Source organism: Grus americana, chromosome 3 (genome assembly GCF_028858705.1).
Source record: "Grus americana isolate bGruAme1 chromosome 3, bGruAme1.mat, whole genome shotgun sequence".
Classification (NCBI taxonomy): domain Eukaryota; kingdom Metazoa; phylum Chordata; class Aves; order Gruiformes; family Gruidae; genus Grus; species Grus americana.
In genome coordinates this window covers 59,542,720-59,649,759 of record NC_072854.1, presented here as the reverse complement: position 1 = coordinate 59,649,759, position 107,040 = coordinate 59,542,720, and the positions used below count along the sequence as shown (strand labels likewise).

The following is a 107,040-nucleotide window of genomic DNA, read 5'->3' as shown; positions in this document are numbered from 1 at the left end:
TCATGCTTCCTACCTTCCCTGACACCTCAGGGAGACAGGAGAGTGGTGTAAGTGAACATGAAATCGCAGTTACCAGTTTTCCTGGTGATCCCAGTCTGCCTCTTATTTGCTATATGTGGTCTCACTCTTTAGAGGAGTGCTGCTGCAATAACAGCACTTGATCAGGCTCAGAACAGCGGGTTGGGACCAATGCTGAGGGTTTGCCCTCAGTCCAGTCTGATTTTCACTTGGCACTGGGCAGTAGCCTCTTAAAATTCATTCCCAGTTGCAGCATCTCAAATTCAAATCCCCATAAGTCACTGGTGACATTAAAAAATCTTTGCCATTTTGGATAACATCATTGTGGTTTAATGTCCATTTACATGATGAAGTAATTTGTATTCTATTTGTATGTCTTAAATCCAGATACAATATTTAAGACAGCAAAAAGCATCAGAACAAAATGGTTTCATTTCTTTTCTTCAAAGGCTGCTTGCGGTTTTGAAGAGAATAAACACCAAACTATTTTGCCATGCTCCAAGAAAAAACAAAAAACAGAAAAAACCCCAGAAACAAACCAAAAACCCAATGAAAAACCACCCAGACATCATCCCCACACACACACACACTTTAGGCTGGGCTGACATTCACTATCTTCTTTTCACAGAGTCAATAACCATCACGGGTGAGATGGAGTTTTGTGGCAGATGCCCTTGCCCCCTCCAAGGCCCAGCACCCCCCGCACCTCTCCCAGCCTGGCGCAGACCTGTGGTGGGTACGGGTGCCCCATCCTGCTGGCAGGGCTGCTGGCTCGGCATCCCCCCACCTCACCCCACTCCAGCTGCAGCTGTGGGAGGAAGCGGCCAAAAGGGGAGGAAGCAGAAGTACCTCCCCGTGCCGCTCCTCCCCTCTGCCGTGGAGCCCCACGGCTCTCCTGGGCGCAGCATGCACCAGGCTGCAAGTGTTGCTGCCTCGAAAGCCCTTCACTGGTCTTTACGTGCCAAACCCACATGCTGCTTTGCTGCGGACCATGGCATCTACCCTGGAGAAGTTCATTCATTCTCTGGACCCCAGAGCCCTTCCCAGGGTCCTCCAAATCCAGTCAGGCATCTATTTCCAAGGTGAGCATCGGGTGCTTTCCGGCAGGGCTTTGCAAGTCTGTCTTTGACATCAGTTTCCCCTTGAGATCAGGATGTAGGGGAGGCAGAGGGAGGTGCTGACAGAGTTGTCTCCAGCAGTTTCCCATTAGCTGCAATTTTCTCTTTGAAGAACCAGCATAATGATCAATGGCTTTGGAAATGTCTTTGGTATGGTCTGCATCTGGTCCTCTCACAGGCAGTTAGTCCTTGTTGTATCCTGGAAAGAGTACTGGAATGAGTCATGAATTTGCTTTGCACACAGAACTGTCAATCCAGCAATCACAAATCACCTCCCAGAGGTTAATTAATTAAACCTAGGTCTGCTCTTCTGGGGTTGGCACAGAGCAGTGCTCTCTGTCTCAGAAATGAGGAATGAGAGCATCTGGAAAGTGATCATGAGGGACCATAAGGTTTTTGTGAAGTTCTGCCCTGCCTTTGGGGGTACTTCAGGTGTGCAACAATACAAAGGGATGGGTATGAGCAAGACAGGAACATCACAGGGGTGATACTTTGCTGGGTTTTCCTGCAGCAGATCCTTTTATGGTGTTTTCATTGTTGGGCTCTGCATGCACACAAAGCACAGAGATCATAAACATGCTTGCACTGGAGGGAAAAATTCTGCACTTGGTCAGGGCACTGACTTTGTTTAATGATAGTGAATACACCATGTCAAGCTCATGTATCAGTCCACGAAAAGAAAGTCACCTCCCTGCCACTGCAAGGGAAAACTTGGTGTCACACTAGATAAGACAGAGGGGGCTTAATGAAATCAGCTGAAGCCTGCTTCAGCTTCAGCTGAATACCTGCTTCAGCTGAATACCTGCTTCAGGAGTCATAATATCTAAAAATCCCCATGCTGCTCCATAGTAGGAGGAGAGAGGAGATGGCTGCATTAGCTGTGGCTATGGAAAATCTGAGCTGCGATCTCAGAGCCGTGGCTGGAGTGGGGGATTCTTCTCCCTGAGAGAACAGCCTCTTGGGGCAGAAGGAAAATGGGAAAGGGCCTACTTAAGCTGTGATGGTAGCATACTGCCCGTGTTCTCCTGATGATTGCCCATTCTAGCTGCTCTGGAAACTGCCTAGGACACATGAATAGTACTGATACTCAAAAAGGCATTCTTGGAAACAAACTGGTCCAAAATTACCAGAAACTTTTGAAAATATGCTTTTTTTTCTGACATTTGGCATATGTTCAGTTTTATATTTTACTGTTCAAGTTTTATATTTTAAAATGGCCCTAGAACTTGAACTGAATAAGTTCTTGATAAGGAGACTACTACGTAAGTGATGAAGAGTGGAATTTAAACAAAAAATGGGAAGATCACCTCCTTAAGTTGGAGTAGCCACCATATTTCTCTTTCCACACACCTAGCAAGTAGAGGTAATATAAGTTGTATGTACATGTATATATATATGTATATGTGTACACAACATACTGTGAGATATCATCGTATTCTGTATATACATATATAACATTATGAGAGCCCAGCTGTCAGCAGGTTTCTGAGCTCCTACAGTCTGCATCCTGCTGCTCGTGGATGGTAAAACTCATACCAGCACCTCTTGGGAGCCAGGGTTTTTCAACTTTGTTTCCATTTACTGTGTAAACCCTTCCACATGAGGAGGAACAAAAAAAAAACCAGTGGAGATTTAACCCACAGACCATTCTGCAGCAATGTCCTCGCATGTGAGAGAAAAAGGGTATTAGCTGATGACTGCACAGCCTTGGGAGGGGGTGGTATGTGCTCTAGAGACCTGGGAATGTGTGCACGAAAAGCAAGAGCCCTTGTGCTGCTCTGATGATTCTTCAGTCTTCAGCAGCACCACCTTTTCCTGTCCTCTGCTCCTGGTGGTTTCCTCTCAGCTGTACTCATACATGTTTCCACCAGCAGGCTAGATGCAGCACTAACATACACGCAGGTGTTTCTTGCTTATACAAGGAGCAGGCTGATACAGACGTGCTTCTTGACTGCTTCCCCCCCACAGTCGGCACATCCCCAGAATACTTGCAAGTACCTAGAAACACCGATGCCCACTAGCAGGCTTGTGTTGGTTCCTCTCTCTCTTCTTCTTCCTTGCTTCAGAGGAAGCTTGAGATGCTCAAGACACTCTGTGCCTGAGAGGTTTGCAGGATCTAGGACTGCAAAAGATCTTCTCAGGCCAGAGTCTCCCTTCCTCCCTCCCTGAGCTCTCTGTCCACATTGGATCTCTCCTGAACATTTTGCTCCCCTGCGTACCTGGCAGCAGGGGTGAACACACTGTTCTGTGATTGCATTATGATTTATGTTGCATTTTCTGAAGGGAGAGTAGTGCTTCAGAGACAGTCTGCAGTAACTCCTGTTGTATTGCTAAACAGGAGAGCGAACCACTTTGTGCACTTCGAATTTCCATTAGGACAACCATTCTTTTAGTCCTTCCTCAGGCAGATCCCCTCGCCCCCCCAACAACCCTTTTGATTTCTTTTACCACATGCAGTCCACCAGCAATCACACTGTGGGTAATGGCAGGCCTATTGACAGAGAACACGGGTTTATTGCTATGGTTGCAGGGACCGAATCAGAGCATTCGTGCACTGATTGTAGGAGCTCTCAACCGGCTACAAAGTCAGCTCAGTCAGCTGAATCCTACTTGGATTAGTGGTTTTATGGAATTGGATTTAATGGGAATCTTTAACCATTCTCAGCACAACATGCAGATAGTAAGGGAGAAGATTTATTTTTAAAGCATTACGTGGGATTATTTGAAACTGGTCGGTCCCAAGGGATGAATAATTTTCTGGTGTAAGAATTTAAATTAGCAAGAATTTGTTTATATGTACATGATATGTATATTCCCCTCTCCACAACACCAGAAAAAAGTGCAAGGTTTCCTAATATCAGCTTAACCAGGTACACAGAATGGCCAATGGAGTAAATAATGATCTACTAAATCCATTAGAGCTGTCACATCAAAGTTGTAGCATCCAAACAAAAAAGATCGCTTCTATAGAAGCAAACCTATAGACAATGGAGTGTAATTCATTCACTGGTCTTCTGTGGTGGACTGTGTGCTGTGGGGATGAAACTTCATTTACTCTATCTGGAAGCAACATTTCGCACACCCTACACTTAGGTCTAAATGATTTTACAAATATAGGACTTGCAAATTAGCCTTCCCGTTCTTGACAGATTTTCAGTACCTCTGGAAACATAAGGAAAGCAGAATGCTGTAAGTCTTTGTAAGGATGGATGTATCTTTTTCCATGTGGTGAGGTATTTTTATTAGAAGCTGCAAAGTCAAGTTCCGGGGAAAGAGTAGGAATTTGCTTGCCTTAGGCAAGGTAAAAGCTCTAAAAGGTCCTATTCTGCCTTCATACTCGTGTTACACCAAATGCAATCTAGGTCTCTGTTTTCAGACCCAAGCCTGCCTACTGCAGATCCTGGTAGAGAGTGAATTGAAAACATATGCTGTGTGCATCCATTCCACCAATGTTCTCTCTACTGGCCTATAAAAAAATCATGTTCCTGCTGCTATTAGTGGAATTGTGATGTATTTAACTGTAGCTCCCCAAACTGCAAATAGACAGGGCTTTATAGACCCCGTTTCCACTCAAAATACTTTAAGCTAGAGAAGCTATGGGCAATTGAACTTTTGCTGTTAGTAGTGAATACTACAACCTAGACACTTTTCTGGGGAAGCTCTGTTCCTGTTCACCTCTCTGTTCCTGGCTTGAAGCAGAGCGAAGGGTTTCCCTGGGATGATATCAGTGTTTTTCAGGCTACGCCTGAACTTTGGGGCTGGCTGAAGCCTTACCCAGTATGCCTCAGGCAAGACAGCCAAGGTTTGAGGAGCTTGTTCACATTCCCATGTTCCTACTCCCCTTTCCCTCCAGCAGTGTGCAGCTGTGTAGCCAGAGCCCCAACCTGCCTATGACAGTCCAACACTGCAAGGTCAGGAACACGGGGTTTTAGCAATAGCCCCGAGTTCTTCTAAAGTGCTTTTCATTCATCAGACTCAAAGGATGGTACAGAAGTAGGGAAATTATTGTTACCCCTGGTTTGAAAACAGAAACATAGGTGAAAGGAGAGGAGAGTTCTGCAAACCCCAGGGATGCCTCGCGGGGCAGTTGGTTTAAGTCTCTGCAGTCATAATACCATTGCTGCAGAAACAGGACTCTTAAATCTCTAAAGGGAATAGGGATTATAAAATGAAAGCAAGCTTGCCAGATACAAATATCTTAGTAATCAGTGCTGATTAGAAAGGAACTACAGTGCAGACTGAAGTACATGACAATTTAATAGCTCATTAAAATATGTTATAAAAAAATTAAAACTGCTGAAACTCCATTGGAAACTGATTTGATTGATTGAATACCTTTCTTTGAATATTTTAGTAAATATTGATGCTTAGTGAGCTAAGTACTGTATGTCCACTGATTTTTACAGATAGCATGCAAGTACAGGCTTTCATCAGTATGTTGCAAAAATTATGTCTGTTTTAATACTGATATAATTATTTTATGGGTAATTGAATTTAATATTCTGCAGGCTTAATTTAACCAGTGGCAGGACAGTAAAAAGTGTCAAACTTTGATTGTGAAAAATGTAGAACTGCTCAAGGCACCTATTCTGTTGGTGTTCCTCACCACTCGCCATGTTCCCTACCTGCAGCCTTCTGATTTTTGCTCTACCTAAATAGAAATCCCACATTGCCATTTTTTTTTTTTTTTTATTCCCCTAAAGCTAAATGTACACAGGAGCAATGGGATCAGCACTGCAAGGACTGGGACTAGCCAGATTACAGGGAGAGCTGGTAGCTCCTCCCCGCAGTTCAGCTGTTCGAAAGCAGCACGTGTGTTGTGTGAATTGTAGCGCCAGGACATCTCCTCTTTATGACGGACCCATGAAACTCATCGGGAACGTTTACGCTGTGTGTTCTTCTCTGGGAGGAAGGGGTCTGTAAACCAGCAGCCTCCACGTCTGCAGGCTGGGAGTGCAGGGAAGCATCACGCTGTAAATGCAGTGCTCCACTCTCTGCTCCCTCTCCCGCGGATCTGGAGAGTGCCAGGTCTCTCCACACAGGGAGAAAATGGTGGGAAGAGACAAGAGTGGGGTCACATATACATCCCTGGGTAATGCCCTGCCAGACCCAAGGGAGTTAAAGATGTTCAGTATTGCCAGGTGGGGATGCCCTCTCTGGGCGGCTGCTTGGTGCTCGCTGACAGCTGCGTGAGGGGTGATGCCAAACAAAACCCTTTGCAATTTGCTCCTTCTTTGGTGAATGTGAACAGCTCCATCGCAAAACTCTCTTTGGTGAACCATAAAGAACATGAGCATGCTTAGGCTCACGGTTCCTCTTGGCTCTCCCTTGCTGGCTGTGTATCCATGCCTTCTTGCCATTTCTGCAGTTTCAATTTCACCCTTTCTGCTTCTGTTACCGGGAAACAGCATCTTTCCAGCGTGCGCTTCTGGGAGCCTTTCAGGGGAGCAATGGGTTCGGCCGGCCAGCAGCAGAGCGCTGCAACCACTTATGAAAAGTACTGTTAACCCCGTAACTGCAGCTAGGCAAACTGAATAGAAGAGGAATCCTTGTATATCAAGTCTCAAATGCCCCAAGTCCTAATTTAGAAAAGGAAATGCTCTCAACACTAATAGTTAGAAAATGATCATGTAGGATGGAATGGGTTTTTTACTGGTTTTAAGCCAACCTAGGGAACAAATCCTGCTCCCTTATCAGTGTGAAAAACCAATGAGTCACTGAAAGCTAGGATATGTGGTCTGTAATAATATGAATAAAATAAGCAAGCTGCCTTTTCAGGATTAATAAAGGCATTTTTTCTTATAAAAAGCAACAAGAAAATTTAAACGGATGCCAAAGCATAGACAGCTTTGAACAGCTTTGATGAAGATAATTTGGGTTCTGTTTCTTAGAGGTGGAAGATCGATAAAAATGACCTGTGCGTTTACTGGGTGGAGTCTCATTTGAGTACATGCCGAAGGGAGAATTGCGCATGAAATGGTAGAAATGTGTGGTTACAGTGTTTGCACTTGCTAATTTGTCCCATTTTTTTTTTTCAGAGATAGAAGTCAAATCAGTCTGTAAAAATTGAAGGTTTTTTTCCTCTTGAACATAGTTGTTTTCCTTACTCTTGATTGACTCTTTAGGAGCAAGAGTCCTAGGTACAACCTGAGTAACAGATAGTTTGAGTTCTCTTTTGTGGTCAGTAGTCAGAGCATGTTAGTAAATTTTCTCTATTAATATGTACCACTGAAACTCTCCTGCACTTGTTCAGACTGCTTCAAAACCATGTTTTATGCTGAAGAAGAAGGGAAGTGCCCTTCAGTGAATGCAGTATGAGAACAAAATCTGACTTTTATGGGTCAGATACTGCTCATTTTATTCATGCCGCTGCCCTCAGTTGGATGACTCATCCAGATACAGTGAGAAAAATCTGACCCTGGGTAGCTGGCACTGAGGGCGAAGCTGTTTCGAGGATCTCCTTGTGGGGATTTTCTTTACGTGACATTCAGCTCCAAGCCCGTCTGTGGATGGCACAGGAGGTGGGCAGAATACCCAAACTGCTTGGCTTGTCTTGACGCAGGGGTCAACCCCTTGCCTTGGCTTGCTGAAGCTGCCCTCGACGTGCTGGTTCCCTGCAGTGAAGAGGGCTCCCCGGCTGCTCTTGCACTTCTACAGGGATGTGAGGAGGAGGTCTGTGGCAGGAGGAGCCCTGTTTCCCTACACATGAACCTGCCATCCTATAAAAGTACCAAAACAATTTTCACAAACTCAGGCTCCGGGGAGAAAAGGGGACAAATAAGAGGGGAAGGAAGATCCTGGGATAAACTTCTCACGATACACAAGCCCATGACCATGCTCCATTGCTGAGTTACAGGGCTTTTGTGGTGTATTTTTTCTTCCAGTAACTGGTGGTCTATGCATAAGAAAACATGGCATCAGTCCAGGTTCACTGTTTCTTATTAGCTCCATTGGACACACAGTAATGGTACAAGGGGCAGCATGCTGTGATCTCAGTAGGGGAAGATGCTTAAACGTCTTTCTAGTTCTGGGCTTTACCTGTGAAGTGCTTAACACTCTGGCCTGATCCCACAAATTAATTTAAGCAACCTCTTAAATCCAGTCCAACAAAGCACAGATTTGCTGTTAAACGGAGTTCAATAAACATACCTTAAGTCAAAGTAATTAATGCTGCAAAGAAAATGAATAAAACTAAATAAATCATGAAAAGCTAAGCCAGTGACTAATGCTGTTCGAAAGCAGCTTTGGGCATTCTCTTCATTGCTGCAGTAATTCCAGCTTGTGTGGGTAAACCCAAACAAAAGGTCAAAGAAGTTGCATTTGGCACTGTGGTTTCACTTGCTCTTTCCATTATAGTGGGTGCTGCACACACAAAACTCTGCTGCCACATGCAGAGCACAAGCCCTCCGGATAGATGAGAATCAGAAGAAAGTATTAAAAAAAAAAAAAGGCCATAAACCTATCAAGAAAGGAATAAATCAGAAACTGCAGAAGTAATTTTTTAAAAAATTCCATTATGATTGAAATGGCTTAAAGCACTTGACATTTCAAGTTTGACTTTATATGGCAAAAAATAAATCTTACAGCTTTTGTTTTTTGATGGTTTTTGTGCTGGCAAAAATCAGACCCTTTGCAGCCTAGTTAGGTATGATCAAGATAAGATGCCTTCTTTGCACAGAGCCTTTTGAAGGGAGTTTACCTCCGTGGCAATTCAGCAGCTGAACTCCTTGGAGACTTTGTGTCCCAGACTGACCAAACCTGCAGATTTTTGTTACTTAGGACATGTTAAAGAGAGAAGAGCTCTTTACAAAGCCCAGTAAGTTGCTCTGTCGCTTGATGGAAGATCTTCTACACAAACTCACGCCACCTTCGTGGCCTCTGCTACCCCTGGGCCTCTGGAGCACCGTGTGGGCACGGGGGAGCTGGGCTCATCCGCTCTCGGTGGGAGCATCTTCTGGGGTAGGAAGGAGGGGGTAGATAAAAGCCATACAGGTGCTTTATACTATCTGCAGCCACTCTCACAGCCTGGGGTTGGAGAGAGAAGCTGAGGCACGCTTCCTTTGCTCGCCATTGTGCACGATTTTCAGCCTCTCGGTATCTTCTCCGCAAGATGTTAGTTTGAGTTTAGAGGCAAAAATCCAGCATGCTGATTAGAATCTTTGGTGCTCAGGAGGTATTTGACTGAGAAAAAAAAGACATGTACCATCAGAAATTGATTGTTTTTCCCTACTGCTTAATCAGAGTATAATATCATTAAAGTTATTAAACAAAACTCTCCTCCCTGCAACTTTAAAATAAATCTCTCTTCTTGCCAAAGAAGAACTCTGAACAATTGGCTAGCCCTCAAATAATGCCCATAAAGAATGATATCTTTTTTATTGACAGTAATTATAGATACATTATGCCCTTCATATTACTTTGGGAGCCTGCAGCAGCCTTAATAAACCTGTTATTTTAGCTGAGCTATATCATAGGAGAAGGCAGGCTGTTGTAATTCTGGCTGAACGGCTGCACCAGGGGGTCGTGCCTTTATGTGAAAGCAGAATGATTTCACCAGCCCCTGAAACAGTCACCTCTGATCTGGGAAGACAGCACCCATATGGGCAACCGATGACAACATAACAGTGGAGAAAGGAGTACTGGGAAAAGGACGCTGGGACAAAGTTCTACTCTTTCAGGACATGTTGGGAAATCTTTCATCTCCCTGCAAAGCAGCCAGGTTCCCGGTTCTTTGGATCTTCTGTCAAAGATCGCTCAGCCTGCCAGCTCCAATGAATTCAGTGGGTGCTACCGAGAGATGAAAGGGAGGAATTTTTTTCCTTCAGGGATTCAAACTCATGGGGCTAGGGAGTCAATGCCTAGTGTTTAGCCTGCAAAGTCATTTGTTTTTGTTAGGAGAAGAGCTTGGTCTTTGTTAACAAAAAAAAAAAAAAAAAAAAAAAAAGAATGTGGGCTATTGGGAAGTGCTTAGCAGCACCCTGTAGCAGGCAGACCTTAGACTGGGAGTCAGCCAGCCCGGGCTTGAGCTCCAGCCCTGCTGAATGGTCCTCTGTGCCACCTTAGTCAAGCCTTTTGTCTTGTTTGTGTTGCTCTCCCTAGCGCTCCTAAGCTGCCCAGGGGCGTGCGACAAAAGGGAGTTACGTACAAGTGATGCATTACTGCTATTTAGTCATGGCCCTGATTTTGAGCCGTACTTCCTATCAGCATGAGTGAAGCGTTCACTCGAGAGCAGTCACTGAATGGGGCTCTAAGCTGCTAGGAAGAAAAAGGGAAATATTACCGAGATATTTGCTGTTCTATCTTGTATTATAAAGTATTTCTCTTAGTAGTACTGTCATATGGCCTGACATGAAGAATGACATTCTCCATCTCAGGCATTCACTGTGTTTATATTTCATATTGTTGTTTATAATACAAAAAGACTCTTCTTGTACCTATAATGAGAAATAAATCAAATGAAGGGCTCATGTTAGGGAGGGTGGTGGTGTGGCTGCTTAGCATTTTAGGAAAGATGGAGGAAAAAGATACTGAACCAATTGTTATGGTTGCTTTGATGTGATCACAGCAGTTGCTAATATGGATTGTCAAACTAGAGATGAGCTTATGAAAGGATATAAATGTGTTTTTTATCGAACAAAGTAACAATCCAGAAAAGATGGTTTCAAAAGCAACGAGCTCTTTAATTACAGACTTCAGGGGCATTGTTTGATCACTGTAAATAAGCTGCTTTATTCTGGGTTCTGCTAAAATGTTTTTTTTGCCTCATATTGCATACATCTTTCTCAAATAAAAAAGATTCAGTCCTTAAGGTTACTTGATTTACATTTTCAATGTGTTGCACTTTCTTTGGGGCTTGAGTGGGAAAAACACAGTTACTGTTGTGCAACAACAAATAAATGTACTAAAAGGTCCACTTTAATTTTAATTTTAATTTTCAATATATTGTGTGTGTGGGTCCGCATCACACAGCTGAAGTAAAATCTTTCAGGGTCACATTGTCACGCAGTGGGTATTTTAAGACTAATTATCGTGGCTTTTAAAGGAAAAAAGAATTTTTATTGTCCCTTTTGAAAACCATGCAGTTTTCCTCCCTCCCTTTTATCAGCACAAATATTTGCTGCAAATGCCTAGATGACAAATCACACAGGTAACATTTTTCTTGTCTGAATGTAATCTTCATTGTACTATTCCAGGCAAACTGCCAAGCAAGGGCTAAAATCAGGGCTAAGGCAATCTAGTTGCAGACAAATATGTAATTACAATCAATACTGTATGTGCAATTGCATCCCCAAAAATGAACCTGTTCTTGTATGGCTGGCAGAGTTTCATTTTTTAATGATTTTTTTATTCTCGTAACATTAAAAAATGAGGCTTCTGCAATCACGGTCTTGGTCTATTAGCCATCCTCCTCCCAACCTCTCACCCTCATAATCTTTCAACCTCTTGGTCTCTTTCAAATGAATCTGATAAAGGATGAGGTAATTAAAGTCCTACAAGTTGCCCATGAAAATGGTCATGTAGGTAGATATCTATCTACACATATATATACACATCTATCTATCTATCTATCTATCTATCTATCTATCCATCCATCCATCCATCTATTCACTCATATATGTAAGTTTTACTACTGATAAGCTGTTGAAGGTTGGTCTTTGACTTCCTTAATTGGATCGGAAACGTGGTGGTGGCATACCTGTGTTACGCGGTGGTTTTATCCAACTTCTCTTCTGGGATGAAAAGTATCATCCTATGGCCATGAGTCCCAGGATACATGGGCATTCTCCACTTCTGCTCTGCTAAGAGCTTTCCTCTCTTCTAGAAGACTTAAAGCATCCTTCCTAGCTGCTTAATACCCTTTTCCTCCTTGATGATGTAAAAAGTACATCTTTTCTTTCTTCCTCTTTTTTTTTTTTTTTAATTCAAGAAGCTCACTTTCCTTGGTATTATTACACAGCATTATCTTTGCCAGAGGATTATGTACCCATGTAATAGTTTATTTCTTTGATGATAGGACACCCAGCTCCCCTGACTTTCTTTTTTTTTAAAAAAAAAATTAATTAAAACCATTACTTTTTTTTTTTTAAGTTTTAATATTCATCTCCCTCTTTCCTAGAACTGACGCTTTCAGATGAATGATCCATTTGTTTTCCACAACAATGTTATGTTTTGTTCCGATGAAAGACCCTGAGAGTTAAGGTGCTGTGACAGCCCTGTGTGTCTATTCTGTGCACACTCTTTTGCGGCTTGCAGTCTGGCATTTATAATCCATCCTTTTTCTGAATGCATTATCTTGGCCCTTGATGTTTCGAACAGAGCCTGCAGCTCCATGTAATGCTTTTTGTAGACTCAAGCTTGAACTCCATATGCTTGTCTGCCTCAGGTACTTTCTCTCTTTTATGAGTGCAGATTTTCGTTTCTTGTGTATTTTACCCTTTTCTCATGTATTTTACCCTTTTCTCATAGTGTTTTAGATTCTCTGCCATCTCTACAGTGCCAGGCCATGGTTTACCCTGTGTAGGTTATCTGCATTTCTCATCTTTTGCAAATTTTGATCGCTTTGTCAAAGGCTAATTTTTTGTGTCATCCAATCATCTATTTCTGAGTGTTTGGCAGAACTAGTCTCTTCGCATGGATATTGCCAGGTTGGATCTTCAGCCTTGGACCTGTCACTAACAGACGAATGTTTTCACTTTTTTGCAAGCTCCATTTATACTTTTTATTTTGTGATGGAGGGCAGGACTTCTCAAACCCTCTCATGTACAATTTGCAGTTAAGCTATTGTGCCTGAGGAAAAGCAAACCTGATAAAAATAGTAAGTCCTTCAAAACCAGCCATGATCAGAGACAGGGCCCTCCTCTGACTCCCCTCTTTATTTCTTGATGGCACCACTACAGACTGAAGTAGTGGTTAAATCTTCTTCAGTCACACCATTTTTTTTGACAGATTCAGCCTCTTAACGGCTCCATTCTTCCCCTCAGGGCCGTTACTTGGTTTGCTCTGCTCCAGGTACCATGATATTTGGAAATCAGCCACAGCCAGCAAGGCCACCGAGCCTGTGTGGCTCAGTGCCTGTGCTCGTGTGGAGCCGCACTGTCTGCGTCTGGGTGCATCAAGGGGCACACTGGCAAAGGCTGTCTAGCAGAGATGAAAGCAAATGTGCCCAAAGACCATAATTAATCAGTGTAGTTACTTTCATATGTTAAATGAAGCTGGATCTAAATCTGCACCGAAGAAAAAAAGCCTCTAGAAGCCATGAGCTCCCATTTTGTGTAGACTTTTGCAAAATTTGTTTGAGGGTGAGAATATTGGAATTCTTTGCTCATCTTTCCATGTTCCTATAATGCAGAGCTCATCATGCTGGGTCCTCTGGGATTTCCTGTATCTAATAATATCATGGTTGCTTGTGATCCCTACTGTGTCTGATGTGAGGAGTGAGGTGGTTCAGCACAAAAGGAATATTACCCTCTTCACGGCTGCTCAATCTTTCTCTCCCTCTCACTCTAATATGAAATAAGTTTTGCACATACACTTTTCTGACTGTCATAAAATATCCTATGGATCTCAGCTAAAGCAATGAGAGCTATGATAATTCCTCATGTGTTTATTAGAGCAGCAGCCAGCCTACTGATGGGAGCGGTAGCAATATTCAGTGGAGACACCTGAGTTAGTCGATGTTGAATTGCTCAGGGACTAAAGAGAGAGCAAACAACGATGAACTATCTTTACAATAAGAAAAACAGGTTGTTCTTTTTTAGTTAAAGGGCAGCAGCTCTCTTGGCCTTCTGCTTAGCACCATAATCAGCATGTTCTTTCACCTGACTGTGGTTGATATTTGTGTGGCACTATAATCCAGAATATCTCTGTGGTAATCATCACCCTGGTATTCAACAGAAAGGCAGAGTTTAGAGTCTAAGTACAGCAGTCCCCTTGATCCTATGTAGGATTCTCAACAAGGGAAACCAGGCAATATTGTCATATCCAGCCTGCTGAAAACATCTCCCATGTGACTTAGATTTTTTTTTTTTAACCTAGATTCTTCTACATAGGGTTAAAAATGTACATCAGTACCTGTCTTCTTCAGGGGAGAAGCTGGGGATTTCCTGGTGTCCGTGTCAATTGTGAGAGCATTGCACAAGCAACAGACAGGTTTGCTTGGACATGTCTTCCATGTAAACTAAATTGGACATGTCTACCAGGGTATACGTAACCAGTTGCTCAGTGTTACTCTCATTCATCCTCCTGTCCTGACATAAACCCATTGTTCTGTGGTGCTCTACTGAGGCTTTGGATTTAGGCTAAAACCAGAACACATTTTGCTCGGGTTGAGCTCCCGGTGACTTCCAGTGAGGCCAAGGTGGTAACCAAGTGCTTGTCACCTGCAAGTGCTGCAGCAGAGTTGATAAATATACCCCAGACTCAGTAAGAGAAGCCTATTAGGCCAGGCTATGGTCATGACTGGAATTGATCTAGACTTAGCATCAGAAAAATCATTCGGCTAATAGTTGCACTTCTGATATGGCACCTGGCAAAAAAACCCCCATAATTAAAAAACAACTTTTCCTGCCTCCCAACTGCAAAGAGAACTGTGGAGTAGAGGACGTTACTTTATGTGGGAAGTGAGTTCTGCAGGCAATGGCACTATTTCAGTACAGACCGTCTCAATTATTGATTGCTACTATATAGCCAAAGGTCAGGTTTTAAATATCTCTTATTGCCTGAGACCATACTAGTTGCTAGGTTAAAAGAAAAAAAAAAGAAAATACTTTAAAGTGAACAAAATGCAAGAAAGGGCTATTAGAGGGATTGTGGGAAGGAAAATCTGTCTTCTCATAGGAGATAAGAGAATATGTTTCTTCTGGATTTTTACCAAAAATGTGACCAGAGAAGGGCAAAATTAACCTTGCAGACCCTTTGGGAAAGGGAGAAATAGAAATGAGGAAAAAAGTATTTTAAGTAGCAGAGCAACGTTAGTAACAGAGCAAATGAATACACTCACCACGAGGGAAATGAAATTCTGAGATGGGATTCCAGAATGGGTACTTCCACATCTCTTCAAGACAGAGCTTGGTAAGTTCTTGGAAGGAACTGCACAGCATCAGAAGGACAGAAGCTAGCATTAAGGTCAACGTTTCTGATGTTCTGTGCTCAATGTATTTCTATCAACAAATGGAACTGAAAGAAAACTTAATCAGCATGTGTTTGGTGCATTGCCTTTATATACAATTAATTAATCCCATGCCTCAAAGCTTCTGCTAATCTCCTGTAGGGACCAGGAAGAATTTTCCTTCTTCTGCATAACTCGGCTTTCATTTTGGCTTTGTTTTATTCTTCCCCGCTGTCCCTGCTTCTGAAACAGCACAGATTGACCACAGCAAGAATGGAGAAGGGAGGGTGGTTTTGGCAGGGCAAGCTGCAGTTCCAAGTTTTTCTGAGGAAGCTCTGAAATGCTTGGTTGGATTGCCTTGATCCTGCACTCAAACTTCTGAACATCACAGACAAAAAGGGAGGTTTTTTCCTGCCAGGTCAGAATCAGTAGGCTCATTTCAGCATGAGGCAAGGATTATCACTTAATTTGCCAGCTTTCCATTTTCTTGGACTTTCTTCAGGTTTTCTGTTACTACAGAAAGCTCAAATGCTGGTTGCACTTTGATGTCTCCTGGCGTCTCCCTGGGCACCCTCTAGGGTCTACGGTTTTTTGCCTTCTGCTGTAGTCTGTTGTTTCCTATGGGATATGCTACGCCCTGTGCCGTGCAGGGGCACCTTTCCTGCCCGAGCTCTGCTGCCTGCTGATTTCAGCAGGCAGCTTGTGATGACCTGGGTGATCCTATGCTCTGCCTCGTTCCGTTTTGGTCTAATAACTTAGAAATGTAGGTTCTTCAGATCTTGTTCTCCCTACACACATCTAAGAATAGTGTACACATATTGCTGATTTAGAGATCACTGAAGTCACAAGATGGATTTTCTCATGACACTAAGGAAGAAAATGAAAATTAGGTTAGTTATCGCAGGATAAGTGTTATTTCATATAACTTATTTTAAGTATTTTTGCTTTCATTCAAAAAGGTAAAGACACTTGACAAAGTGACAAAAAGCTGAATAATGCTTTTCTTTCCTTTTGTATTTCTTTTCAGGTTCCATCTATGAAATGTTTGGAAATGAATGCTGCCTGTCAACTGGAGAAGTCATTAAAGTTATTGGCTTCAAAATTAATAAACTCATAGCAAGTATCTGTGAGAATAATGAAGTCAGCAGGGTTTCAGCCAAAGTGGAATTACCACTAAATTTTCCTGGTATAGTATTTCATGAATACATGTTTTTGAGGAATTATAACCCTGAGTAATCACCTTTGTTCTTTTTATTGATTTGCTGTCTTGATTGATATTTTTTTGAGGTTACAACTCAGATGTCAAGGATACAATTTTATCAGATGGCTCAAGACACAATCGACTCATTTTTAAATTTCAGGTCTTACAGTTCTTTTTCAAGCCTGGACAGAAATTATTAATGTTATAATGTTTGGTAGTAATGCTTTCTATAATTGAGGTCACTCAGTGTAAGAATTATTACAAAAATCTTTTCAGTTACTTATGACTTTGCAAACTTTGACTCAGCTGAACTCTTCCTTGCTGTGTGCTCAGCCTATAATTTATTTACTATTATTACTATATTTTTTTATTATTTTGGATACAAAATGTTTTGAATACTTTATAAGTTTTGTTTTTATTTTAATTTTTTATTTTAATTCCAGTGGCCAAAGTGGCTGCTCCATGTTCGGAAACAGAATTAGAAGAAAAAGAATGTGGTTTTCTGCTTAAAAAGAACTTCAACTGTTCTATAGAGAAGGCCCAAAATATCCATATTTTGGAGGATGGACTTTTGAAATTTGGCATGTGGTACTGAATTGTTATTTGAAACATATCTTTCTCTGTTCATGTGGCCTCGTCGTGGTTTAACCACAGCTGGCATCTGAACACCGCACAGCTGCTCACTCACTCTCCTCCCCAACAGGATGGGGGGAAGGAGAATTGAAAGGGTAAAAGTGAGAAAACTTGTGGGTTGATATAAAAATGGTTTAATAATTGAAATAAAATAAATTTAAAAAAATTAATAATAATAGTAATTAAAAGGAAAATAATAAAAAGAGAGAGAAATACAACCCAAGAAAGACAAGTGATGCAAATGAAAAACAATTGCTCACCAGCAACTGACCAATGTCCAGCCAATCCCTGAGCAGTAGCCCCTGGACAACCTCCCCCCCTAGTTTATATGCTGAGCATGACGCCATACGGTATGGGATATCCCTTTGGTCAGGTGGGGTCAGCTGTCCCAGCTGTGTCCCCTCCCAACCCCTTGTGCACCCCCAGCCCCTCGCTGGTGGGGTGGTGTGAGGAGCAGCAAAGGTCTTGGCTCTGTGTAAGCACTGCTCAGCAGTAACGAAAACATCCCTGGGTTATCATCAACACTGTTTTCAGCACAAATCCAAAACATAGCCGCGTACTAGCTACTATGAAGAAAATTAACTCTATCCAACCAAAACCAGCACAGGCCTTGTTAGGGAGAGCTGGCCAAGTACTGTACCCAGGGTATGTAGTTCATCACATGTCATATTTATTAATTTTTCAAGTCTGCTCTCATCTCTATTGCTCTACTGTTAGGGCCTGGCTGTGTTAAATAGAGAAGTGATTGGAGTGCAGAGGGAGAAGTGCTGGACTGTGAGTATCCATGTGTGGGCAGTAGAGGAGGCAAACTAGGTTAGAAAACAGATAGAAAAAGATTGGACCTTGGAGCAGGGCAGAAGGATGAAGATTTGATTTGCAAAGATCAGGGACTGGAGACAGCAGTGGGCGTGTGCGCATGCATATATATGGGTTAGGTTATGCCAGTGCCCAAACTGGTATGTGCTTTTTCTGCAGAGGGAGACAAGACACACTTCTTAAAACAACTAAGATGTAAAAGTGCGTAGGAATGCAATGTTTCATCTGAATTCCACAGGAAAATATCTTCTGCCATGCCTTCATTTTCCATATCCCAAATGCAGATTTATCTCTGAAACAGTCCTATATATAATTTTCTTTTCCCCAGTAGACCCTCAATTTACTTTCATGTTTTTCTTACTTGGTGAATTAGAACCATTTGTATGACCACTAATTAAAAGACTTCTTTGGAATTCCATTTTCAAGCACTGGTAGGGCTCAAATGTAGTGATCAAAGACATTTTAATTATCTGTGGCTATCTAGAGATATTGAAGTACTGCTGTACTGTGAATTCTTAAGATACTTGGTATTTTTCTTGAAATCCAAGCTTCTTTGCTATTATTAAAATTTCTTCTATCTCTAAAAAACACATACATATAGGAAGTCATATTCTAAATCTTTATTGGCAGTTGGGTTTGAACATTTGAATCCTAAAATATCCAACTCAACTGAGTGATAAAAGTAATCCTACATTTAGTAATGTTGAATCTCCTGATTTTTAGAACAGAATTACTTGTGATTTCAAATGCTTGAACCTGATGAATCTGGATTTGTTTGCATTCAAGTGACCAATTTTACAACTTGGCATTTGGATGTTGTTGCCTTATTGAGCACATTTTCAAATTTGGTCTAATCACTACAATTTGCATGCATACTTATGAACTCTCCCAACTAGTGTTCTAGAAAAGTGGGTTATTTCACTAGAAAAATTAATTCAGAGTTCATTTTGCTGAAATTTATCATTATTATCCTTCACATGACAGATACTACTGAACAGCAGCACTGAGGAGGGGCGTAATGACACTTCTTATTAGCCCAACAGGGAACACCACTTTCTTGTTTCTCTCTATACATGTACTTTTATGCATTCAAGAGCTTTTTTGGTAAGATGTAAATTTGTCATTTGTCTAATTTAGTTCTTAGCTGAAGAAAGATTCTGCTTTATACAGCCCACGTGTCCTAGTCTCTGCTTTTTCTTGACTTTTTTCCTTTTCACTTTCTTACATATAAATTCTAAGCTCTGAACAAAACATTGTATTAGAGTGTTGCTGACTTGCCCCTGTCTCCAGAACAAAGCACAGAACCGAATTGCACGTGATCTTTTTCACACTGACTTGGCTTACTTCAGTAAAAATATCCGCAGGTGTCTAGGAGTCTGGCACCGTATTTACATTGCACATACACTTCTCTCTTGCCAGTGTTGTTGCAAAGAAATCTTTTGCTTTGATGTTATTTTCCATTTCCTCTGTCAGAAGTTATCATTTGCATGTGATGGTCTCATGTATCCTTTCACTGTGTGCACGCTGGCATAAATAAGCAACGCTTCTATTTAGGTTATTCTGGAGATAGCATCTCTATGAGTCAAGAACTGGGCTCATTGGCTTTAAACGAGCCTTACTCTTTGTCTTTCTGAACGTATTTGCAGTCTACAGAATTCCTTTTTTCTGCTCTGGCAAATCAGATCCTCGATAAAGGCCTAATCTGCCCTTTGCATTAGAGAAACCGCTGCAACCGCAAGTTCACTATCTGTGTTATTTCATTTTTATCCTCATTCTAATTTGTTCTTTTTCATGCCTCAGAGGGCCAGGCTATTCTTTCTATGCTCATACACTGGGTAAAAAAAGAAGTCTGCTGTTACTCTAGACACTTCAATGGCTACATCCAACAGCATTTTAAACTACAGTTTTCACGACTAACAAGTTAGCAGAGACAGGTAATTTGCACAACACCTGAACTGTGTGACAGCACAAATTATTTCATTTTGTTCTATTATATTCTCTTTTCTGCAAAAATTTTGCTGGGGTGTCCTTGTTCTCAGGACATCCCTGGCAGTTGCTGCTGCTCATTCCTACGTGGTCTGACAGACATGTAGCTGAGCACAACTGTCCCTTTGAGCTCTCAGCCTCTGAGAGCCACCAGACAGGAGACTTGGCTGTGGCCGCGCAGTACATGCATGGCAGAACAGGGGTAAGGCACTAAAAGGCTCATCTCGATAGGAGATGATGGAGAGACAGGAGAGAGGCCTTTGGGGCAGGGTGGGGAGAGGAGGATGCTGGAGCAGATGGAGCAGAGGAGGTAGCAGAGCGGGTGGTGGAGGTGAGGGAAAAGAGGAATAGCAATCAAGCCAACTCCAGAGAGGTTGGAAACTGAGCTCTTCCCAGTCTTCTGCATTACCCTGGGGAACAGAAGCTGCTAGTCTGGGACAGAAGGTCTTTCTGCTATTTTTTTTATCCTTGAAGGCTACTTGCTGTTCTACTAGGTGAGCCTAACTACTGGTTGGTTTTTTTTTTTTTCATTTTTCTGTGGGGGAAAGAAGAAAAAGAGAGAATAAAAAGGATACTCCTTTACTTCAGGACTCTAATCAAGACTGAAAATGGGAAGTCTATAATGCTACAGGACGGTACACTTTATCACTCTATAACCAGTAAAAGAGAGCTGCATATACTGTTCTGTAAAAAGGTGGTAAAAATACCCTTCTATCAAAACATGCTTTCCCACAGGACTAAATGGGTGATCCTTGGGCGGTTTTCTCTCCCATACCAGTGAAAAAAATTTTTTCAGATTCTCAAACTCTCTCTACCAAAGTTTACATCAATGCCTAAAACTTTTCTTGAAAATGATGGGCTCATTAGGTTAGGAGCTTACTAATTATCTTATTATGGCTAGGCAGGCACTTCACCTACATGAAATGCCACTAGGTGCAGAGGATTCATGCAGTGTGACAATGGTTATACATTCTTGTAGTTATTATGTATGTGTAGTTATTCTTGTCTCTATCTGTAATTTTCTCCAAAACTATTGGGCATTAGTGCACTTGGTTGTAGAACAGATTACATTTAAAAAGTAGATCTATAGGAGCAATAACGCCAGCTCTCTGTAAACCAGCTGGACTTTTTTCCAGGTTTGCTATTTCCATCTGTCTTTCCCCCAGTAGTCCACCAAGCTCTCTTAGGAAAGTCTAAGTGAATTTGATTCAGTCATTTTATGATTTATGAAAAAATACAAAAATATTTTTTTTGACCTCAAAATGTCCAGACTTTAACATCTCAAACTTACCATATGTTTCCTACTCTGGAGATTTCCTTGCTATCTTAGGTTTGGAAAACATTTGAGTTTGTAATTTGATTCATAATTATTTTAATAAGGTTCTGGATGGTTCCAGATAATGTGGGGTTTTTTTGGTTTTGTAGTGGGGTTTTTTTTGTTTGTTTGGTTGGTTGGTTGGGGTTTTTTTAATATATATTGTATGAAGGACAACATTTATCAGAAGATACCATGGCAAATTATGGCAGTTAGATAGGAACCACAGTGACTTTCACCCATCATACCAAAATAACTTTTTATATATTCTACATAGAAAGAAACGTATGGAACTTTACATAATCATATGCATAAATGGGTGGCTATTAGGTGCCTCTGCTTCATAGGTCTCATCATTACAGAAGCTAAGTATGCAAGGCCACATGGCCACATGGCTCTTTAGTTGCCTATGCAAGCATTCTGCTACCAAAATTAAGAAAACCAGCAGAACGGAAGATTTTTCTGCTCCCAACCCTGACAAAGTCAGTCTGCCTGGGCCTGAGGGGATAATCAGTTGTCTATTTTTTTATGAGATCTGGTAATTATGCTTCCATATGAAACCTGCTTTCCAACCCAGGATGCTCATCAGTTTGTTGCTGAAATAGCTGGCTTCCAAGTAGCTCCGTAGTCGCAGCAAAATTAATAGAGCCTGAGTCTACTGTCATACTCATAGAGGAGAAGATTGTTTCTCATACCTGTACATCGCCAAGTATTTTCAGCTGGGAATGTTTTTTCTAACATAGTTTATGGAGGCTTTTTAATGCAATTCTGGAGGTTTTCTAGGGGCAATATGCTTGCTCCTGTATCATAGATGGGTAAACACAGTTATTGCCTTTGGGATACATCATATGCACTTTGAATGCATTTTTTAATGAAGAATATTCCTATTTGTTTTCTCCCAGCACTGCCGGGAGATGATGCCCATCTTGTGCTTGCAAAGCATGACACTGGAACACTGTTTGGGGGATGCTGTCTTTTCCACAATTTCAGTTTGTCATTGGTGCCTTGTCACTGCGATATTTTCTAAATGCTGATGAACCAGTTTGTCTTGATCTGCATTGACAGCTCCATTAGTGATTAGGACTGGGGTAGCTAACTTGCTTGTTAATAATTTTGTTAAAAACGACTGTGAGAAACATTACCAATATCAATGAGAAAGAAAAGTGTGTTGAAGTTGTACTTTGTACTTGTGCAGCTACATTAATGGATGTGGCTTCCTTGCAGCCGGAAAAAAAAGCCTGGAGGCTATCCTGCAGTGCGGACATATATGTAGAGGATGCATTTGCACAAGGGTACTAATTTCCCACAGGAAAAGCTAGCTGTTATACAGACAACTGTGAAGGCAGTTACACAGGCACAACTAGTGACGATTTCTGCAGTGGATCAAATAGGCTAATACTGTTTAGGCTGCTGACAAGTCTTCAGAGCTGTTAGTCCCCACAATTACTAGTGTGGCCTCACGGGACACCTAGAACCAAACATGCCCAATCTGGTGATAAATTCAGTTAAAAGCTACTCAACAGACAGAATCTTAATAACATCTCTTTTAACAAGAAGGGTGCTAAAGCTATGAAGTGAAAGTAGCAGGTTTTGTTACAGTCAAGCCAGAATCACAGCAATTCTGTGGCCAAAACAAAAACAAACAAACAAACAAAAGCTGTTGTGGTGGAGGGAATGGTTTGATATATCCTTTTTTCAAGAGTACAATCCTATGGAGCCCCTGCTTCCAGGCAGATCCCTCAGTTGTGTTGATTGCGGTCACTGGTGAAAGTAAGTAAGGGAAAAGGTGTGGGAGAAAATAAGCAATTTGGAGGTTATTTTTAACTGAAGCAATCCCCTGGTCTAATTTGTTAAACAATCCCACAGTCAGGGGAGGTCTGGAGAAGGGAATGAGGGTCTTCCCAACACCCGGCAGGAACTGTGTTCTGGCAGCGTCCCACCTTGCTGAGACCCAGGTATCTGTCAGGGCATACTGCCCTTTTCTCACACTCTGGTGCCCACAACAAGGCAGTCCTGGCCACTGTGGACCCAGTTCCCACACTAAATGACTGGGGGCAGTTGGATGGAACACTTAAACCCTTGTAGATATGGCAGAAACCACTCATGACATGTGGAGGTGCCATGAAAGAGTCTCTAGTGGTGCCAAGCAACACTCCTTAAGTCCCCATCCCGTGCCTCCTCCATAACTGCCAAGGTGGGAGCATTCCTTTACCACAAAGATATGGTGCCCTTTGTGCGGTCCAGAGGAGGCAAAAGTGTAGATCAGCAGGGCCATAGGATTTCTGCTAGCTGGCTTTGGGGGAAGGAAGGAGAAAAGGCACTGTATCTCCCAGGGAGCTTGGTTTCTTTGTCACTGTAGCTGTAGCTACCGGTTAATTTGTGGCTAGCAAACTTGGCCTAGGAATAACCTCTATGTTCAGTTATATTCAATCAGAAGCCAGCCTTAGTCAGTGCCTGTCCCAGGAAGCTGCAGTGTAATTCCATGAGGCAGCATTCACGCTGCCGCGCTTGGGGAAGAAGACAGCTGAATCACACAGTTCAGCTAAACCCTACTGTTCAGTCCTCTAAACCGTCCACTTCATCTTCCTCTGTGAAAACACTCACGCAAATATAGAAATGTACACAGTTTTCTTGCGATGTGAACTCCTAATGAGACAGCTCCAAGAGGCATGATTAACATGAAATAATAATGTCCTTAGGGGATAGGGAAGCTGAGATGCAGCTTCTGCCTTGCAGAACTTTAGCACTTTAATTGCCTTGTGATGGCCAGAGTGCTACATCACCCAAACTACAACAGCCAAACTTTGCCTTACTCCATCTGGTAGTCTGGGCTATCAGATATGCTAAAATCAATTTCCTTTGCTCATTCTTATCTATAGGTGCTACTTTTTGATTTGTGATGTATCTTTAAACATACTTGACCTAGGAATCCCCAGTCTGTGTGGAAGAATATGTAGTGCTGATGTTTAGGCAGAAACTTATCTTGCACTTCACTGATCACATTTGTGTTGCTCTTCCTCATACCATGTCTGCATTTATTTCTTAAAGGTTGGTTTCCTGAGAAGACAGATAAGAATTTAAGATAATTTTTCTTTTTTCTATGGCAAAGAAAATTTTTTACCATGGACGTAAAATTGTTGGACATCAGAAATTAGATGCAGAGTAGAAAGGGCTAATTCCAGTCACCTATATATTGTATCACGTGGCTGATATTATCTTTGTGGAGTCACATTTCTGGCAACCAAACTATCACCTATGAATTGTTTGATGTGCTTTGCTGCCCATTTTTATTGCATTCACAATCTAAAATTTGGCATGGCTTGCTTTGTGTATTTCCCTTTTTATAATATGAGTTTTCTATTCTTAGGTCTTTATAAGGTTGTGGCAGATAAAACTCCATATGGCAGCATTGAAGAAATTACAAGAAAAGTCTCTATTGGGCCAACAAGATTTGGCCATCCATGTTTCTACAGCCCAGAGGATATAAAATTGTCAAACCTCACTATCAAAAACGGTGAGCAGATCACCTTCAACTCGGTGGAAGAGGTCAATGGAACGATGGCTGTAAACTGTGACGTGGTCAGAAATAACCAGTCTCATTCCTTTACTCTACCCCTTTCACAAGAAGGGAAATTCTATGAGTGTGAAGATGACCAGATATACACCCTAAAAGAGATTGCAGAATGGAAAATCCCTAAGTGCAGAAACCGGATTGTCAAACTTTCCAATACTTTACATATGTGGGACTCCTCTAATCCACTTCCTGAGAATTTTGATGGCTGCTTGATTCTCACTCCTGTCTATGAAGTGCAGGCAGTAATGCAATGTAAGTAGGAAACAAAGTCAATGTTCTGTTAAACTCAGTCTAGCGAAGTACCCTTAAATACACAAAATTTGCTTAAAATAGTGAGGAAGGATTCAGTTTGGTCAATAATTCCTGATGCGTATTTGCCACTGATGCTAGTTTCAAGATCAAGAAAGATAAAAATAATATTGCCTTTTTTATTCCTTTGTCAGCTGTTAATTCAGGTAGTTACCTTGCATTTCTTTCTGTTGCCATTTTATTGATCACTACAATTAAATCATTGTTGCAAATAAAATACATTGCATAGTGAAAAAGTGGAGCTTAGGAATTCTGTTCAATTCTGAGATTCTTTCTTTGTGTCTCCAACTTTGGCCATGGAGAAGCCACTTGATCATTTACGGTTGGCTAGGAGGCAGAAAAGGAATATAGGCATACATGTTGTAACACAGTCAACTACCATTTATTTTTCAGGATGAGGATGGTGCAGAAAGCAAAACCATATTAATTTACTCTATTGCAGAAACAAATATCAATAGAATATAAACAGAAAAGACTCATGAACAATTTCTGAAACCTCTAGGTTTGAGGAAACAGGGAAATATTAGAAAACCAATGTCTTGAAAAGCTGTAATTTGTGTTATGAGTTTTTATTAAAAAATAATATTCTGTCCATGTCACATTAACACTGTTCTAGTTGTTCCACCAAAACACTGAAACCGCTGGGTTCTGTTCTTACCAATGTCTATATCTATGCCTTACTTTAAACCTGTTAGTGAAATTAGTCACAGGAATAAAATTAGAAGGTGTACAAGGGTATAAGCACACAGTGAAATGCTCCTGAGTTATGGTGACTTGAATAGCTGAGCTGCAGTAATGACCCATGGCGTGCGTGCATAGCGTACCCTCTCTGAACTCAGATACCTACCTAAGCAAAAAAACAGCTTAAGCTAAAATGTTCGACCTTGCTTGAGGACAGCTCAGGCAGTAGACGGAAACTTGCTGCAATTCTACCTGTTGATGCACCCATCCTGTTAAAGTTTGCAGGATAGAAGCTTAGCTTTTGGGAAGGTTTTGCTGTGTGTTGCCTTGACTAGAAGCAGACCAGTGAGGTCCCTAGAAATGAAATCCTAACAGAAATATGTCATTAATGAGGATATTAAGCAGGAAGTCTTTTCATTTATCTGATTTATCTGATGAATGATGTAAGTAAGTGGATAAAAGAGAAAGAAATAAAAGTGGGCAGAGACTGTTAGCACAATATACTGTAGTTGTTAAATGCTTATCATGAGATATTCAACTGTCCTTGCTATGTGATTTAATGTGTGAGTTTGGAAAGTATATCTTCACAAGATAAAATACTTCGTTTTCCACAACTCTAGCTAGATTCAGGAATCTAGCCCATCTCCTGAAGCTGGATTCACGTAGGTGTATTCCTATACCCACTTAGAGATATGTGCAGAATCAATAAGAATTTAATGTTTCTAAAAAGCTTTTAGAAGATTCAGAAATGTTTTGCATTCACTTGTTTTCCAATCAGATATTTCAGTGACAGTTGTATTTACTGATTTTATTTCATGCCCATTTATGTTTCATAGCCTGTCAACATTTAAGAAGCATTAAATATGTCCTAAACAACTATTTAATACAGACTCGAAAAGTAGGCTTCATGGTACATGATTAACTACTTTCTTGTGGACCATGAAAGATGGATTTTCCCCATTTTTAGAAGAACTATAAACAGACACAAGATAAAGTATGAGAAATACTATCCACAATTCAAGAAAAAAGATTCCTGTTAAGAGGGATAGCAGCTTACATTTTCACAGGCTGTGGGCAGGAATCCTCAATACGTCTCATTCTTAATAATGAACAAACGATGTGTGTGGAACTCCTCCAAATGCCCATAAAAAACTTTCCGTTCACTAGTCATTCCTCCTTCTTTGACTTTCCCTTGTGGTGCTTAGGATGTTTGTCACCTGAAGGCATCAATGTGACAAAAGGAGAGTTGGAATAAACAGATCCTGAACCACTGTCATAAAACTCTATCATATAAAATAAATCTGATACTGACTTTTAGGTATGAAATATTGGTATGTCCTGCTACAAGGAAATGTGAATCCAGGATATACTATCCTTGTGTGCAGGTCTGTGCAGAATAAGTCTTATTGAAGAGAGTCATTAAATATTATTTGCTTGTTAAATTTTACTGCCCTGGTCAGTGATCTGTGGCTTCACTGATCTGGAGCCAAATTCTTAAACAAGCCTTAATTGCATAGTCAGCTTTGTGCTTGGAAGTTTTGCATCCAAAATTTTGCAAGTTCAGTTGTGATAAAAGGGTTGTTGTTCCCTGTCAGCCTGTTAAAATCAATGGCTTGGTTCTGATAGTGAATAAAACCAGATGCCGCAGGAAACCATGCAAGAGTTCCACAGAGGACCATTATAGCAGAAATTTCTTCATTCATTAACAATAAACTTAGACTTTGTTACACAAAGGTTTTGCCTTTTTAAAAAAGTGATATTATTTTCTAATAATCATAGATGTTTTCATTATTCTTATAAATATCAAAATATCTTACTTCTCCCAGCCTGGTCACAGCAACAAAATGTGTTAATAGGTTCAAATGCTATTTATTCATTAAAAATGTTCCCCCACCCATTTCTTTGGAGAAACCATAAGTTACTATGAAAGAAAAGAATAGAAATACATCTTGTACTCAAGAAAAAGTGTTTGATAAGATAAACAACTGATTAACCATAGACGTGCTATGAGAAAGACAGTGAACTATATTTTTTTTCCCTGGCCTTTGTCTTAAACTTTTGTTCACTTGCACACATTCTCATCTCCTCTTGTTTCTCTCTTCCTTTGTGATGTCTCCTGCATATCTTACAGCTGTATTTCTCAAATTTAAATAGTTAGACTTTGGCACTATTAAGTGTGCATGTTACCATATGGAGGTGCACACCTCAGGGAAGGTACTTTTATATCTGGCCAACAGGAAACGTATATTTTATTCCAATGTCAGTTTGAAAACAAAAATCAATGTATTTCTTTTTCTTTTCAGTTCGAAAGGACATAGTTCATATCCTCTCAGATCTAGATGTTGAGGTCAAGGATATAACAGACTGTTATGATATTAGCTCTTTCCTTCAGCCACTGTCTTTGGAAGATGTATTTGACAGAACAAGCAAGGAATTTCCTATGGTTGCTGAGATAATGGAAGGGCCTTCAGGAAGCCAAAAAGCTTATAACTTCTTGTATATGGGGAAAGAGATCATCATCTACAAAAAGTACCAGGCAACAAGAATCCTAGCCTCTGAGATCAGAAGTGATTCCCCCAAAAGACATTTTTTAATCCCTATGAGCTACAAAGGAAAGTTCAAGAGAAGACCTCGGGAGTTTCCAACTGCCTATGACTTAGAGATAGCAAGAAGTGAAAAGGAACAGCTTCATGTTGTAGCAACTAAAGCCTTTGATTCCCCTCATAAAGAGCTTTTTTCTGTTTCAGTTGGAGACCAGTTTCTAGTTCAGCAACGTCAGACTAGTGAAGTTCTGTATGAGGAAAGAAAGAAAGTCATAGACGTTTTTGCCTGTGAACAAATACTAAGTGATACGTACAAGAAAGTGCTCCTCCCTATGTACATGGAAGGCGACTTTGTGGAAGTGATACATGACAAGAAACAGTATCAGCTTTCTGAGATTTGCAAAGAATTTCCTTTGCCTTTTAATGTCAAAGTGTCCGTGAGGGACCTTTCTGTTGAGGAAGATGTCTTGGCTGCCGTGCCTGGTCTGCAGTTTGAAGAAGAAATCACAGACTCTTATTTGCTGATCAGTAGCACCAGCAGTCCAGTGGAGAGCTGGGAGATTCCAGTATATCGCTTAAACATGTCAGTCCATTTGGTCAGCAAAGAAGTCCAGACAGTTGTACCTCCTGTGACTAAGACAACAGTGGAAGAGATCAGCGAAGAGCAATACTATATGGTGCGAAGATACGAAAACCAAACCCTTCATCCACCACCCAGGCCTCCCAAAAAGCCAACAACACTTGCACCAAAACCTGTTTTTGCAGTACCTAAGCAAGATGTGTCTGCTGTACTACAGGCTCCAAAGGTAAGGCATCCCACCTTGTCTTTGAATCTCTTGCAATCACCGGTCATGTTCTGTCGGTTTACAATCCCTATTTCACTGGTGTATCCCTATGGCATGTACACAGATGGCTCTCAGTTCCCTGTAATAAGCAAATTAGCCATTATAGACAACAATGGCTAAAATCTCCAGTGTGTGTTAATTGATCCATGAAAAACAATGGAACCACGCTGACTCACAGCAGAAAGCTTGGCTGTATGATTTTGCATGGATAATCCTTTACTGCACCAGTGCAAAAGTGAAGGGAAAGACTTGAAGTGGCTGTATTTAAATCTTTATTAAGGGGAAGCATATGTTCTCATGATGTAAAGATAATTTTGCTCAGCTGGAAATAGCAGAATTAAAGTCACAGAAAGTCAGGTTGTATAGATATTTTTGACTGCATGTTTTTGCACTTACCCAAGTGGCAAATAGATTTGGAATAAAAAGGGCAGTTGCTGTAGAATAGCACGATGTTAAGCAAGAAGTGCTGCTTCTAGGACAATTTTCTTTGTGGTTAACCTAAGGCAATGCATTTGTTCATTAGTTTTTGTGTTGAATCTGGTGAGATGGAGTAAATTTTCTTAACAGAAGTCTGTAAGATACTGTGTTTTGGATTTGTGACTAAAACAGCACTGATAACACAACAGTGTTTTGGCTATTGCACAGCAGTGCATCCGCAGCGTCAAGGCCTTCTCTTTTTCCCAGGCTGCCCACCCCCCCCAGCAAGTAGGTTAGGAGAGGACACAGAGAGGACACCTGACCCCAGCTGACCAAAGGGATATTCCATGACTTATAAAGTCATGCTCAGCAATAAAACTGAGGGGGGGTTGGTCTGGGAAGGTAGTCATAGCTCAGAGACTGCCTGGACATCAGTCTGCTTGTGGGAGGTGGTGAGTGACTGCCTTTGCATCACTTTTTTTTTTTTTTTCTCTTTCCTTCACTTATTAAACTGTCTTTATCTCAACCCATGAGTTTTCTTGCTTTTGCTCTTACTATTCTCTCTCCTGATGAAAGGGGGAGTGAGAGAGCTGCTGGTTGGGTGCTTAGCTGCTGGCTGGGGTCAACCCACCTCAATTTTCTCGCATATATTGAAAGGCACCTTGATGGACTTTAACAAGACTGTCCAGGAGGTATGTAACTTACACTGCAGAAGGAAAAACATTGGAAATTCTTTCAGGCCTTTGCATTGTGATTGTGCTGCACTTTAAATGCAATGTAACTCATGGAATTATATTTTGGGGGGTTCAGGGAAAGTTATTTTTTGTGTTGCTATCAAATTAAGGTCCAATTGTAGCCACTCTGGAAGAGGAGCCTTTGAGAGTACCTCTCCTTGCCTGCTGGAGGTGTTCCTCCCCTCGGTGACAATTCCAAGACCACATGCAGGTCCACAGCCCCACATAGGCCCTGGGAGATGGTTACAACAGACCACAGGAGAAGCGAATGGGTAAGGCAGGTCCCTCAGATAAGGGTAACACAGCAAAAAGCTGTGTCACTTTCTTCTGTCTTTACTTGTACTACAGAAACTTCTTTTCTGCTAGTTTGTGCAGTTGCTACAGTTTGTAGCAGCTTAAATAAGCCATCCTGTTGGCTAGGGAGGATACACGAGAAACTGGATCCTGGAGCTGACAGGCAAGCTGTCAGCCTGGTACTGGCTTGGGTTCCAGAACTGGGCAGGAATTCCCTAAAGCTGTGTTTCTCGTAGACCCGTACCCTTGTCATGAGGACTCAGACCTCCTGCAGTTACTGATGGCTGCATGTGGAGAGCAACAGGTAGATGCTGATTCTAGACTAGAGTTGTGCCAAAGATAATATTTTTCTGAAGTGAGGAGAGAGCAGTAAACGCAGGGGAGGGATGAGCTGAGGTTCCTTTGCACATTTATGAGTGAGAGTGACCTTAGACTGCGGCTGTCCAGGCAAAGAGACGCATTTAAGCAGACTGTTCCAGAGGACTTTTTTTGTCACATACTTGTTATAAATAAATAATAAACCACAGTCAGAATGCTTAGAGTTATGCGGATTCATAAATCTCCTTCCCTGGAAAGGTGAAACAAGTAGAGATCCCTTATTCATAAGATTAAACATCCTGAGCTGTAACATAATAGGTTTAAAGTCGCACAGAATGCATTATCTCTTCTATCCCAAGCACCGTGAATCCTCTGAGAGGACATGGATTGTAGCGGATAGGCTTTGCCTCGCCCTCTCTGCCAGCGGCACCATAAGGGAGACTGCATTTTCTTCTTTATGTATATCAGGGATGTCTGTGGGTTCAGAAAGTTGGAGATTGTGCCAAACTGATAAATGCCCCTCTTTGCATATTTTGTGACTATGCATAGATTTATTTGCATAAATAACAGACGAACATCCTAGTGAGCCGGATTTAAGCCTGACAAGGTGGCAGGGCAACCTGGAATAAGCTTTAGTGCTGCATGAATTGCCATGCTCCTCCTGCAGGGAGCTCCCTGCCTGGTGTTTAGGGAGGTCTGGCTGCTTGCTGGAGGGTGGTGGATGGCTTCCTTGCCCACCAGTTGGGAAGCTCTGCTTGACTTGGTGCTCCAGGATTAAATGCTGCTGCTGCATGAGTCCACAGAGGACTAAGATCTGGCTGGTTTATGCCAATACCTGAGGATGCTCTGCAAGGGTGGGTCACCTCTAGCTACAGCTTGTGCTTTGATTGCCTCTTAGCTCACAGCAAGGCTGTGAGGGCAGAGAGGCTCCAGCTGTCTCTGCCTGCTGTTCCCTGACCTTGGTAAGGGAACACTAGGGCCAGGAGCAGGACTATACAGTGTATGCTTCACTGTACTTTTTTTTGGTCATGTCAGGCACTGAATTGTAGGAGATTAGCAGCCAGTATGGACTGGAACCTCAGACAAGTTCAAGAACTGCCTCTGCTTGCGTGCAAGGTGCAACGCTGCAGAGACGTGGGTGTTTGCACAGTTCAGCAAAGTCCAGAGGCAACAGATATGAATTCTCAAACATAATATAGCTGCATTAACCAACCGCTCTGCCCAGTCTCTTCATAGGGCTAATTAGGTTGGCTTGGCTCCTGCTGACACAGCTTTCACTTCCAGAGCCTGGGGATCTCTCCTCTCCCCTCCACAGTACAGTACAGTACAGTACAGACTTTCCCTTTCCCTCTCATCTAATCATTTTGTTTGGGTAAGAAACATCCAGACCACATATGTTTGCAATTTTATATTATTTGCTGATTGAATAAACAAAGACAAACCCCAAGGAAATGTATGCAAACTAAACAATAGAAACAAAATAGCATGTATTGAACAATGATATTAACCTGATATTTCAGATCTCAGATATCTATCTATAATAGCAATATCAAGTAGCAGATATCTATCTAATAACCAATATCACCTCTACCCATAAGTACCCTCAACTGAGGACAGTGATGGCAAAACCAACAATTGTACCCTTTGTCTAATGGTAAAACTTGGGATACAGGCAGTCATTCACAAGAAATCCACATTTTCCTCACTGGAATTATTGGAATAAAGTTCTCAGGGGGGCTCTTACTGCCATGTTGAACTAAATAGATTAAGCCATTCAGTTTCTGATTTGTGAGCTTAGCTAGAAAATGAGAACGACCTAATAAAACCCTAGAAGTTAATGCTAGTGATTTGAGAATGCAGTGCCTCACTCTCTTGCCAAGTTATTCCTAGAGAGAAGTTTCCATGGGAGGAACCAGTCAGGACCTCACCTTCTTGAAATTAAAATTCATTTAAAAAGAACAAGCCAGATGTGCCTGTTCTTTCCACAGTTAGAAACACCATAGTGAATATAACAAACCAAGTTTTCACTTAGTAGCTCAAGAGTATGATTTCAGGTAGGACCCTGAACAAAAGAGGCTTGAAAATTGTTTCCTGAAGTTTCCTTAGGCTTTTTACCTGCTATCTACAGTTTCCTCCCCTTCAAGGGGATTCATGCAACAAAACTTTTCTAGCCTTTTTGCCTATCAGTTCAAGCAGTAAATATCCTACAGATTTAAGAAGGTGTTAATATATGTCCCTCAATGCCTTGGTTTTAAATCGAAACAATCAAAGAAGAGCCCGTGCCAAATACTGCTAAGTGCACGTTAATTCCTTAATACCAGGGAACCGTATATCAAGGCGTGGAAGACCACAGTCTAGTCCCCCACACTCCTAATACCCTGAGGGCACTAAGTGCACTGCTTAAGGAATTAAAAAAGGCAGTATTTGGCTCCTGATAAACAGTAAGAGAGATTAGCTCCATCCAGTGCTATTTTCAGTGGTTTGCTTGGGCATGTATCTAGCCTGAGCAACAGTAGAATCAGTAAAATACTCAAAAGCTTCAAGTTAGGATTGCTGCTAAATACCTTTATGAATGTGAAACTGAAAAAGTCAGTCACAGACAGTAATCTGCTTGGCTCTGGCAAGAAAGCTGAGAGAATTCCAGCCAGGGAAACTGGAATTCAATAAAATAGTAAGTATCAGGGCATGACAGTTAATCGTCATTCTGTGCTAAGGTCCATTATCCTTCAAAAAGTCATTACAGAGCTACGATATCAGGAACTTTCTTGCTTTCTTGCTTTTTATTTCAAAATTAAAATGAAAGAAAAATTATCACTTCCATCTGGCTTTGCAGTTCTACAAACTGAACTATCGAAATCTGCCATTAACATATTTATCACATCTGTCTTCACAGCAAAATGAAGACTTATCTGGAATTAAATTGATAAGACATAAGCTGCATTTTTCAGCAAATGAGTTTTCCTGCAACGTCCCCTTTCCTTCCTGCTAACTATTTCTTTTCTGCTTCCAGAGCATTTTTCATGTTTTTAGGGCCTTTACAGAGTAGATTTAACACAAATATTTCTGCTGTGTAGCAAGAAACTAACCTTCCTAAATAAATACATATTAGAAAATGCATGCAGGACAGCCAGGAAGGAATAGGTAAGAACAGATTTCAGGAATTAATAATCTTTTGGCACTGGGAATGAGGGAGGAAAGTGTGGTTCATTAGCAGACGCAAAAATGTGCATATGCAAACGTAAGAAACAGGGTTTCTCTCTGAGATGTGCAGCATTGTGGCTGCTGAGGCTGCACTGTGCTTCCTCTTCCTCTCTTTTTTTCTGTCTCCACTGAAGAGGAGGCTTCCCTCTCCCTGGAGTCTCACCTTCCACCCTCTCTCTCCCCCTTCTTCCCCACATCCCATGTGCTGTTTCTCCCTGTCACTTTCCAACAGATTTGCAAGCCCCTAAAAAATAGTATGGGATGCCTGTAAGCACAGCTCTTAGAGATTAATGAACACCCCATGTTGTCATTGCAGCCAAATTCTTGAAGTCTCTCAAAATCCCATCCCTACCTGGTGAAGTCAGGCCCCAAATCCCCTCCACTCCTTTGCGCTGCAGCTTCTCTCTCCTCCAAGCACTACGTCCACACTGTGCCGCAGGGTCCTTTACTTCCTAGCACCCATCCTGTGCCACATGTGCCTGATTTCACCCAGACTCACACGTCTCGGGTCCCCCAGCACTGCATCTGCCATGTGTCCTTCAGCCTCTGCAACTTACATGACCTTGGTTGTCTAGTCCTCTCTACTGCTTTCAGATAAGCTTGTCTTTTCCTCTTCCTTGTTTCTTCCCAACCCCAAGAAAATGTGTGCAATTACTCTTCTCCCATGCAGTGAACTGAAGCCAAGGCCACAGGCCACATTATCGGGTAGGAGCTGCAGGGATATCGCAAGTTACAGATGGGGTTTTGTCTCTTTCCCCAGCAGCACCTGTTCAAAACCTCAGCAGAGCATCGGTCTTCAGCTAGGTTTTTAGGAGCAAAACTGGAGCAGACTGTAGGTGCTGACTGGTGTCAACCTGCTGTGGTTTAACCCCAGCCAGCAGCTCAGCCCCACGCAGCCGCTCACTCCTTCACGCCCTGTGGGACGGGGGAGAGAATCGGAAGGGTAAAAGTGAGAACACTCGTGGGTTGAGATAAAGACAGTTCAATAGGTAAAGCAAAAGCTGCACACGCAAGCAAAGCAAGACAAGGAATTAATTCCCCACTTCCCATGGGCAGGCAGGTGTTCAGCCATCTCCAGGAAAGCAGGGCTCCAGCACATGTAACCGTTACTTGGGAAGACAAACAAACACCATCACTCTGAACACCTCTCCTTCCTTCTTCCCCCAGGTTTATATGCTGGGCATGACGTCATATGGTATGGGACATCCCTTTGGTCAGTTGGGTCAGCTGTCCCAGCTGTGTCCCCTCCCAACTCCTTGTGCACCCCCAGCCTACTCACTGGTGGGGTGGTGTGAGGAGCAGCAAAGGCCTTGGCTCTGTGTAAGCACTGCTCAGCAGTAACAAAAACATCCCTGGGTTATCATCAACACTGTTTTCAGCACAAATCCAAAATGTAGCCCCATGCTAGCTACTGTGAAGAAAATTAACTCTAGCCCAGCCAAAACCAGCACAGAAACCATTTAAATCTCTCTTGTAGGTTAGACAGTCCCAGCTGAAGGATTTTGTTCTTGTGCTGTGTTGCAGAGATCCTTATAGCTATGTCCATACCCAGGGACCATGACCATTTCCTGGGAACCCTATATGCATCCTGATGCCATGCTGGGCTGAAGCCTGCATGTGTGCCACCCTACCTCATGCCCTGGGTTTCTCTGCAAAGGAAACCAAGCAATGTTGGCAGGAGAAACACTGTGATCTGGATGATGGGGGACCAGGACTGCCAGGTACCCTATGGACTCTGAACCAACAGGAAGGAGTTAGAGGAGCAGGAAACCCTAAAGCCCCAGCCAAGAAATGACTAGAGTTTTCCAGTACTGGATATTCTGAGTACGGACAGCTGGCATTAAGACCTCTTGCTCTTTGAAACAATACTAAAAGTTTAACATTTCCACAGACAAGTGTCAAGTCTGTAGTAGGCACTTGCTGTGGATTGATGTTACCCTGAAAACTGAAGTACAGTGGGGAAGATAGCAATGTGCCTGCCAGAAGGACAGGCAGTAGATAATTGCCTGAAAAAGTAGCAGGGCAATCTGAGGTGTAAGTCTCATTGCAGAAAGCCATTACTGCTACAGGAAATGCTGATATAGTACATGAAATTAAGGAAGGTACAGAGGAACATTTGGGTATGATGACTGATGAAAATGCCAACTCGTTAAAAGCAAATTGCTTAATTTAGAGCTAAAAATGAATTACTTGGAGAACAAAGAGAAAAGAAATACCAAAATAAAAAGGATGCCCAGAAGAAATAAAAAAATTGAACCACATGAAAATATGGAGCCCTTGATAAGAAGATGGAAAATCCTGCACGGAGTGTTTGAGCCAACAGCCATTAATGTCAGCAAGAGGAGAATTGGCCGGCACATTTTTTCTCACTTGCAGAAAGTACATAACCTAACAAAGCACAAAACATAACAAAATCTCATAATTAAGTATAATTATGAAGCAGGACAAAAAAGTAAAAAAAAAAATCCAAAATTCTAGGAAGCACTGCAGCAGAATAACTCTCTAAAAAATATAACTTGCGGGGGGGATCTGAAATGTTTTTTTTTTTTTCACCTGGGGTTCCAAGCAGCCAGCCTGACTTCCCATGAGGCTGTTCTCCAGGCTGCGCTCTATTGTTTTCCCTTCTCCTCACGGCAAGAAGGCTGGAAAATCAACTCCATGGATAGCTGGCTATTGAAGTGCCACCTTTTACAGCCTGTATTTTGGTCTGTTCAGAAGTCACGGAACAGTTTTACAGTTTAAACTGTCCAGAGATACTCTACACTGCAATGAATTTCCAGCAGGAAACACGGTCCGTGTCGCCCTGCGACGCTTGCCTGCGGCTCTGGCAGCGACCTGCCGGGCAGCTCCCCAGGCTCCCGAGGGCCAGCTGCTGGGACTCCAGGCAGCGGCCAGGCTCTCTGGCTCCATCTCCGCTTAGATGCCTTCAGGGACTTTTCTGGGCTCTGAAGGCCAACTGGCATGAGGTGGCTGATGTCTCTGCTGGTAACTCTTTCGGTCTTCAAATCTGTGGGGCTGCTTGTGAACTGGGAGTGGGCCTTGGGGTGCTCTAACCCTCATATCACGCCCAGGAACTGCGCTAGCTGGTGCAGGTTGAAACTGAGCCTAGGGATGTTTACAAGCACTGTTTAATCAACTTGTGTTGACGTAACCTCTGCTAAAAAAGAAAAAGAAGAGAAAAGAAGGATGCTCATCAGAGTCAGTAAAGTGGTGTGTGTGGTCAACGTAAAAGAAAGCACTGGCATTTCCCATTTACATTATGCCTTCCCTCATGAAATTCAGGCTTTTGCAGTACTGTCAGAGCTGGGCATCCCAGAACTGCAAGCATCCCAGAAGGTTGGGATTATCCTTTGAAATATATTACACCATGAAATGAAATGAGGAAGTTGCTGTCAGTGTGACAGCAGGGTCAAATCCCAAAGGACCTGCAGGCATGACTCACATTTTCCAGAGAGTCCTTGCAGAGAGGAGTTGAGTGATTATCAGGAAACAGGGAGTGCTGTGGAGAGACTCATCAAATCCATTAAAATTCATAAAGACAGTCTGAGTCCTGGGCTTTCCCACTCTCTTTTTTGAATGCGTTAGTCCATAGACATGACATAAAAAAGCATGGTGATAATAAAATGAATAGTGAGGTTTATCAATTATTATAGGAGGGAGCTTTTAAAGGCTGAAAAATAATGTATTTAGTGTCTGAACTGAGAAAATTAATTTCCCTTCTTTATGGATAGAGGTGTATAATTGAACTTTGTCAAGGTATTTAACAGCATTATGTTCTTGTTCTACCTCAGGACATGAAATAATTTTACTGGTAAATATTTTAAATGGCAATATATTGTGATGTTGTGGTCCAGATTTTCCTCCCATGGGCTTCTTTATCTTTTTTCTTTTTTTTATAGAATGTAATGAGGAGGTTGAGGAGGCACCTCTTCTGTTCCCATGGTGCCACTGAAAAATCAGAGCAATGATCCCATGCTTGCAAAGGCTGTAGGCAGTGGCTTGTATTAATGGTCCACCTAAATTAGTGTGATGGAGTCTTAGTAGAGTATAACTTCATAGGAGTCACTGGAGGAAAAAAGGAAAAGAAAGAAGCCTCTTTGCTGGCTTGTGGCATGCCATGCACCACCCTGATGGACAACATGGTGGCTAAAGACTGCTTAGACTCTGCAGTAAACTGTACTTTAGATTAGCTAGAGTTGAAATCTGATTAATAAAACAGGATAAAGCTATTCCTAAAGCATCAATTTTGTTAAAACTTTAAATTTAAGAGTCTTTGAAAAAGTAAATAATATTTTATGTGTGAAATGAAGAAACTGTATCTGGAAGCTACTTTTACCGATCCATCTGTTTTGCATAAGTGGTATATGCATGCTCTGCTGTATCAATGAGGAAAACAGTGGCTGAGTTTGCTTGAGAATTTCTTTCATTTGAAGGGAGATGTGCCAAGCAATTGAACAGCAGCTCTATGAGAAAATTCTGGCCACTCGAGGAGTGGGGTTTGCAGGAGCTCAGTCTGTCTGGTGTACGTTCCCACTTCTGTCACGTGCTGCTTCAGTGACACCATACAAGTCACATAAATATCATTGCCTCCAGATACATGAAGAAGCTGCAGTGTGTGAAGAGAGAGAGTGGATTTACAGCTCATTAGTTACTTTATATGGATGCTTAAATCTCAGGTAAATGCAAGATACATTGCCTCACTTTCAGTAAGGGTCAGAGCTACCTCACATTTACTCTGGAACAATAACCACACAGACAGTTGCCATGGAGTAGTTAATGAGCTGTAAATCCACGCTCATTTACCTGGTGGCAACTTGTTCATCTAGCTGTCTCTTCTGTCTATGAAATGGGACACAATGCTTCATTTTCCCATCTTGGATATTTATAGAGACAAGCATAATTTTTGCATGTATCCAGCATTTTGTGCATTGGCTACCACAATAGAAACAACAGTAACAACATAAAAGAATAACATAAATTAAATTCCTGGACACTAGTCCATTTTAACCTTGCTTAAAAGTTTTCAGCTGAATGTTAATTTACAGAAGAGGTGCAAAAAAGCAGGTGACTTGTCTAGGACAGCTGGATTCTGAAGTGCAGATATTTGAAAGAGGAAGATATAATAGAGAAGAGAGGTGTGAACTTGTCCCATTTAACATTGTAAGGTGTTAACCTTAAGGCTCACTAACACCTTTGTCAGCTTGATCTTTTGTTAACCACTTCATAGTTTACTCTTATATTAGACATTGGTCTTTGTGTTGCCTTCTACATCTGCTGTGGTATATCCAATGTCTTAAGCGTTGTCTTCACCTGGCAGCTTACAGAAGGTAGCAGTTAGTTTCAAGACATGAAGGGTTATGGATGGAAACACAGAATGCCTCCATAAATTTCCCCAGTTTGTGGAACTTTGTCAGATGATAACATTAAGCTAAAAGTTGCATGTTAGAGCTTAGTTTGTGCAAGCATGCAACGTGTCAGCAAGGGAAAAAAATGAGAAAAGAAACCGCTACAGTATAGGTTATGCATATTTTTTTATTGATAGAACATATTTGGATAAAAAGTAGTGGGATGTAACTAATGATGTATAAATGAATGCTGGACTGAAAGGCCATTTTTCGAAGTCAACCCTAGCACACAGCTTTTACAGCCAAATCATTTATACTACTTGCGGTGATGGAGCAGCACCACCATTTGGATGGAAGAGCGGATTAAGGAGGTAGGCTAGGAAAGTGAAATTGAGACCTAGTGAAACAGAAAAATGGGATATCCAGTTATCTTCTATCAAACTGTGAAACGGGACAGGAAAGCAAAATTTATGTAGGATGGAGGGAATTGCATTTTTGTTATAAAAAGTCTTTTTCGAGGAGGAAGATTTTTCTTCCTAAACATCATCTTTTCCCCTTGTGACTATCCTAATTCAAAACTATCTTGCCCTCATTGCCTCTCAGATAAAAATGAAAAGTATTGTACTGTAAAAAAAAATCTGCTCTGCTTGAACCACACACAATGATTTTAACATGCGTACATACACGGTGGTTAACATGAAATATGTGTTGTATTTCTGCTGCATTGCACCTCGCTGAACAGAAGCGGACCAGGGAGGTCTTGGTTTGCCTCCTACTTATGCTCTGTACTGTCAACATCTGATGACATAGACACCCAGGCTACCAACCTCCTACTCTACTGCTATTCCCTCTCTGTTCTCATGGTTCAAGCAATAAGAATGTGGATGGAAAAATATGGAAGCTAGGAGGAAACTAAGAAACTAAGTCCTTAAACAGCAGGCTTAGATTTTGCATAAGGCTTTTCGTTAGTTTGCATCTTCAGAAAACATAGAGATAAAATCCTCTCATGAAATATTGAAACCACTTCTGCCCCATATGAACATCTGAATGTGAGAGATCTCCCTCTATCCTCCAAAACGAAAGTAAACCTTCTTATGAATGTTATGAGTTATTGAATAATAATATGCCAGTGGTCTGATGCTGCTATTGTTGAACCTAAATGAAAAACCTTATTAATCATGTATTTGACAGCTCATTCAGTTATAATAATGTTTCCTGTCAATCCAAGCTCTCATTATAATTGGATCTTACTTAGAAAGGAAGATGCTCCGTTGACTGCTCAGATGGAGGAAAATGTGGGTTTGAAAATGAAAATATCAGTCTGAATTCTGTTTCCAGGGAGCCTGCTTATGCATGTACAAGTTGGATAACACTTTAATCCTTGCTATGTGTCACATTTGGACGTTGCTATAATAAGATTCTCTCACTGACTAGACACCAGCTCTAGAGTCATGACAGTGAAAGTGAAAGCAGGAAAAGTAAATGAAACTTTTTCTCAGGGATGCAGGTATATCATCACTATGACCTAGCTGCAAAGAATTAACTGAAATAGATGGCTTGTCTACATAAAGAAGTGTGCTAGGCTGTGAATTTACAGTTAATTTGGTTTTCTGCATGGCCTCTTTTGTGGTCACTCAGACCAAATATTAGATACTTCACATGGCATCGAGAGAGGATTAAGTTGCTTCAAACCAAGGCAATTTAGTTGTGCTGTAGGAGTGTTTACAAAAAGCGTTAGTGGCAAGGAACTGTAAATGCATACCCTAGCTTACTGAGCACTAGTTTTATAAACAAGGCCAGAGACAGTACAAGCAGCTGAGAAGGCAAACAAATATTCAGGCTGAGACTGAAAGCGCTTAGAAAAGCATCTCGAATAAATGCCACTTAGAGGAGACAAAATCTATGAACTGCATATTGGAGGCCCTGATTCCAGGGTGTAGTAGAGGGAGGTGGTGTATTTCCATGCAAGCCACAGTTCATTAAGGACAGACAAGCCACAGGGTAAATATAACTTAGACTAAGTAAAGTTTGTAGAGAAAGCGCTTTACTGGGGCAGATAATTCCCAGAAAGCGTTCTTGTTCACTGATAAACCAATGTGGCTACAATAAATGGGACCTTAAAGTCGCTTTCTCATGAGTACTATAATGCCAGCAAACATGGAGACATCAAATAGTTTTCACTGCCTTGCAGGACAAGTAGCAAACATTAATCTGATGACATCAGGGCTATGTACAGATCAGAAAATGGTTATGAACTAGGAAAGAAGTCTGTGGTTTATAGATACGGATAGCAAGCACTGCCTAAAAGAAATCATAGTGGGACCTGAAGAGGTAATTTTTGATGCAACTTGTTTTGAGGAAAACAGAAGTTGGAAAAAATCACCAACCTGCTCTGGCAGAAAATAAAGAGAGGCAAAATAGCTGATGGGAAGCTGTTGCAGATGGTATAAAGGGTATGGAAAGTCCTTTTGCAGCTTTCATTTTAGGCATGCATGTGCCTGATTGATAAACTGACAGGCAAACAAATTTATGTAAACTTCAAGTAGCCTCCAACGCTCCTTCAAAACATACACCTTAGAGTCACCAACGTGCTGGGATATCAGACCCGTTTGAGTATTTGTAGCAGTGGCAATGAACGTTTTCTTATTATGTCCCAAGAGCTTTTATATTCATGACATGACCTACAAGTGCAGTGGGGCTGGAAGGCAAGTAGTCCTCACTGCAACAAAGCCAGTCTTCCTCAATATACGTGTAGAGAAAGATCTTTCTAAGAAACCAAATTATAAGAAGTAGTATCCTGATGCAGGACGAGAATGATTTTGTGATAAACTAAACCTTCAATAATGCCGTTAACATCTAGTAGGCTTTGGGTGTGAAAAAGAAATCATAAATTTTTTTTAATTATTTAATTCTCAGTTTTCACCCAAAACCTAGCAAAAAACCAGTGTTTGAGTGCCAAAATTTAGGAATGTCTAGTATTTCGGGAATTAATATACCATTCCTGGAGCTTCATGTGCAGCGATAGATATCTATTTTTCAGAGTACACATGAACTGTATCTCATAAGGCTTGTGAAAGTTTAATTTAATGGAATTCATTGCATGAGTGTAAGGGCTTACTGTTTGTGTGCTTGAACCTACGGCAGATATACACACTGGGAAGAAGAGAGTAAGCAATCTTTTCTCCCTCAGTGGCTCAACTAGATGAGGCACAGAAGGGAGAATAGGCTGCAACCCATACCAGAATTTAGTGGCTGTACTGAAACAATATGCTCTCTTCTATTATTTGTCTTCAATCATTGCAGCTCCGTACTTTTACTGTGCTTTGTGCCAAGCAGAGACAACTTAGTCTTCACTGGGATTACAGTGCCTGAGAGAAATAAGGAGAAGGCTAAGAGTGAAAGCTGCAAATGTGAACAGGAATAAAATTCCAAGAGAAAGTGGAAAGTGCTTGTTTTGGTATGTGTATTCATTTTTAAAGTTTTATGCATGAGTAGCTGACTGATTTCTCATCTCTGAATGAATAAATAAAAGTCAAGATTTGTTTCAGGTGAAGAGTTAATATAAAAAGAGATTTCTTGTATTGATAAAGTGCAAAGATCATCAAGTCATAGACCAGAAGTCCTTGTATGCCTCTACAACTACTCACATAGTGTAAATTTGTGGAGGTTATGCAACAGCTTGTAAAGTACCTATTAGCATAAAAAACCCATAAAATTTGCCATGGAACTATGTAGTTCATATGATGGAATAATATTTCAAACAATACTTTTTGCAATATATAACTTGATCAGCAGTTGTTGAATGCATAAAATTAATATTTATGTTCATGGGATATCTGTGAAAAGGTCAAGTAGGAGACATTTTAATCCATGTTTTCAATTGTGGCTATATGTTTAGAGTAATAAATCATAGCAGCTTTCAAAAATAACAACAATAACAATAATATATGACTGTAAAGTTTCTATGGACTGTAGATTACACTAGTTTGGTTCTCCTGAGCACCTAGACCCATTTTCTTTATTTGTTGGTTGTGATCTCTTATGTAATTAAAAAAAGATGTTTGATACCTAATGGCATAAAACATTATGCTAACAATTTAAAATTAATGGGAACTTCCAGCTTATTTCAAAAAACACATTGCCAAGCACTGCCATCATATTTTTCGTAACTTTTTCAAATGTAAATAAATTTTCAAATGTACAAATGTAATTGAATACAAACATAATTTGAGAATTGTAAATAATACCACTTTTGTCCCTGATTGCAGCAGGAACAGCACAGTTGTAATAACATGACAGTCTGCAACACTAATTTGTTGTTTAAAAAAATCCTTTACAAATGTTTTATGTGCTTATACATTGTATGCACCCCTAACCAAAATGTCATGCATGGGATTCTCTCAACACGTAGTGTCATTCAGATGTAACCACAAAAAAACCTCTGCTCCCATATGAAAATGCCTGTCAGAGCATTTGGTTTTTCTAGCTGACGCCGAACCATTTAGGCAGTGCTAAATGGTTTCCTTTCCGAAACTTGTACTACGAGCACTCTTTTGACTGCTCTATTGTTTGTCTAGCTGCTCAGCTGTGACTACATTTTGAGGCCTATGTTCAGTCTCAGGCTGTCTACGCTCGGATAGATGGACCTACCGGGACATGTGCAGACTTGGTTTAAGGAAATACAACTCCATTCTCTTTAATGGAATCAAAACTTCTTCCAAGAAGTGTGAATTTGGAAGATTTGTTTTGGGAGAGGAAGATGGCACATGTGTTTCTTCAGAGCTGGGCCAGCATGCTAGAGTGACTGATGAGCTGGGACAGCCCAGCTCCAGACAAAGGCGTCTTTGCTTTAGGTGGCCACGTGCCTGCTACATCTCTAAGCTCCCATTATGGCCTGTACTGTCAGCAGCGCCAAAGTAGAGAAGATACTTTGTGGTTAGCTGAATCACTTTTTAACTGTAGTGATGAGGTTTCCTGACTGTAGTCAGAGCAAGGACATGTGGAGCACATAGATAGGTACATATAGTTATGTATATTTTTGTGCCTTGATCTGGAGCTGAACTTGACCCATGGCATAGGAATTAACCCAAACCGAATTATAGGTGTCTCTTTTTCATGATAGATCTGTGATTAGTTCATGTGTGTAGAGAAAGGGTCTCTACATTATGGCTGCTGGTCTGCATGAGGCCTGTCAGCAGTTCAAGCAAAGCCTTGGTGCCATGACTGTCTTGACTTGGACACTGCAGGGTTGTGCTGGTACAAGGTCTGGGGGATGAGGTGAAACCCTGGTTCAGAAGGAAGTGCTTCGGCAGGGAAGGTTGAGGCTTAGGTGTCCCTGTGTCATCCAGTAACCTAAAACACACCCATCTATAGAGGAAAAATCACATTCTCAGAGGACTGTGTTCATCCCCAGCCTATGAGCTGCTCTAGTGTCTCGTCTTTTTGGCTCTCCCAGGTATGTGGCATGTGTCTTAGTCTCTCAACCTTGTTCAGGAGTCTTATGGGGTCTGGAAGCTTGACCATATGCACACTGAGGACGAAGTTCATTCCTGCACTGAAACAAGTATAAACATAATCTAACTAACAAGTAGATCCTCAAAACAAAGGTTTGAGGATCCATGCTTTCCTGTCATGCACATTTTTTCCTACTGAAGTGAGAAGGTGTAGAGTGAAAATGTATAAGTAAGCATTTGATGGAATTACTTAGTAGGCTGGAAACATTTTGTGTTTCTCAGATTTGTTTTTCTTAAATAGAACTAAATATTGCCATGCCAATTCTCTCTGGACAAAGAGATAAGTAAGAATTCAAATGTAAGCTAGTCCTCCTGTTTCCACAGCTCTTGCAATGCCAGTAATTGAACGGCATGCTGGATTGTAAGATGTCTAACAAATCCGTGTTTTCATTCACCACTTCACTTTTGTAGCATTTTTTCTAACAGGAACTAAGGGCACAGAGGAAAAGATCCATGCATGTTTCAAAGGCATAAGAAACACTGACCACTCACAAGTGACAGCTGTGGCTTTCTTTTGCTCCCCCCCGCCCCCAACTCTCATTTAAAACAGGTTGTGTTTGCTTAGCAGTTGAATCTTTGTTTGAAGTCTTGAAATTCTTGAAGTGTTCTTTGCCCTCTGCAAACATGCACACACACAATAAGTCAGAAAAGATGAGAAGTGATTATTTTGATGGTCTAACCCTATAGCATGCCCCATGCTTTTCTTACAAGACAAATAATGGGGATTTCTGAAGCTTTCATCTTCACTCCTGGTGAAGATGTAAAGCACCAGTTTGAATTATAAAAACAATTCCAATACACTTTTAATACCTTTGTTGTGACAAAACCCCAACCTTTAATTATATGAACTCACATTTGAGAAATCCATTTACATTGGAAGAAATGTGTACAGTTTGTACTCCTGCCATAAATTTTGATTCCTATATACTGAGACATTGCACATGTCGATGTCTGTTCAGCTTCCATTTCAGCTATAAGAGAGTATCCCTGTGTTGTGGTTTTCCATTCCTCATTGGTACATAAACTGTAACAATTTGCTAAATTCTGCCCCACACATACAGGGTTGTATAATTGAATAGGTACTCTCCTCTCGCTCTCCCTCTCCTTCCACACTGGATACTGCCCAATGTAGCACAATAAAAGTGCAAAATTTTTGAGCTTTCCCTTTCTGTTTGAATATTATCAATCCATTTCGTTCATGCTTATTACACAAGCATCTCACTGTGTTGAACTTCTGTCCTAGATAATTTTCAATGGTAGATAAAGGAAATCATCCACAGAATAATTTTATACTGAAATTCTATTTTTCTTCAGTATTTAATGAATGTGTCCCCAGCTACTAATCACACAGGGTCCATATTTTCATTAATAGGTGTAATAGAGTAAATTTCTTTCTCTTTCATGTTACTTTCTGATCTTTATTTCACTAACATTTCTCTTTCATCTGGAAGATGTATGTGAATAGATTTAATTTAGAGAGAATTATGATTTACAAAACACCACATTGTGTTGGGAACCCTTGCCTAAAACCTAGTAAGTTAGGTTTTTCTATTAATTTACCTGAAATGGTCATAGTTTACAGATGGAGATAACCTTGGATAAAATTTTTTTTTCAAATCTGAGAGGATTATCTACTAATATACAACAACTGAGAACATTTTTGTGCACCTATAATTGCATAACTTTTAAAAGGTTGTTCAGTTAAGGAAAGATGCCATCTCTACTGTTTCAAACAACACTTTTGTGGAGAAAGAAACCAAACACAGAAAAAGCACACTTTTTCATGTTAGAATTTGATTTACTTCTGCCTAGTCTAATAATAAACACAATATTTATCTGCAAAAAAGTTTTTGAACCACTTGGCCTGTGTTTTACACTTGAAAATAAATGGGGTGATATAAAATCCCCATTTAATAAATTGATCAGTCTGGGAAAACATCACTGTCATTCAACTTGCAGAACATGACTGACCAGTATAATGTTTCTAGTAAAGCATATTTGGTAGAAGTCCAGAGGATGAAGCACTTGCTACTGCCTCTGTTCAGAGCACTACCTAGTCTCCTACTGTTGCAAATCTTTTTCTCTTTAAATACTTAAATGTATATTTTTAACATCACATGCTTCTTGCTTTTTTTATTTGCTTTTTGTGGGCTCATTTGGATATATTTTTTGAGGAGACAGAATGCATCAGCAGTATTTTGAAATCAATGGAATTAGCAGTAAGAAAATAGGAGCATAGCTGTTGGTTTCCCAACATTCCCAAGGAACATTTCACAAGTGAACTGTCTTGATGCACATCAGCAGCTAAAAGTACCATTACCTAGTGTCTCCTGAGAAGGAAAAAAAAAAAAAGCAATATTGTATCACCTTTGAAGGACCATCAATGTATCACTGAAAGATGAATAGCTCAGTTGTAGTCCCTTTGTTCGAAGGGATCATAACCGGTTGCAATAAAGTACAAATGCTTTGGCTCCAAGGCAATGTTGAATGCAGCCATGTCATTGAGTCCAGCGATCTTGATGGATAGCATCTCAGATTCTCTTCTTTAAGAGTTTAGAAGCACAGTTCCTTCTGGCTGTAATTTGTACCACTTTAATTTTTTTTGGACAAGGCTTTAAATTCCATTACAGCAAAAATTAATTTTTTACCACTCTTTTGTGACTGATACCCATTCAGGCAGGAGATTACATTCCATTTGTGGACACTAACAGCACATACCAATGGCGTGATGAGCGTGCTCATGCCTACTCTACTGCTTGTTCCTTCTCTTTCTAAAGATTTACGTTCTCCACCAAGGGACCTGAAAGCTCAGAGAATACACCAGCTCTGATAATAATTAATAGTCAAGGAATTTTTTTGCTTTAAATGTGAGCATATCTAATTTTTATGACCATTTTCCCTGCTGACATTTGTGGCCTTTAAAGCCAAAATTGCAAGAGTTTTACATAAGCAGCCTAGAAGCTGTGGTTATAGAACTCCCTTGTTCTACATGGCTCATCCCTCTGTTTCCTCTTCTTGAGAGCTGAAAGGCCTGTTCCTATTGCTTTATGAATCTATATATGGATTCTCCAGATCTACAAATGTTGTAAAATCATTGAGTCACTGGAGAAGCCCAGAGGATTAATAATTTAAATAAAAACAATCAGGACTGGGTTGGTGTTTTACAGTCAAGAAATGTCTTTTTCCCATACCATTTACAGTCAAAAAAATGTCTTTTCCCAATTCTATTTCCCCTTCTGGTGCATAAATAATTCCTCCAGCATCAGCAGAGCTATGCTAATTTATACCCACAGAGGACTTGGTCTCAAAAGTCTAATTTAGATGACAACGCTGAAGTGCAGGGACTTGCCATTTTTATTTGTATGTAAAGTACCAGGCACTCGAGTAGTGGTGTGTCATTAAATTATCTCTAGAAAATAAATTGCCATTTGGAAGGCTTGCTCTTGGGTGAAATTATATCTTTTGGTATGAGTTAAGACAGATGCAATGAGTTAATTTGAACAGCGCCTCTTCACTTCCCTAATTTTGCTCTCTCTCCTATCTCCCATCTCTCCTCTGCTGAACATGCCTTCTTTGCTAGATCTGACTGAAATAAATACATCCTTGGACGGTAGCTCATGTACTTCATTGCAATGTTCCCTCTGTTCTGAAGGGCCTTGGTAAAAAATGAAGTAGTAGGACATGAAAGTGGTTGATGTCAGCTATAGCTCCTGGGGCAGCTAAAAGTTGGATGATAAGACGACTGTTTTAAGGCATCAAAGTTCCCTCTTTCTCAGCCGTAAGCTTTTTGTTGCAGAGCACAGAATTTCACCCTAGGGTTTTTGACTGAATAGTGATGGATTTGACAACAGTCTCACCTGCACACTGGACATGTAACCGTTAATGGGGCACTTCATTTCAGAGGAACCATGCAATTAAGCTAGCTGATGTGCTTCTGCTTTTCAGGTGTCATGTTAGTAATTTTGTAAAGACTGTTCTGGGCTTGGTGGTCAGTTTTCTCCTCAGCATTAATGGCTGGCTTATTTGCCTTAGCTGTACCTGAGGCATGCTTCTGTGTAGCCCTGGTCCAGCTCTGATGCTGCCATTCTTGCACATTAGCCTTTCCTTCTGACAAAATTCATCTGGAGTCAGCAGGACAGCCATGTACATACGTAAATGCTGCTAAACATGAGAGAGGGATGCTTTGTTTGGAAACAGTAAAGAAGAGGTGATTGTTGCTGAAAGAAGTTGCCATCTGAAAAAAAAAATCTGCAGAAAAAAGGTGCATCAAGGTTAAGGCTGGTGTTACAGTTGATGTAACTGAAATGGAAAGCTTATGTGGCCTGTAAAGACATTATGGGCAGTGGGGGAAGCTATGAACTGACCCTATTGCTTACCAGTATTTGATTCTGCGCCTGTCATTTAATCTTGATATTCATCAACGCTTACCTGCCTTACAGCCCAGTGGAATACAGTGTACTGCATTCTGCTTTCTATTTTGTGGCAGTCAGGTCCCCGCGGTGTCTCACGTAACGCCATGAGCCAGTTGGTAATTATCGTCATGGTGACCAGAATACACGGTGAACCCCCACAAAAGGCAACTCTTTGTCTTGAGGAATCAGTTTTACGTTTTCTCAGAGGTTTTAGTATATTTGAGTTCTGATAAACACACTTCTGCAAGGACACTGTCTTTTGATGACAGACAAGTCAGTTGCTGGAGACAGAACTCTTTCAATAGTATGTATGGGGATGGAAACAGTTTTCTTTATTGGCAGATTATATTTAAATCATCTCATCTTTGCACCCTTAATCATAACTTACTGAAAGTTTTCTGACCTCAGAACTCTGCTTCATTTAGAAGTTTTCCCAGCATTCCATATTTAAACTGTGTATTATGCATATAAATATTGGTGTGTGCATGTAGTCTATTTTATCAAGACAAGTGAACTAAGGCAAGGGGCCTTTTTTCCACATTGGTTTTGCATTGGCTATACAAAAAGACTGTGTAAAGATAATACAAAAAGAGAAGAGAACAGAAAACTACTGCTAGCTATAAGGATCCTGGGGAGGTATTTAATACAATTGCAGCTGTCTGTAGTTTCAGTTTCTAGGCAGCTGGAGGGCTTCTCACACCTGGGGAATTACTGTGGCAAATCACTGGAAAATAAGAGTGGGATATTTGGATGAAATGAAATTCCTCTAGGAAATGGTGTGATGGTAAAGACCCCTTGCACAGATATTGACAGTCATTGTAATACCTACAGGCCCATGTGGAGGGAGCGTCTTAGGGTCTTTGAGCCCTGCAGAAACACGCAGTGAGCTGCAGTCCCAGCAGACATCCTCATGCTGTAAATAGATGGAGAATGCGTGGCAGAGGGAACAGACAGCAGATGACTTGCCTGCAGTCGCTCAGCAGGTTAGTGGCTAGGTTTCATGGCTAGCAGTCCTGCTTTGTCCTGAACTAAATCTCTGGACAGGAATTTTTCTCTGCAGTTTTTTTGGGAGAAAAATAGACTTAGATCCCAGATACAAAGTTTGTCGAACCACCAGCCTACAAACTGTATTTACAACAACCATAGTATTTTTTAAGTCAACAATTTGCTGTTCGGGTTGAATTAATGCTGTCCTTGGAAGGGTGCACTTGTCACGAGGGTGTAATGCATCCCTGTACATCTACATTATAGCCCAGCAAGCAGTTCTGTGTTAGACTAGCCTTGTGAAATGCCACTAGGTATTATTTTGCAAAATGATTCTGAAGTAGTTAGAGATCATCACCAGACAGCTCTTTCTTGAATTATGCCCACTTTTATACTGATAGCAGGAAGTAATTTGCCACCTTACTCTGCTGGAAGCCCCTCCTCCTCTTCTGTTTATGGTGGAAAGATGAAATATAGGCAGGTAAGAAGAAATCCTGGAGCAAGTGACTACTGTACTCAGTTCTCCTCTGGAGTAAAATCCTGAAGAGACTCTTGTGACATTGTGTGTTACAACTGTTTCCCTCGCCCAGAACACTAAATTCCACAATGTCCATAAGACACCTGAAGTCAGAGGACTACCTGAAATGAAGGATTTTGGTCAGGAATAAAATAAACATTTTTAAAAGTGTAATTTTAAAAGGCAATATTTGAGATGGGAAAAAAAGGTTATTTTAGCAAAGGGTAAAGTCTACTCTGTTGTACTACTGCTTTAAATCTTTAAACAGCTTTGCAGTCATTGATAATGAGGAGCAGTGACAAAGTGTGTGGCTCCATTCCTGCTTCTATGCGTTATCTGCCTCTATCTGTTAAAATCTGATCAGTTGTTGACGAGCAACAGTATTGGGGCTTGATCAGCCTCGTGGTGCTATGCCTCTGTAATGCTGCCATGGTCAGTAAAGTAACACCTGCCTACACTGGAAATCCACAACAGGCCTTTGATTTTGCTTTATCTTCCACTTAAGACTGTGACCTAATAATTACCAAGTGAAAGCAGAAAGATACTGGTTGATGTTATTAAACACTCATGTGATACCTTTCTAATAAATAATAAATAACTAAATAAACCTTTTCATCTATAAGAAGAAAAGGATCTCTGCTCCTGCTGTATTTACTTGAACCTGGGTTGATTTCCCTACTTTTATCCCTAGCAAGACAAAGGTAGCCATCAGGAGCAAGAGATGTGCAAGACACTGGAAGAAAACAGAGTATATTAATGAAATGTACTCAGCAGTGAGCCTATTATGGTATCTGTCCTCTCTCCTGCGCCACTGCAGAGCTAAAAGTGATTGATAATAACTTTGTAGTTACTGTACAATTTGCCTACAATTTTATAGTTGCAGTCATGGCATTGATCTACAGTTAAATGAGATAATTCCTGTGTGCTATCTTGCCAGTCTGCCAGAAGCAATGTACCAATTGTACCTGTAAAGTCACAAAAAATGAATACCTGCTTGAATCCAGGGCTTAATATAGAAGTTTTAGATAGCTACATTATGAAATTGCTATAAAGAATATTCTTAAGTTTGTAAGAGAAATGTGATGAGGGCTATTTAAACCTAGAAATTTCTATCAGTAATACTGCTTTTATCAGCAGAGTATTTTATAGCCTCTGCTTTCTTCCTCTCACTATCTGAATGCAGCAAACCATTTTTTTTTCTGACAAAAAAAAAAAAAGCAACTGTAACTGCAGTCTTACTAATATTAAGTTCCAAGACATTGGAAAATGTTTCTGCAACATTTACTAAATTAATCAGCAAAACCGGTAGGTTTCTAAAAATATTGAAATAAACTGGTTTAAAATACAAGATATTTTCTTTCTGCTTTTTCTAATCTCAAACATATGTACGATGGATCGAAATTAAAGCTCTTAGAAATTTTGCTGGAAAATTCCAGGGAAATCCTACTTTGGACTAGAAAACAGGCAGTTCAGCAAAGACCTTCTGAAATTTACAAAGATATGCATAAATCTTTCACCAAATTTCTTCCCAAATGTCTCCTTTCACCCAACCCCCAAACTTAAAATGAAACTTTTGGGTCGCAAAACCACACAGACCACCTCCTGCAAAGGTTTGCTAAAGCCAGAGCACAGTAAAACTCACCGGCTTCAAAGACCTTTATACTGCAAGTGCGTCTGCTTACACCTCCCTGGGTCTAGCTCTCACTTGCATTGAAATCTCTTTTTGCTGTGCCAATGTAAAATGGGGCCTCAGAATGGGACCCAGTTACTGTCACAGAGGGGCACATCTCCCTGTTGCTAACATGCTGGTTATAGAGATGGCCAAAAGGGCTAGGAGGAGTCAGAAGTTGCTGACCTGATAAATTCTGGCCCAGAAGGAGACATCGGGGGTATCCTCAGGTTGCCTATGACACAGCTTTTTAATTCACAGCACTTTGATTCCATGATTTCAGTCGAGAACGCTGAATTGAGGACTGTGTGTCTTAGGGAATGAGTAGTACTGAAGGGAAGGCTTCTGCTGGTAAGTGGGGTTATGTCATCCACAAACTGTTGCTACCTCACAGATGCTCTCTGATGATCCATGTGAAATTAATGAGATATTGTAGTCCAACTCCAGGTAGATCAGAGAATTTTCTCCCAAGAGCCATTGTCACATGCAGTGTTGCCTGCTGTTGAGCTTATTAGTTATCCAAGAAGCTGAAATAAGCGTTGGAAGGTGAGCCTAACCTGATATCTGCATTATAAGCTTTATATTATAAGATTTCAAATGTTATCAGACACCTAGAAATCATAAATGGATTTGTTGTTTTTGAAGTTTTCTACACTTAAGTAAATAAAAGACTATTAAACCACAGAATTAATGATAACAAGCTGTACCTTCTTCTTTTATTCTTGTTAGCCTTCTCATAAATCCACAAAGAAGCAAATAAATAAATGATGCCAAGTTATTTTCTCTATTATTTGAATTTTCGTAGCACCCACAATACATTAAACACTGACCTCATCTGCGGAAAAATATAGTTCCTCCTCTGAATACTTTTCAGTTTAAGACATACAGGATTTGTGTATCTGACAGGTTACTCAGCTCCGTTCTAACATTTCCTTAGTGCCAGAAAAAGCTTTGCTGTAGAAAACATTGAGTCCAAGGTCCTGATATTGCCAACTCTCGGGCTTGTACAATACCACGGCAAGATTTTCCATTTGCCAAATGGGATTGTTCACTGTAGTAAACTTAAGAATGTGTGAAAGTGCTGGCAGGGTCAAAGCCTCTAAGGCTGTGCTCCTGTAAGCACTTACGCATGTGTATAGCTGCACTCACATGAGGATGCACACTGATTTTAACAGACTAATTCACTCCAGCTGATTAGATATTTTTCTTGCATTAATCTGTTTCTCACTGGGGCAAGAAGAAAACAATAGCCAAAACCAGCCAAACGCTTTTGAAATTTGTGTTGCTTTCATTAAACTCTCAGCAAGATGTTTTTCAACCAGCTTGAAACAAGCACGGGCCACCTCATCTGTCTGCAAGTTGGCTGGGGTCATTTCAGGTTTGCCATTTTGTTTCAGCTCAGACAGCTTCACTTCTGCCACATGCCTCTGTTTGCATGATCCACAGCAGTCCTGATCTGCTCATGGTGCTGGCTGAAGGCACGGCTGGGAGAGAGCCCAGTCTTCTCTGGCGCTGGAACATTTTTGCATCTGCTCAACGCCATGCCCCTCTACAGCACCGTACTTACACAATCTGTGTTTTTGCTGCAAGACACAGAAGAGAACAGCTCTGGAGAGAGAAATGTCTTCTCACAGCTGGCTGTGGTGAGTCGTTTTTCCCCAAGCCCCACGTTTGTGACTGGCTGTACCGAGCAGTTTCCTGAGCTTCCTTCAGCCAAGAGGCCAGCCTCCTCCTCTCCTGCCTGCCACCATTTTGTAAACCAGACAAAGGAAATGAGGGTGGGTTGAAGATCAGCAGTCATTTCAGCTGAGAAAAAAAGTCCTGCTGCTGCCGCCGCTTCCAGTTTGATCAGACATGCTGTCCTTTTTGCTCTGGGAGCTGAAGCACTAGAGCTGAGTTGGTAGACCTGGGAGATCAGCCTGCAACACCATTTACAACCTCCTCTGTGATGTGGGGCATGGAAGATCTACTCATAATCTGATATGTGACACATACCATTGAGGGGAGATCTAGTCTTCCTGTTTGAACTACTTGCTGTTGATAAGGTGAGAAAGTTGTCTTACTTGTTCAGATAACAGGACTACAAATATTTCCTCTGAAGACTGGCACAAGATTGATGTTATAATAATCTCTTTTAAAACCTCCTGTGAGCTTGCTTGGGGTTATCTCAATTTCTGTCTCCTGGGGAGAAAGTATTCACACCAGAAAAAAAGACCTGGCTGACCATCTGAATGTTGAGCATGAAGCCTCAGGAGAAGACAGCATTGTATTTTTATAGGCTGGCTGCTGAACTGAAAAGCAAATGAACCAAAAATGTACCAAATGAACCAGGCTTGGTTCAAACACTGAATGAGATCAAATTTTAGGCTGCAGAAATAAAACCTTTTCTAAATCCCCAAGATAATTCAGTGGACCGAGGAAACCAAGGCAACCCTATGTGATCAAACTCACAAGAGTTACACAGCTCTTTGTCCTCAAGAGCAAACTGAAAAGCACTTTCTTTTCAATAGTCTGAAGGATTGTTCACAAAGCAATTATTTATTTGCTCAGATAATCTTCTATCTGGTGTATATCTGTGGTCATTGTGGCAAAGCCTTCTGAAGATGTATGTGGTTGCCCTGACAGCTCAGCATTTAACAGCTGTGTCTGTGCCTCGACACGGGACACAGGAGGACTATCCATGCCAACAGCTGTTAAATGTATAGGTCAGCTGCAACGGTGCTTAAAAAAATGTGGATGCCTTCTTGGGTTTTGTAAATGTAGTATGGGAATTATTTACTTCATTATTTTTGTTAGGAAATGCAGATACTTGTCATTTAGAATGTCTTCTGCACATAGGGTCTTCCAGAAAAATATTGAACAAGTGGTTTAAAAGGTCTGGTTTAGTACATTGAGACTATATGCAAAGGTCAGACAATATATCATGAAGCTGGACATATTCTGAACACAAATGAATGTGAACTGGGGAGAAGCAACATCTACTTTCAGGGCCATGTAATCGTTAGTGTCATCTGCAGAATGGTAGAACTAACAACTGAAGTTTTATCGGGGTATCATTAGTTTTTAAGACAAATGCATACTTAACATGGCTGAAATTTCACGCTCTCCTTTTGAGCTGCTACACTCAATGAACAGACAGAAGAAAAAACCTTCAGTGAGATTAATGAAATCCCAATTCTTCTATTTTTAACCCAAGCAAGCCAACTGTTATTATAACTGAAGTATCAGTCTATAATGAAGAAATTGTCCCCTATCAGAAAGAGACAAGCAGTGAAAGGAGACCTGTTTGTCAAGAATGGTCTCTGACTGAGAATAAAATCTGCCTTAAAGGTCTAAAAATTACCTAAATATTTAAATACCTTAAACAATTTTATCACAGACCTTTTTGTGTCTGACAAAAATAAACCACAGGTGTTGGCTCCTGTAAAAGCATGACTCAATTATACTTGCAATATTTACTTAATGGCCTGTTCACATCCAATCTACTATAGCTGTGGTAAGAACATAGTCACTGGTAGGTGCACTACAAAGAAACTGTCTGCTCAAGACAGGTGACTGGGAACATGACTGTGCATGTAGAACAGGTAGTGGCAATCGGTTTGCTAAAATCTGTTTGATTTGAACACAGTTTTGTCAGCTTCATCATCAGTGCCAGGGGAGCTCACCAGGATACATGGTGGATCCTGGTAATGCCATGCACTGAGAACATAAGCAAGAGATTGCCCCAGGGACTGAGAATGAACGAGATCTTTTGGTCCTTCTTGTAAGCTTGAGGACTGATATTGCCCAAGGACTGTGTGAGAACATTAACAAGATCATCAAATACAGACCTTACATTCATCATGATTCACCCAGGCCTTTTGTCTCAACTGGAAGTACTTGCCTGCCCTGTGTGACACATCCAAAAGATTAGAGCAACAAAGACAAATTGCTTATACCTTCGAGTTTGTCTTAACTTCCTTGGTGGTCTGTAAGAACTTACCTGTTTCAACTGACCAGCCAGGAGTTCCGTCTCATGTCTCATCACTGGGCATGCTATCTTGAGCCAGGCAGTCTTGAAAAATCAACTGAACCAGGCTGAAGACTGGCTACAGCTCAAAACTCCTCAGAGGGTTTGTTACCGGCTTGCAAAGGATTGTGCTGTTACTGATCCCCTCCAAACTCCTGCAGGGGGGGTTTGAAATGAGATTCAGCAGTAGCAGTAGCCATGAAGGCCCAAGGTGGCATTGCCCATCATTCATGAACGAATGCTTCCACACCTCGGTTCTGATAGCTCCCCTAAGAGCTGAAACCATTGGTGCCTGATCCTCTTCAAGAACAATAATACAATGGCTTGGAGTAATGAGCTAAAAAATGACAACACACCACACCACTTTAGCCAGTCCACCTGAGCTGCTGGTGCGTGTCCTCACAGACCTGCTGAAGAGATCTTGTTCGCCCTGAGATCCCATGTTGGCAGTCCCTCGCAGCGAACACAGCCTTTGCCTTTCACCACGAGCTGGGGGAGAGACCGTGGTGGATCTGACAAGACTCCACGTTGTTTCCTTGTTAGGTGTGCTGTTTACCGATCATACAATATATATCTGTAGCACTTCTAAGGGATGGATGGAGGGAGGAGGAGGAGGAGGTGGTGAACAGTTTGGAGGCCTGTTTTCCGCTCTCTTTCTGAAATGTGCAGTTCCAAACATGGAATAATATGTGCGTTTGGTTTACGTTCTCAAGTTCACGTTCTCAGTGTTCACGTTCTCAAAAATAGCATGTGATTTATTTCCCAGTTGAAATAACTTTGAGGAATTGTGTAAAAGAAAAAACATCTCTTTGCTAACTGACTTCCTCTTTCTTCTCTCCCATATACAGTTTTTTCATTGTTTTATGTGCTTTGCAGTTGTGAAACAATTTTAGATTTAGATTCTGCTTAATCCTTTCTCATCTGATTTAGCTCCGGCTTCAGTGTGAAAGCCAGTATAATTTTAAGGGGCATTACTGGGAGAATTTTAGTTTACCTGTATTTTACTTTAGCTATAACTTAAACCATAGTTCTGCAGTACAGATGGTGGATACATTTTTATGCTTATCTTTTTAATAGTACCCTAAATAAACAGAATACATTGAAAATGAGTAACTACTGTCTCCAGAATAGTTCCTTTAGGAGCAACAGAAATATGTCAAGGATACCATCACAGTCACTGCAAGGGAAGAAAAAACATAATCACCACGATACAGGAGGCAAAGCACGGTGGTGCTGTGTTGGAAGAAGCCTGTGCTATGGCACATCCACCTGTGTCCTATGAACTAAGCCATTATGCATTCATATGAACATGTGCATTACAGGCCTTGACTTCTACAATACAACGTAAAATGACTGAATATGAACCTTCTTCTGCTATTCAACATGTCTTAGTGTACGAGCGAAGTACCCGCCATCACTGTTTTCCATGCTGCTTATTAGGATTACTTTCCAGTTATTTTTCTGCAAGCCAAGGAGTAACAGGTTGGGATATGTACAGATCCTCTCTTCTCACCTGTCTCTTTTTGAATGGGCTTAAAAGGCCTTATAAATGCCACAGAGGCATAGCTCTGAAGACCGCCGGAATGCCAAGTCTGTCCTACAAACCCAGCTCTCTGGAGACAACCTAGAAATGGAGTGGATGTAAGAAAAGCGCTGGAAAACAGTTATGAGCAGAGCAGGACATTTAATTCTCATCCTCACAGCTTGGTATTGAGGCAGCTTGGGGTTTGAATCTACAGCCTGGCTCTGAATTGGGCTGGTGACCAGGGCCTGCCGTTTGCCATAGAGATAACCCGGGGAGAGCCCTCAGACCTCCCCTGCCCAGGAAGGGAGGGTGGTTTGGGGAGAGGGGCAGGAGGCAGAAGTGGGCACATTGTAGCACACGGTTTCGTTTTGGTACCCGGGAGCAAACGTCCTTGCAAGTCTTCCCTCCCCTTACTTTTTGTTGCTTGCACTGAATTGAGGAAATTCAAAATCTAAATTGCCAACAGGCAGAAACAGACTGAAAAGTGCCCTTTTAATAGTTTTGATAAGTACTTGTAATTAGAGGTGAATCTTTTCTGTGCAGTAGGCAGTTCCCAATTTACCAGAAGTTCCAGTATGCGAATGTCCTCTCTGGGGAGCAAGAACCCAGCTTGTCCCCAGGACATTTTTCAGTATTGCCAGCAAACCAAACCCCCCTGTGACTTGGCCAGGTTTGCTAACCACCGGTGTGCAGTTTAACACAGCTGCGAGTGAATTCAGTGTTAGAGCTTTGAAATTATGTCAGAAAATAAAGAACAAAGAGGGAAGTGAAAAATAGGGCAGAATAGTTTCTTTCTGCCAAAACAGACTAGCTTCTAGTGGGCAAGCTGAAATATTTATATACTTATACTTCTGTGTACATTTACATGTGTATACGTGTGTGAGAAGGCAAAATTCTTGAAGGGGTCCAAACGTTGCAGAAATACCTGTTAGAATAGGAATGCATTTTATTAATAAAATAACCCATTTTTCTTTTCACTCCTGCCGTTACATTCCCCACTGTGGCCTGGCAACCAGATGATTTTGAAAAACAAGGAGCCTGATGCTGAATTCAGCCATGACTGAGTAAATCCAGAATAATGCTTCCAAACTGCAGGGAGTGACTCCAGACTTACACCCGGTTTCTGAGCTCCGAATCCAGTCTGAAGTATTTAATTCCTACCAACGCGGTGTCCTGCTGCTTTCCTGAGGCTGCTGTCTGCCGTGTACAGCGTTTTCTGACGTGCAGTAAGAGGAAGCACAGTGTGAGATCTGCAGCTGGACTTGCAGACTCATGCTAGGAAGGGCAGCACAGCACTAAGAACTTGAAAACAATTTATTTTAAAGATCTTGCCCCCCCTCTTCTCCTCCCCCTCCCCACCCTCTGCAGGGCCACAATTAGAGGAAATGGGGCAGGATACATTCAAACCAAGGGGAGCCAGAACAAGGCTGGAAGTGGATCAGGAGTTCAAGGGGAGACTGGACAAATACTTGGAAGAGAGACCCTTTGAGGCTTACTAATAGACAAACTACGTCAAACTCAGGAAATTCCCTTAGATGAAAACAGTAAGAGGTTGAGAGTGTATTTGGAGGTAGGAGATCACCTTGCTCTGTCCTTACTCTCCCTTGGTGTCTGCTTATGGGAACAGCACAGAAAAGGTACTGAGCAAGATGTATTTTGCCCTGAACCTCTGTGGCTGTTATTTCAATTTTTAGGGGCAGAGAAGATCTGAGGACTGAGGGAGAGACAGCTGGGGGGAACGGTGCAGCAAGGGGTGCCTTGTTTGAGATTCGGTGTCAGGAGTTACAGGAAATTTCGTTCTTCTTTTCATTTGGTTTCAGTTCAAATTTTCCCCTTGCTAAACTGCACTTATGTTCACATCAGCTTCAACATTCAGATTTCATTCTGTTGAGTAGATTCCATCTGCAGTTTGGCAAACCTGCAGATAATTAGTTCTCCCTTGTAATTAAATTTCCAGTTAATGTCCCATTAAGATAAATGAGAAGAATTCCCGTCTTCTGCTTAAGTGGTGATTTCACAAAATACAACATTTCGTAGTCTGAACAAACAAGCACTTCCATTTGCCGAGGTGAGATGTATTTGTAATACAGAAGCAGATCTTAATAATTTACATCTTTAGAACACTTTTTTTTTTCTTTTCTCCCAAGAACTTCAGTGCTTAGTGGGTGAGTAGCCCAGGAGAAGAGCAAAGCCTGCCTTGGGGTTAAGGCATCAAACAACAGGGTCCTCTTCTCGCTTCCATTCACGGTTGCCTTCTCATGCCGTGAGTGCCATGGAAACCAGGATTTTCACAGGTGGCTACTAACTGCATTTCATCGCCCAATCTGAGACAGCCCAAGCCTAATTTCTGTGGCTGAGCGCTCACGACTGTGGCTGCAGTCGCTGGGCAGGGCGGGCAGGCAGTGCCGCTGGCGGCGAAGGCAGGGTGAGGAGGCAGGGTGTGTGGAAAGGCGACAGCTGGGGGAACCTCACTGGTTCCTACCCACTTTTTGAAGCTATGTGGAAAAGAGAACATTTCAATTTGCCAGCAGTAAAATGCAGAAAACAATACTTACCTTTCACTGGACAGTGTGCTGAATAAAGAAAGTGCTGTTTAAGACTAAGTACTCAGAAAAAAAACAGGTCTTAAGATAAAGATATATCTGCAAAACCAAATGTTAACGATAACATCATACATGTTAAAGTAAAGGTGAAAAAACTGTTCTCTGCTCTAAGGCTCAGAGGAACAAGCGGTCCCCCCTTTATGTACTTAGCAGGGAGAAGAGAGGGAAGAGATGGAGCAGGGAGGGCATTATGCAGTTCTGTATTTTGCATTTGAACTATTGCTAAAAAATATTTTAAAATACACTTTTTGGTTTGTAACACTAATAGCTGAAGGTGTAAGCCTGGTGACTTTGTGCTAGCTAATACAGCAGTGTTTTGTCCCAGGCCACTCAAGGCTACCCAATGTAATTTTCTGTTCTCTTTCGCTTGTATACACACAGAGCAGGAGAAAAATGTCTGGGAAAAGAGGCTGGCAGCTCTAGTTACCCATTGACATAAAAGACCCTTTGGTAGCAAAGCTTCATTTTAAGTCTCTTGAGACATACTCTGTACTATTCTGTGACAGATTTTGGAAAAGAAAAAGATCTCATTCAACAATAAATGATTAAATGAGTACTGTGAGCAGTGAATGAGTACATGAAAGTCATTGGATTAAGAACAAAAAGCTTGGGGCTCTGAGTTTCTGGAGGAAACAAAGAATTTTAGTAGAATATAATAGCAGTACACTCTTGCATGGGTTTTTTTTTGGTTGGGTGGTTTTTGTTTTTTTTTTATTTATAACATAATGCAACTTATTTTGTCTCAATCAGCTGTAGAATATTTACCTGAACTGTGGGAACTGTCAGGGAAGACTGGCAGTATTTAATTACCTCCTTAAAGCCCTCATGAAATTTCCTTGAAAAGCGTGTACTGTGCACATACAACAGCCTTTCTTTCAAGCTCATCCTGTTGGCTGGATCCCTTTTCCCCCCCCGTTTGCTGTTCCCCCAAATTATTAAACCTCAGCCTGTTTAATTATCAGATTTTAACATTTCACCGCATACCATTGCCCAAGAAATAATCAAATCTGATCGAGAATATTTTCTTTCTGCCTAGTCCCAGACACAACTGCAAAATTCGTTGCGTTCGTAGTTTCAAACGGGGCGGGGGGGGGAAGGGGTGGATTAGAAGGAGAAATCTTTGTCAGACGAGAGTTTGCACGCTAAGTTTTTACCTACTGTTTTACGGTTGAAATGCAAGCCCTTGCAACCGCACTGTCGGCGGGGATAACGCGGGGGATACAGCCATCTAGCGGTGCCCGGCCCGCCTGCCCACCGAAACCACCCCAACCAAGACCCCCTACAACAGAACAGCTTGCTCTGTGCTCACAGAAATGTTGTTTCCTCCCCTTTTCATTCCTTTTTTTTTTTTTTTTTTTTTTTTAGTCAGTATGTCATTGGAATATTTGTTCAAACTCACAGATAAACTGCGTGGCAGGTAAAATGCGGAACAGTCCACGTGGTGTTGATTTCTCCAAGGCCATTCAGTTTGATACTTTATCTCCTTTTCTTTTTGTAGAAATGGTTATAGCTAGAACATGACTTCCTGCTCCATTTTGTTTTTTAAATCGAAATATTCTTATTCAAGCTCTGAACAAGGATAAACGAATTCTGTCTCTACTTTTAGGAAAAAACCACTTTTTGAATATGTAGTTTGAACCCTAAGAATGAGCCTAGAGTGGCATCTGCCTACAATCTATCATGACTTTATTACATAGCCTTCCCATTTTAATCCTTGGGAAAACCCAGGCTACTGACAATGAAAGTCAAGGTGATTCAGCCCCTCTACTCTGCTCTTGTGAGACCCCACCTGGAGTACTGTGTCCAGCTCTGGGGCTCCCAGCATAAGAAAGACATGGAGCTGTTGGAGCGAGGCCAGAAGAAGGCCACGAAGCTGACCAGAGGGCTGGAGCACCTCTCCTATGAGGACAGGCTGAGAGAGTTGGGTTTGTTCAGCCTGGAGAAGAGAAGGGTCTGGGGAGACCTTATAGCAGCCTTTAGTACCTGAAGGGGCCTACAGGAAATCTGGAGAGAGACTGTTTACAAGGACATGGAGTGATAGGACAAGGGGTAATGGGTTTAAGCTGAAGGAGGGTCGATTTAGATTAGATATTGGGAAGAAATTCTTCACTGTGAGGGTGGTGAGGCACTGGAACAGGTTGCCCAGAGAGGTTGTGGCTGCCCCCTCCCTGGAAGTGTTCAAGGCCAGGTTGGATGGGGCTTTGGGCAACCTGGTCTAGTGGAGGGTGTCCCTGCCCATGGCAGGGGGGTTGGAACTAGACGATCTTTGAGGTCCCTTCCAACCCAAACCATTCTATGATTCTATGAAATTAATTGTGATATTGTTGGCAGGTACAGAAAGTACCTTGTGAGGGAGAAACCTGTTGAGAGCTTGAACCCTGATCAAAAAAATGTAATTTGATCAGATGTTTCGTGTCCCTTTTAGGCAGAGAAGAACTCATGAACTAATGTAATTTTGTTCCTGTCTTTGAAATAATATAACCTTGACCCCTTCTTTGGCAAAAATAGTTCATCTGTAGTTTATAGTACCTTATGAGTTCTGCAGGCAAATAATAATTCTCCAAAGTGCTCCCATCCTGTATGTTAATGAGGCTAAATGAGGATCCTCTTTATTGCCCATGGCCTTTCTGAAGCATCTTCTAACTAGCTCTTTCCCTTTTCCACACTCCAATGGACTGTGGAAAATGAAGGCTTGATATCATGTACGGGAATCAGTGCAATGGGGAAGACTGTTAAAATTCTTTACTACAAAATCATAGATCCTTGTCAGTACCCTTAACTATGGGTACAGTGTGCCCTTGCAAAAATTACCTTGATGTGCAAGATAAGTTGGCTTGCCAATAGATCATGCAAGAGGGCTACCTTGGGATACAAATGAATAATAATCTAAAGGAAATTGTTTCCTTTCAAGTGGAATAAATCAGTCCTAACTGTCTGACATAATAATGCAAATTCCCTGAGAGGTCTCAGCAGTTTCCATGTATGTATTCCCATTATTGGAATTTGTGTTTCCCATCTGTTAGGTGGAAGTACCCATTCCTACTTCTAGTCATACAATGGGTGAAATTTTATTTTGACTAACATCGGTGTAAATCTGACTGATGTAGTTACTCCAGAATGTAGTTCCTCAAGCTTATGCTCTTGCAAACCAGAAAACAGCTTTGTTCAGCCTGGTTTGGTCTTCCCAATGAATACAGTGCTGTATGACTCTCCTACAGAATCTTCATTTGAAACTTGTGGGGATAAATTGTCTTTTTTTTGTCTGGAAACAGTGAAATGTGTTTGGACTGCAAAATCATCCATCACACTTTCATTCTACGTATACATCTTTTTTCTGGTAGAAAGGTGCATGCAGCAATTAAGCATTTTACAGATAAATATACTGGTGCAGTATATGCCAAAGCAAAAATGTATATCTAGAGCTTTGGCTTGAGTTTCTGAAGGCAGCACTCCAAGCTGTCTTTAAAGATTGCAGTAAAAGGTTTATGATCTGTGTCTGCTAGCACGGGTGACTCATAATAAATGTACTCCAAAGGTGTAGTGCCATGTCCAGCACTGATTGCTCCGACAAATGAGTACTCCTCTTCACTAGAGTCATTTGTAATCATATAACAGCTTGACTTTCTGTCTGGAAAAGCATAGTTTTGTCAGATTGGTTTATGCCACTACATCTTTCACAGCATTTTCAGAGACTATGACAGCTGTTGGTTTCATATTTACTCCCACATTTTTCTGTACTTTAAACAAATGTTGTTTCTCCTTTTTTTACTCTGAATGTTCTAGATGCTGTTGAGGCTTTCTTTCCTTAAAAAAAAAAAAAAAAAGAAGAAGAAGAAAAGCAACCAAAACAATAATGTGTATTGTGAACACATGTATTATTTTCCTTTTTTTTTTGTAAACAGATTTAACAGTCTTTTTTTGGTTTTTGGGGTTTTTTTTCTTACTTGCTTTAAGATCTTCTCTTTCAGCTATTCTGTCTCAGAGGTTACACTAGTTTTGCTGGGCCCCTCTGAAGTTGGTGAGTTGGTGAGGTTTTTTTGGTTTTGTTTTTTAGTTGTAAGAACTCCTGTGTTACTTTCTTGGATTGCTGAGTAGTTGTGACCAAAAACTGCTATCTGAAGTACGTATGGTATATGGACTGCCTTCAGTAATTTTGGATTGTATCTTACAAAGAAGCAGGAATTTCGGGAGCTGGTGCATCATGGATTACAATTTGGCTCCTGTAAGAGGAAAGGTTAAATAGACTAGAATAGAAACTCTTCAGCCTGAAGAAGAGGTGACTCAGGAAAAAGAGTAAAAACCTGAATGCAGAGAGAAAATGAATAGAGACGGATTACAGCAACAGCATGAAATTATGAGGTAGGACAGTTAAAAAAAAGGCAAAAAACACCCCAAAGGAAATTTTACACAATGTAGAAGTAAACTCTGGAACTCATTCCCACATGATGTTGATAACAGAAATGTAAATGACTTCAAAAAACAATTAGACACAGCAATGAAAGAAATATTCACAGGAAGACAACTGTTGATAGCCTGAATTTTTTAAGTCAGAGGAGAATGCACCTTGGAGCTGTGAGAAGGGGATGCCAGCATACACTTAAATTGCAGGGAAAATCGGCATTTTTGGAACAGGTTTTGTGTGGGGCTGTAGATAGGCAAAGCGTTACTATTTGTGCTGTGCCATTCGTAAGAATAAGAACTGCCATCAGATTTCACTGCTTCGGGTGCGGGCAACAGAGCGAAGCCTTGCTTGTCGAAGTGAGCTCACACATGCACACACACGCACACGCACACCTATGCAGTGCTTTAAGCTCTTCAGGTAATCAAGGGAAATTAAGTCAAACCATTCACTCTGAAACTCGGTTTGCTACTGCAGCATTTTCAGTTCATGCATGTTAGATAAACTCTGCACTCACAACTTCTGCAGAATGCTGAAACTTCTGTTCTTACTAAAGCGGTGTGTCTCCAGCCCCGCAGTTCTCACTTTGGCTCTCACACTTTTTTGTATCCTGTTTGACATAACACCTCCTGTTTCCTGAGAGGGACTGTGCAGTCTTACGTTACCTTACCTTTACGGCTTTGTGTTTTGTCTTCTGAGTTATTTCTGGACAATGAGTGAACCTAGAGATGTAACAGGCAATGTTTAGCGTTGGGCTAAAATTTTTAGTTCACACGCTTGTAGCTGTTGCTTGGATTTTCCAAATGTTGAGATTCAGGGTTTCCTCAGGAGTAGGCTGTTCTAACAAATGACTGTGATTCAGATCATGAGTTTTTAACTGAATTAGTGTTTCTTCTGGCAGTAACAGTACTGAAAACCATAGCTGATATCCTGACTTCTTTAAATTCATGGAACAATTGAGTCCACGTAGATGGAACCCCTGTGCTGTTAAGCCTGCCTAGTATTTGAAAGACAACTGTAAGACTTCACTCTTGTATAGTTTAAAAAAAAGTCTTATCTTTGTTGGTCTCTAGTGTAGTTGTTATCTATAGTGCTATTAAGAATGTTAAAGCGATATCAGATTTCAGCATATAGTGAAGTGACAACCACTTTGTGTAATCCTGTTTGTCTTTAAATGTTTGCGTTCTGCATATTTTAATTTGTTTACAGGGTGCCCCAGGTAACCATTGTATCGCCGTGTGTGGTTTTGCTGGTGACTGATAAGATTAGCACAAACTTCAGTTATGTTCTTCTTAATGAGGAGATCTTTCTGTTTTGATACCAAAGCTTGTTTTTAGTGAGTTAAGGCAATGCAAAATAAATAATCTGAACATATTCATTATATCAATTGCTAGGATTAAGATGTTAAATAAGGAGCTGACTAGAAAAGAAGTCATGATTTAAAAAAAAAAAAAAAATAATGTCTACTATTTAAATTAAGGTTCTCTAGTTACCTGAAAGTGGACTTTTAAGTAAAACCTTTCTGTGTGCTACATATGACAAATAACTTGAACACATGAAGAATCTACCTGTGAATAATGTTTCCCTGCCCTTCCCAAGACCTTTCATTTGTGACAAACAGGTATGACTGATACTGAGGATACAACAAGTTTAGTGACAGCTTTGAAAAATTGTTCTTTAAGTGAGCAGAAGATGGACATTTCTCAATAGCTACCTGCAAAGTGTGTGTTCATATTGCCGAGGCAGACTGGCAACAAACAGGTGGTGCATATAGGCCTGTTTAGGTGCAGATGATCAAGAAAAGAACTGGAGATCAAATAAAGGCCACGGTGTGTTGGTGGAAGAAAGACAAGGGTCCTGTAACCTCGGTGAAGCTATTCCACCAGCTGAGCATTGTCCTACTTTGAGTGGTGTCTTTTCCATTGTGTTATTTTAATTCTCTGTTGTGAAGAACTTCTTCTGACATTTCTGTCCTCTTTGCAAAATATTTCTCAGCTGTATTTCTTTTTTGTACAAATCCCTGAGTTTTTTGTGAATTACATCAGTGCTTAAAGCTTTGCTTGATCTCGGAGGCTCTTTTGCAATCAAGGAGATCACTAGCCAGCATTGTACCACCTGTACTGCACAAATTTGCATTGAATACTATAACTCAGTCAATCCCTGCAGATCAAGCATGCAGTGTTTATTTTAGAAAATGGAGAAAACTACCGTAGAGTCCTCTAACTGAAAAATGAGAGTCTTCCACTTATGTCACATGGTGACCCACCCACTGAGGAAAATTGTCCATGCATTTTACAGATTTTATCCTCATCTGTTCTTCCTAATATACTGTCTCAAATTTTCTATTTCAGTTACGAGTGACTTTCTTGTTGCTAGCTGATTTTTTTTTTTTTTTTCAAAAAGGGCAGATTGCCATAAAATGTAGGCTCATGTTGTGCTTTCGCAAATTGTGGGTTGATTCTGAAAAGATCAAACACTATTACTGTGTAGCTACTGTCAGTTTTACCAACATGACCTTCTCTCTCTGAATAGGATGGGCTTTGTCATTGCTGAGGAAAATTGACATTTGATTTTGAATGGAAAACCCATACTGATTATTTTTTTAAAATATACACTCTCTGGTATAATGATTGCAATTGGACTGTACCTACACTGCAGCTACTGTATAGATTCCCTGAAGATATACTTTTTGACACTTTTAATTGACTCCTATCTACACAGATGAAAAGTATGTATTTGACTGAAAGTATTTATGACATAAACCCCTCAGAATTAAAAAAACCAACCAAACAAACAAAACCAACAGAATTATGGAAATGTATGTATTAAGCCTGAATTTCAAGGGGTGTAAGTATTGCAGCCATGAAACTTACTTTCTGCAATGTTATAACATTATAATTAATTACTCCATAATTGCCTGTTCCTATCCTCTAACTATACTCACTATGCTATGAATGCTACTGGATAAATGTAATTGAAATGTCAGACTTTATATGAATTTGTGATGTAATATGTAACAGAACTCATTAAAAGAGTGATTGATACAATAAAAATAGTTAATCAGAAAGAAATCTTTATCAACCAAAAAGGATACATAAATCTCCCTCCTTGTGTTTACCTGACTCCATATAACAAAAAAAAAAAAAAAAAAAAAAAAGAAAAGAAAGACTGGAGATATGTTTTAAAGGTAACTTCTTCACCTAGAGTGCCTTCTGGTCATGTTATTTTTTTGATGTATGTGCCTCAAAGATAAGCATTATGGTAAACGTGATTGATGACTTACTTTGACAAACATAAGATTTGTGGTTAAAAGTCACAGAAGTAACCCAAAGAATGTTGCTCGTACGTGTCACATCTCTGAAAGCATCCAGTTTGGAGTAACAATTTACATGTAAAGTCAATGTGCTCTTCTATGTAATTTCAGAATTTCTGTGTAGACACCACCAAGAAATTGTGCTCAAATCAAGCTGCTGATGTTTCGGAATTACAAGTTAGTTGTCAAAATGATTTGGTGCATCATGAGAATAAGAAGGACATGACTGGGAGAGCTACATTAGTGGAAACCGATGTGATTAAAGGTCAGTTAAGCTTTATGGTTTGAGTTATTAATATAACAAAGCTTAACCCCAGCCCTGATAAATAATTTACATACAGGATTGTCTTGCGTGATTTCACTTGGAATCTGTGGCTTAATCAGAAGAGATGAGAAGTGAACATTTCTGTTCTTCCTCCATAAATGCTGTAAGACAAATTCATCCAAGCTCTCAACAGCAGCATGGAATTAAACTCTGTTTGACACTGTAGCATGAATATTCAGTAGCTTTTAGGAACAGACGTGTGGAAAAGATGCGCGTTCATTTTGCTTTAGGATGATGCTTACATATCATCTGTTATAAAAAACACTGATTCCAACAGGTATTAAAGATGAACAAGCAATTTACACTAAAGATATGAAGATGTCTTCAACTTGCATTTTTGTATTTTGAATAAAAAAATAATATTGAGGAAATTACTTGACCGATAATTTTTAAAGTCACTATTTGCTTGGATTTCCCAAGCATTTTTGATAGCTGGTTAGTTTTGTATTTACTTTCAAATTTTTCCTTTTTCAGAAAGGAAACATATTGAGAAGCTAGATGATAAAAGGACAAATCCAAAAGACTTTGCAGTTAATATAAAAAATTCAATGGATTTCATTAATCTGACAGTCATAAGTTATATCTGAAATATGAACACATCACATTAATTACAACACTGGAACATTTGGAAGACTAAAGCACAAATACTCATCCTCACAGCATTTGTTAACTGATAATTGATATCAATATAAGAACTTCAGATAAAGTTTCTCTTTATTGTCTTGTCATTCAGTGTGTGAGACTTCTAGAAAGGACTGCCTATGTGAAACTACACATATCAAAACTACCAACTGTGACACAAACAACTTTTATAGGGAAGAATTGCTGTGGCATGTTGAATATTCACTAATCCTTATTGCTATGGAAGTTGATTATTTGGGAACTGGTTTTTGAAAGGTATTTTGGTATCTGTCTGCTTTGAAAGATAATCCCAAATTTGTAATTTTGTGGCTTTGAAAAAACTCCTTGCAGGCTCCATTTTTTCACTGCTTAATGATTTGATTAGATTTTATAAGGGTAAATGGTGAAGCTTCCATATTGGCAGCTACAAATGATGGTATCCTCTGTTTAAACCCCAGAAAAAAAATAATGTTAAGATGTTGTATTCTTGTGATAAAGGAACTACCTGCAAATCACTGGGGCTTGACTTTGAAAACTGCCATCCATGCTACAGGGATTAGCTGGATCACTTGCATTGGTTGGTCTCTGTGGGCTGAGGCAGCTGTGGGAAGCTGGAAGGGGACGCACCTGAAGAAAACATGCCCAAAGCATCCTTACTGAAGTAAGCTAGACTTAAAGTTTGTGCTGAGGACTGGCTTATTCACAAGCACAGGAGTCAGTGCTCATATAGAAGCTTTACTTGATGGGTTCAGACTCCGCACAGACAGGGAAAGCCACACAGGCTAAAGTCTTATAATCGTTTTGCAGTTAAGATCTTTCAAAGATTTTTCTGAACACAGCAGCTCAGTGTGTGCAGCGAGAAGTGGAGTTGTACAGTCACTTCCTGTGCCTCTCATTGGATCTGTGCAGTAGTTTCTAAACTGAGATCCCTTGGCTGAGAAATGAAGTTTGGAGCTACCATTACTAAGGCTTCAGCTCAATAGCAGGTCTGGGAGGTGGCCAAGTCTTTCCATTCTTTGTATTCGAACCATTTTCCTACTGTGAGAGTATTTGTTACCGCTTGTGTTTCTTTTGTCTGGGCAACGCTGAAGAGTTTGGTTCCATCTTCTTCATGTCTTCCCATCCAGTATTTATACCCAGCGATGCGATCCTCCCTGAGCCTTCTCTTCACCAGGCTGAACAGTCCCACCTTCTCAGCCTCCCCTCCTATTTTACACGCTCCAGTCCCTTAATCATCTCCATGGCCCTTTGCTGGACTCACTCTAGAATGTCCATGTTCCTCTTGTACTGGGGAGCCCAGATCTGGACCCCTCACTATGGGTGTGCTCTCACCAGTGCTGAGCAGAGGGGTAAGGATCTGTGCTGGTTACTGCCTTGCCTAATGTAGCCCAGGAGGTTGTTGGACTTCTTTGTCACAAAGACACATTGCTGGCCCATGGTCAACTTGTCTACCAGGACCCTTATGTTTTTCTCTACAAAGCTGCTTTCCAGTCTGTGCTGGTGCATGGAGTTATTCTTCCCCAGGTGCAGGACCTTGTGTTTTCCTTCACTGAACTTCATGAGATTCCTCTCTGCCCAGTCCTCCAGCCAGTCCAGGTCCCTCTGAATGGCAGCACAACCATCTCAGCCACTCCTCCCAGTTTTGTATCATCTGCAGACTTACTGAGGATACGCTCTGTCCCATCACCCATGTCATTAATTAATCACAGTATCTGTAGCAGACACCCACACCAACATCGCCCATGTTGGTTTGTCCACTAATCCTGACCCAGAAGCTCTCAGCAGGGTCTTCACCTGTCCCTAGGCAGAGGGCTGCCTCTGTTAGCCATGCTACCAGCAAAGTTTCTGCCTTCTCCTTCACACTGCTCACCCTTCTTGTTAGCTCATGCAGTTTGCGGTTCTGAACCCTAGAAAACAGACTTTTTGCAACTGTTCTTGATTTGGACCTTCTACTGAACGTGTTTCAGCACTATAGTGAAACAAAACAATGTTGCTGACTGCCTCATCTGCCCCAGTTTATGTCTGCCTGCCTTCTCTCTCTTTATTCATACTGGGCCAGTAGCATTAGTCTTTTGTCTATCCCATTGAACCTTATTTATATGTCCTCGATAAATGTTTTTCAGAATCTCCAAGAGCGCTTGATTTTTATTTGCTATTTTTCACTTTCTAGCACAATTACTTTTTTTCTTAGCCAATTCTTAATTTGTTTTTAATTCTGAAACACTCTAATTGAGAAGAAAGCTTTTTCTAGGGACTTTTTCAAGTTTTAAATGATCTTCTCTTAGCTGTTCTTGCTCTATTTCCTTTGGCCTTCATTCCATTAAGATCCTAACCTTTGTTATGGCATCCCTTCTGTGAAAGCAGAGTTTTCTTATCTGCTGGTTGAGACGCACTCATCAATCATAATGGTAGATTACCGATTACTTAATTCTTCCTGCTTCCAGTAGACACATTTCTTTTAAACTTCAGGTATCAATCAGGCTCATTTTTTTCCTATCCATTTCCCTGAGTTTGTCGCTAGAGACCTGTGCTTTGCAAGTAGTCCTGGGTGCACGTCCAAGAATATCAGAGAAAAAATGGTCTTAGGGCTCCTGAAGGCTTGCTTGCCTCTGGTCTTGCAAAGATTCACAGCGCTAACTTTTCCCAGCTGGCCCAGTTATTAGCTGTGTTTCTGATTTCGAAACTCATCGATCATATGTCTCCTACCTCATTTCTTACGAAAGCTGCAATTAGTAGTTTTAAGTTCATCCCGTATACTGTGTTAGCTTAGACTACTCACAGAAGATCAGATAAAGAATAGCTTTTGTTACTGAGGGTTGTCAAACAAACTCTTAGTACCTCTGTTTAGTACACACATAGAAAATCAAGAGGCAGTACCATAATGTTTCTTCTTTTACAAGGCTAGGAATTTGCTTCTTGTTTAATTGCTTTGGAGTATATCCCTGTAAAAACTTTGTCTAAATTTGAGTATAATGTCAGTTAAAAGTTGGAGCTAGGCAGATTCAACCTAGACCAAAGAGCAGTGATGGATTGTATGCTGACATACCCAAATCAAAGCTAAAGGTTTTTCTGAAAGATGTGTGTTGGTATAGCCCAAAATTATTGGGTTTAATTCAAAGATAACTGCAGAATTATACAGGAGATTGGATTAGATGATATAGCAGTTCTTCCTGGCCAGCCAAGGGATCCCCAGGAGTCCACTGTTGCGTGCAGCAAGCTTGTCTGTTCCAGAGAGTATACTCTGCTCTGCTAATTCACAAGATAATGGATTAGAAAATATGTCAAGACTAATAACACAGACACACTCCTGTGGGTTTTGAGTGGGAGGAAATGCACCATTCACTGACTAATCTTTAAACATCTACTGGTGGATGTTAAGCCACCCTCCAAAGCACCAACCTGTTTCAAATTCCTAATAAGGATATTGAATCTGTGCTCTCAAAAAAACAGTTACAGAGACAATTACTATTTCTTACCAAAGGCCAGATAGTTCCGAAAAGAAAAGCAACATGTTTTTCTTTCAGTTTTAGTCTCTATTGTCTTTCCTTACAGAGTTCCTGTTAATAAAGATAGGATTTATTATCTTTGTTTTTAAGAAATTGAACCTTTTTCCTGTATTGCAATCAAACCTGAGTTTTCTTATATTTGACTGAGTTTGAATTCATTAGAAATAGTAGCAATATCTGCAGGATCTCTTATCAGAAATCTGCTGTATCAGTTTTTCTTTAACCTTGAAATTTATTCTAAGTGGAGTTTCTAAAACATTACCTAATCTTCTTGCTCATGGCTTAGGATTCTGAAATTTTTACAGTCTGCAATAAAAAAGTGTTTATGTTGATTTTGTTTATTGATGTCAGGACATTTTAGGGAAGACATTTATATATTCTGACTTTAGGCACTTGATTTAGGAGGCCAGTGGAGAAAGAAAAAAAGGAAGAGGCCTTCTGATTGCAATTTAGAATGCACATATAAAGTCTTCTAAATTTGACAATGAAGATGGTTGAAGAAATTTCTGCCCCTGTGCTGTAGCTTGCTGTCCCATCAATTAGGGCAATACATTTGTTTATGGGTCTGTGCTCTAAACCAAATATTAAAATGAATTAAACATAATATTAAAAAAAAACTTGAAGCAAAACATGGAATTCTGAATTATTTTGAAAAAAAAAGCTCTTCTTTCCTCAGTGACATCACAGGGATATCACACTAGCACTCTGAATTAGGTGCATAGGGATAACCAATATGAATTAGGAATCCTTCACTGTACGCATGTATGACAACTCTCTCCAGCTTCCACACTTGAGCTGAGTCTTTGATTAGGCCAAAACTGTTAATTAGATCCTTTGGCTCCTATGGTCCTGTAACTATCTTTAAAAAAACAATTGGACTCTTTTTCCTGGTTTTTGGGATGTGAACACAAAACTTATTTTTGGTTGACACATCTTCTGAGACAAGTTTAAAAAAAGCTGAGAAAATTACTTAAGATGAGGAGATCACATCATTTCATAGGATGATGAGTACACTTTAGTAAATTATATTTAAACACTTTCAATCAGCTTTCTTCATAACCAAACTAACTTGTACAGCAGGAGAAAGAAAGCATAGGCTTGTTTATTAGATATGACTGATTTTAATTGCAATAATACACAGAGGTTCCAGGCCGGAGCTTGTAGAAGTGGTTGCAAGGGGGAGGTATCGCAGTGTTATGTGCAGGGTAACTAAAGGGGACTTTGCATGAGTCACCTCTCCCGTTCTCTGGCAGTGCCCCAGCCCCACCTGCCCTGCACAGAGCAGCAGCTGGGAGCCTGGGGGGGTGCATGATGGTGCCCTAAGCCCTTCTCCTTACCCTCTTGCAGGAAGGTATGACGGGGCCTGAAATACGCAATTGTTTAAAACTTGTGGCAACCGCTTCACATCCGCAAGAGCTATTGATACACCGAGGATTTACTTTACAAAAAGAGGCAGTAGTGCAAGAGTGGAAATTAGTGTCTGTAAGAATTCAATACAACCAGCAAGATAGATAGACTAGACAAGAAGTGACAAAGAAGAAAATTAAAAAATGAAAGGACAGTGAAAGAGGGCAATAGATGCCTCTTGCAGGAAATTTCAGATTTTTTAAGAAATTAAATTTAAGATTAAACTTTTCCAAACAGTGGGTTAGTAGATTCCAGAGGGAGATAAGCATTACCCATACATGAATTGTAACCCTACAGTGCATATGAAATATTTTGACTGTGGCACTTAACGGGTTTTAAAAATATGCTGCACCATCATGTGAAAGAATGGTTGATGGATACCAGCTCAAGGAACAGTCCATTAGTTTTATGGGCTCTGATTCTGCTATCACTCAATAGCTTTCAGTAGCACTCCCTAGGAATTAGTTCTCATTAGCACTAAGGAGTATCAAAACCAGGCCCACAGGAAATAAAATGCTACTGGTCATAGATATGGCTTATGCAAATACCTTCAGTTCTGTGTATTTTCATTTAAGTGATGTGCAGAAATAAGGATGCGGTTCTACTGTGTTTAGTTCACAATATTATTATGCATAACGTTGCACATAATGTGAACAACCTGATCTAGTGGAGGGTGTCCCTGCCCATGGCAGGGGGGTTGGAACTAGATGGGCTTTGAGGTCCCTTCCAACCCAAACCATTCTGTGATTCTATGATAATAATTCATAACTATTGTTTTCAAGTTAGGCATATATAAACACTAAATGTTGTTATGTGGTTGAATGTTAATTTATGTAGCATAAATGCTGAACTGAAATATTTACCACAACTGTGTTATGGTCAAAGCCAGGGATGTTGAGGTATGCAGCCTCGTATGTACACGAGTTGGGGTTTCTAGCACTGGTTTCATTCAAGCAAGGGTCCTGATGAGTTGGGTTACTTCTGTTGCCTACATTTTGAAGGAGGACAGAATGGAGAGCTATGATAACTGTTTGCCACCTTGAAATTTGTGAAAAAAACCAGCAAGTATATTCCAAGGAAAAAAAACAACAAATGCTACCCACTTGAGGATACAAGTGAGATAAATGGAAATTTTTAGTCTGCAGAGCACTACCCTTCCCCTGTAAAGGCAAATGTAATTATACAAATTATTCCAGGAAGAGCAGAATTAATGAAATTTGGTTTAATAAGTATTCAGGTCTGTTGTCCCCTACTGTTCCTCTCCCCCTTCCCTGATAATAACCAAAACTCTCCTTATGGCACTCCTATCAAATGAAAAAGAGCAGGTCTGGAGCTATGTGTGTGTTGAGTGGCCAACCAATATGCAGACACTGATTTATCCTGCTGTCTGCTGCCAAATGGAGTGTATAACAGCTGTGTTCTGCATGCTCTTCTTTCAATAGAGGAACTAATTCAACTGTCGCTTTTGTAACCACGTTGAGACTTCTGCCCCCTTTTCAAATCTGACAGAAATTCGCAAAAAACCTTTCAAAAGTACTGAAGAGATTGACAGATGGATGGATAGACAGCACGATGACATAAGCCTTGTTTTCTTAGCAGGCTGAGATGGCATATCTGATTCAGTAATTCAGTGTTGAGGCTAATAGATTTTTTTTTCAAACAGTGAAGCAAATTGCATTGATTTTACTGTTCAGAATTCCCTTGGGATTGTTCAGCTTGTCCCATTCATTGCTTAATGCTTTATTGAAGTGTAAATATATACATTTCAGAAGGCATCCTACACAGGTTTGAGACTGGGGACAGCTGTGATTTAGTCTGACCTGATGACATTAATTTCCTTTCTCCTTGAGCTGACTTGCTTGGAAGCATATCATTTTGTTTGCTTGTGTTTGGGAAAGAAGAAAGTCTAGCTATGCCATCCGTGAGCAATCTGCACTTTATATCCGTATTAGCAAGTCTAAGTGCACAAACAATATTTCCCTTGCTGAATCACAGGGATTAGCTTATTCTTTCAGTGCCTGTTTTATTCATCAGTTTACTTTTACTGATATTAAACACAGCCAACTTGCAAATGAACTACAAACCTGGAAATGTTTATTAACAAGGCAGTGGCCACATGGGTGAGTGAGATCTTCATTAAATTTCTCATCATAGGTTTGAGTTTTTGGTGGTGGTTTGGTTTTTTTGTGGGTTTTTGTTTTGTTTAGTTTTTCTCTTCTCTTGATTCCTAGATCTGGAAATACTTGGCTAATATACGTATTCCTAAAAAGTGGCAGGGGGACTTGTGACTAAATTGGTCTGTGATAAACTTCGTGCTGGTGTGGCCAGACAGTTGCTTGATTAACTTAATGGTTATTTCTGGCCTTAAAAAAACCTGTAAAGTTGAGGATCAGAACTTCAGAAAGAAATTAATCCTGCCCAGTTTTTCAGGGAGAGACACCTCAGCTATGGGGAGTCTCAGGAGGAACACGAGTGGGGTTCAGAGACTGCTGAGAGAACGTACAGCTGTTTTCTAGGTGAAGGGGAGGGAATGCAGTGGTCAGAAGAATAAGCTTGTGAGCAGGATTCTTGTTTGAGAAGCTCAGTCCCATAAAGAAGGACCTGTTTGATGAGCACAGCCTTGCCGAGAGGTCCAAGATGTGAGGTCCCGTGCACATTTGCAGGTTGTTTCAGGTTTTGTCATAGCAAATTAACCAGACAGGAACAGCTGTACCACAAGCAGTGTTTCACACTGTTTTGTCATTTCAGGTGAAACTTTTTGCTTTATAATCCTCTCAGCTCTATTAAAGGTGAGGCTTCCTAGGAAACCTCAAGGGTGAGCTGCTCCTGGTAGAGCAACTCCTGTGCTGCTGCCTGGCTCTTCCTCACCACAGCCTGGGCCAAGGGATGTGGTGGCTCTGGGGCACCCAGTGGCTGATCCTTGTGTGGTCCTGCTCCATGTGAGTAGTGGTCCCATGCATCTTGTGGAGCTACCTCTTGCCCCATTGAGGCACTATGACCACCTGGGCAGAGGAGGAGACCTTGGGGCCTTCCAGCAGCAGCCTGTAGCTCACTGGTGTGAGCTGTAATGTGAAGTTCTTGCTGTGCCAAGATCCAGTGTAGAGCCCACCCCTGGGCTGGAGTGGCAAAGAGGACTCCCATGAAGGTCTTTGCCCTTGTGGGAAAAGGCCACTGCTTTTTGGAAGGTTTGTCCTCAGTATTGCCCCAGGCTGGTCTAAGTGGAGGTAAAGAAATGTACTTCACAAATTTTCATTTAAATGTCAAGCCACTTTCAAGCCTGCACCTCTGTTTGTAGTACCACCTTCTGAGTGATAAGAGGAAACTGGGCGGTCTGGGTCTAGGAAATCCTGAAGTAACACCACAGCTTCCTAGCTGCAGAGGCTCGTCTCTTCAGGCAATGAAACACAAGAGCATGGGTGCACAGGGATGGTAGGTACTGCACATGGCAAGTGGACTGCTCTTCTCTTGATATGGTCAGACAATTTCATCTGCCTGCTTTTACACTGTCAGCGATCACACTTTTTAACCATTTTAATAAACCTTAGATTATCTGTTTTGCCCACAGACTTTGAGGTACAAGTATTATGCAAAAACTGAAATAGCAATTCTTAAGAGTGAAGACTCTCTTATAAAATGCTCAGCTGGGTTTCATTTTTGATCTGCCACAGATATTGTTCAGGAACTTGAGCAAGTCATTTAAGTTCTCTGTGAAAATGAGAAAAGTGAGGAGAATGTTGCCTGCTTTACTTTTTGCTTTGGTAGTTGTCTGCATGAATTGTACATTTTTTTCAGGGCAAGGGCAGAGTCTTCCATTTCCTTACAGTTATTTTTTTGCTAATTGCCTAGGTCTCACAAATAAGGCACTTGGAAAGTGTGAGGCGGAAGAGGAAGAAGAGCACAAATATGACTATGTGGATGAAAACATAATTGAAAACTTAAGAAAAGTATTTCAAGACACCACTGTTAGAAATAAGCATGCACCCTCTGAAGGAAGAAGGTGAGTGTGATCTGTGATCACTTATGGATGCAAACATGTGCAGAGTGATTTTTCAGATTAGCCAGTAACCTTCATTCTCCAAAACAAGGGATGGCTTCCCCTGGGAGTTGCTGCTGTTGCCCCGAATGTCCTGTGAATAACGCAGGAAGGGCACCTCTGAGCTGCCACCTGTGATGCCCTGTCATTCTTAGCGATGTCACCATTGTCAAAGCGGTACCTGTCATTGTTCTGGTGATAAAAGTGCACAGGCAAGGCCAGGTTTACATATAGAGACAAAACCTTAATTAGACCAACAGTTATCCTTACAGAACCACACAGAAACCCGGAAAAAGGCTTTGTATCTGAAAGCCCGTCTAATTTTTCTGATTTGTGCCAGTTTGCTGTAACACATTATAGTACTTTAAATGCAATCCTTTTCCTTTTTTTTTAGAAGTGGATGCCTTGTTGTGCATGACTAAGGTTTGGATCTTAAAAAGTTTCCAGGAATTATCTGTGTTTTCACTAAATCCTCAAGGTTCTGCTCTGGCAGTCTGCAGAGACTTAAAGTGCTAGTGAAGAGGGCCTTTGCTTCTAAAAAGCTCCAAGCATTATTTCCAGCTAAACACAGATTAGACTTTTTTTCTCTAGATCTGAATGAAACTGTGTAGTCCCAGCTCTTTTCACTCATAGCTGAACCTTTAATGAACTTCACTTGATTCGGCTGAATTGCTTCTCTTGTTAAGAGAAACCCCTGAAAACCTAGAAGAACTTGAAATGTTGTGTTTCAGAGATTAAAAAAAAAATTTATTATAAAGTGGTATTTTATTTCTAATTGTACTGTGTATTTATTTTAAAATAGCATGCAACTTTTCTATTCTATTTGAGTTAAGCAGCTTACTGAATCTGAAATAAGCTCTTATTTTTTTCTGAAATACTCAAACCTTCCAGGGCAGGGTGTGGTATCTGTGCAACCATCTCTTCCCCTGCTCACAACCATAGAAACTCCAAAGTTACAGGAAAGACTGAAAAATGAAACAAAGTAGGGCATTTCACATAAATGCATTATTTCCTCAGTCCACATGCCACTGAGGATGGGGACTTGCTCTATTGCGTGAAGAAGTCAAGAAAGAGAGAATGAAACTCTCTCTTGACTAAAATAGTCCTTTTGACTATAGGCATTAAGGGAAAAGCACAGTTTCAAGAAGCAATGCCAGCCTAGAGGGTCAGCCTCTAATTATACTGACTGTCGTGGCATCAGCTTCTTTAAGTCTATATCCACCTGCCCTTTAAACTCCCTATCAATAGAGGCAAGGTTTCACTGTAGTAGTTGTCATCTCTGAGAGCTCTAGCAAAACATGAAAGAAAGGACCTTTGCCGCTGTCTGTCTTGGATTATGAAGCAATCCCCAAAATTATCATGCTTGGTGGATGACAGAAGTATCCACCCTCTGAAATCATTAGCTAGGCAAGGAGCACGTAGCTCCTCGAGCCTGCTGGTCTTCCCCTGACCATCAGAAATCCTCCGTTATGGCTTTTATCTAGCACTTAACATTTCTATCAAGCTTCCGTGCTTGCACTTGAGAGCATTTTGAGAAATATGGATTTGATGTGAGCATATGAAATTAATCTTATATGTGGGCAAAAGCCCTATAAAATGTCTAGCCAGGTAAAATGATTGACGGAGCTTAAAAAATCAGCTTTTGAGCGCGTATGCTACACATCTGGTTGGAGGCGTTAAAATTAACCAAATTAGCTGGTTTAGGCTTACTTACAGGCAAATAATGCACAAAAATGAGTTGTCTCTTGCATCTGTGCCAAATGCCTAACATCCAATCATGTTAATTCTAGTTCAAAAACTCATCAGTCAATCATTTCCCACGCATGGTCCCTTGCTTCCTCAGGACATTTATGCTATCTGTTGATACCCATTTTTAATCATTTGGTATATGTGATCTATCAAAATGAAATCTATTGATCCAAATTACTTCAAAATAGAGTCATTAGGGGAAAAAAAAAAATGTTTTAATGAAATACAGAAGCAAACGTCAACAGTCAGGTGTACTTTGAGAAAATCAGTATTTATTATTTGCAGTTTTTCTCCAGTGCCCCAAAAAAGTCTTTCCACAATCAGGCCAAAGCATGCCAGGATGATACTAGCAAGAGCTAGTCCTCAGTCTAAGCAGAAGGGAGAAAGAAAGAACAGACACTTGCCTCAGGTCATTGCTATGTTAATTTTGATAGAATAAACGTGCCTGGAGGGTCAATGATGTTAACATGACCTCATCACTCCAGAACAATAAGCAATTAAACAAGGGACTTGACTACAGATGCCTGAGCTTGCTATAGCAACAACCACCATTAACATATTTTAACCTTTCATTAAAGATTCAAGAGAAAGTAGGAAAAAACCCTGAAAGCATTTAAGAGCTGTGGCTTTCTTTTTAACAATACAAGTTTCTTTTGTTTTACTGCCATGAGTTGGGTTTTGGATATTTTTATGAAGAAAGCCCTCAGTTTGACAGTCTTTTAGAGGGCATTAAAGATATCAATAGCGGGTTTTCTGGGGTGTGGGAAAAAAGGGGATAAAGGCTCATTGCAATGAACTGTAGTAGCTCTGGTGCTGTTATAACGCCTCATCCCATGTCCTTGCAAACAAAAACGAGACAGAGGCATGCAGGAGCAGCAACAACAAAAACCCAACAGCAAACCAGAGAAGGCAGCTTCTGCCTCCAGTGCTGATTGCTGCTTGCAACTTCATGGCTGGAAAAGGACAGAAACGACATGGTCCAGCCACCTGGAGAGCTGAAAACAAGTGCTGGTGTCAGGCTATTTCAGGACGCAGCTTTCCGGACTTCACACAAGTGCTGGAAAAAGCATGGTCTCAGCTGACTAAGCCTCAGTGCTTATTAAATAGGAGCCAAGAAAGAAAAAGTAGAAAAGAGAGAGAAATGCCATAAGGAATGAAAAAAATACCCAGCAGGTTTTTCCTCTTGTCATGAACTCAACAGCTGAGGCGATTTTGTTTGGACAAAGTAGTTTTCTTTATTTTCAATTTGTACTGATTTTTTTTTTTAAATTAATTGTATGAAACAGATTGAGGTGGAACTTTTTTTTTAACCTTGGTTGTGCTGAGATGTGAGTTCCTGCATGACCGAAAGCTAGAGACAGCGCTACAAATGAAAACCAACCTTTCTGACCACACTGCATCTTCATTAATCCTTTTGTACTGTTTTTCTAAGACATTTCTCCGGAGCTTTCATACCACTGACCCTCTAAGATAGTTGTTTCTTTTGTAGCTCCCCTTGCCTCTGGCTGAAAGGCTGAGGCAAACCCTGCAGCCTCAGGGATATTGGGGTGAGGAACCCAAATCCATGACTGGAGTTGTATGTTCTCAGCACTTTTGAAAGTCCCCCTTTTCTTAAGTAGTTTTCAATGCAGATTTTGGGGCATCACCTACTTTGGTAATTTTGATTGTTAGGTAATTTTTCTACTGCCTGGTGTTTTCACTTTACCCTAATGTGCAAACTGAAGCTTTTTTCTAGGGTGCAATCAATGGCCATTACGAAGGAAGGAGGAGTCGAGAGGAAGCAAACAAATATTGCGCTGCTCAGAGAGCTGCAATTCAATTCTTAGCTTTGACGCAGGCAGGACTTCAAGCAGCCTGTCTCAAAGCAGTTGTAGGTTCAAAGACCCTAAGGGCAGGGAAGACTATCAGGCCACCATGATTATCTAGATGTTCATCCTACGTGCACAGGTCTTGCCATTTCCCTAGAGGGCAGATTAAAACGTGGTTTTGCAACATGGCAGAGCTGGGAACAGAGCCCACTGATGAAGTCTTAGCATGCTGCCATATTGCCATTAAATATTAATTAAGTTATTAATTAACTCCCCTCCAGGCCTGCATCTCTTTTACCCCAGCCCAGGGCACACCGCTTGGAAGCCTCTCTCCAAGAGGGAGGTATCTCTTCTCCCATATCTGCCAGACCAGCAACATGACACAGGCATCATGGCCGTAGTCATGCTGGAGAATCACCGGGAAAACTTTTTGCTGGAGTCACAGCTTACACTGACTAAATGAGCTCTTTTGCCCCATATAGGTCAAACATTTCCCTAAGCTGCATAAGCTATACTAGTAAAAGAAAAATTTACTGGTACGAGCTTCACACACTTAGGCAAAGTTGCTGGCATAGCTATGTCAGAGTCATATATTAGCTTTATTTTTGCTATAGTCTTGGGATTGCTGGTATAATTGTACTGACAAACCATTTTACAGCACAGACGAGCCCTAACATGCAGCCATTAATTCGACTCAAGAGCTCATTCACCTGCACTCGCTGTGTAATTTTGAAATTAAAATGTAAAGGTTTCCTGTTTCACCCTGTCATTTTGTTTTGTTTGTTTTTCAGAGACATCTGAAGCAAAATAATCCTGAAATTAACTGGAAACAAATAGGAAGCTGTATCTTTCACATATTAAGATCGACCGCAACTGTAAGAAAAAGCTGCTCATGAAAGTGTCCTTCTTGTCTCATGAAGAGCATATGAGGCTGTAATTTAACTATAATAATCCCCCAAGAAACTAAACTGCTTACTCGTCCTAAATAAGAAGTCAAACCAGCTAATGTCTCATGACCCTTTGAAAGGACAAAGTTCTTCTCTACATATTTATTCATGACTTCAGATATTCAGATGCCAAGTCCAAACCTTCATTCTTATTGCACCTGAAATACCAGTTGATTTTCTGAATTTTTCTGAATTTTCTGCTTTGGTTTTGGAGGAAGGAAGGGTAGAGAGGGGAATGAAGGGTTGTGTCTAAGGTGAATGTCCATTTCTTTAGGCAGTCACACGTGCTTCAGATTAAGGCTCAAAATTGCAAATGGCCAGATTCTGCCACTCTTTCAGACAATGAGCAATGCTTTATGGCACAAGCTGTTGCACCACCAATAATTCACCCTGGAAAGCAATTGTACTTCTCCTAGAGGGAAGCGCTACTCAGAAGGACCAGAGATGCCTAAATTAGATAGCATTGCCATCTCCATAACCCCTTGCACAGCTTAAGTCATCTAGAATCACACCAGAGTGGTATATTTTGCTATTGTGTTCAGCAATTTGCTGAAAACACAGCCAGGAAGGAAGGACAGAAGCTGGAGTTGAAAGAGCAGTGTTCGTGCCAGCCCTCCCAACTCAGAAAAAGGCACACGTTCCCATCTTAAAGAGGTCTGGGAAAAGCAGTGCTGAAGAGCTTCACCTGCACCTTGTGTGGTACCTCGTATTCCCAGACAAACGTCCGGGGGCAGATGCAGTCCCAGGTGCCTCTCTGCATCAGGTGTGAATGGCCAACCCTGCCCCACTGGAGAGAGGGCACAGGAAGAGCAACACAATCTCTTCTCCTTTTTTAAACAAAACAAGTGTTTGCTTTGAAGGATTTACTTTTACTTTATAGTTCTGAAAATGACAAATGAAAGCCAAATGGTTACATGGTATCTGAAAGGATGCAAGACCTTGTTGGTCCAGAAGGAGGCACCTCCCTTTGTGCCCTGTGAGTGCCGAGCAGCGGCAGGGAGACGCTCTGCTTGCACAGACGAGCATCTCGGAGGGCTCGGCAGTCAGCATGTAATCAGTGCTGATATTAGAGCTGTCGTATGCCTGTCTGGGATCGCTGTGTGCAATCACGCACCAGCTGCACAGGCAGGGTGTGCTTAACATCTCTGGGTGGCGGTGGACCTAGTCCTCGTGTTCTGGCAGAGTCTGATACCCATCATTTATGGCATATAAGAATAAGAACTGGGCAGTGCATGCACGCTGTGTACCTACAAGTGTTAGGTCTAGGGCAAGTGCATATCCCTCTGGCGGTGCTTTGGCTCTCAGGGAAAACTGTTAAGAACTGATGTGTAAATACACAGTTGATGTGCCAAGAGTTTCCAGACTCAGAGCAGCTTAATCAGAGTGGCATATCCAGAAATCTCAGACAGCTGCACAAATTAGTCAAACTTCCCAGACAGTTTTAGGGTGGAAATAGGGTATATGTTTATGTTTACAGAGCCTAGATGTACCATATTTTCAGTCCTACTGAGGAGTTAAAAAGCAAATGCTCACAAAAATGCCTTAATATAAAGAAAAAGTCTTTTTGAGCAAACAGTATAGTATCTTCACATTTGCCTATTAAAATTCTACTGAATTATTAATTTTCATTAATGCAAATTAATTTAGAATTTCTCAATATTGTCTCACATTAATTTATTCAATATAAATGTTCATCCTCATTAAAATCAGTTACAATTGAAGTGTTAAGAATATCGCTCAGAGTGCTTTGATTCCATGCATATGCAGCATGCAGCATTTTGCATATCACTAGTTAATACTGAGGCTTGCAGGTGTGTACAAAACTTGTAACTGGCTGACACATCACTTGTGGGTATTTGAAATACATTTTAAGTATTTTTCACAAAAATCTGTATTTCTCTTCGTAGCAGCTCTAAACAACTTAATTTGTTAGGCCAGCAATCGCAGTCTGGTATTTCAATAAAAGGAATTTGTTGTGTATTTTACTGACTTTTTTTTTTCTTTTTCTGCTGAATGTGATGTTGTTCTCTTCTTGACGTCTGAAAGGTATGATGTGTTACCATCACAATTTTCCTTTGCTAAAGTACCAGAAGCCTGACTTCTGCAGCTAGAAAAGAGGAGAGGAAAGCCAACAGCCTCATGGGCTGCGTTGGCAGCATGGTGCCAGCAGGTTGAGGGAGGTGACTCTTCCCCTCTGCTCAGCATTGCCAAGGCCACATCTGAACAGCTGTGTCCAGTTCTGGCTCCCCAGTACAAGAAGGACATGGACGTACTGGAGCCAGTCCAGCAAAGGGCTGTGAAGATGGTTAAGGATGTACAAGAAGAGGCTGAGGGAGCCTGGAAAAAACAAGGCTCTCGCTAGTTGCCTTAGGTGTTAGGATGGGTGTGAACAGGGTGGTACGCAGTACCTTTCCCAGTAAACTAAGCTTCTTTCAGACATTCCATAAAACTATTTGAGAACTAGTTTGTGAACAAAACCAAGACTTATCTTCTCTTTTTGCAACTTCTTCCCTTTAAAATGCTTCCAAAGAAGCAATTCCTCTTCTTTGCATAAATCCTGCCACATCAGGAGTCTAGTTCTGCCACCCTTGTCACGTGCAACAGTCCTGTCCTGTATATTCAACCTCACTGAGTTCAATGAGTTTTATACATCTTTGTAAAGGTGGCAGATTTTATGAACCTTGTAAATATATTAGTAGCAAAGATGTCTCCAGTATCTTCCTCAGGCACACGAGCCGACACCATACCCTACCACAGAAATGAGAACTAGCCTGGCTGTTCAGTTTACACGGCGCAGAGGGACAGTGGCATTTGCGCTCAGTTCTTGGCACGGGTGAGGCCATGGCGCTGTGCTGCAAGGAAGGGACACCCAGTCTTGCTGGGGAAAGCGGAGGGGAGGGAGGAGGCACGAAGTAAGATACTAGTAAAAGGCTCGTGTTCGATGTTTAAGACTTAATAAGTATTGTGATTCCCTTATGCTGTAGAGATGACCACAGTGATTTCGTACCGTTTGCTAATACATGTTTGACAAAGCTATAATGTCACTGCGATCCTTGAGGGACCTGGTTATCATTCCCAGACATTACTGCTCAAGAAGACTGCATTTGAGAGAGGAAAGCCATTTTCAGCTGAACACAGACCACGATCGCTATGCCTGAAGAGAATACAAGTGTATTTAAACAATAAGATGTTTGCTTTGCAAAAGATTGGCATAAGCTTTTGCACAGACCTGTTAGCTTAAAGGCTTATCTCTTTTAATGCTAAGAAGTATTTCCAGTGTGTTCTCACTGAAGGCCTGCTCAGGAGCAGCTGCTTCCACAGCACTCCATGTGTGCATAAGCCCTTAGTGAGATGGCATTTTCTGTTTGGATGATCAACATGCACATTTTTTATATATCCAGCCTTTGTGCCTGGGAAGATAAGAGGAATCTTCTCCCTCCATTCTTCTTTAAATGCCAAAAGCTCTTTTGTTTAAATAAAACGTGTCAAACAAACCATTATCTACCACACTCTTCCCAATAAAAAGCCGCTGTTTATTCTTGCTATCTCTTCACTTAAGGCGTTTGATACTTTTCCTACCCCTCCTAAGACTGCCCAAGTATTTTCCTAACATTTTTTCACTTTGGTGTACCTGTACCACGTTAACTTTCAACTCCTTGACACCATATTAAAACTGATAGTGTCTGAAGAGAAAGAGTTTTCTTGCTTATACATCATGTATTAGCAGCAGGTTATTGCTGGTTTTTGTTTTAATTTTCCTCCCTCCTTTTTTAAAGGTGCCTGTGTGCTGGGAGCGTGCTTTGCAATGATACATCTCTTTGACGAGCTCCCCGTCTCTTTTCTTGAGTTTTTGTATTTTCTAGGATAGCCTTTTGCGACTCTTTCTCTGGGACTGATAAACCGGGCGGGCGTGATCTCCGCGCAGAGTGCCAGCGGCTGGGCGGGAGGAGGGAGCCATGGCCCGCCTCTGCCTGGCTGCCCCTGCCCCTGCCCCTGCCCCTGCCCCGGCCCGCTGCTGCCGGCCAGCACCAGCGGCACCGGGCCGGCTACCTCGGGCCGGCCAGTTTTACGTTGTCATGTAACTTTAAATTACTCATGTGCATTAGGATTTGGGTGTATGTGGAAACGGCTACGCGGTGTCTTGCAGGCCTGATCGTGCCAGGATTTAAGAAATGCCAGCAGGTACGAGCGCCTTACCCCCACGCCGCCCCGACGTTGTCCCTGCGGCTCCGGGCGCAGCAGCGCCGGCAGCCGGCGGCTCAGGCCGGCCTCGGAAAGCGGCAGGGCTGGCTCGGCTCTTCCTAGGGCGGCCTCAGGAGTTTCAGGCTTTCTTTCTTGTAAGAAACACCGGCTCCTCCCTGATCCCCCTGGTCCTCATGGTGCAGAGGAAGGGTCTGAGCAGGGCTCGGGGTTGCCCCACAGGGTACTGCAGTTACGTTGCAGCAAAAAGACTTCTCCTTTTTCCACCTTATTCCAGCTGCCTGTTCTTCTTACGTTTGGTGATCGCATCACTTAGTATTTTGAGGCATAACATTGCATGAAAGGAGAGGTAGAAACAGACTTTCTTTCTAAAACTAAGCTTTTCTCTAGTCCGCAAGGTTGGTTTATACTACTGTTATCTGTCCTGCCCTACCTGCCGCAGTCCTTTCCTGCAAACATACACACAAGTAATTCATCATAGAGCATAAAGTAGACTCAGGAGAGGATGGCAGTGGTTCCCCATCAGCTGCGCAGAGCTGCAGGAGGGCCACAGGGTTCAGCAGTATTGCCCACACTTTGAGGATGGTGAGGCTCTTTCTGGTGGATTTTTATTCTCCTAAGTTCTTTCTTTATCACGTATCCATTTCTAACCTTCCCTCCTGAACACTGTTTGTTTCAATGCCCTTAAGCTCATTATTTGCAAGCATGTATAGAAGTTTAACTACGTGGCTTTCCAGAGCTACAGCCAGTTTATGTTCATGCTTTCTTCTAACCGCACCTTGGCTCTGCTTAATGCCAAGCAGTCTTCAGCAAAGAGACTATATGTGTAAAAGGCATGAAAACAGGGCTGCAAACCCCAGACTAATGCTGAATAAGAAAACCCCTTCTGCTTTGCAAGTCCTCCTTGCTGGACAAACCCCTGCTTTGGCAGTTGTCAGCTGTGCTAGCACTAACTAGCAATCAGATTCCTCCAGTGCTCTCCCATCCTTCTCCAGAGACATCCTACCACACCTGTACTGCTTCCTCACGATACTTTCCTCTCTGCTTAATTTCTGACACCTGTATGTTTTCTGAGGATGCATCTAGTCTGTTTCAAGATACTTGGCTCTGCTCCACATGTGAGAATCCACCATCCCGTGTTTTGTCTAAACTTTTACATGTGCTTCAATCTCCAAGGCACAAGTCCTGACCCATTTCTAAAGCCTTTACCTGACTGGTTGGCTTGCTGGATTAGCAAAAAAAGTGTCTGAAATTCATAAATGCCCAATGCTGTATTAAGAAAAGATGGCTCTTTTTCAAAATACCTTAGTATTTCCTAATGGTATCATAAATTCAGCTAAGGAGATATTTGCTTTTTAAAACTGTGTTTTACAAATATCCCCTCAAGTGCAGCAGTTTGCGATTTGTAAGTTTGTTTTCCCTATTTGTATTAACGGCTCTTTTTGTTTTCTCAAAGCACACCTTAGGTTAAATCTAAATTAACCACAGAAAAGGTCAAATTTTTTTTCCAAACTTTTCTGGAGCACAATTAATGTAATATTTTAACAGCTGGCAGCTGTGGTAATTACTTTTAGATTATACTTAAAGTCTGTTGGAATCTAATTACTCTGATCTATGAACCAGGTAATTAAGGTAAAAACTCCTGCATTTTCTTAGACCTCATTAATGTATTTCCTTTGAAAATTGTTAGCTAATGATGGTACATTAAGAATTTATCCATAAAATGACAATGAATTATTAAAACCTTTGTCCCTGGATATTAAAGGACAGAATAGTGTTTAACTGCTCAATGTCTTGATAATTATTTCTTAATTTGCAGTGCAAATATCATATAAGTTTGGGGAGAAAGGACCAATCAAACTGGGAAAGTGGCATGGAAAACCACAAAGAATTTACTTTTCCTTTGTTTACTTGGTATCCGGCTAATAATTCAGGAGGTGTGGAGACTCTCCTGCTGCCTGGAGCTGGACTAGCAGTACAAAGACACACCAAGGGCTTCTGCCCGGCTGGCCACTTTATATGGAAAGTGCTGCCGGGTGTAGCATCACCTTCCAGGCTGCCGACGGGCTCCCTCGCACGGTTCCTGCAGGTGTGGGGACACCCACGGCTCCGCCGGCGCGGCTGTGCCCTGTGCTGTGGTTCCCCCCGCAGCACGGCCGTGCTCCCCAGCACCCCGCTCCTGCCTCAACAGGAGGGTGGGCTCTTCAGGGCACCCTCAGAAGGTGCCTGCCAGAGGGTCCCTGCTGGAAAGCCCCTTGCTCAGCTGTCACCGAGGCTGCGAGAGCTTCTTTCAGCTGCCCTGGTGCTAGGGGAAAAGCTGGGAGTCCAAATCTCACCCCTAACATCCGTGGAAAGCCTTTGATCGCTGTACGTGTGTCAGGAAGGCTGTCGCTACAATGGCTACAAATGAAATGTAGTATGTGAGTTCATCAGAGGGAAACTGCGTGCTCCAGCAGAAAAGCAAGTGGCACGTGCATCTCTCCATCTGAGTGAGGGGTATGGGACAGAGTTACTGAGATGCTACACGCCACTGAAACGGTGGGGCAGACATAAAATGGTGGCAAAAGTTACTTTCCTTTATTTTGACCTAGAAGTCTTAGGTTTGTGTTATTTTTAACTGCGCTGTAGTGCAAGCTATAATCTGACAGGATGCAGCAGGCAGTGGCTGTATTGCCATCCTCTACTCTCCACCACGGAAAGGTGCTCTAGCCATGCCTACTCTCTGGGGGAAGTTTTCATAAGGATGGAGGATCCAAGTCGGCAGATTTCCTAAGAAACTTCAACCCCTGGCTGCCTGCAGGACCCCTGTCCCACTTCCCCACAACCTCTGATGCTGAGTTGTTATAATTAATTCCCAATATGCTTTATAGCCCATGTCGTGATTTTGCTCCAGCCAGTAACTAAGCATCACACAGCTGCTCACTCACACCCCATCTCCCCAACGGGATGGGGAGGAGAATAAAAAAACAACAAAACCCTCGTGGGTTGAGATAAAGATAGTTTAATAGGATAACAAAGCAAGGGAATTAAAATAATAATAGTAACAACAACAATAATAACAACAAATGATGCACAAATGCAATTGTTCACCACATGCAGAAGAAAAAAAACAAACAACTCGATGCCCAGTCTGTTTCCAAGCAGCAATCCCTCCTCCCAGCTAGCTTCCCCAGTTCTATCTGGAGCATGACATTATGTGGTGGGGAATATCCCTCTGGCCAGGCTGGGCCAGCTGTCCTGGCTGTGCTCTCCCAGCTCCTTGTGCACCTGGCAGGGCGTGGGAAGCTGAAAAGTCCCTGACTTGGTGTAGACACTACGACTACATAGCAACAACTAAAACATCAGTGTGTTATCAACGTTATTCTCATATTAACTCCAAAACACAGCACTGTACCAGCTACTAAAAAGAAGATTAACTCTATCTCAGCTGAAACCAGGACAACCCAGAAGACCAGGATCAGCGTCTGGGTCTGAGTGTGCCAGGCGCTGGGAGGATGCACAGTGCGAACGCACCTCTTCCTCAGTAATCAAATCTAACGTATGACATGCTGCAACAAGAAGGGTTAGATGTGGGAATGGAAAAGCAACCTGTGGCTACACAGACTATGTAATTGCATAAATCGATGGATAGATCAATGTTTTCTTGAGGTAAGTGAAATAAATCAAATACCAGAAGTCTCTGTCAGACATGTAAGAGCTGCCACAGAATGAGCTCATTTGCTTCAGGACTTCTCGGGACTGGCTCCACAGTACCACACGAGGCATGCACTTACTGCAAAGCAGCATGCCGAGGGGATCCATCTGTACTCAAGTTTTTAATCTGAAAAGCCTGAAAGCTTCACATTTGCAGCTGGTCTGCAAAAAAACAACTTTGGTGGGAAACACTCAAGGCATTGGCTTTGGATCAGAACTTCAAAGAAAAGTTTTGAATGATCATCTGTTAGACCATCAAGGACCTGAGTAATTACATATCTGGTGGGATCCCTGTATACAGGGAAAAAAAACAGTCTGAAACAGTATAATTTGCCTTTATTTAATTTTGTCTCCAATAATGATACATTATTTGTAAAGTCCAAAAAAGTAATAAAGTAAGATTTTTCTGTGAGGCATTTTATTTATAAGGAAATGAGTTAAGCAAATGAGCTAATTAGGAAAATTAAGGAGAAAAATATTGATTCAATATGAGAGATGCACACATGGCTACTCAGGAAATCCTGCTGTAAGAAATTACCAAGGCCAGGTTACCAGACACATATCTGCTAAAAGATTAAATCAATCAATGTTGGAACTGCTTTTTCTCAAGAAACTGGGCGCTGTCAAATCTGCTCCTTTCAAATCATTATATATCCCCACTGGGTCAAACTTCTAGCTCGAAGCCAAGTCTTCAATCAGTTCTCGTCCCATTTTTCTTCCTGCTTCAGTAGACATAGCCTTTTGCCAGAGCTTCAGCAGCAATCCTCCTTGGAAAGAAACACAACATGACATTGTCAAATTAACATGGAGCACATGCAGCTCATGGCACACAAGGGATGAAGCACATGTCTGGCAACAAACTCCCACCACTCTCTTGTGGACAGTGAAATGTAGACAAAGCCGGAGCGTGCCGATGGGGTAATAATTGCCTACAACTGTGTAAGGAGACACAGACCATTCATTCAGCTCAGGATCCTTTGTATTGATAGACAACTGGGCTTACTCCCTTGTCACCAGTGTTGCAAGTCAAAATGATCGAAGACACATGTTGAAGTTCTGCAATTGCACATAGCTTCATGGCTTATGAAGCAGTGGCTGGGTAGTTGTAATCACGCACATCTTTGGTTTTACTCTAAATCAACCAAGAATTTGCACTTCTGCCAGCTAAGTCCTCAAGCTAAAGAAGCAAATGATCCCAATACTTTCATCCAGGCAATGAGCAATGGCTCCCAGGAAGCGTGCCTGACCAGTCTGACATTAGCACCAGTTTGCCGGATAGTCATTGCCCGCTCCGCACTCCTCTCAGTGCTGATCTTTATGGTTGATAAAGTGTCCACAGATGAAATCTGAGGGTAAAAAAAAGTCTACTGGAAAATGAAGAGGAGTTCATTCTCCTGCAAAACATGCTTGTGCATAAAACTGGCAACAGTGAAGAATTGAATTTGTGCAGTATTATACAAGGGAAATGAGGATTTAAGAGAAGGCAGCAAACAGTCCTCTTGCCCAGGAGGAATGCAGGAGGACCACAGAAAAGGTGAGGACAGCAGGAAAGGTCTCAAATAACAAAGCATCTACTCTTGTGCCTTTGGATATCGGTGAGGGGCAGGGCATAAAATGTAAAGCTTCTGACTGCCCATGAGTCAAGAAACTTTAGAGGGAGCACAGCACTCTCTCAAAACAGGTCCCGGCTGGGCTGGCAGGGAGGAAGCTAGTGGAAAATAAAGTGTAATTAAACTCTGAATCAAGAAATAAAACATGACACTGTATTGGACAGAGTCCTGTCCTAAGAGGTACTGAGACCCTCTGTCTGCAGCACCGGAAGAGGATTCCACATCTCACAGGATGTATTTAAAAGTTTGGGGAATCCGACTCTGCAGAAACAGTATGTCACATTTTGTCATTTGAGTTTCGTATCAATAGGAACTAGCGTTTCAGGTCCCTGCTGAGGCCCTGGATCCAGACCCAAGTCAAATTTAATTTAAAGCTCCTTTTCTGATCTGCAAAGCTGTCCCCAGGTTGAGATAGCTGGCATTTAACTCTCAGCTGAGTGCAAAGCCCATCCCTTGAAAGCAGAGTCAGGGAAATCTCCCACCTGCAGTGCCAGGGATTTTAGCTACAGACATCATTATGACTGCACCTGCATGAAACTTCTTCATGCCTCTCTGCTTCCCTCTACCATGTTCAGCATCCATGCCTCTTTTCCTCTGTCCCTCCAGTGCTGCCCTCATCTGCTCTGCTCCCTTCTTGCTGCCCTGCTGATCACGCTTGTCCTTGCTGTGCCCTGCCCCCCCCACCTCCTGCAGGTAGGTCAAGCAACCCCGAACTGTGTCATAGACTCCCAGGCATAGGACGGAGCTGTTAAGAACCTTATTCAGACTATGAGGCACCCCTTGTGCTATGTGGAAGGTGTGAAGGAAGCACTCTGCGATGTGAGGATGCTCTTTCGTAACACTGAATAGCTTCATTAAACAGCCTTTTTCAGCTATAAATACAGCTAGCGAGAGAATTTTCACTGAAATGAATACGCAGAAGAAGATCACAAAACAAATGCTGTAGCTCTGGATATTAGTTTTTTCAGTGTATTTTTATATTGTATTTTCACTTAAAGATTCAGAATAACTTTCCTTCACAAAGGACAAACAAAAATACCCAACCCAGCAATACCTACAAATGAACTGAAACCTCAGAAGAGTGTAATTCTGTGTCTCACCGCTGGATGGTGATGCGCAACTTATTTTAGTGAACATGAGGAAGCCAGCAGTGTTTAAGGATACAGTTTTGCTGGTCAGATGATATTCTCTGTTAAACCAAAGACTGAGACAAAGCAAAATAAAAACAAACAAGCAATAAAAAATCCCACCCCAAACCCAGAACATTTGTGGACACACAAACTGTTGTTCACGACCATCTTCCCTTTTTTTTTTTTTTGTAATGACCTCAACTAATCTAATTACTTAATTTACAGCTTTAATGGTTTCAAATTTAACTGTAAATGTTTGTGGTGAAACACAAACAAGTGTCTGTGCTTTTAAAATTCCTGTGAAACCTGGAGGAAAAAAGTAAGATCATCTGCTCCAACAAATGATGCTCTTGTGTCATGTGAAATCCTCACCACGTATCATCAGTATCCCATTGCTGCATGTGCTCTCTGGTGTGTTGTTTACTTATGGCTGTATTTTTAGCTATACCATTTTATAGTTAGTCTCTGGGAAGTGGTCATACTATTGTATATCAAAAATCACAGAATCACAGAATGGTAGGGGTTGGAAGAGACCTCTGGAGGTCATCTAGTCCAACCCCCCTGCTAGAGCAGGGTCACCCAGAGCAGGTTGCACAGGATCACGTCCAGGCGGGTTTTGAATATCTCCAGAGCAGGAGACTCCACAACCTCTCTGGGCAGCCTGTTCCAGTGCTTGGTCACCCTCACAGTAAAGAACTTTTTCCTCATGTTCAGGTGGAACTTCCTGTGTTCCAGTTTGTGCCTGTTGCCCCTTGTCCTGTTGCTGGGGACCACTGAAAAGAGTCTGCCCCATCCTCTTGACACCCGCCCTTTAGATATTTATAAGCATTGATGAGATCTCCTCTCAGTCTTCTCTTCTCCAGGCTAAACAGACCCAGGTCTCTCATTAGAGAGATGATCCAGTCCCCTCATCATCCTCGTAGCCCTCCGCTGGGCTCTCTCCAGCAGTTCCCTGTCTTCCTTGAACTGGGGAGCCCAGAACTGGACACAGAACTCCAGATGTGGCCTCACCGGGGCAGAGTAGAGGGGGAGGATAACCTCTCTCAACCTGCTGGCCACACTCTTCTTAATGCACCCCAGGATACCATTGGCCTTCTTGGCCACGAGGGCACACTGCTGGATCATGGTTAACTTGTTGTCCACAGGACTCCCAGGTCCTTCTCCACAGAGCCACCTCCCAGCAGGTCAACCCCTAACCTGTCCTGGTGCTTGGGGTTATTCCTCCCTACACTTGCCCTTGTTGAATTTCATTAGGTTCCTCTCTGCCCAATTCTGTAGTCTGTCCAGGTCTCGCTGACTGGCAGTGCAGTCTTCTGGTGTGTCAGCCACTCCTCCCAGTTTTGTATCATCATCAAACTTGGTGAGGGTACGCTTTGTCCCCTCATCCAGGTCATTGATGAATATGTCGAACAAGACTGGACCCAGCACTGACCCCTGGGGCACACTGCTAGCTACAGGCCTCCAACTAGACTCTGCGCTGCTCATCACAACCTTCTGAGCCCTGCCGTTCAGCAAGTTCTCAGCCCACCTCACTGTCCACTCATCCAACCCACGCTTCCTAAGCTTGCCTATGAGGATGTTATGGGAGACAGTGCCAAAAGCCTTGCTGAAGTTGAGGTAGACAACATCCACCGCTCTCCCCTCATCCACCCAGCCAGTCATGCCATCATAGAAGGCTATCAGATTGGTGATCAATGTGTTCATGTGGGGAAATGTGTAGAAACAGAGAACAAGATATTAAATATATGTATGGATTACAGACATTTGTAGGTCGGGCTCATACCGGTGAATTGATTTGCTTTGTGAAGAAGTCTCATTGAAAGCAGGACTCTATTCTGTTGTGGACTGAAGTCACTAATGGACGGGGGGACATCCCATTCAACGAGCATCCTCTGGGGCAGGTAAGTCTGGAAGTTGTTTGTGGTCTGTAAATCTGTAGAGAAGTGTGTGGCTGCAATGAAATCTACAGCATTAGCCCAGTCTTCACCAAAATTTGCTTCTGGAGCAGAGAGGTATTTTAAGCTGAAAGAAATTAAAATAAAAATGTACTAGATAATTGAAATCCACTGTAGAACACATTATTCTATCATTTATCCCAAAGATGTTTTGTTCAATATAAAATCCTGACCGTCTCAGTGCCACAGTGACTTAAAGCCTCCTTCAGCACTTTGCATGTAATTTCTCCTGGCATCACTGCCTCTGCCCAGACTAGACACAGCTCCTGACTCAGGCCCGGGCTCCCAGAGAGGCATCAGCATCTCATTTTAAGCCCATCACAGCCTGGGTGGCCATCTCTCATTGGTCATCCCATGCTCTGAGAGAGCGGAAGGAAGAGCAGAGCCTAAAGAGTTGATGCCTAAAGAAAGCTTGTGCGGGCTTTGTTGGGATACTATCCTTCCAAAGTCATGCAGGTGGGAAGATCTCCCTTGGCCACCTCTGTCATCCCCGTACCTGTCCTGGAACTTGGGCAGTGCGTAAGCAATGGAGGCGACGTGCGCCCTCCACATGAGACGGAGGGCCTCATCCAGATTGAAGGAGGAGAAGGTCACAGGGCTCGTGGCTTTGAGTTCCGTAGACAACAGATACTGCAGCAACAGGGAGGGAAAAAGGGGAGGTTTAAACCTAATGAATTTTTCAGACTTACACACATACCTCACAAAAGAGTAAGTTCATGAGCTAAGGGAAATTGCTTCTGAGTAGTTAGAATGTGCTGCTTCGTAAGTAACTATAATGTCTGACATAGGGAGAAGAATGATTAATATAGATTTATAAAGTGAACATATATCCCCACTGAAGTTAATGGGAATTGCCGTTCTTTGACTTCAACAGCATGAGGGTTTTATCCATGTAATTTAGATATTCTGTCACAGTAATTCAGTATCTGAGTGCCATGGAAGCTTCTGTGCAGAAATATTGGATTCCTTGCAAACCTGCTTATACTTTCGGCCACAACTTTCTGAAGATCTTCAGAAAATAAGAAAATGATCCTTAATGGTTATCATTATGGCTATTTGAGGAGTAGATCTTTTACAATAACTTCTGAAACATACTGCTTCAGAAAAATAATCTTAAGAATACCAATCCAGTCTTGCTCCTAAAACCTCTACCTTCGCTCACAGTTGCCAAGAGGGACTTATGATTTAAATTTTCTGATCATTATCAATTATTTGACTATCAACCATAAAGTTGAATACAGAAGTCTATCTATAAAAATCGTTATTGAATCTATGAAGTAAGAAATATTGTCCTCTACGGGATTAGGGAGCAGCTGAATGAGAAGGAAAGAGAACATCTCCTTGCATAAATAAGTGTCCTTCTGAATGAAATTTCAGCATTTTCAGTTTTTTAAAAGTTCAAAGGAATAAATGAACCCTATAAAACAAATGCAAGGCCACTTCTCAAGGGTAATGTTCTATCTCGCATGCTTATTTTGCATTGCTAACATAAGCAGTATAGGAAGAATATAAATATAACTGTTAATGAAACGGTTTCTTGGGACAGACTCCAAAACACAGAATTATCTTAAAGGAAAGCAAAAATCTATAACGTGTAAAAATTCTGGCCTTCTCATCTCTGACTCACTTTATGTCATGCTTTTCATTTTTTCTGCTTGTTACTTTTATAGCAAGCCGTTATCGAAAGCAAACCAAGCTCTCTGAATCTTACAAACAATAATAATAGTTTTAAAAAGTAGTATTCTGGTATCATTTCCTACAAAATATGAAAAAAATTGTAAAATTATTTACTTCAAAATAAGCCTTCCACTTATCCATGACCTTGGGAATGCGAGACCAGCAGTCGGCAACACCATAACAGAAATCATCCCTTCTCTCTTCTGGCGGCAATATTTCTATCTCGTACTGCAGCTGCCCAAAGAGGCCAGCCTCCACTGCCCCCAGAAAGGGTATGACAGCCAGGTAGTAATTCATACCTGTAACAATAATTAAAAAGGAGGAGGTGTTAACCACAAGCAAATGAAAAATTCCCCCGTAGAAAAATGAACACCCTCCCATACCCAGCGCAACCGTTTCAAATTGTTACTGACATAACTGTGTTTGGCAGTGGGGCATATGTACTGAAACGCACTCATGATGATATCTGTATTGATTTAGATATGATTTGTAATATTCATTTATATATTGTCCTTTGACAGCCTTGCATGAGCTGGCAGTGTGCTATACTTTGCAGGAAAGGACAAACAACTGAAAAATATTAGATCTTTATAGGTTGTCATGGGCAGGACATCAAAAGTCTCTCAAATATTAGTTGCAAACTAAGTACAGAAAGACTAAGGGGTACTCCATGAATATAGTTTTCATTAAAACCCCCCCTCTTCTATGCATCCTGGGCATATAAGAAAGGAGAAGGCAAATAGTAGTGATATTTTACTGGAAAATAATAATTTTGCTTTTAAAAATTATTTCTCTCACGCAAAACTTCTTGGAAATGACCCCAGTTTGTTTGTTTAGATTTATTTTAGGATGATGGCTTCCTTTGGTCTGATCCATAAGTTAGGACAGTCAGACCCAGCGTGTGGGAAGCTCAGCTTCAGTTCTTGCCTGTGCTAGACCCCATCTCCAGTGAGAGTGCCCATAAGGCTATTTGATTATTCCTTATTTGAAAGGAGGATTTTCATTTCTCCTCTTATTTGTGTCCTCTTTGTAGAAATAAAGTTTAAAAGGACACCATAAAGAGGACAGTTTAAAAATCAGTGCTCTTCAAAAAGCAAAGGAAAAGTCCCAAGTGGCAAGAAGACAGTGTCGCACCGGGAGTCATTGCTAAGCTGGGTCTTGTTTCTTGTTCACTGTTTTCATGAGAAGTGTTGAAACCTGGATTTCACATCAGAAAATACTTACATTCTTTTAAATGGGCTTGTATATATTACATATTGATACCTGCTTGGGGGACTCAGAGGGCAGAAAACAATGCAGCAAAGGACTATACTGGATATTGTTCTAGGCAAAAAGGACTGAACTTCTTAAGCAGGGAGTGTCTCGTACACCTTGGGGCGTATTAAATGTGAGTTTCTGGTTTAAGCTCATTCCTGGCTTCATAGGAGTACACATGCCAGAGAGGGCTGCCCTGAGGCCAGCCAAAACCATTCACATCCTCTGAACAATAACAGACGTTTCTGTGCAGTCTGAAAGACTTTTTGCACGTTCCTGCTGCAATAGGGTAAATCAAGGCTGAGTTTATACATTTTCTGGAGGCAACAAAATTGGTATCAAGCAAATGTGCAGTGCATAGATGTGAGTGAAGAGCAAGAATGCAAACACTGAGAAAGTAAAGGTGGTGGTTTCTGTTCCAGGAAGGTCCCCTGCTCGCACAGGGCTATGCAATGACCCTTCTTACTCGCCACTCTGCATGGGACACCTTCCCACCACGGAGCACCTGGTGCTGGTCACCCGCAGAGATGGAAAACTGAACTTAGTCGTTGGAGTGAGTATCACAGTGAGCTTTTGTCCTGGCTCTGGCAAGGATAGAGTTTTACTCTAAATTTACATTTTAAATTTACTCTATGCTTACGTCTTTGATCACTTGAAGATATATACATTTAATTGCTGGCTCGCAGCCAGAAGCTTTGTTCAAAGGGCCTCTACAACAAAGCACTGGTGTGGCAGGGAAGGGACAGAGCCCCTGGCTGCAGCCTGCCAGCAGGTCTGGTGGAAAGGGGACTTGTGACAGGGCAGCAGGGAAGCTCAGAGAGTGAGGGACAGAAGTGATGGAGGGAAAATGTGCTGGAGGAAAAAGAATGTGAGGCTTTCCCTTCCCTAGGAAGAGAAAGAACATTTAAACTGGAGGACTTACAAGGCCTTTTACCCCCTTAAAAAAAAAAATCCATCATTTTATTACCTTTAGATATAAGTAATGATTGTAATCTATAGTTCATCTTGTCTTTCTTCCCCCACCCTATATGTCAGTTCCATTTCTTTAAAAATAGAAGATAAACTTTCTAAAAAAGTCAGAGTTCCAATTTAGAAAAAAATTGAGAGTCTAAAAATATTGACTTTGTCTCAGAACCAATAAAAAGGGAAATGATTTTTTAAAATTAATGTGTTCATTCAACTTTTGAAAAATGGAAACAAAAACCATCATTTGGGGGATTCTATCTGGATTGGTTGGGATATATTACTTGGTTTGTGTAAGCAAATTAAATATTTTTGATTAATCAAATGAGAAAATTTGATGATTGCTTATGTTTTTTCATGGGCTCAAAAAATATTGTCTTGTAAGACCAACTCTGTTGAAATCTATCTATATATTGTCACTTGAGGAGTTTATTTCCATATAGACATTGGCTGTAAAAATGCCAGAGGAAAATAGGCTGCACACATGTTCTTGCACTTGAGATGGAGAGCATTGTAGTATCGGTGCATTTTCTACGGATGCTAAAAGTGTTATTGATTGCACTGCCCTGTGCAACAATAATGGGTACCCTTGAGTTGCTTGAGGCATTCCAGATCCCTTAATTTCTTCTTCTGCAAACCTCTTACCTAGAAGTGGATACAACTGGTTTGGTTTTGTTGGGGTTTTTGTTTTGTTTTTTTGGTTTGGTTTTTTTCCCCCTTTCTATGTAGAATTCTGGTTATAGTATGCTGTCTTACACACTATTATTTCTCCCGTGATCCTGGCAGAGGATATAGTAGACCTACCCTTATGTCCCACAGGAGGATAAGGTGCTCTGCACATCTACCAGGAGTGATGCTAACAGCACGTATGGCTGAGTTAGCTCACAGCTGGTCCTTCGGTAGAGTTTGTCACTTTGCCTTTTCTCTGCACTGCCTAGTGCAAAGGTGGTTCCAAATTCGATCATTCTCCTGTTATATCTATGATATACACATTTACAAATGAAATTCTTGTGTGTCTCATGGTAAGAGAAACCAGGTATTAACTTGCTTAACTCCAGTTCAACTTATGAATGCCCTGAATTATCAGAAGTACCCGGGAATTTTGGATGTCTCCACTTTGGGGAAGACTGAATTATCTGGATGTGTACTTCTAGAGATATTGAGGAAAACACTGAAAATGTCAGTGGCATTGACATTGGAAATTCAAGTCTTTTTCTCGGTCACTATCTTCAGTTTGTTGCTACTTATTGAATTAATGAAAAAACCCCCAAAAAACCCAACCAACCAACCAACAACAACAAAAAACTGAAACAGAATTTCAGCCTACTAGAACTCCAAAGCCAATATTAAAGTGAAGAGAAATTACCTCATAGCTCATGTACACCAGGTCAAAGTATTAACTAAGTTTTAGCTGAATACTTGAAAGCCTGCTGGATAACTGTTGTCAGTGTAATGAAGATAATGAAGTTATTTTGATATCATTGGCACAAAGTCTCCCTTTATTTCATTTTCTGTAGCCTACTGACCACAGTGAAGTTGTGGAGGTGCAACTAAAGGCAGACAAATCCTGTCAGATTTGTATTACCAAGGGTGATGCAAGAACCACAAAGGTTCCTGTTTGATATTCTCATGCTAAGTTTGAGTTTGAAGTACTGCCATCTGAACTGAACAAATCTGCTCTGGAGTAATTGAAAACTGTAATTTCTACAAATGTCTGCAAATATAGATACCTGCCATGGTATTTCCCACACATTTTTATATGCATTTTTGGCAGTGTAAACATTTTTAAGGCTGCAAATTTGCATTTTTTTCCCTTCCTCAAATAAATTATCAAAGTCAATTAACTTTCATTTACTCACTCACACTTAAGTGTCTGGCTGCAAGTTTTCAATGGAGAATTATGTAGCACTGAAATTACTCTGTAATGTAGAGCTCTAAGGGGAAGAAAGATTCCAAATTGCCTTCTAGGACACTAATCATATTTTGGAGAACAGTATAATAGCATATACTTACAGGACCACCAGCTTCTCACGGATATGCACAGGAGGTCTCCATCTTCATAGCCACAGGAAGTCACACTGGAAGGATCTGCTAATCTGCCTGAATCAAATGAAATAATACACCAAATACTTCTCAATATTTTTCACACAAGAAATCCCACTGAGATTAAAAAAATATATAGGAGTAAAGCATGCAGAATTTTGCTCAGAGAGGCAGAACAATTACTGTTGTTTTGCTTCATAAACCACAGTTCCTAGAGTAGTTGAATTTCTCAGTCAATACTTCATGCAGTGCACAGTAATTTGATTGTGTTTTACAGTTCAATTTATTCCTCACTGTAAACGTATTCTGAGAATTTATAGAACTATCTGAAAGTAGGACATCACAGTGATATTTTTATGGAGATATAAATGTACATGCACATACAGACATAAACACATGCATAGCTGATGCATCATTTTCAATAGATACAGGGCTGCTAGTGTAGGAGAGCTGCTTAATGAGCAGAATAGCACAAATTAAATGTGCTAGTAATTGTCTCACCTAATTGGGTTGTGTGATACAGAATCCCTTCCAGTTTAATGATGCATACAAACGTGGCCTTACTGTGAAGCTAAGCATGCAAACGTTGCTGTATCTGATTAGCAGGGTTTTCAAGCATCTATGCTGTAGCAAACATGCAAGACATTTCACAATTATTCATGACTATGTAAGGCACATTTTACTTTAAGCACGTGATGTGGAGAAACAGCCTCATTCCTGAAAGCATAATGTACGTGTACATTACGTGGCAATTAGTCATGTAGTGAGTCAGGAAGTCTGCTTTAAGTGTATGACGTGAAATTACCATGGTCAGGTCCAATGACTTGAGCTATTCCAGAAGCTCCCAAACTCTGCCCTGCAGAGCACTTACTCTCTGACGAGTCACTTGAATGCCAACATTGTCATTTCTGTCAGATTAGAACTAAACCTCATTACGTTCTTTAAAAACCAAACCAAATTTTCTGATACTTTTTACTTGAGAAGAAGAGATGATCATGAACATGTGCATACAGATTATCCTAATTATCCTCTCTAGCTGACTGGACAGAGCTTGTGCTTTGGGGCATGCTGGCTGCTCAAGCCTGTATCTTTCAGTAGCAGCACACTGAGAGCATGAACTTGCAGTGGTGAGGAATGCAATTCAACAGGATTTTTTTTTTTAATGAAAAAAATATTTTTAATTTTTTCCCCTGAAATTCTACTTTGACACAGGGCATCAGAAATAGGCAGCAGTAATTCACTGGTGTGCAAAGGGGATGAATGGGAAGGATAAAGGAAAAGAAGAAAAAAAAGATAAAATGTTGCAGAAAAATCGCACGTGAGATTTACCAAAGACTGTTAGCTTAGGTGTTCTGAGTAAATGAAGAGTACCGGGCAGTATCGGTGATAATTATAATATATGTATAAATTACTTGGAGCTGGAAGCACTAACCCTACATCCAGGTCTACACTCTAGGTTTGTCCTCTCTGCTCCCTCCTATTCCCTGTGCTTAACATGATTATTATTTCAGTCTTCAGGTCTACCCAAGCTATCTCAGTCTGTCTCGGTATTGACAGTGCCTCCCAGCTGTATGCCATTAGCAGCTATGTGCAACCTCATCAGCAAGATTTCTCTGCTATTTTTTGTGGCAAGGTTGTTAATGAAAAAGCTAAATGCAGTTGTTCTCAAGAATGATAATTGAAGAACTTTGAGCATATCCTCCATTCAGCTGTAAACTTCCCTTAGCAACACTCATCACTAAACTCTCCTTTAGGTGTTCCCTTACCAGATTTGAAATTCCCCTTTTTGTTCTTACGTTGTAAACTGTCATTAAAAACTTTCATGCTATGCTTTGATTATACAAAGGGAGGAAATGCATTTCTGGACTTTTGTAAAACATCAATTATACCATAAAAGAAAATATCCAGTTAGTCTGACACAATCTACCTCTGATTCATGGAAGCTGCACTCTATCCCCTTTTCTATTTAGCTCCATGTCTTTAACTATTCCTTCCTCTATACCTATTCTGATGTCTCATCCACTGCTGATGTAAGAGAAATAGATATTTTTGTGTCCTTATCCCATCCTTCTTAAATACAGGTACAACTTTTCCTACTCTTCAGACATACAATACCACCTGAATCTTTCTTAAAGGTCTTGCTCCTGGATTTGTACTTCTATATGTCAGTTGTCCCTAGTGGGGGTAGAGACTATCCAGTTTCCTCTGCCTGTGTAGGTAGGACTCTCAGTTTAGCTCCGTCTCCCAAGTGACAATTTTTATTTCCACAATCTCATTCCTATTAGCCATGCTGTCTCAATGTCATTGTCTCTGCTGTAAATTTAGTCAAATTACTGATTTTGTTTTATGTACATGAGTAGATTATTGCAAATCTTTTTACCACTCTTACTAAATAGTAGCTTCACTTGCTCTTTGTGGTTTATATAGGACCATATCCATAAAAACATTTTCTCAAGCAGCTTAACAGAACTTTCATGACCAGACAGGATTGTTAACGCAAACGTTTTTGTAGCATTTCCAAGCATCTGCTGTCCTGCACCATGAATTCAAATCCTGCTTTTGCTTGCCCAAGCTTATTGTGTTGATACACAAATGCTTCAGTCCAGTCATTCCTCACTAATCTAGCGGAGCTGGCTATCTGCATTAGGTTTAGCCAGTTGCTAATCTCACTACTGTACACACCAAAATTATGTCTGTCTTTCCCCCTTATCCACTTACCCTTCAACTTCTCATGTTTTTTTACTGTTAAACTCTTTCCAGTAATATTTCTCCTTCTACTGTTTTTTCAACCTTCTGATCATGTAATGCCAAAAATATATCTCCTTGCCTAAGGACCAGTCTTGTGACTCTTTGGCAGGTGACAGTAGGTCTTTACCTGTCTGTGCAACTGGGTGCAAATGTTCCTCTCACCCACTGTGTCCCTCATCTCTATTTGGGAAGTGTCACTGCAACCAGGCACATCTTCACTTTGTGGATGAGGCCACCCTAGATAACTAGATCATTTCCAGCAGGTTACCACTGAAGCATAGCTGTATCCAGTCATCTTTGCCTCTGCCTCACATTGGGTCAACTCTACTGCTGCACCAGCCATCCTCTTCATCTTCTCTTTCTTTTCCTATACATAAAGAAGAGAAAGAGGAAAAAGCTTCCCTAAACTCCAACCAAATTCTTCTTGCTGCTCTCTGTTTTCCAGCTAGTTGCCTCCTTGGATTTTGCTTACTCTACCTTCTTTTCCTCATTTTGACTTGGCAGTTAATTTTCTATTAGGTGTGACTAAATGCTGGGAGCCTTTCTTCACCACCAGCTGCAGCACATCTGCTTCTTCCAAATATACAGCTTCAGCCAAACCACCACCTCACAAAACTACAGATTGCAACCAATAAAGAACACAAGAGGCAGACAGATGCATTTGCTTACGCCTGGTTACTACCAGGCACAAGTTCCTGAAAACGCCATTGACTTTTATTCCTTTCTTCCCACCTCTCCCGGTTGATAGAGCAAGGCAAGCCAACTCCAGCTTTGAATGGAAAGCTTCACTGCAAGCTGCATGTGAAGCAGTGTGTGGGAGAACACGTTCTCTGATAAAGCCCTTGATAAGATACCGCAGCCTTAGCCTCAAAGGACCTTTCACACATTTTTCTGTGTCTGCTTCCCTGGCATGGCCAATGAGCAAACAAGAATGACTGTCCCAGATAACAACCAGCTTTTGGGGAGGAGCCATTAGAATTTGGACATAGTTTAAAAGCACAAAACAAAATAAAAACCCCAACAAACAGAACAAACTTTAATTTTTGTAAAAAACATATTTAGAAAATAATAAGGCTACTCCTAAACTGATCACAAATGGCAAATGGAAACAAATTGTCAGAGGGAGAGATGGACTTTTGAGTATCTGTGTTAGAAATGAAACTCAAACCACCAATAAAAAATCATAACGTTAACAACCAAAAAAAGCCTATCAGTTAACAATTTAAGAAAAAGCTCCGCAGAGTGCAGGACCTAAAACCTACCTACTGTAACTTGGAGCAACTGGAAATATCTTTTCAATGATTTTCAGCTAACTGAAATATTGCCCATCTAAACCACAGATCTTCTGGATTCTGATCAGCCCTGTGTTTAGCAGTACCTTTTCCTATTAAGAAGTTTAATAGCTATTGCTCAACAAGGCAAGGGTGTTCCCTTCATTCAGGATTTCTGTTTCAAAATGACAGCTTAGGTCACTATGTCGAAATTTACACTGTCTGAGGCTATACTGGGCTTGCCAGGCAGAAACCTTGGAAAGATGACCCAAAGCAGGTCTGGTAAACACTTAGCGGTTCCAGCAGCTCAACAACATAACTCATACCTGTATGAAATTGCCACCCATGCTGCAATGGTAATCCCCAGAGAATATTGCCAAAATTTTGGGATCCAAAGGCAGTAAAATATTTGGCTGAAGAGTTTAGCAAGTTCTTATACAATCCCAGTCGTTCTTGATAGTTCCAAGCATTGATGACAATTTTGTTGTCCTTTACTGGGAAATCCAGCAGGCTTTCAGGGGCAAGGTCCCACAGAGGGGGATAGACATCTTCTCCGGTGGCATCTTTTTCACTCCATGCTGCAGCAGTTGCTGGACTCAGGGTAACAGCCGCTATAAGAAGAGCATGTAAACCAAAGTAGGGCTGCATTGTGAAGGTTTGCGACCCAGGTGTTTGTGGCTGCAGGGCTTTTATCATGAAAGGTGAGGGCTGGGCAAAAAAGGGTGACTCAGACTCAGAGGTCTCCATCTCCCTCCCCTCTTTCCAGTGACCCTGATGTGGAGTTGCCAAATTAGCAATCTGTGAGTAATGCTCTGTCCTCCCCATGGGATCTGGGGAGCAGCAGCAGATTTTTAAGGGACCAGTCTGACCAGAAAATGTCCAAATCTGTGTTGCGCACAACATATGCCCACCCTCCCTAAAAACTGGGGTGCTGTAGTGCTGTAACACTGATCGTACAGTTGTGTTGTCAACCTTTATTTCCCTGTGTTTCTTACAAGCTGTCACCTTCCCTTTCCCTGCCTAGTTCCTCCAAGTAAAGAGGGACAGCAATATCACAGAACTCACCCCCAAAACAGGCACAGGCGGAGTTAGGTTAGGTTAGGTTAGGGCTGAGGTGCTGACCGAGGAGCAGCAGTGATCTATGGCAGGTGCTGCCTTTGGCACCTTTGTCTTTTGGCCTTGGGACAACTGCCTGCAACCTTCAGATCCTGTAAGTGTTGGAAGTAGCCAAACCAGCCTGGTTGCAGGCCATGCAGGACCTGGCTAGCTGTATTTTTTTTGTGGTTTTTTCTCTTGCATGGTCATTATAAAGACCTAAAGTCTCCTACTAAACCTCCATGATCTTGTAGACTCCAAAGGAGATACAAAGGCCACCCCTCCACTGATAAAATCGGTGTCTAAGTTACACTCCAGCAAAAATAAAGCTGTCCAGCTGCCTTCAGCTCACCTACTTCTAGAACTTTATAATCTTCAGCTGCTTTTTCTCAGATAAGCAACAGTTACAAAAGAGCACTCAGCAAACAACACATCATTTCTTATCTCTGTAGTCTTTCTTTCACATGAGAAAAATTGCAAATGCTCATTTTCTTTGAAGTAATTTTGTGAGTTTTGTTAGGGTTTTGTGTGCTTAAAATACCTTGAACCTAGGATGAGGGCAAGTCAAAATTGGCTGCAAACTTTTGAGAGTAAATTTAAAAGAAA

General features: G+C 41.2%; 2 protein-coding genes across 3 annotated transcripts; one reads left to right on the top strand and one right to left on the bottom strand.

The window, feature by feature from the left end:
- The first annotated feature begins 948 nt into the window (after positions 1-948).
- Positions 949-84,690, top strand: THEMIS (thymocyte selection associated). Of its 2 annotated transcripts, XM_054821062.1 has the most exons (7): positions 949-1,100; positions 16,271-16,429; positions 24,562-25,020; positions 28,062-29,107; positions 68,511-68,664; positions 78,105-78,255; positions 82,640-84,690. In XM_054821062.1, exons 1-7 carry the CDS (start codon positions 1,010-1,012, stop codon positions 82,647-82,649), a joined length of 2,070 nt encoding a protein of 689 aa, XP_054677037.1. In that variant the 5' UTR covers positions 949-1,009; the 3' UTR covers positions 82,650-84,690. The 2 variants fall into 2 exon arrangements, with proteins under 2 accessions (XP_054677037.1, XP_054677038.1); XM_054821063.1 differs by lacking the exon at positions 82,640-84,690 and having other exon boundaries at positions 78,105-78,259.
- Positions 84,691-91,007: 6,317 nt separating this feature from the next.
- C3H6orf58 (chromosome 3 C6orf58 homolog) lies at positions 91,008-106,015 on the bottom strand. Its single transcript, XM_054821061.1, has 6 exons — positions 105,666-106,015; positions 101,291-101,377; positions 97,175-97,359; positions 95,880-96,013; positions 95,212-95,450; positions 91,008-91,455 (listed from the first exon to the last, which is right to left on the bottom strand). Exons 1-6 carry the CDS (start codon positions 105,985-105,987, stop codon positions 91,361-91,363), a joined length of 1,062 nt encoding a protein of 353 aa, XP_054677036.1. The 5' UTR covers positions 105,988-106,015; the 3' UTR covers positions 91,008-91,360.
- Between the last annotated feature and the right edge of the window lie 1,025 nt (positions 106,016-107,040).

Coding starts and splice junctions, on each gene's coding strand:
- THEMIS (XM_054821062.1), top strand. CDS start 1,010: ATGGCATCTACCCTGGAGAAGTTCATTCATTCTCTGGACCCCAGAGCC. Junction 25,021..28,061: donor AGTGCAGGCAGTAATGCAAT/GTAAGTAGGAAA, acceptor TTTTCTTTTCAG/TTCGAAAGGACATAGTTCAT. Junction 68,665..78,104: donor GGAAACCGATGTGATTAAAG/GTCAGTTAAGCT, acceptor CTAATTGCCTAG/GTCTCACAAATAAGGCACTT.
- C3H6orf58 (XM_054821061.1), bottom strand. CDS start 105,987: ATGCAGCCCTACTTTGGTTTACATGCTCTTCTTATAGCGGCTGTTACC. Junction 96,014..97,174: donor AGTGGAAGGCTTATTTTGAA/GTAAATAATTTT, acceptor CTGTTGCTGCAG/TATCTGTTGTCTACGGAACT. Junction 91,456..95,211: donor CAAAGCAAATCAATTCACCG/GTATGAGCCCGA, acceptor TTTCTTTCCAAG/GAGGATTGCTGCTGAAGCTC.